The sequence below is a fragment of the Capricornis sumatraensis genome, chromosome 14 (assembly GCF_032405125.1).
Source record: "Capricornis sumatraensis isolate serow.1 chromosome 14, serow.2, whole genome shotgun sequence".
Taxonomy (NCBI): Eukaryota; Metazoa; Chordata; class Mammalia; order Artiodactyla; family Bovidae; genus Capricornis; species Capricornis sumatraensis.
The window spans coordinates 36,699,723-36,827,500 of record NC_091082.1 but is presented as its reverse complement, the minus strand read 5'-3'; the positions used below and the strand labels follow the sequence as shown (position 1 = coordinate 36,827,500).

General features: G+C 39.6%; 2 protein-coding genes across 2 annotated transcripts; one reads left to right on the top strand and one right to left on the bottom strand.

Annotated features, from left to right (window-relative positions):
- The first annotated feature begins 6,651 nt into the window (after positions 1-6,651).
- LIN9 (lin-9 DREAM MuvB core complex component) lies at positions 6,652-93,806 on the top strand. The gene is made up of 15 exons (XM_068986235.1): positions 6,652-6,697; positions 13,173-13,205; positions 14,642-14,736; positions 16,198-16,302; positions 26,527-26,660; positions 27,912-28,037; positions 37,208-37,365; positions 57,593-57,726; positions 59,454-59,573; positions 60,063-60,164; positions 63,335-63,415; positions 85,241-85,366; positions 92,601-92,780; positions 92,949-93,046; positions 93,542-93,806. The coding sequence occupies exons 1-15, from the start codon at positions 6,667-6,669 to the stop codon at positions 93,645-93,647; spliced, it is 1,629 nt and encodes a 542-aa protein (XP_068842336.1). The 5' UTR covers positions 6,652-6,666; the 3' UTR covers positions 93,648-93,806.
- A 5,160-nt stretch (positions 93,807-98,966) lies between these two features.
- MIXL1 (Mix paired-like homeobox) lies at positions 98,967-101,120 on the bottom strand. The gene is made up of 2 exons (XM_068985723.1): positions 100,713-101,120; positions 98,967-99,272 (listed from the first exon to the last, which is right to left on the bottom strand). The coding sequence occupies exons 1-2, from the start codon at positions 101,118-101,120 to the stop codon at positions 98,967-98,969; spliced, it is 714 nt and encodes a 237-aa protein (XP_068841824.1).
- Positions 101,121-127,778: the final 26,658 nt, after the last annotated feature.

Genomic DNA, 127,778 nt, shown 5'->3' with positions numbered 1-127,778 from the left:
GCCGAAAGTAATAAATAAATAAACCTTTTTTTTTTTTTCAGTGACTACCAAAGATTTTAGATTGAGGTAAAACCCAAAGAGTCTGAAAATAAGATTTATGTAACAACTTTATTGAGAGATATTGCACATACCATGAAATTTATCTATTTAAAACTTATAATTCAGTGGGTTGTAGTACATGCACAGAGGTATGCAGCCATCACTGCAATAAGTCAATTTTAGAACATTTACTTCACTCCAAAAGGAAGTGTTGCATCCTTGGGTAGTTATTCCGGATTCTCCCCCACCTCCAATCCCTCCTCTGTCTCCTCAACTCCATCCTTGTGCTGTGCTGTGATTAGTCGCTCAGCTGTGTCCGACTCTGCGACCCCATGGATTGCAGTCATGGGCTGCAGCCCGTCAGGCTCCACTGTCCATGGGGATTCTCCAGACAAGAATACTGGAATGGGTTGCCATGCCCTCCTCCAGGGGATCTTCCCAACCCAGGGACTGAACCCAGGTCTCCCACGTTTGCCAACTCCAGCCTTACTTAACCATTAATCTGCTTTCTCTCACTATGGATTTGCCTATTCTGGACATTTCATATGAGTGGGATCATACAATACGTGGTCTTTTGTGACTGGCTTTTTTCACTTAGCATGTTTTCAAGGCTCACCTATGTTGTAGCATTCATTAGTACATTTCTTTTTATGGCTAGGTAATGTCCCATTATTACTATTACTATTATATACCACTTTTTCCAACAACTGGTTTTATCATGAAAGTAACAAAATCTTACTGTAGAAAAATGATAAATACAGATATAAAGAGAATAAAAATCACTCATAATCCTACCACTGAGAGACAGCTACCATTGTAGATCTTTTGTTTCAGATTTTAGTCTCTGCATGTGTATTTATAAATAAGATCACATTGTGTATACTATTTGTACAATGTGTATTTTAATAGTGGTAAAATATACATAATATAAAACTTACCATATTAACTATTTTTAAGTGTACAGTTCAGTAGCATTAAGTATATTCATACACTACACAAACATTACCACCATCCATCTCAGAACTTTATCTTTCCAAATTGAAGCTCCATAACCATTAAACAGTAACTCCCCATTTCCGCCTCTCCCAGTCTCTGGCAACCACCATTCTCCCTTCTGTTTCTATGAATGTGAGTGAGTGAGTGAGTGAAGTCACTCAGTCATGTCTGACTCTTTGCAACCCCATGGACTGTAGCATATCAGGCTCCTCTGTCCATGGGATTTTCCAGGCAAGGGTACTGGAGTGGGTTGCCATTTCCTTCTCTAGAGGATCTTCCCGACCCTGGGATCGAACCCGGGTCTCCCACATTGCAGGCAGACGCTTTACTGTCTGAGCCACCAGGGAAGCCTTATGAATCTGATTAGCTCATGTAAAAGGAATCATACAATACTTTTGTGTGTGCGTGTGACTGGCTTATTTTACTTAGCATGATGTCTTCAAAGTTCATCCATATTGTGCATATGTTAGAATTTCCTTCCTTTTTGAGGCTGAGGAATAATATAATATCCCATTGTATGCATTTACCGTATTTTTTTTATCCATTCAATATTGATGGACACCTTGGTTACTTCCACCTCTTTATTATTGTGAATAATGGTTGTATGAACATAAGTCTACAAATGTTTCAAGACCTTGCTTTCAACACTCAGAAGAAGTAGAATTACTAGAGCATATGATTTTGCTGTTCAGTTTTTTTGAGGAACCACCATACTATTTTCCATAGTGGCTATACCAGTTTACATTCCCAGCATCTGTACACAAAGATTTCAATTCTTCCATGACTTTGTCAACACTAGCTATTATCTGTCTTGTTGAGCGTAGCTACCCCAGTGAGTGTGAAGTGGTATCTCATTGTGGGTTTTTTTTTTTTTAATATTTGTTATTTATTTATTTGGCGGCACCAGGGTCTTAGTTGTGGCATGTGGGATATAGTTCCCTGACCAGGGATTGAACCTGGGCTCCCTGCATTGGGAGCCTAGAGTCTTAGCCACTGGACCAACAGGGAAGTCCCTCATTGTAGTTTTGATTTAAATTTTCCTGACTAATGATATTGAGCATCTTTTCATGTGCTTATTGCCTTATATCTTCTTTGGATCCTTTGCCCATCTTTGAGTTGGGTTATCTTTTTATTATCAAGTTGTAAGATTTCTTTATATATTTTGAACACAAGTTCCTTATTAAGCATGTGATTTACAAATATTTCTCCCATTCTGAGGGCTGTTTGTTGTTGTTTTTTTTTTTTTTTTGCTTTCTTGATAGTGTCCTTTGAAGTACCTGTGCATTAGTGCTAAGTCACTTCAGTCGTGTCTTACTCTTTGCTACCCTATGGACTGTTGCCCGCCAGGCTCCTCTGTCCAGGGATTCTCCAGGCAAAAATACTAAAGTGGGTTGCCATGCCCTCTTCCAGGGGATCTTCCCGACCCAGGGATCAAACCCAGGTCTCCTGAATTGGCAGTTGGGTTCTTTACCACTAGCCCCATCTGGGAAGCCCTTGAAGTACACAAGTTAATACAAAAATAACTCAATATTTGAGTTTCCAGCCATGGGACTGGAAATGATCAAACAATATCCCTAAAATGTGGCTATGTTTCTTTTCCTTATGACTTATTTTCATGACTATTGTCCTTGTGAAATTTTAGGGTTTTTTTTCTTCAACCAAACAATGACCCCCAGCTGAATATTGCTCAGCCATTAAAAAAAAAAAAAAGGATTTGAGTCAGTTCTAGTGTGGTAGATGAATCTAGAGACAGAATGAAGTAAGTCAGAAAGAGAAAAACAAATATTATATTAACACATATATATGTAATCTAGAAAAATGGTGCTGAGAAACCTATTTGCAAGGGAGGAATAGAGACGCAGACACAAAGAACAGACTTGTGGACACGGTGGGGGAAGATTACGTGCTATGCTAAGTCACTTCAGTCATGTCCGACTCTTTGTGACACTATGGATTATAACCCGCCAGGCTCCTCTGTCCATGGGATCTCCAGGTAAGAATAGTGGAGTGGGTTGCTACGTCCTCCTCCAGGGCATCTTCCCAACCCAGGGATCGAACTCACATCTCTTACGTCTCCTGTGTTGGCAGATTGGTTCTTTACCACAGTGAGAGAAGGAAAGTGTGGGATGAATTCAGCCAATAGCTTTGAAACATATACATTACTATGTTGCAAAACAGATAGCTAGTGGGAAGTTGCTGTGTAACACAAGCAGCTCAACCCCGTGTTCTGTGACAACCTGGAGGGATGGGAGTGAAAGGGAGGTTCAAGAGGGAGGGGACATATGTATACTTATAGCTGATTCATATTGTTGTATGGCAGAAACAAACATAACATCATAAAGCAATTATCCTCCAATTAAAAATAAATTTTTAAATGTTTTAAATAAATAAGAAACAAACAATCACTTATATAATCATGTCATTTTAAATTGGAATACACAATTGGAGGAAATTTAACAACATCAGGATGGATGTATTATCCTCACATCATAGAGGGAGAAACTGAGGCTCTGAGAGTGGGCTAGATTCCTAATTCTATCACCCAGTCAATGTTGTCCTTGAACAAGTCACCAGATTGTTGGAAGGATCAAGTAAGCAATGATTATAAACATCCTCATATAAATATCCAGTAAAGAATCTCATTGAAAATAATAAATAGTTCAATTCCTTGTGTGTAGTCACAAAGCTAGTAAGTGGTAGATCTGAGGCTGAGATACAGCTTCAGACTTAGGAGTGTGAGAAGACTCATTTAGGGTTCTTGTATAAAATGCAGATTACTAGTGGAAAAAGAGTACATCAAGGCTGTATATTGTCACCCTGCTTATTTAACTTATATGCAGAGTACATCATGAGAAACGCTGGGCTGGATGAAGCACAAGCTGGAATCAAGATTGCCAGGAGAAATATCAATAACCTCAGATATGCAGATGATACCACCCTTATGGCAGAAAGAACTAAAGAGCCTCTTGCGAAAGTGAAAGAGGAGAGCGAAAAAGTTGGCTTAAAGCTCAACATTCAGAAAACTAAGATTATGGCATCCAATCCCATCACTTCATGGCAAATAGATGGGGAAACAGGGGAAACAGTGGCTGACTTTATTTTTCTGGGCTCCAAAATCACTGCAGATGGTGACTGCAGCCATGAAATTAAAAGACGCTTGCTCCTTGGAAGAAAAGTGAAGACCAACCTAGATAGCATATTAAAAAGCGGAGACATTACTTTACCAACAAAGGTTTGTCTAGTCAAGGCTATGGTTTTTCTGGTAGTCATGTATGGATGTGAGAGTTATAAAGAAAGCTGAGCGCTGAAGAATTGATGCTTTTGAACTGTTGTGTTGGAGAAGACTCTTGAGAGTCCCTTGGACTACAAGAACATCCAACCAGTCCATCCTAAAGGAGATCAGTCCTGGGTGTTCATTGGAAGGACTGATGTTGAAGCTGAAACTTCCAGTAGTTTGGCCACCTGATGCGAATAGATGATTCATTTGAAAAGACCCTGATGCTGGGAAAGAGTGAAGGCAGTAGGAAAAGGGGACAACAGAGGGTGAGATGGTTGCATGGCATCACTGACTCAATGGACATGAGTTTGGGTAAACTCTGGGAGTTGGTGATGGACAGGGAGGCCTGGTGTGCTGCGGTTCACAGGGTTGCAAAGAGTCGGACACGACTGAGCAACTGAACTGAACTGTTGTGTATAAGTGTCTATGTGAAAACTGCCTTAAAACCTCGTTTGCCTGCCATAAGTTGTTTTTTTCTTTGTAAGAAGGTAGATCAGAATGTGATTAAATGGCGCAGAAGGGGTTAAGTTACCAATGAAAGAAGGATTACTTGTAAAATTTAGTCACCCCCTTTCCTTTTACACCCTGATTCACCTCCTCCTGCCTCAACAAGCGGCAGCACCCAGTTACCCAAGGCACAAAGTTGGCATCCAGTGATACTCTCTAAAGTAAAGTGGTAGTGGCAATAGCTAACATTTGAGCCAAAATGTGTTCCAGGAAGTATTATGAGGTCTTTAGGTTCATCAAGTCATTTATCCTCAAAACAACCCTGTTATTATGAGAAACTGAGGCACAGAGAATTAAGTTAAGAAACAAATTTGCCTGAGATTATACAACTAGCAGCCAGAATCCCAGGCCCTGGGGCTCCCAAGTCCACCGTCTGAAGCTCTAGGGTGGTTGGTACTGATTATCTGTTCTCCTTTGCCTGCTTGCCCCAGCAGGCTTTCCCCTGACTGGTTTCCAGAACTCTCAAGTTGTCACACTCAGTTTTCCACATTTTTATTCTACAACACAAATGGAAACATGCCAGCCCTACCCTTTAAAACTCCACCTATCCATTGCTCCCGTGCTCTTAGCAAGTTCAGCTCCTTAGCCCAGGCTGGCCTGTGTTCTGCCGTCTTCATCTCTACCACCTACCTCCGTCTACTACCTTTTAACTTTTTAGTTCCTGGAATTCACCCATGTTGTATTCTCATTGCTTAACTATCTCCCTCACCCCAACCCCTCCCCCACATATCCCTGGAAAGAAAGGACTGGCGCTCAATAACATTGTTAGATGAATTGTTGAAAAGCAAGAGTGGTTTATTATTGCACAATTAAAGTCTGAAATGGTGAAATCTTTCCCTGGGCTTCTTTCAAAACTGGATGATTTCTCATTCTGTGTTCTCATAACATTTCCATCAGGATACTTCATCTTGAATTGTTACTGTCGGGTTTTGTCTGTATCCTCTCCAAGCCTCCACTTCCTGGTTCTGGAATTCTCTCCCAGCTCACTACATGGTCTATTGTGAATGGATCAAAGGGCTGAGCAAAACAGTTCTTCGGCTGCCGACCCAAGTGACTAACTTCATGACCTCTCAAGGTCTCACCTCCAAGCTCCACGCAATTGGAAGGAGTGGCCCCAGTCAGCGAGGGGCTCCTGGCACCGCGAGTCCGGGGAGACAAGCTGTGGGGCTGAGGCGGTCCGAGCCCTCCTTCCCGGCCCTCCCTCCAGCTCTCCGGAGAAGGGAAGGAATGGAAACGTGGGAGAAACGTGGGCTTGGGGAGCCTTGAAAATTTTACCACCCCGTAGGGGAAGACGGCCAAGAACCTGGGGCCTCTCCCCGCGCCAGGCCCACAGGTGATGCTTGCCATCCCCGCTTCTTAACCGGCCCGGGCCTCCTCCCCACCTTCCCTCCTTTTCCCCACTCGGAATAAACAGCCTGCAGTTCCCGCAGCTGCAGCGAGAGACGCGAAACGCGCGCCGGGAGCGAGCCCCGGAGGAGGAGGGCCGCGCGGGCCGGGAGAGGGCCCGGGCGGGACACACTAGCTCGCGCCGCTCCCCCCCGCGCTCCGGCGCCGGGCCCGGGTAGGGGCGGCGCGAGATGGGCCTGTCCGCGCGGCCTCCCTCCCCCTCCCTCCGGCCCGGCCGGGGGCGGGGGTGGAGGGGCGAGACGCGGCCCCACTAGGCTGTATACCCTCCCCAGGCAGGAGCGGGCGGAGCCGGGCCCGCCTCAGCCGGCCGCGGCGGGAGCAACGCCGCGCTGCGCCGCGGGCAGCCAGCTCCGCATTCGAACCTCCCTCGCAAAGACAGTCTCCGCCCCACAATGCACCGCGGCGGGCAGCCTTTGAAAAAGCGGCGCGGCTCGTTCAAGATGGCGGAGCTCGACCAGTTGCCTGATGAGAGTGAGTAGCACCTCAAAGCACCCCCACTCTTCCCGCCTGCCGCTTGTCCCCGGGTTGCATCGGCCGGGACGGGCGGCCGTGCCCTCTGCCGAGCAAGTGAGCTGACTGCCAGCCCCGCCGCGGTCCCCTAGTCCTTCCACCTCGGTGTTGCCGCCGCGTCGCCGCCTTTGTTATGGTGTCTGTGTGTTGGTTTCTGGGGTGTGTGAGCGCCAGGGCCGGAAACCGAAAGCCCAGGGGTCCAGCCCGTGCGAGGCGGAGGCAGTGGCAGCTCCCCTGGCCCTGCTTGGGCCCCGGGCCGCGGTGGGGGAAGAGCGGCCCCCGGCCGCGGGGGCTGTCCTCGCCGCCTGCACCGTTCGCCTGGCGCGGAGAGACGCCTGACGGGGTTATGTAACTCGTTGTCCGGGGGCCGAGAAGGTCTCGGGCTGGGGAGAGGGTGGTCGCAGCCCTTCTTCTTGCCTGGGTCTCTGATCCTGTCCTGTCACAGTTTCTGCCGCTGCGGGCACTTCTGATCATCACTGCCCTTCCTATCTTCCTCCGGTGTGTCCACCCCGAGAAGCGTTTCCGTGTCAAAGGGCTGGCCCCTTCCCCTGGGACCACAGGTGGCTGCGGACCTTTCCAGAGGTAATACAGACAGGGTCCACAAGGTTGAGGGAGCCCCCATCCGACTGACTTTCTTCTGTGTGTGTGTGTCTTAGGAATCCTGGGGGTACCTTTATGCAGGGATGTGACCATCACACCAGGCACATACAGTACTCTTCCCTGACTCCCACCCTGTGCATTGCCTCCCTTAACCGTGTTTACTCATGTGATATTCACTTGTGTTTAGTAAGTAAAAGCACTAATTCGTAGTTTAAGCACAATAGAACTTAATTTTGTAGTTTACAATGTTGTATAAAGTATACAGGATAAAGGCAGATATTTTAGTTAATCACAGAAGAGACCTGATTCACACTCACTATCCAGTTTATGTATCCGTGTTATTTATGAGAGTTTTAGTATAAAGAAAATAAAAGTGATTTAACAATCACTGTTAAATCTGTCTGTGCAAGACCCTTAAATTGAGGGCTGAAAACAGCCAATTCTGTTTTCCTTGTGTGGTCATATCATCTTAATGTGTTATAAAGTTGAAAGTTCAAGTTGCCAAACTGGTAAAAAGTTGTATTAAGAGAGTTTGTGTTTCAGATTTGCTCTAGACCAGTGCTGAATTCCAATGGAACTTTCTCAGCGATGGAGATTGTTCTGTTTTGCAACGTCCAGTAGGGTAGCCACTAGCCGTATTGGCTCTTGGAACTCTTCAGAAATGGCTACAGTGACTTTTAAATTTCATTTGATTTTTGTTAATTTAAGCCTGAATAATTACATATGGCTATTGACCACTGTATTGGACAAGGCACAGCCATAGACCACCAATGAATATTATTATTTCTTGTATGGAAAATGCTTTTGTGATTTAGGATGCTCCTAAATAAAGGTAGGCCTACACAGTGCACTCATCATCTGGAAATCTTTGCTCTCTTTGTCATAATCTTTTATCACCTCTTAGAAGTCCCAGCCACTTGATAACTTTCATTTAGAATGACACACTAGGGTTCAAATTCCAGCTACACTGTATACTGTAGTCATTTATGTTACTTTGTGCACCTTAGCTTGTCCAGTATATGTCTTGTTTAGCTTGACCAGAGCTTGTTGAAAGCAGGGATTGATTTACCTGGTTTGTCACACAGTGCCACAAGTCAGGTGTGTGTGTGTGTGTATATATATATATATATATATATATATAAAATGCTTAATTTAAATGAAATTGAATGTAGGGTAAGAGGCATGGTTAATGACTGGAGCAGAAGTTATTTCAGTTTGATACTAGAAGTAGCAATATGTTTCTTTGCTATATTTGGTCAAGGGAGCTAGTTATAAGTTATCCAATAGTCTGTATAACATTATCAATGAAAAAGCTACCATTTATTTAGTCCTAATTATGCACCAGGTGCTGTGCAAAGCATATTGGATACATTTGCTCATTTAATCCTCATTCCAGTTCAGGTAAGTACTCTTAATGAGGTAGTTGAGGCTGTCTTCAGCCCAGAACTTTCCAGTGAGCCTCTGTGCTAAACAGCTCCTGCTCATTTCACACATCGTCTTAGAGGCCCCTCAGGCTTTATGGGTTCAAGATCTACCTCATCATCCTACCCCAGTACAGAGAGACTTTCTGTGGTTCTGGTTGAATGAATGGCTCCACTGCCGTCAGCCAAAACCTAGACTGAAGTTACCTTGCTCACTCCCCATATTTAAACTTTTACTAAATATTATAACTTTTACCTTTTAAATATCTCTCAGTTTTCCCTACTTTTTTACCTTAATCCTCATCCAAGTTGTCACCATCTCTTCTGCATGATTCACTTCAGCCTCCCATTAATCCACCACCCTAACCCTCGCCCTCAGCCTACACACAGCCAGAGATCCTTTCGAAATATATGTAGGTCATCCTATTGCTGAAAACTCGACTGACTACAAGACCCTTTGTGGTGTGGCCATTCCCCATCTCTCCAGCACTATTTTGAACTACTCTCCCTCTCATTCTGTCCCTTTGAGCTAAACTGGACCTTTTTCAATCCATATAATCACTTGGCTTTCTTTTTTGTAGGGTCTTTGCACATGCTATTCTGTTTACATGGAACGCTCTTCCTTCCCTTCACTTCCAGTTAACTTCTACTTTTATCCGTTAGATCCCATTTTAGGCTTCTGTCCTCCCTGACAAATAATGCATCTTCTTATTAAATGTTTTCATACCACTGTGTAATTTCTTAGTGGCAGCTGTCACAATTGCAGCTTTGCATTTGCTACCTTTGGTTAGAAGCCCTACCAGAGAAGGTGCCATTTCTGTTTTTCTTCATGCTTGCAGTTTCATGCTTGACAGCTGGTTTCTTTCTCCGCTCTTTTTTCATACCACCCTTCTGCCAGTGAGTCCCCAAGCATAATATTGCCCCCTATCCTTCCTTCGTATTCTAAGTGATCTACCTCAGGGCTTTTTTACTTGCTGTTTCTACCACCCTGACTTGTTGCTTTAACCTCCTATTCTCTCATCACTAGTCTTTTTCATGAATTACCTTCTCAGAGAAGCCTTCCGTAACTACCATATGTAAAGTTAGTTACTCTCCACACTGCGATCCCCTACTTATTTCCTTTACAGCAGCTACCACCATTGTCATTGTCATTTTATGTTCTTGTTTAAGGTATGCCTCCTTCTGCTGCACTGTAAGCTTCCTGAGAACAGAGGCTAGTGCTATACTATCTCTCAAGAAAGGCAGAAGCTTCAAGGTAGTAGGTCAGAATCTGCAAGATGCACTCCCTGCCTTCATGGAGCAGAAACGATATCCTTACAGCTCACATCTCTTCCTTTAGATCTCTGCTCAAATATTACCTTTCAGAGAAGCTAATCATGAGCACCTTTTATAGAAACCGTCTTCCCTCCACCAGCTCCCACCCATCTTGCTTTATTTTTTTTTTCCAGTGGTGCTTATCTTCCCTTGATATGTGTGTATGTGTTTATTTCCCCTCAGTAGGATGTAAATTCCCAGGGGAGCATCAGGAGCATGGACTTTGTCTGTTTTGCATGCTGTCCATGTCCCCAGTGCCTACAGCAGGGCCCAGGATGCAGTCATACTCTCTGAGTGAGTGAATGGTTACTGCTTTTTCTCAGATGAACCCTGTTTTTCTTGGTAGCTACGTGGATATGTGTTGCTTCCCAGTTGTGTTGTATTGTTTGATCCTTCTTAGCAAGACCTTATGGCCCCTCTCCTCCACCTTTCCCTTTACAGCTTTACTGCCTTTGGTGGTTAAACTTCAGTTTGCCACGCAGAAGCTGTTAAGGTGCCCTTTTAGCCATTCTCCACATCTAGGCAAGAGAATAGGTGGAAAGCAAGAGTGGCTTTGATATTGGTGGGTTGTCTGTTCTATAAGCCTCTCGAGTACTGCCTCGAAGAGAAGTGAGTTGAGGTTTGGAGACCTGAGATGCATAAAAATGTTTCATAGGCAGAACCATGATACTTTGTCTGTTACTTCGCATTTAAGTCTGTTGTCCATTTGTATGAGTTGTAAATAAATCATTGCTCCTTCTGTCTGATTTTTGTACTTAGTTCATGTTTTTCTATCTTCTACTTTATCCCCTGAGATCATTATTTATTTACTTATTTATTTTTGTGTTTTGTGTAACATCATAATGGACTGGCTCTTTTTAGATGTTCAGTTCAGTCTCAGTTGTGTCCAACTCTTTGCGACCCCATGAACCCAGCACACCAGGCCTCCCTGTCCATCACCAGCTCCCAGAGCTTACCCAAACTCATGTCCATCGAGTTGGTGATGCCATCCAGCCATCGCAGTCGTCCCCTTCTCCTCCTGCCCCCAATCACTCCCAGCATCAGGGTCTTTTCTAATGAGTCAGCTCTTCACATCAGGTGGCCAAAGTATCGGAGTTTCAGCTTCAGCTTCAGTCCTTCCAGTGAACACCTGGACTGATCTCCTTTAGGATGGACTGGTTGGATCTCCTTGCAGTCCAAGGGACTCTCAAGAGTCTTCTCCAACACCACAGTTCAAAAGCATCAATTCTTCAGCACTCAGCTTTCTTCACAGTCCAACTCTCACATCCATACATGACCACCGGAAAAACCATAGCCTTGACTAGACGGACCTTTGTTAGCAAAGTAATGTCTCTGCTTTTGAATATGCTATCTAGGTTGGTCATAACTTTCCTTCCAAGGAGTATGCGTCTTTTAATTTCATGGCTGCAATCACCAACAGACATTTATAACAAACCACTTAGAAACCTGCCTTTTCTCAATATAAGTAAATGGCTAACCTTTCAAATAACATCACTACTGCCTGGTCTTACATTATATATTTTTTAAGCATAAATGGATGTCACAGTAACAGATGAAAAATAGTTGGTTCTAAAATAAAATAAATTTTAAAATGAGGAATGACTATAGTAAAAGAAAAGGTGTTCTAAACACTTTTTTAAATTTAAAAAGGAGATTTTGCTCACTAATAATTCTATGAATAATTTCTATTTTGGACCACAGAAAGGTTTTTTCCTCCCTGTTACTTTCTTTTATTGTGATATAATTAACATATAACATTGTATTAGTTTTAAGTATGAGTATAATGATTTGATATTTGTATATATTGCAAAACAGTTGCCACAGTAAGTTTAGTTAACACCCATCACCACACAGATACAATTTTTTTCTTGTGATGAAGACTTTTAAGATCTACTCTTTTAGCAATTTTCAGAAATATAATACAGTATTGTTAACTTTAGTTACCATGCTATATATTACATCCCCAGGACTTATTTATCTTATAACTGGAAGTGTGTACCTTTTGACCCCCTTCACCTATTTTGCCTATCCTCCACCCCTGCCTCTGACAACCACCAATTTGTTCTCTGTATCTGTCAGTTTGGTAGGGTTTTGTTTTTTTTTTAATTAAAAAAATTTTATTACTCTTTTTTGGCCATGCAGGGTGGATTGCGGGATCTTAGTTCCCTGACCAGGGATTGAACCCCGGCCCTCAACAGTCAAAATGCAGAGTTCTAACCAGTGGACCGCTAGAGAAGTCCCTTTTTTATTTTTTCTAGATGTCCCATATAAGTGAGAGAGATCATACTTTATTATTTTTCAAATGACTTGATCTTCTTTGCAGTATACATATCCAACTCTGAGATTTTCAATTTAGTGCTCTCCCTCTCCCATAAAAGCTTCTTTGTCTATCAGTTTTCCTATAGCTCCTCACCCAAATATCCTGTATCCTTTATTTACACCAGAATCTTTAGTCCAGTGTTTCTCATTATGGGCTTGAGAGTTACCTACAACAGAATCCCCTGAAGGCCTTTATTAATCCTTCAGTTTCTACGTGCAGGAGGAGCTTCCGGGTTATTCTGCTATACACTGTTTTAGTTAGTGAATCCCTCCAGCTTTACGCTAGTCCTTCTTGGCTTCTCTGAATGCCCTAGTCAGACTTGTATCTTTCAAGCATACATACTCGCATTCATAGACTTCCATTCTAGACTGTTATGACAGTCCCTGGATCATTTCCATTTTCTCTTTTCTAAACCTCTATTACCACTTTTGATCTTTGCCTCGATAAATGTCAGTTCCTTTTTTCTTTTCCTTCTCCAGAACCAGCACACTTTTGGTTGAGGATCAAAAATTGCTTCTGTCCTTACTCCTCCTCTTTCCTCTCTTTCTATGTTTTTCTATCTTACAAAGTTCACCAGTTCTCATAGTTTTAAACAAAACTCCCAGATGTCTCCAGTTCTTCCATATGTTGTCTGAGTTCTGGTTAATAGCTTGAACTGTTTATTAGTTATTTCTAATTGCATGTTCAACTATGACTTCAACATTGCTAAAACTAAGTGGATCACCAAGTTCTTTTTCTCTCACTCTGATTATGAAGTAATACTGATTTGTTTTCATTGCAGGCTCTTCAGCAAAAGCACTTGTCAGTTTAAAAGGTAAGAATCAGAGCTTGATTCTTTAGATATGGCATAAACTAAGAATTTAATTCATTAAATTAATTTGGTTATAGTATTGTCTTTTCTTTCTAAGTTATGATTCACTATAGCTTTTAAATACTGGTTTTCACTGATGATAACTTTAGATTCATATGGGAATTTGGCCCTTGGTTTTCTCCCTCTAGAATTATTGATTAAAGTACTTTGTAACTAAACATTCTGAACAGTTCTTACTGGATTTAAATAATGTATTAACAACTGGGCTAAGCTGTATTTTGAGGGCTTCCCAGTGGTTGTTTATTTTTAAAGAATTTGTGAGCTAAGTAATAATGCAACTCTCTTGAAATAAAACAGTGATAGTGTTATTTTGAGAAAAAGTTAGACTTGTTCCTTGGTCTTGCTATTTCTTTGTATGAGTAGATTAGACCAGTCCTTTTAATATAATTTTGAAATTTTATCTCTTGAGCAAAGATTCTATTGGGTATGTACATTTGGAACCAATCTAAATCTTCTCATAGGCTCATTAGTACTTTTAGTTTTTAAAGCTACCATGTTGTACCTTGGATGGGTGATGTACCAGATCAAGTCCTTCTGGCTTGAGAACACGTTATCTTCCAGGATTACCTTCATTTATTTGCCTAGAAGGATCAACCCTATCTGATCTCTTTTGTACTTATTAAAATATATGTCAGAAAAACGACTCCATTTTTTTCTCGAAATATTAAAGCCATGTCTCTTTTTAAATATATACAAGGAGCATAAAATTTTTATAGGAAAATTAGAAAATGCTATCAGGTAATTAAAAAGAAATAGAAATAACTATCCTGTGTATACTCATCTCAGTTTTCTCTGTCTCTCTCTAAATAAACATACTTTTATAAAAATTAAACTCACCTTCTTTAATTTCACAGTTTTCATGTTTAATATATTTAATCAGTTGATCAGATTTTTTTCTGGTTGAATACAACTCTGAAGACGTTTCACAGAATTAAGGAAAAAAAAATACCACATATGTCATTTTTGGATATCAAGGGTTTTACACGTTGAAGCAGAAAACGTTTAGAAATATGCTCTAAGTTCAAAGTTAAAACTTTTCTCATTTTTCCTTGCCTGCTTTCAGTCAGACTGTACTGAGACAGTTCTTGGCAAATTAGAATAGAGGAATTATTGAAAACCAAAATGAAATAACCCACACGTTTTAATATGAAAATGTAATAGTTTCAAGTAGAATCGGCTTGTCAAATTATTTAGAAAGTTTGATGAGAAAATACAGAAGAGATTTTTTTCATTTGTAATCAACTAAAATTATTATGGGCAGTATATTTTTTCCATATTGGTAAATATTTCAGATATATTGCTGTTATTAAAAGGCCATATGTATAGTATAAGTCCTTTGAATTAAGTTAAATATCATAAGTAATAATTATTTATTACAGAGGGAAGCTTATCTAACACATGGAATGAAAAGTACAGTTCTTTACAAAAAACACCTGTTTGGAAAGGCAGGAATACAGGCTCTGCTGTGGAAATGGTAAGGAATTAGTTTTTCTTACTCTTTAGAATATGATAGCTAAATTGTCTGTATTATTGTCCTGTACACATTCTTATAGCACTATAAAACTTTTTCTAAGGTTTTTTCCCAGTTGTAACCATTTGTTTCTTTAAATGTCATTGAATAGTATTTGGTCATATCTAGATAAATAATCTGTGATATCTGCTCATCATTAAGCATTTGTAAGTAATTCTTGCTTTAAATAGGTAAACCAAAAAAACTCAACAACCCCAAATCTTACTTTTAATAGATTTTTAATGATTTAGTAGATTTTTTAAAAATAAAAAAAATGTGTGTGACTCCAGACCCTACAAAAAGATTTCTAGGTAAGTGGTAAGATATTGAAATCTTGTGGAGGTCAAGGGTAAATGCATTTAAGTTGGGAAGTAGAGATGAGCACTAATTGGCATAACTAACAATTTTGGGGGCCTTTCTTCCCCTAGCCCCAGGATATTTTAGGGGTCAATCATGAAACACAGAGCTGGGTTAGACAGTAGCTGTCTCAGTAGCCTGGACAGTTGGCCATACTCTTATCAATCCTGTTATCATCATTTTCTTCTTCCTCTCTACCCACGGTCAGGGGAGGGAAGCAGGGTAGAGGGGACTTCCTATTAGGGCTATGCGTTGTTAAGGCTCTCAGTGGGTTTAATTTCAAGGGTCCATACCTCTAGTGTCATTTCAGTTGGATGCTTCCCATATGTTGCTATCCCACTGCCCCTGCTTCAGTTCAAAATAGGCAAGGAACTGTCTTGAATGATGAAAGAAGGATTTGAAAATGATGTGGGTGTTATTGGGATATTATTTCTGGTGTTCTTCTCTATTAATAAAGGCTCTGAACCTAGGATGGACTGTAAGTTTTTTCATATTACAGATCCTTAAGTTTGTAATATATTTTGGATACTTAAAAGTTTTTAGTTCATATGCACTTATCAAGCATCTGTTATTATCTCTTCTTTTTATTAAATGGAAATTTGTCAACAATTTTTCATAGCAGATCTAGTATAATATTATATACCTTTAGATTTACTCTCTAAAGTGAGTAAATGTACTCTCAAAGTCTAGTAAATTTGTCCCAACCCAGTCCTACACGGGAGACACATTATGTGAAACACCCAATTGGTTGGTATTAATCCAAGCACCAACATAATGAGAACTGGAATTTCCGGAACTTAATTTTCAAGACTACCAGCATACTACATGAAGGCTTGGGTTCTAGTTTTAATTATCAGCTGGGTTTTTCATTTTTAAACAAATTGCATAAATATGTATATTTCTACTTTATAAAATCTAAGATTATTTGTATGCTTTGTATTTTCCATTCTTCCTTCTTCAGTACTGATGATAATTCAGTTAGCTGTATTTTCCAAGTGTAGAATTGTGCTTTGGAACAAAAATGAGATATGTTTGGCCATTTCATTAAATAAAAAATTTGTATCATAGCCTTTCAGAAACTCAAAACGAAGTCGGCTCTTTTCTGATGAAGATGACAGACAAATAAATACAAGGTCACCTAAAAGAAACCAGAGGGTAGCAATGGTTCCACAGGTATGTGTGTGCTAAAATTTTGTTTCATTGAAAGGAAATGAGCAATCACTCAGCATGATAAAGTTTATATTTATCATTCTATCACATTTTGATTGACAAGTTCTTTTCTTTAAATCATTACTTTGGCTCAGCTCTGTTTTAGTTACCTGAAAAGGGGCATTATTTTATTGATGAACTTTAAACCAGAGTAGAAAGCCAATCCTCAGTCTTACAAATGCACACTCTTCTGTTTTGGGGGGCAGGGGGCTCTGCCCCACAACGTGCAGGATCTTAGTTCCCTGACCAAGGATCTAGCCTGTGCCTCCTGCAGTGGAAGTGCAGAATCCTAACCACTGGACCACCAGGGAAGTCCCATGTACACTCCTTTTAAGCATGGAGAGAGTGGACATTAAACAAATGAATTTGGCAAATTGGGATCAGCTTGGCATTTTGCATGGTATTCAGAGAGGAAAAATCATTTTACTTTATCACTAAGGGAAGTATGTTGAAAACTTTCTTTATCCAGAAGAGGAAAATGTATAGTGAAAAATTGTATTTCCTTTTTCATTTTTGACATCTTTTTTTAAAAAAAAGTGATACTAGACATATAAGAATCAAAGGAATGAATGAAAATTAGAAAAGGAAATATTAACTTTAAAAATAAAGTAATTTTCTTCTATGAAACTTAAAATTTTTGATAAAGTTATTCCCTACCTTCATTTTTTTTCAAAAGCATTCTAAGATTTTCTAGTAGGATATATTATAGTAGAGGTAATTTTCTTAACCAAAGATTTGGCATCAAATAAATTAGAAGTATTACCAGGAATACGCCCTACCAAAAAAATCCAAAGAGCTTTTGCGTACCTTTTTGGTCATTTCAAATATTAAAGTATATTGTTATCTATAAAATGAACAAAAATTATGAATTTTTTTTAACGTCAAGGACAAGTGTGCATAAGCATCTAAATTTCAACTTAAAAATTTGAACCAATTTAAACTAATACACAACATGCATAGCTTGGCTCAGTAGATGTTGGTACAGGTTGAATGAATGTAAGAATAGTCAACAACTTTTCAGGAACTATTATTTTGGGGAAGAAATATAATGTTTCTTTATCATCTAGAGAATTCCATATAAACAGCAGGGGCAATAATCAGTGGCCTTGAGAATAAAATAATGTGGTTTAACTTCTTTTCCACCCTGCCATCTCGTTCTTATTAGTATTATTATGGACATTGCTGTGGTTTTTAACCTTTGTAATACATCAGAATTCCTCCTGCTTTTTACCTTGTTAAGAGTTTACTGCTGCTGCTAAGTCACTTCAGCCATGTCCGACTCTGTGTGACCCCATAGACGGCAGCCTATCGGGCTCCCCCGTCCCTGGGATTTTCCAGGCAAGAAGAGTTTATTTTTTATCAAAACTATGCACTATGTATAGTTTTGAAATAAAAGGCTTATAACAACAACAAAAAAGAATAGTCAAGAACTATTTTTGTATTGACTTTGTGTTTTATTTATTTAAGAAAATTTTTGGCCACGCCATGTGGGCATGTGGGATCTTAGTTCTCCGACCAGGGATTAAATCCACACCCCTGCATTGGAAGTTCGGTCTTAACCACTGTGATCTTGGGTGGCCTCAGCCTGCAGCATCTTGAAGTGAGGCTTTGGTTTCCCAGCCAGAGATTGAGGCTGGGTAGCACTGGTGAGAGCACTGAATACTGACCACTAGACCAGTGGTCAGTGACAAGGGCCCTGGCCATTCAGCTTCGCAGAAAAAGGATTCCAACAAAGACGGGAAATAGTGAAACGAGTATTTATTAGGAGGATAAAAAAGTGCAGTGGACAGACACATGGCCAGACTCAGAGAGAGAGTCATCCCCTCACAGCAGTTTGAATCACTTACCGGCTTTTCTTCCTGTCTTCCTTTGGCCAATCATTTTGATTTGCCTGGTTCAGAGTCCATATTTGGCGTATATCAGGATTCGCCCGAGTGTGTGCGCTTATCTCTTAACCAAGATGGATTCTACCAAAGAGACATATGGGTAGAGTATCAGTTAGCACCACTCTGCTTTGACCTCCAAGGAGCCTTTCTGCACATACGTGGTCAGGAAGATCTCCTGACTTCAAGAATGAGAAATATGTGGTCTGGGCAGGGTCCATTTCTCCTCTCTTAATTGTTCTGCTGTTCTTATCTTGGAGTTTCAGTCCACAGGGAATGAATCTTCTATCGCTTTACCCTGGGCAGAAGTCCCGTCTACCTCCTGCCTCAACTGGAGTGCCAGGGAAGTCCCCTGTGTTGACCTGGGAAGAGCTGTATTATTAGGATAATTTGGATGCCTTAATTCTATTTAGATTTTTAAAAAATTTCCAAACATAGGGAGTTAAATTTTGGTGGTGCAGAGGTTAAAGCATCTGCCTGCAATATGAGAGAACTGGGTTCGATCCCTGGGTCGGGAAGGTCCCCTGGAAAAGGGAATGGCAACCCACTCCAGTATTCTTGCCTGGAGAATCCCATGGACGGAGGAGCTCGGTGGGCTACAGTCCATGGGTCGCAAAGAGTCGGACACAACTGAGTGACTTCACTTCACTTCATTTCAGTCTCTCTTCAGCTATTTATTAGGAAAAATTTCAAACAGAGAGAGAACTCTGATCTTTGTGACTTGTGAAACCATCCTCCCCCAAGTCTATCCAAAGCCCTCCTCCCCAGGCACATTTCATTCCTTCTGGGACTGTTTACAAAGACCTTTCAACTTCTGAGCAATACAGAACAAATATAACATAGGACAGATATGATATGAGACTTATTCAAATATGTTAAAAAATTTTATATCCTCTGAGTTTTCTCTTTTTTAGTCTTACATGCCTAGTTCATTCAGTCTTCATTTATATGATGTCTTATTTTCTTACCCTCCTAGTCATAGCCTCTAATCTGTTGTGTTCTTTTTGTTTAAAGAGTACCCCTCAGAGCTGAAAAATTACTAAAATCCAAATTTACTGAGTCCTTAGTATGTTCCAGATCCTGTTCTAAGCACTTCGTATGTAATACTTTGATTTAATTTTCAAATTCCTCATGAGTTAGGTTACTTATTTCACATTTTTCAGATGAGAAAGCAGACACAGAGAAGTTATCTTGTTTAAGATCATAAAGCTGGGAAGTGAAAGCTGATACTGAGTGGCAGACAGCCTGTCTTCAGAGCCTTTCTTTTTTTTGTTGTATCTTTATTGAGATGTAATTAAGAAAGCAGACAATTCAGTATGCTTTAAATATATGCATAGACGTGTGCAACAGTTACCACAGCCAATTTTAAGACATTTTCATCATCTCAAAAAAAGAAAAAGCAGTAGTAGTCACTCTCCATTTTCCGTTTATTGAATAAACCCTTAGAAGTGTAATTGCCCCAAGGGTATTTACACTTAAACTTTGGAAGATACTACCGAATAATCTATTTATAACAGTTGTAATAACTTATATTCCCACTAACAAATTGACTGTATTTCTTCATACTCAACAGAGGAATCCTCAATACAGTTTTATGTCCAATGAGCCACCAATAACTCAATAGAAATAAGAATAGCACTCTTTCTGATAGTAATATTTTATAATAATTTGGTTATTTATGCTAAATTACTCATGACATATAATTTTTTTTTACATTAAAAAGTCAACTTTCTAAGTACCATGTGGTATCCTGAATTGGATTCTGGGCCAGAAAAAGGACGTTAATGGAAAAACTGAAAAAATCCAAATAAAGTCTGTGGTTTAATCGTATTATACCAGTGTTAATTTCTTAGTTTTGACAAACCATGGTTGTATAAGATGTTAACACTAGGGAAAGCTGGATGAAGGGCATATGGGAACTCTGCACTGTCTTTGCAACTTTTCTATAAATCTACAGTCTTTCCAAAGTAAAGTTTTATATTTAAAAATAAAAAGTTAATCTTAACCTTCATCTCCCCTTCAGATCTGCTTCCCTCTTCCATTGGTAACCAACCAATTTTAGACCTCTTTAATACTTCTAAACCTTTCTATATGTATTCATAGAAAATATATAGTATTGTTTTGTGTATATAGTTTAAAAATTACATTTATAGTAGTATTTTCATGATATTGTATCAGTCATCATTCTGTAATTTACCTTTTTACTCAAAAGTCCGTTTTTTTTGTTTGTTTGTTTTTATTTTGTCTTGTGGCTTGTAGAGATCTTAGTTCCCTGACCAGGGATAGAAGCTAGGCCCCCTGCAGTGGAATCAAAAGTTTGTTTTTGAGATCTGGCCATGCTGACTGATTTAGACAGGCTTCAGTGTTTCATTTCTTTTTGCTATTTTGTAGTATTCAACCTTATACCATAATTTATTTATAAGTTCTCTATTTATGGGCATTCAAGTGGTTTCTGAATTTTCACTGTTACACACAATGCTGTAGTGAACATCCCAAGCAGGTTTTTATAAATTTGCAAGTGTTTTCTAGGACAGATGCCTAATATGTGGATTTACTGGATCACAGGATATGCACATTTAAAGTTTTTAAAGTAGTGCCAGATTATTCTCCAAAGAAATTGTACTGGCTTATACTTTCAGCCAATAATATATCACGGTACCTATTTTATCTAATGCTTGTCAACCCAGTATATAACCAAACAGCTAGATTTTTGCTCTTCTCCTAACAGCATCTCATTTGTTTTAGTTGGTATGTCATCTATGAGTGATGGTGAGATACTTTTCATATACATTTATAAACTTTCTTTCCTTTGTTCTAAACTTTCTCCTATTTTTTTTAATTAAAATTTATTTATTTATTTACTTATTTTTGTCTGTTTTGGGTCTTTGTTGCTGCACACTGGCTTTCTCTAGTTGCAGCAAGCAAGGCCTACTCTTTGTTATAGTGTGCGGGCTTCTCATTGCAGTGGCTTCTGCTGTTGCAGAACTCAGGCTCTAGAGTGTGGACTCAGTAGCTGTAGCTCATGGGCTTAGTTGCTCCACAACATTTGGAATCTTCCTGCACCAGGGATCAAATCTGTGTCCCCTGCATTGGCAGGTGGATTCTTATCCACTGTAACAGCAGGGAAGTCCTTCTCCCATTTTTAAAAATTAAATTGTTGGTCATTTCTGAGTAATTTGTAAGAACTTTGTATGTATTAAGAATATGAGTCCTTTGGTTATTTATATTATAATTTTTTTCAGAGTTTGTATAATAGTTTGTCTTTTGCTTTGTTTCTGTATTTTTTACCAAAGAGGACTGAAAAAAATCCTATAGGTCAAATATACCTGTTTCCTTTTAATGAGTTTTTGATTATATGATCAGAAAAACCTTCCCTAGTCTAAAATTTATAGTTTTAGAATTCCCTATTTCTTATTTCATTTTTAAAAAAAAAAATGCTTAAATTTTCAACTGTCTGAAATTTATTTTGGAGTAAGGGATGAGGTAAGACTGCAACCAGATTTTTTTCCAGAAGACTGTTTAGTTGTCCTGGTAACATTTACTGAATAATACATCTTTTTTACATTGGTTTATAATGCTACTGCATGACAAGCTAAATTCTGTATATATTTGGGTTTATTTCTAGACTTCCTATCTCTTTATATCTAGTATATCTTTCTATGTGCTAGTATCAAATTATTTTAATGTGACTTTATATTGTGTTTTAGCCTCTGATATAACATTACTTATTTTCTTTTAAGATTTTCCTGAGTATTCTTTCACATTTATTTTTCCTTATGAACTTTAGAATCAACTTGACTAGGAAAAAGAGTCTGTTGGGATTTTCATTGATATTGCAATAATATTATAAATTAATTTGGGGAATATGACACGTAACACTGGGACTACCTATCCAAGAACTGGTTGTAGTTCCACTTATTCAAGCTTTTTTTGCCCCTTTTTTGTTGTCGTTTAGTTGCTAGGTCATGTTCAACTCCATGTACCGCAGCACATGGCTTCCTTGTCCTTCACTATCTCCCAGAGTTTGCTCAAACTCATGTCCATTGAATCAGTGATGCCATCCAACCATCTCATCCTCTGTCGCCCCTTTTACCTCTTCCTGCCTTCAGTCTTTCCCAGCATCAGGGTATTTTCCAAGGAGTCAGTTTTTCACATCAGGTGGCCAAAGTATTGGAGTTTCAGCTTTAGCATCAGTCCTTTCAATGAATATTCAGTACTGATTTCCTTTCAGATTGACTGGTTTGATCTCCTTGCAGTCCAAGGGATTTTCAAGAGTCTCCTCCAACATCACAGTTCAAAAGCATCAATTTTTCAGCACTCAGCTCTTTATAGTCCAACTCTTACATCCATACATGACTACTGGAAAAACCATAGTTTTGCCTAGACAGACCTTTGTTGGCAAAGTAACATCTCTGCTTTTTAATACACTGTTTAGGTTGGTCATAGCTTTTCTTCCAAGGAGCAAGCGTCTTTTAACTTCATGGCTGCAGTCACCATCCACAGTGATTTTGGAGCTTTAGAAAATAAAATCTACCACTGTTTCCATTTTTTCCCTATCTGTTTGCCATGAAATGATGGAACTGGATGCCATGATCTTAGTTTTTTGCATATTTGGTTTTTAAACCCACTTTTTCCACTCTCCTCTTTCATCTTCATCATGAGGCTCTTTAGTTCCTCTTTGCCTTCTGCCATTAGGTTGGTGTCATCTGCCAATAGGTTGTTGATATTTCTCCTGGCAATCTTGATTCCAGACTTTAAATTTCTTTTCCATGTCAATCTTGCACATTTCTTAAGTGTATTCCTAGGTGTTTAATACTTTGTTCTCACCATTTTTGCTGTAATAAACAATATATTTCTTGTTTTATTGTCTAATCTGTTTTCATTTACATAGAGAGAAGATAATATCTTTTAAAAATAGAGAATTTTGGATAATAGCTTTGTTATCTCCTGCTTTATTAAATTCTTATAGTTGATTTTTTTGAGTTTTCTGGGGAGGTCATGTCACCTGCAAATTTACAGTTTTATTCCTTTTCTTCAATTGGCTAATTCCACCATCAAATCAATGTCAAAAATAGTATAATGAACATCTTTATCGTATTCCTTCCTTTAATGAGAAATGTTAACAGTTTTAACGTTGAATATGATCCTGACTTTTGGATTGGTTTGGGGAGAAATGTGTTATTTATTTTTGGCTGTGCTAGATCTCCCTTGATGCATGGGCTTTTCTTCAGTTGTGGAGAGCAGAGGCTGCTCTCTAGTTGCCGGGCACAAGCTTCTCATTGCGGTAGCTTTTGTTGTGGAGCATGGGCTCTAGGGCGCATGAACATCAGTAATTGTGGCACGTGAGCTCAGTAGTTGCGATTCCTGGGCTCTGGAGCACAGGCTCAATAGTTATGGCACGTGGGTTTATTTGCTCTGTGGCATGTGGGATCTTCCCAGATCAGGAATCGAACTCATGTGTCCTGAATTGGAAGGTGGATTCTTTACCACTGAGCCACCAGGGAAGCCTGAGAAATGTGTTTTGAAGGTTAAGAAAGTATTCATCTATTTTTATTTTCTTGGTCAGTATAACTAAAGGCTTATTAATTTTTGTTGATTTTTTTTCTTCAAACAATTTTTGATTGTATTGAATTTTCTTCTATTGGTTTTGTTTTTTATTTCTATTATTTTTGCTCTGATATTTATTATTTTCTTCCTCTACCTGCTTTGAGTTTTCTTTGTTCTTTTTTTTTCCTAATTTCTTAAGGTGGAAGGATAAGTCATATTTGAAATTTTTCTTTTATTCTAGTACAAGCATTTACCCAATGAATTAAATTTTTCTTTCAGGTACTGCTTTAGCTGTATCACTTAACTTTTGGCACATTGTGTTTTTTTCAGTCATTTTGTCTATTTTTATTCCATTAAGATTTTTTTTTAGTAGATACTGGATTTTATCAAGTGTTTTAGCATCAGTGGAAGTGTTCATATGATTTTCATTATTTCATTTATTAATAATGGCATATTACACTAATAGTTTTCTAATACTGGCCCTTTCTTATATTCTTGACATGAATTTCATTTGGTTGTGTTGTATTTTTTTGATGTTCTGATGATGTTTTTTAAGCTTTTTTAAAAATGAAATATAATTGATATATTACCTTTAGGTATACAATATGATAATTTCACTGTTTGTATATATTGTGAAATGATCATCATAGTAAGTCTAGTCTAGTTAACATCCATCCCCATAGTTACAATTTTTTTTCTTGTGATGAGAACTTTAAAAATTTATTCTTTTAGCAACTTTCAGATATATGGTATGATATAGTCACCATGCTGTACATTACATACCCATAACGTACTTATTTTATTACTGGAAGTTTGTATCCTTTGACCATTTTTTATCCATTTCATCTGTCCCCCTACCCTCTCTGGCAACCACTAGTCTGTTCTCTGTTGAGTTGGGTTTTTTGAGGGGAGAGGAGTGATTTTTTTTTTTAAGTTACACATATAAGTAAAAGTATATGGTGTTTATCTTTCTCTGACTTATTTCACTTAGCATGATGTCCTCAAGGCCTATCCACATTGTCACAAATGGCAAAATTTCCTTCTTTTTAATGACTGACTAATATTCCATCTGCATATATGCCACATTTTCTTTATTTGTTTATTTGTCAGTGTGTGCAGCAGTTGTTTCCATGCCTTGGCTATTGTAAATAATTCTCCAGTGAACTTGGGGTGCATGTATCTTTTGGAGATAGTGAGTTCATTTCCTTTGGATAAACACCCAGAATTAAAATTGCTGGATTATGTGGTACATCTATTTTTAATTTTCTGAGCAACCTCCATACTGTTTTGCCTTCTGGCCACACCAATTTACATTTCCACCAGCAGTTTACCCAGGGTTCTCTTTTTTCACATGCTGTCCAACACTTGTTATTTCTTGTGTTTTTGATAATAGTGATTCTTACAGATGTGAGGTAATATTCTTCCTGTGGCATTTCCTTGATAGTGATGTTGGGCATCTTTTCATGTACCTTTTTGCCATTTGTGTTTCGTCTTTGGAAAAATGTCTATTCAACTCCTCTGCCCATTGTTAAATCAGATTGTCTTTTTGTCATGGAGTTGTATGAGTTCCTTATATATTTTGGGTATTAACCTCTTGTCAGATATGATTTGGAAATATTTTCTCCCATTCTGTAGCCTGCCTTTTCATCTTGTTTATTGTTTCTTTTGTGGTGCAGGAGCTTTTTAGTTTGATGTAGTCCTACTTGTTGATTGTTGCTTCTGTTGTCTTTGCTTCTGGTGTCATTTCCAAAAAAATTATCACCAAGACCAATGTCAAGATTTTCCCCTATATTTTCTTCTAGAAATTTTATAGTTTCAGGTCTTATATTTACATTTAAGACTTTAATCTGTTTGAGTTTATTTTTGTGATGTAAGACAGGTAGCCAGTTTTATTCTTTTCCTTGTGAAAACCATTCCCAACACCATTTATCAAAGAGACCTTCTTTTTCCCCAATTGAATATTTTTGGTTACCTTGTCAAATATCAATTGACCATATTTGCATGCATTTATTTCTGGGCTCAGTTCTGCTCCATTGGCCTAACCTATCTGTTTTTATGCTAGTCCGATCACATTTTGATTACTATAGCTTTGTAATGTAGTTTATAATCTATATTATTAGATTAGGGAGTGTGATGCCTCTGGCTTTGTCCTTTTTTCTCAAGATTACTTTGGCTATTCAGGGTTCTTTTGTGGTTTCATAACAGTTTTTGGATTGCTTTTTCTATTTCTGTGAAAAACGCCATTGAAATTTTAATAGAGATTGCATTGAATCTGTAGATTGCTTTGGGTATTATGGACATTTTAACAGTATTCTTCCAATCCATGAATATAAAACATCTTTGCCAGCATTTTTAAAATTCGTATAAATTAGTGATATTTTCTGCATGTTCTTTCTCTTAATCTCGCTCACAATTGTATCAGAGTCCTTACTGGTCTTTTCTAGGCCAAGAACTGCAGAAATAGTTTCCTAAGTATCTTCTTCCTACATACCTAAATTGAAATTGTACTGTAGAGCAAACATGGTGGGGGCAAATATTTCACCCTCGTCAAAATTAGTTTTGAAACTAGAGGCTTTAACTTTGTAAGAAATAATCAGAATGTGTATTTGTTAAATAATAACAAATTTATTTTGTATATTGTTGAATCTTTTTGAGTACTTAACCATAATCTTTACCTTTTTACAAATGTAGTCAGTATTATGGATGTTCACTTTTACTTAATGGGACTGTAATTAATCTCTTTTTTTTTATTGTATAGAAATTTACAGCAACAATGTCAACACCAGATAAGAAGGCCTCACAGAAGATTGGTTTTCGATTACGTAACTTACTCAAGCTTCCCAAAGCACATAAATGGTGCATATATGAGTGGTTCTACTCAAATATAGATAAGTAAGTATCACGGCTCATATCATGAATATCATTTGAATCAGAAGTTTAAGGTTTTCACATGTTAAAAGCCTCAACTTTTTCTAGAGGTCTGTTTTTTCCTGAATTTCTTTTCCTATTCCTCATTCTTGTTTGATTTGTTTCTGTTTTTCATGCTTTTCTTGCTTCCTCTCTTTTGGGGAAGAAGTTGTTATAAGTTTTTGTGAAAAATCAAATGACAGTATAATTTCTATATTATAATTTACAAAGACTATGCAGTGAAGATACCCTGAAAAGAAAGCACCATTATTTTGCAGTGAATGGGACTTGTTTTATAAATCTTTAGATTTTAAATGCTAGTACAGTAGTAGAGAAACAGTTATGAATGGTAAAAGTGATTCAGGAAGATTTTTAAGAGTCTTTCTATTTAGGGGATGATATTCATGCACTTTTTCGTTATATGTTATGTGTTTAAGTAGAACATAGTAAGAGATTTGGGTGAAATGCAATTATTCAACAACAGAATTCATTGAGGAAAGATTCTGATTTCTCATCCACTGCAATCTGTTCTTATCTAACCCATGCTTGTCAGTGGTACTTGCTTTGCTGGCTACTTATCTTTATTTCCTTTCTCTGTTATTACCAGTTGCCTACTCTGAACCTTGTTAATCTCATGAACATTCATATTTAAGCCCAAGACATTCATGTGTCATTACTAAGACTGATTCCTCATTTCTCAAACTCATCAATAAAATTGTCTTATTTTTGTCCACAAATTTTTTCATTATCTTAATTAAGAGAGCTCTCAGGGTGTCCTAGTATAATCTGTGTTCTGCATTTCCTAAGAACTAATCTAACTCTTCAGAGTCCCCTAGTTTCCTAAAACTAATTTACTATCAAAGCAAACTCCTTGGTGATGGTATTTATTATCTTTGGGACAAAGATACTTTGTAGTTTACATTCTTTATCCTTACCAGATACAACGATAGTGCTAAAGTAGCTTCCCAAAGGATAGGAGATTTAATGAAAATCAGTGTCTCCTAGAATCTCAAGCACAGACAGTACCTCTTGAGTAACTTTTACACATTATTTGTTTTATAAATGTAAACGATTTAATTTAATTTTAACACTTGGAATTTGTGCCCATTTTGTATATATTTTGGGTAGAAGTGAAAGTTTGGTGTCTTGGGATTGATTGATGCTCAAAATTGGAATGCATATTTTGCATTTTATTTCTCAAGCTGTATATTAACTTAAACCATTTCTCTTTTACAGACCGCTTTTTGAAGGTGACAATGACTTCTGTGTGTGTCTAAAGGAATCTTTTCCTAATTTGAAAACGAGAAAATTAACAAGAGTGGAATGGGGAAAAATCAGGAGGCTTATGGGGAAACCACGGAGGTAAAAATAATGTTTTTGTTTAAAAGACTAGTACCAAAACATAAGTTTCCAGAGTAGTTATATGTTAAATATATTCTATTGACCAGTGTTAATGTAGATGCTTTTTATACTTAAGCAACTTATAATTAAATACACAATTTAATTTTTCTTCAGATCACAAACCTTGAACATAATTTTTTTATATTAGCTGTGCCCCACTAAGAGAAACCCAAGTAAGATGGTAGGCGCTGAGAGAGGGCATCAGAGGGCAGACTGAAATCACAATCGCAGAAACCTGGCCAATCTGATCACATGGACCACAGCCTTGTCTAACTCAAGGAAACTAAGCCATGGCGTGTGGGGCCACCCAAGACAGACAGGTCATGGGGGAGAGGTCTGACAGAATGTGGGCCACTGGAGAAGGGAATGACAAACCACTTCAGTATTCTTGCCTTGAGAACCCCATGTTCTGAACAGTATGAAAAGGGAAAAAGATAGAACACTAAAAGATGAACTCCCCAGGTCGGTAGGTACCCAATATGCTACTGGAGATCAGTGGAGAAATAACTCCAGAAAGAATGAAGGGATGCTGCTGCTGCTAAGTCACTTCAGTCATGTCTGACTCTGTGCAACCCCAGAGACGGCAGCCCACCAGTATCCCCCATCCTTGGGATTCTCCAGGCAAGAACACTGGAGAGGGTTGCCGTTTCCTTCTCCAGTGCATGAAAGTGAAAAGTGAAAGTGAAGTCGCTCATTCGTGTCCGACTCTTTGCGACCCCATAGACTACAGCCTACCAGGCTCTTCTGTCCATGGGATTTTCCAGGCAAGAGTACTGGATTGGGTGGCCATTGCCTTCTGTAAATGAAATGATGGAGCCAAAGCAAAAACAACACCCAGTTTTCTGTCCGTGGGATTTTCTAGGCAAGAGTACTGGATTGGGTGGCCATTGCCTTCTCTAAATGAAGGGATGGAGCCAAAGCAAAAACAACACCCAGTTGTGGATGCGACTGGTGATAGAAGCAAGGTCTGACGCTGTAAAGAGCAAAATTGCATAGGAACCTGGAATGTTAGGTCCATGAATCAAGGCAAATTGAAAGTGATCAAACAGGAGATGGCAAGAGTGAACATTGACATTCTAGGAATCAGCAAACTAAACTGGACTGGAATGGGTGAATTTAACTCAGATGACCATTATATCTACTACTGCAGGCAGGAATCCCTTAGAAGAAATTGAGTACCCATCATAGTCAATGAAAGAGTCCAAAATGCAGTACTTGGATGCAATCTCAAAAACAACAGAATGATCTCTGTTCGTTTCCAAGGCAAACCATTCAGTATCATGGTAATCCAAATCTATGTCCCAACCAGTAACACTAAAGAAGCTGAAGTTGAACGGTTCTGTGAAGACCTACAAGACCTTTTAGAACTAACACTCAAAAAGATGTCCTTTTCATTATAAGGGATTGGAATGCAAAAGTAAGAAGTCAAGAAACACCTGGAATAACAGGCAAATTTGGCCTTGGAGTACAGAATGAAGCAGGGCAAAGACTAATAGAGTTTTGCCAAGAGAATGCACTGGTCATAGCTAACACCCTCTTCCAACAACACAAGGGAAGACTACACATGGACATCACCAGAAGGTCAACACCGAAGTCAGATTGATTATATTCTTTGCAGCCAAAGATGTAGAAGCTATATACAGTCAGCAAAAACAAGACCAGGAGCTGACTGTGCCTCAGATCATGAACTCCTATTGCAAAATTCAGACTTAAAGTAAAGAAAGTGGGGAAAACCACTAGACTATTCAGGTATGACCTAAATCAAATCCCTTATGATTATACAGTGGAAGTGAGAAATAGATTTAAGGGACTAGATCTGATAGACAGAGTGCCTGATGAACTATGGACTGAGGTTTGTGACATTGTACAGGAGACAGGGATCAAAACCATCCCCAAGAAAAATGCAAAAAAGCAAAATGGCTGTCTGGGGAGGCCTTACAAATAGCTGTGAAAAGAAGAGAAGTGAAAAGCAAAGGAGAAAAGGAAAGATATACCCATTTGAATGCAGAGTTCCAAAGAATAGCAAGGAGAGATAAGAAAACCTTCTTCAGTGATCAGTGCAAAAAAATAGAGGAAAACAACAGAATGGGAAAGACTAGAGATCTCTTCAAGAAAATTAGAGATACCAAGGGAGCATTTCATACAAAGATGGGCTCGATAAAGGACAGAAATGGTATGGACCTAACAGAAGCAGAAGATATTAAGAAGAGGTGGCAAGAATACACAGAAGAGCTGTACAAAAAAGATCTTCACGACCCAGATAATCACAATGGCATGATCACTCACCTAGATCCAGACATCCTGGAATGTGAAGTCGAGTGGGCCTTAGAAAGCATCACTACGAACAAAGCTAGTGGAGGTGATAGAATTCCAGTTGAGCTATTGCAAATCCTGAAAGATGGTGCTGTGAAAGTGCTGCACTAAATATGCCAGCAAATTTGGAAACCTCTGCAGTGGCCACAGGACTGGAAAAGGTCAGTTTTCATTTCAATCCCAAAGAAAGGCAATGCCAAAGAATGCTCAAACTACCACACAATTGTGCTCATTTCGCACACTAGCAAAGTAATGCTCAAAATTCTCCAAGCCAGGCTTCAGCAATACGTGAACCGTGAACTTCCAGATGTTCAGGCTGGATTTAGAAAAGGCAGAGGAACCAGAGATCAAATTGCCAACATCCGCTGGATCATGGAAAAAGCAGGAGAGTTCCAGAAAAGCATCTATTTCTGCTTTATTGACTATGCCAAAGCCTCTGACTGTGTGGATCACAATAAACTGTGGAAAATTCTGAAAGAGATGGGAATACCAGACCACCTGAAACCTGTATGCAGGTCAAGACGCAACAGTTAGAACTAGACATGGAACAACAGACTGGTTCCAAATAGGAAAAGGAGTACGTCAAGGCTGTATATTGTCACCCTGCTTATTTAACTTATATGCAGAGTACATCATGAGAAATGCTGGGCTGGATGAAGCACAAGCTGGAATCAAGATTGCCAGGAGAAATATCAATCACCTCAGATATGCAGATGACACCACCCTTATGGCAGAAAGTGAAGAGCAACTAAAAAGCCTCTTGATGAAAGTGAAAGAGGAGAGTGAAAAAGTTGGCTTAAAGCTCAACATTCAGAAAACTAAGATTATGGCATTCAATCCCATCACTTCATGGCAAATAGATGGGGAAACAGTGGAAAAAGTGGCTACCTTTATTTTTCTGGGCTCCAAAATCACTGCAGATGGTGATTACAGCTGTGAAATTAAAAGATGCTTACTCCTTGGAAGAAAAGTTGTGACCAACCTAGACAGCATATTAAAAAGTAGAGTCATTACTTTGCCAAGAAAGGTCCATCTAGTCAAACCTATGGTTTTTCCAGTAGTCATGTATGGAGGTGAGAGTTGAACTATAAAGAAAGCTGAGCACCGAAGAATTGATGCTTTTGAACTGTGGTGTTGGAGAAGACTCTTGAGAGTCCCTTGGACTGCAAGAAGGTTCACCCAGTCCATCCTAAAGGAGATCAGTCCTGGGTGTTCATTGGAAGGACTGATGTTGAAGCTGAAACTAATCCTTTGGCTACCTGATGCAAAGGGCTGACTCATTTGAAAAGACCCTGATGCTGGGAAAGATTGAAGGCAGGAGAAGGGGACGCCAGAGGATGAGATGGTTGGATGGCATCATCAACTCAATGGACATGGGTTTGGGTAAACTCCGGGAGTTGGTGAGGGACATGGAGGCCTGGCGTGCTGTGGTTCATGGGGTTGCAAGGAGTTGGACAGAACTGACCAACTGAACTGAAACTGATGCCCCACTATGTCCCAGAAAATATTTAAGGATGCCCTCATAAGCATTTAATGAAGCTGCGAGATTATACATACATTATTATTACCTTTTTTAAAACTCTTATTATTACTTCAAGATAATAAGTGATCCACTTATTATCCTTTCCACAAATGCATGTTTTACTTTATATAAAAATGAATCCAGTGAATATATCCAATATGTTACATCCTGAGAATTACTTTTCAAATTACCTTTTATATGAAACTACCTTTCCTTTTCTAGTGTTATCTTCCTTTCTTAATATATCAGAAAATCTTATATTACTTTTGAGTGAAATGTTATACTGTATATCATTAGTTCTCATGTTTGATCTGTCAGCCTAGTAAAAGCATGTTTGAGAGTTTTCCACTTTAAATGGTAGGAAAATTTAGGGGAGACTTGAAATATAAAGTGTGACTTGAACAAATAGACCTGGAATTTAGTTTACATGATTTCTGTAGATAATAATGAAATTCAAGGAGAACTTTTCATTGAACTGGTTTACATTTATTTTATCTATTATATTAAAAAGTGTCACTGCTGCTGTTGTTTTAAGTATTTCCCTTGTTTATAAGAACAAATTAAAATGTGATGTGTATTATGTTTCACAGGTAATTTATGGTCTTTGGTAATTAGGCCATTTGGGGGCTTTTTGCTGTAACTTTACATGTTTGAGTAAATTGAGCCACACTGTTTCTAATTATTGTCAGAATGAGGTATTAATCACTGTTTTATTGTTTAGTTATAATTCTGCAGTTTGATTGTCATTATTTCTCTTGTTAATTTATCCTCTGTTAATAGGGTTACCATAACATTGTTGAATCTTAGAGTTCTTTACTTCATCAAGATAAATTAACAGTTTAAATCAAGTCTTTATTATCAGCAAAAGTTTGTAGTTTTTCTTCTTTTTGAGGAAGCTGATGTACACTACAAATTATTGATATGATATACTTTTTTGAAATATCCTAAAAAAAAAAGAAGCCAGGAAAGAGCTTAGCAGGAAATGTGCAGAATACTCAGCATTCTAAAATCAGTCCCAGTGAAAATATCAGTAGCCGTTTTAAAAAAAAGAAACAACTAGACCAACTCATTCTATTTTTTATTTTTTTATTTTTATTTTTTTTTGACCTTTCAGTCTTTTTTTTTTTTTTTAATTCTTTAATTCTTACATGTGTTCCCAAACATGAACCCCCCTCCCACCTCCCTCCCCATAACATCTCAGTGGTAGACCAACTCATTCTGAATTTCACATAAAGAGAAGAAATCAAGCAGGAAGAACTAGGAAAATTCTGAAGAAAAAAGTAATGAGGGGAGATTATGTAGTATCATACATACATTTGTAGTATGTATTATCTCATATTAATGTTCATATAACATGATCATAATCAAAATGATGTCATAGTGGTACTTGAATAAAAAGATGAATTGAAAAGGAGAGAAATTCCATGAAATTAACACAACACTGTAAATCAGCTATACGCCAGTAAAGTTAAAATATCTTTATTGAATCAAAGATGTCCACAGAATTTTAATACATAATAACACTGATTGCATCTCAGGCATACAGGGGAGAAGGAGATTAAATTATTTATTCAGTGGATATTGAGACCACTCTGAAGCAATCTAAGAAAACACAAGTTGATTTCATACCTCAGACCTTACACCAGGAATGATTTAAAAGGATCAAAGATTCAGATTTTTTAAATGAAACAGTAAAACTACTAGAGGAACCTGAAGAAGAGTTTGGCTTAATCTTGAATTGGGGAAGATCTTTTTAATAGTCCTCAGAGCTAGGAATCATAAAAGAAAAGATTGATAAATTTGATTTTGTAAAAAAAAAAAAAGCATTCTGTATCACTCACCCCCAAAAAACCCCATAAAGTCAAAAGACAATGACAGAAATATTTATAATTCTTGCCACAAAGGACCAATGTCTAAATATGTGAAGATCTACGAATCAGTTCAGTTCAGTTCAGTCTCTCAGTCGTGTCCGACTCTTTGCAACCCCATGGACTGCAGCACGCCAGGTCTCCCTATCACCAACTCCCAGAGTTTACTCAAACTCATGTCCATTGAGTCAGTGATGCCATCCAACCATCTAATCCTCTGTCGTTCCCTTCTCCCGCCCTCGATCTTTCAGTTCAGTTCAGTTCAGTCGCTCAGTCGTGTCCGACTCTTTGCGACCCCATGAATCGCAGCACGCCAGGCCTCCCTGTCCATCACCATTTCCCGGAGTTCACTCAGACTCACGTCCATCGAGTCAGTGATGCCATCCAGCCATCTCATCCTCGGTCATCCCCTTCTCCTCCTGCCCCCAATCCCTCCCAGCATCAGAGTCTTTTCAAATGAGTCAACTCTCCGCATGAGGTGGCCAAAGTACTGGAGCTTCAGCTTTAGCATCATTCCTTCCAAAGAAATCCCAGGGCTGATCTCCTTCAGAATGGACTGGTTGGATCTCCTTGCAGTCCAAGGGACTCTCAAGAGTCTTCTCCAATACCACAGTTCAAAAGCATCAATTCTTCGGCACTCAGCCTTCCTCACAGTCCAACTCTCACATCCATACATCTTTACGAATCAGTAAAAAATATCAAATAACCTGTAATAAAAATGTCTGTTTATACAAACAGTACCTAAGAAAGAAGTGGCTCTTCTAAACAGATGAAAGAGTTCAATCTTACTTATAATGAGAAATACAAAATCAAAGTATGCCAAGATTCTGTTTTTTAGCTATCAGAACAGAGTTCCTAAAGTTTGAATATATTGGGTTGGCAATGGCGTGGTGAAAAAGCCACTGGTGGTGAGAGAGTAAATTTATGTAACCTCTGTGGAGGGCAGTTTGGTAATATTTGCAGATTTACAAATTCCCATACTCTTTGACCTAGTACTTCTATGAGTACTTATACATGGATGAAATGACATGTACAGTGCTATTTATAGAAGCAAAAGATTTTTAAAAACCTAAGTGTCCATAAATAGAGGAATGACTAATTAAAGTAGGGTACCTCAATATAGGAGAAAACTGAAATCATTTAATTTAAAATCAGAGAAAGTTTCTTATGTACTGCTAAGATACTTTAAGAAAGCGGAATACACAACAGAGCATATTGTAGCTATTGAGAAAAATAGGAAGGGAACATAAGTATTTCTTGCATGTGTATTTCTAAAGTTTAATATCAATAAAGGTCATGTACAAAATTTATTGTCATCATCTGGAAGACAGGATAGAAAACCGAGGGACAAAAATATTAGAGTTTTCTTTTTTTAATCTCATTTAATTAGTTATTTTTGGCTGTGCTGGGTCTTCATTGCTACACGGGCTTTCTCTAGTTGCAGTGAGCAAGGGCTGTTCTTCCTTGCAGTTTACAGGCTTCTCAATTTTCTCTTGCTGAGGGCGCGGGCTGTAGAGTGTGGGCTCAGTAGTTGCAGTGCATGGGCCTTGTTTCTCTGTGGCATGTGGTATCTTCCTGGACCAGAGTCAAACTAGTGTCCCCTGCATTGCAAAGCAGACACTTAACCGCTTGACCACAAGGGAAGCCCTAGAGTTTTCAATGCCTTTTGAACCTTTTAAATTAGAAGCCTATGAATGTATTTATTATGCAAAAATGCTATTTAAATAAAATTCGATTGCCAAAAGTATGTATTATATCCAGAAGGTATGAAGGACTCTGAAAATTCAGTAATAAAGCTCAGACAGGGAAATTCCCTGGTTGTCTGCTTGTTAGGGATCCACATTTTTCACTGCAGAGGGCACACATTTGATCCCTGGTTGGGGAACTTAAATTCTGTATGACGCGTGGTGCAACCCAAAAATAAAAAGAATCAAACATCCCATTTAACAAATTGGTAAAAAAAATTTTTAATAGATAATTCATCAGTGATGTAGAGATATCATATAAACCAATAAGAGGATATTAAACACAATCATTAGGAAAATGCAAATTAAAACCACAGTGTTTAAAAATTTACACCATTAAGCATGCCAGGTGTTGGTGAATCTGTTGAACTCATACACTGCTGATGGGAATATAAAATGGTATAACCACTTTGAAAAAACTGGCAATTCCTGTCCCTTTGTTTTTTTTTATAAGACTTTTTAAGAGCAGTTTTAGATTTGCAACAAAATTGAGAGGAAGGTACAGAGATTTTCCATTTATTGCCCCTCCCCCCACACAGGTGGCCTCCCTCATTGTTAGTATCCTCTATCAGAGCCGTCCATTTGTGACAGTTGATGAACCTGCATCAACACATGATAATCATCCAACGTCCACAGTTTACATTAGAGTTCACTCTTGGTGGTGTGCATTCTGTGGGTTTTTACAAATGGTGACATAGCCACCATTATAATATCAGTATTTTACAGAGTATTTTCACTGCCTTAAAAATCCTCCAAGTTCTACCAGGTCACCAACTGCTTGTAACCATGGATCTTTTCATTGTCTTCATAGCCCTGCATTTTCCGGAATGTCATATATTGGGATCACACAAAGTGTAGCCTTTTCAGATTGGCTTTGTTTACTCGGTAGGATGCATTTCAGGCTCCTCCATGTCTTTTCATGGTTTTAGAGCTCATTCTTCTTTTCTTTTTTTTTTTTTCAGCTTTTAGTTTTGTCTTGGGGTATAACCAACTAACAATGTTGTGATAGTTTCAGGTGAACAGTGAGGGGACCCAGCCATACACATACATGTATCCATCTCCCCCAAATTCCTCTCCTGTCCAGGCTGATTGATATCTTCTTATGTTCATTATCTTGACTGTAGTGATAGTTTTATGGATATATATTTTATGGCATGAAAGCTATGTTTAAATACCTTTGGTTCATCCTAGAATTTGAAAATAGAAATAAGATGGGCCCTAAGAATAAGAGTACATTCAGTATTCATACTTAAAGATAGAAAATATGATTAAAAGTTTACATGGCGGCAGGTCTCATCTTTAATTCCTATATTGATATGCTCACTAGGTCACAGGGAAAGTATCATGTTCTTTTGAATAGAATATTGAAATTGAACTTTGTTCTTAAGAGAGGACCTGGGATCCAGATGCAGTTTTGTCAAAGGATGGTGAACAGTAGATCCACCTGCTTTGTAGGAAAAAGCAATCTAGACTCGCTTATATATCTTTCAATCTTGCAAGATCTTATTTTTAAAACAACATAAGGGTAATTTACTTTGAAGAGAAAATTATTATTTTTAAGAACCCATTTTTAAATACAGTACTCAATGAAAGAAATAAAAGGATTAGTGATATGGATGGTGTGACTTGAAGTTTTTATATAGGACAGTTATCACTTTATATGATTTTTATAATTTATTCTAGATGTTCTTCTGCATTTTTTGAGGAAGAGAGATCAGCATTAAAACAGAAACGGCAGAAAATAAGGCTCTTACAACAAAGGAAAGTTGCAGATGTTTCACAATTCAAAGATCTCCCAGACGAGATTCCTTTGCCCCTGGTTATTGGAACCAAAGTTACCGGTAGGTAAAGATAAGCTTATTACTATTTTGACTTGTGGGTTTTCACCAAGATAAACCTTTATTAGACAAATGGCCTTTACATTTAGAAAGCTTAAACTATATTTCTGTAGCAATATTCTGTAGAGGTTACTGTTCTTCATCTGTGAAGTCTGTTTTTTAAAGTAGTTGCATAAAAGTGTACATCTTCAAAGCAATGTCTTCCACAACGTAAACTGCCACAAAGATGAAATTTAAAATTAAGTGTAACGTTTAAATTGTTAAAATTTTGTTTGGTTTTTGCTTCTATATTATATTGATTTTCTTTTCTGACCAGTCTTACCTGGTTAGTTCACAAACACCATTGTTCTTGTGATCTTTGGGTTTATAAATACTCCATTTCTAATGACTAAATGACTAAACTACCTACTGAATAGTTTGCTCAAAATTTTGTAAAGATGTAAATTTTGTCAATTTGTAGGTAGTGATTCTATATGGTCACTTCAGTAACAACATTGAGGGAAAGTGCCACTAAAATCTCAAGTTTAGGTTAATCCTTAATAATTTGGTAAAAATTACAGTTTATGCAATATAAGCAATAGCAAGGTGTTCAGTGAGTAGATAGAGTTAAAGTTTGAAAAAAAATCATTGGATTAATCAGAGAGTATTTTCTGGAGGAAAGGGAGCCTTGAATTACATATTTATATCATTTTTTCCTGGTTATAAAAGTGGTACATTTTTTCATTATATTGCAAAAATGGGTAGTGAAGAGGAAAAGTAGACAACAGGGAAAAGGCTATATCATGCATATGAAATGCAATTGGAAAAGAGAAGAATGCATTTAGTCATAACCCACCATGTATAGAAGTTATAGGTGATATGTATCATCTCTCCCTTAACAAAATTAGTCTGGGAGTGAGGATGGAGATAGAGTGAAAAAGAGATAGCTTTCCTGAAAAAATGGGTTAGTTCTAAAAACCCCATATAAAAAATAAAAACCCCATATAAATAAGTACACATACAAAGTCTACAATCAGGAAATGCTGATGTGAATAGAGTGACTCAGACCCAATTAGGGAATCCTTAAAAGTTAATTGCTCCAGAATTTTAAGGACTAGTGGTATTATTTGATAAGAACTGAAAATTTTACAGAGGCTCAATAGGTAGGTACTTTTTTACAGTGCAGAATAGGGGGACTAGATGTATCAAGATATGAAAGAAGTTTGTAGGAATCAACAAACTTTTAAAAGTTTCAGTTTGGTCTAGGGGAGGCGTCAGCATATAATAAAAAATTGCTAAACCTATGAAGAAACAGAAAACAGGTTCTATAGTTAAGACCAAAAGCAATCAACAGAATTAGATGCTAGGGTGACTCAGATATTGGAATTAGTTTCAAAATATATGTTATAAAACATGTTCAAGAACTTAAATGTAAATATGGTCATAATTAATGGGGATATCACAGTAGAAAAATGGAAATTACTTATATAAAACAAGTAGAAAGTTAAAAGTATAGTGTCTGAAAAGAAAATTTCTAAATGGGCTTAAAAGCATATTTAAAACAACAAAAAGTAAGAGTCAGTGAACTTCAGAATAAATCAGTATAAATGATCCATTGTGAAAACATGGAGGAAAAAAGTGGAAAAAACATTCATAGAGACTCAAAGACCTGTGGGACAATATTAAGCAAATAAACATATAATTAGTGTTCTTAAAAAAAGAGAGGCGCAATGGCATGTAAAAAGACAAAAGATTTGATTTTTTTTTCTTCCAGTTTTATTGAGATATAATTGACATACAGTACTATAACTTCCCAGGTGGCATAGTTGGTAAAGAATCCGCCTGCCATTGCAGGAAACACGAGATGTGGGTTGGATCCCTGGGTCAGGACGATCCCCTGGAGGAGGAAATGGCAACCTACTCTAGTATTCTTGCCTGGAAAATTCCATGGACAGAGAAGCCTGGTGGGCTACAGTCCATGGGGTCTCAAAGAGTTGGACACAACTGAACACATGTGCATGCACACACATGCACAGACAAACACGCAAGAGTCAAGGGTCGGTCATAAAGGTTTAACTTACATCCACAACATTTCCTGACCTCAGAGAAGTGGCCTTTTGTAAGAGAACTCCTGTGCTTCCCAGCAGCTCACTTCCCTCTGGTCACCAGAGCTATATTCTCTACGGGTGCCCCCTATGTGGGCTGCCTGGATCCTTCTGTTGTGGTGGACTATTTATGGGCAGTCTGGTAGGTATGGCTGACCCTCCTTCTGGTTGGTTGCTAGGCTCTGCCTTGTGGAAGGCTTCTGTGTGTGGGCTCGGTCCTCAGGTGGCTGGTTGTGGAAAGGGGTGGAGAGTCCTGGAACTGATGCTGGCTCACTGGTGGGTGGAGCTGGTTTTGGGGTGAGTGGTTGCAGATCTAGACCTGGGGTCCCAGATCTAGTGCTGGTGAGTGGGCCAGTTCCTGGCATGGCTGCCTGGGAGTGGGGGTGTGGTCTAGGATATCCCAAAGTTTGTGTCAAGGGATCTGGATCTTGGAGCTACTGGTTGAGGGGTCCAGAGCGTCTAGTAGCAGCTATCAGCCTGCTGTTGGCAGACCAGAGCCCCTGGTATTCCCTGGCCTAGTGTCCCACCACTGGGGGACAGGGGCATGTCTACCATGTGCAGCTAGCTGAGGGGCCAGAGGTGTCCCAGAGCTGGTATTAGCCTGGTGCTGGCCAGCGCCAGGACTCAGTGGGTCTTGGGGCTGGTGCCAGCCTGCTGGTGTGTGAGCTGCCTCCTGAAATAGCAGGCCCTAGGGCTGTGGTGGTCCTGGGGCTGGCGTCCACCCAGTGGAAGATGAGACAGGGTATCAGATCCCCCTAGCTGGTGCCCACCCCTTGATAGGTGGAGCCAGATCCTGGATCCTCCATCCGCAGGACTGGGACAGTGGAGCTGGTGCCCACCTACAGGTGGGTGAGGCTCGGGCTTGGGGCTAGTGCCAGCTCACTGGTGGGCGGAACCAGTCCCAAAGTCCCTGGCTATAGGGCCCTAGGGGTGCGTTGGTGTCAGTGGTCGGTCCTGGGCCCTCTGGTGGATAAGGCCAGGTCCTGAAGTGGCCCTGGGCTCAGGGACTCCCTGCTGGCCAGCTGGTGGGTGGGGCTGTGTTCCCGCCCAGATAGCTGCTTGGCCTGAGGTGTCCCAGCACTGGCGCGGACAGGCTGGGGCGGGGCCGGACCTGAGCCTACTACCTTAGAGTGAGGATTAAAAAATGGCGCTTGCTGGCGCCAGTGTCATGGTTGAACAAGCTTCCAGAAATGCCTGCCACAAGTGTCTTTTTCCCCTGGATGAGCTCCACTTGGCTCCTGCCTCGCAGGGAGGCTCTCCGAGATCAGCAGGTGGGTCTAACCAAGGCTCCTTTTGAATTACTGCTCTTGCACTACGTCCCAGAACGTATGAGGTTTTGTGTGCACCCTTTAAGAATGGAGTTTCTTTCCCACAGCGCTCTGACTCTCCTGAATGTACGCTCTGCTGGCCTTCAAGGGCAAACGTTGTGGGGTTTGTTTTCCCAGTGCAGGACTTCGAGTTTGGAGAGCCACAACTGGAAGTTTGTGGAGTTCAGATCCCTTGCTCTTTGGGAAGAACTTCTACAGTTGTGATTATCCTCCCCTTTGTGGGTCACCCTTGTGGAGGGATAGTTCTTAACTGTACTGCATCCCTGTCCCTCCTTGTCTGGTTACGGTTCCTTTATGTCTTTAGTTGTAGAAGATCTTCTTTGCTTGCCTTCTGGTCTTTCTCATCAATACTTGCTCTGTAATAGTTATAATTTTGTTGTGCCACTGGGAAGAGGTGAGCTCAAGATCTTTCTACTCCGCCATTTTGGCCACTTTACTCAAATTTAATTAAAAAAAAAAAAGTACGGGTCTTTAATACTCTGGGCTTTCTGGGTTACTCAGTGGTAAAGAGTCCACCTGCCAGTGCAGGAGGTGCAAGAGGTCAATCCCTGGGTTGGGAAGATCGCCTGGAAAAGGGAATGGCAACCTGATCCAGTATTTCTGCCTGAAAAGATACTGTAGCCCGTCAGGCTCTTCTGTTCATGGGATCACAGAGTCGGACATGACTGAGTGACACACACACACATATACCACACCTTAGTACTCTAAACCCCAAGTCATACAACCCACATGTATACAAAACCCCACAGTTAGAGCAAATCTTGAAAGCAATCTTAGGAAAACAATAGATATGAGGAACAGTGATACAAATAGCTGCTGACTTCTCATGGGAAAACACTAGATGTTACGTCAAATGAAAATTTCAGGTTGAGGGGAAATGATACCAAATGGAGCCTTGACTATAGAGTAAGAACTCCAGAAATGGTAAATAATCATAAAATGTAACTTGTGTTTCAAGTTTCTTAAATTTGTTGCGAGGGCATGTAGTATTAATTATTATCAGAGTGTAATAAGTGAAGAGTGCATATTATAAGCCTTAGGATATTAAGGTTCAAAAACCTTAGTGTACATCAGATTAGCTGGAGAGCTTTATAAAGGACAGATTGCTGGCCCCTGCCCTAGAGTTTCTGATTCAAGAGTCAGGGGTAGAGCCTGAGAATTTGCATTTTAAGAAGTTTCCAAGTATCAGGTGTTGACACTCCTGGAGTGGGCTATATTTTGAGAACTAATAAAGAAATTACTTTCCCTTTTTTTTTAATTTAATTTTTATTGAGGTAACTTTGATTTATAACATAAGTTTCATGTGTATATTTTTTCTTCTCCTTACACTGTAGCATGCTCACCACAAAAAATGTAGTTCTTATCTCTCACCATACAGGTAATCCTCTTTATCTGTTTTACCCGTGCCGCCCCCCCATCCCACTCCTTCCTCTCTGGTAATGACTACTCTGTTTTATGGCTGAGTGGTACCATTTATGGTAATCACTATTTTTTTACAGTGAAGCTGTATTTAGTGTGTATGTGTGTCTGTGTGTGTAGCATGTCTTTTTCCATTCATTCATTGATAGACACTTAGGTTATTTCCATATCTTGGCTGTTCTAAATAAAGCTGTGATGAACATAGAGGTGCATATATCTTTTTGAATTCGTATTTTTGTATTCTTTGGATAAATACACGGTAGATAGATATCAATAGATCATGTGATAGTTCTAATCTGAACTTGGAGGGGACTGTTTCTCCATAGTGACTGCATCTGTTTACACAGTGTATGAGGGTTTCCTTTTCTCCACATCCTTGCCAACCCTGTTATTTCTTGCCTTTATGATAATAGCCATTCTAACAGATGGGAGGTGATATCTCGTTGTGGTTTTTTTTTTAATTGAAGTACAGTTAATAAACAGTTTTGTGAATATAATTCCCTTTGCTATATAGTAAATCCTTGTTGCTTGTCTGTTTTATGTATAGTAGTTTGTTAATTCTGTACCCCTAATTTACACCTCCCTCTCACCTCCTTTTCCACTTTGGTAACTGTAAGTTTGTTTTCTGTGTTTGTGAGTCTGTTTCTGTTTGGTGTATAAATTCATTTGTAGTATTCTTTTGATTCCACATACAAGTGATATCATATAATTTGTCTTTGTCTGACTTACTTCGCTTATTGATATTCTCTCGTCCATCCATGTTGTTGCAAAGGTTTCATGCTTTTTTATGGTTGAGTAATATCCCATTGTGTGTGTGTGTGTGAGATATATGTGTGTGTGTGTGTGTATATATATATATATATAGAGAGAGAGAGAGAGAGAGACTCATATCTTCTTAAACAAGTCATCTATTGCGGGGCATTTGAGTTGTTTCTGTCTTGGCTATTGCAAATAATACTGCTATTTGCAATGCTGATGAACATTGGGGTGCATGTATCTTTTCAGATTAGAGTTTTTCTCATTCCTGGATAAATACCCATGAGTGGGATTGATGGATCATGTGATAACTCTATTTTGTTTTTTAAGGAACTTACAGACTGTTTTCCATAGTGGCTACACCAATTTACATTCCCACCAATAGTGTATAAGTGTTCCCTTTTCTCCACACCCTCTCCAACATTTTTTATTTGTAGACTTTTTAATGATGGCCATTCTGACCAGTGTGATGTGGTACTTCATTCAAGTTTTGATTTGCACTTCTCTAATAATTAACAATTTTGAGCATCTTTTCATGTGCCTTTTGGCCATCTGGGTATCCTCATTGGAGAAATGTCTATTTAGATCTTTTGCCCATTTCACGATTAGGTTGTTGGTGGTTTTTTGTGTTTTTTTTTTTTAAATCACGTTGTGGTTTTGATTTGCATTTCCCTAACAATTAGTGATGAATATCTTTTCATGTGCCTGTTGGCTATCTATATGTCTTCCTTGGAAAAATGTCTATTCAGCTTTTCTGCCCATTTTTTAATTGGGTTGTTTGTCTTTTTGTTGTTGAGTTCTTTATATATTTGAGATATTAGCCAGTTAATGTATACATGAGTTGCAAATGTCTTCTCCCATTTGGTATGTTGTCTTTTCATTTTGTTGATGGTTTCCTTTGCTGTGCAGAAACTTTTTAGTTTGATATGATCCCATGTATTCAATTTTGCTTTTGTTTCCCTTACCTGAGGAGACATATCCAGAAAGATACTGCTAAGATCAATGTCAAAGAGCATACAACATGTGTTTTCCTCTAGGAGTTTTATTGTTTGAGGTCCTGCATTCAAGTCTTTAATCCATTTTGAGTTGATTTTTCTGTATGATGTGACATAGTGGTTTAGTTTCATCTTTCGCATCTGGCTGTCCACGTTGAAGGAATTACTTTTTAAAATGTTGAGAGATATACCTAAAAAGCCAATAAAGAAATTAAATTGACATACTAACAAATTCTCAGTTAAGTGAAAAGATGACAGGAAAGAAAGTGCAGAGAAGTAGAAGATAACTAACTAGATGGTAAATAATAACTAGATGGTAGACTTATATCTCACTCTTTTTAAATTATATTAAATCTCAATGAACTGAACACTAAAAAAGTGAGATTATCAAACTGAATTTTTTTTTTTTTTTTAAAGTCACACTCAACTACAGTTGACCATTGAACAGCATGGATTTGACATGTTTGAACTGTGTGAATCCATTTATTTGTGGATTTTTTTTTCAATAAACATTGACAATTTTGGGGGAAATTTGACAGTGTGAAAGAACTTGCAGATGAATTGCTTAGCCTTGAAATATTGAAAAAAATTTTTTAAAGTTAATATGTCATGAATGCAGAAGATATATGTAGACATAGCCTATTTTATCATTTGCTTCCCATAAAATACAACAGTAGAGTTTATCAAAAATTACTCCCACAAACATAGTCTATGCATTTACCGTTGAGATAAATGGAAGCAAACATAAGGATGCTGTATTAAACTGTAACTTCTCAGAATTAACTGTAGTACACACTGCACTGCTGTAAAAATTTCATAGTAACCTTCTGTTGCTATTGCAGTGAGCTCAGGTGTTTCAAGCATCTGCTTAAAATGCTGTGTAATAGTGATCATCTCCATGTGATCAGTTTGTCTGCAGCAAAATGCGTGTGATTGCCTTAAAAAGTGATTTCTTTAGTTCTCAGATATTTTTCATTATGTTTAGTGCAACACCATAGACTATGAATAATTTCATAGGGCCCATGTGAAGTACCGCAGTGATGCTGGAGTTGCTCCCAAGAAGCAGAGAAAGGTTATGACATTACAAGAAAAAGTTGAATTGCTTGATATGTATTATAGATTGAGGTCTTCAGCTATGATTGCCCACTATTTCAAGATAAATGAATCCACATAAGGACCAGTGTAAAAAAAAAAAAAAAAAAGAAGGAAATTAGTGAAGCTATAGCTTCAGCTATGCCAGCAGGTATGAATACCATGCAATTTTTGAAATATCTTTTTATCTCATAATGAAAATGTAGCTCTTCTGTGAGTGCAGGATCTATATAAGGAAGACAGACCTATGGACAACAAAGCAAAAGGGATTGAAAGATTTGAAGCTAAAGAATTTAGCGCCAGCAAAAGATGATTTGATAATTTTAAAAAGAGGTTTGGTTTAATAAATATCAAGATGATAGGAGAAGCAGCTTCTGCCAACCAAGAGGCAACAGACAGGTTCCAAATGCCTTTAAGGAAATAATGGAAGAGAAAGGGTATCTGCCTGAACAGGTTTTTACTGCCAACAAGTGTCCTATTCTGGGTTTAAAAAACAAAAAGCCTCATTAGTAAGGAAGAAAAGCAAGCACTGGGATTTAAAGCAGAAAGAGACAGGCTAACAACTGCAAATGCAGTTGGGTTTATGATCAAGACTGCCCTTATATATAAAACTGCTAACCTCGGAGCCTTGAAGCGGAAAAATAAACATGAGCTGCCAGTCTTTTGGTTGTACAGCAAGGAGTCCTGGATGACAAAACCCCTTTTTCTGGATCGGTTCCATTGATGTTTTGTCCCTGAAATCAGGAGGTACCTTGCCGGTAAGGAACTGCCTTTTAAAGTTCTTTGATATTGAACAATGCCCCTGGCTACCCAGAATTCCATGAGTTCAGCCCTGAAGGCATTGAACACAGATACAACATCTATAGTTCAGCCTCTAGTCTTAAGGACCTTTAAGGCTCGTTACACATGGTACGCTATGGAAAGGATTGTCAACGCTGTGAAAGAGAATGCAAATAGAGAAAACATCACGAAAATCTGGAAGGATTCTATCATTGAAGATGTCATTGCTGTTATAGAAAAAGTCTGATAGAGCCAGTGAAGGAAATCATGAAAGAGATTGTAGCTGTATGGGGTGAGGAGGGGAAAGGTTGGAGGTGAAGGGGTTTGAGATGCATATATTTTCAAGAACTAATAGACACCACACCAGAGGAATTAACAGTGCAACTTGGTGGAGATGATTGCTTCCGAATTAGTGCCAGAAAAATAAGGAAGACGACATAGAAGATGCAGTGCCAAACAATAGATCAACATTAGACAACCATGCGTCATCAGGGAAATGCAGATTAAATAGTGAAATACCATTACACACCTACTAGAATGGCCAAAATCAAGAACTTAACAACACCAAACATTAGTGAGAATGTGGAGCAGCAGGCAAGAATGCAAAATGGTACAGCCACTTTGGAAACCTGTTTGGCAGTATTTTACAAAGTTAAACATATTTTACCACATAATCCAGCAGTCACGCTCCCTGTTGTTTACCCAAATGAGTTCAAAACTTATTTTTGCACAAAAAAGTGCACATGGATGTTTACAGCAGCTTTATTTGTAATTTTCAAAAGTTGGAAGAACCACTGTGTCCTTCATTAGATTAATAAACTGGTACATCCTCACATGGAATATTATTTGAAGCCGAAGTGAAATGAGCAGGAATTCCCTGGCAGTCCAGTGGTTAGGACTGCGCTTCCACTGCAGGGGGTGCAGGTTTGATCCCTGAGTGGGTAACTAAGATCCCACATGCTGTGCAGCCAAAAAAGAATAGATAAAATAGCAATAAGAATAAAAAAATAATTATACAAATAAATAATGACTGATCAACTAGATATCTGTATGGAAATGAGCCTTGCCCTTTCCTCATGCTATACAAAAAGCTTAATTTAAAATGGACTGAAGGGCTAAATGTAAAAGCTAAAACTGTAAAACTTCAGTAAGCAGAGACAGGAAAATATCTCGTGACCTGTAAATAGGGAGAGATTTCTTGGATCTGACAAAAATAAAGGTTATTTTTACATTGAGCTTAAATTTAAAACTTCTGCCCACTAAAAGCCAACACCAAGAAAACAAATAGGTAAGCCATATACTAGGAAAAAATATTTCCAGATCTTATATCTGAAAAGGGACTACATCTAGAAAACATAAATAACTCAATTATTTAGTGATAGAAATTTAAATTATTCAGTTAAAAAAAACTAGACAAAATACTGTGTAGAGGCTTCCCAGAGAAAGATATATGAATGGCCAATAAGCACATGAAAAAACACTCAGCATCAGTCAGTCATCATGGAAGTGCAAATTATAAGCATGATGAAGTACCACTACACACACCAGAATGGCTAAAATTGAAACTCCTGATAACATCAAATGTTGACAAAGATGTGGATCTACCGTACTTCATTGCTGGTAGGATGGTGTACCACTTCGGAGAAAAGCAGGACAATTTTTTTAATTAATTAATTTATTTTAATTGGAAGCTAATTACTTTACAATATAGTGGTTTTTCCAGACATTGACATGAATCAGCCATGGGTGTACATGTGAAACCCATTCTGAACCCACCTCCCTCCCCATCCTGTCCCTCTGGGTCATCCCAGTGCACCAGCCCTGAGCATCCTGTCTCATGCATCAAACCTGGACTGGTGATCTGTTTTACATATGGTTGTATACATGTTTCAGTGCTGTTCTCTCAAATCATCCCACCCTTGCCTTCTCCCACAGAGTCCAAAAGTTCTTTACATCTGCTTCTCTTTTGCTGTCTCATATATAGGGTCATCGTTACTCTTTCTAAATTCCGCATATATGCATTAATATACTGTATGGTGTTTTTCTTTCTGACTTACTTCACTCTATGTAATAGGTTCCAGTTTTATCCACCTCTTTAGAACTGATTCAAATGCATTCTTTTAAATAGCTAAGTAATATTCCATTGTGTATATGTACCATAGCTTTCTTATCCATTTGTCTGCCGATGGACAGCTAAGTAAAAGCATGACAATTTTTGATAAAATTAAATCTATTCCTGCCCTATGACCCACCGGTTCTGCTGCATGGTATTTAAGTAAGAGAAATGAAAAGTGCTATTCACAGAAGGATATGTACAAGAATATTCATAGCATCTTTGTTCCAATTTTATAGCCAAAACCCAGATTCGCACCAACAACAGGCGAATGGATAAACATTACATGGTATTTTCTTGCAGTGAAATATAAATTGACAATAAAAAGAAACTACTGACGTATAGATTAACTTCAGACAGTATGCTAAACAAAGAAACTGAAAACTAAAAAATGTGTATTATATGGTTCAATTTATATGAAGTTGTAGAACAGACAAAATTAGTTTGTGGTAGAAAAATATTATCAGAAGAGTGGTCACTTTGAAGAAAGGATTGCCTGGGAAGGGGGAACTTTCTGGGATAAGAATATTTCATGACTTGATAAGGATGGATGATATCGTTTGTCAAAACATATAGAATTATATGCTTACCTTTTCATTTTACTGTATGTAAATGTTACCCAGAAAGAAAAAGTATATAATCAAGCAAATTTTCACACTCGTTATTGGGAAGAAAATTTTTAGTAAAGAAGGCATAGTAGACAGAATTTTCCTCAAAAACAATGACAAAAGCAATTTTTAAAGTAACTGATTTGAGATTGTGCAGTAAGTGGAAAGGCAACAGGTAAAAAGTGACTGTAGAGGATTCTTAGATACACAATTAAGAACACAAGGGTTATGATAGACACCAAAATGATGGAAAATTTGAATAGCGGAGAAGTTTAGGGGCAATGTCTAGACATCATACTTTAGCCACATTGTATTAATTTAAGAAGTTGTTCATTAGTTGTCCTTTTTGCTCTGAGCAGTTCTAAAACTCTGTGTAGTCAGAGAAGTCAGGGTTTAAGAAGAGATTTTTTTAAATGATTGGCTTGTTAAGAAATTTTAAGAATTGGAACTGTCCTAAAAGTAATGTAGGTTATCTAAGTCTCTTTTTCTTGCATTGTGTATTTGACCCTATAAACAGTCAGAGGAGTAGAGTGGCCATGTAATTTATCACCCAAATAAGCATCTTCTGAGAATAGAGGAAGAGGTGCTGTTTATAACTGAGATAGGGTAACAAGTGTAAATGGACATTGTCTAATATAATTTATGGATTAATGGGATTTACTCTACCTGATGTTTTTGAAATTTCTTATTGTAAAGTATTCTCAAAACCTTAGGATAAAGGAAGTGCTGATAACAACAACAATATTTTTTTCTTACTTTCCTCACCAAGAGTCTGTTTTTTACCCCTGAGTTATCATGTGTAATATACCAACTTACATTACTTCTTTTGCTTCTGTTTTTTAGGTTTGCTTTGTCAACACAAGTAATCTAGCACAGAAATGGCTGTTAATGAGAGGGCTGCCTTAGAGATAAAGAAGTTTAAATATTTTTAAAAATCTTTGAACCAGTTAAGTAAAACTGGTTAGAATTTAGTCATCACTCGAACTGATGGATACTCCTATAATAGTAGGGGAACCTGATTTCAAACATAGATCTGTGGTAGAGGGACATAAATGACATCCACATAAAAATTATGGAAATGTCTTCTTTTTGTTGATTTATAAAAGCAGTACATTCTCAAAGCAAACAAAACAAAACAAAAATACCTCAAAGTGTAGAAAGAGAGTTTTCTCTCAAGTTTTATAAATCTCCCTCTAAAGTTTGGTGTATCTAAATATACAATATATGTCAGAACATAAGATGGTCCTCCATCCAGAATATATTTGAGTTCTTACAGTATTCATGTTATAAGTATTCTCAGTTTATTTTATATAACAAAGTCTGCTTGATGAAGACTCAGTAATTTCTAATTTCTTTTTGTTTTGGCTGGAGAAAGTATTCTGTATAGTTTTACTTCTTTTAAAGTTGTTGAGACTTGTTTTATGGCCCATCATTTGGTCTGCCTTGCAGAATGTCCCATGTGTATTTCAAAGGACTGTGTATTTTGCTGTTGGGTTGAGCATTCCATATATTAGGTCGAATTGGTTGATAGTGTTATTCATATCTTCCATATTCTTACTGATTTCCTGTTTTATTGTTATATCAGTTACTGAGATGAATATTAAAATCTCTAACTTTATTTTGTCACATTTTGCTTCAGGTATTTTGGTGCTTTGTTAAGGTGCATCTTTATTCACATTTGTCATATTTTCCTGATACATTGACTCTCTTGTCATTATGAAGTGTTCCTCTTTGTTTCTGGTATTATCACTAACCTTTGTTTTGTTTACCATCTGAGCCACCAGGAAATGGCACCCCACTCCAGTACTCTTTCCTGGAGAATCCCACGGATGGAGGAGCCTGGTCGGCTACAGTCCATGGGGTCGCAAAGAGTCGGACACGACTGAGCGACTTCACTTCCACTTTGTTTTGTTTAGTGGCTAAGTCATGTCTGACTGTGTGTGTGTATGTGTATGTCTGACTCTTTTGCAACTCTGTGGACTGTAGCGCAGCCAGCTCTTCTGTCCATGGGATTTTTCAGGCAAGAATAATGGAGTGGGTTGCCATTTTCTTCTCCAGGGGATCTTCCCGACCCAGGGGATCTTCCCGACCCAGGGGATCTTCCAGACCCAGGGGATCTTCCAGACCCAGGGATCAAACCCACATCTCCAGCATTACAAATGGATTCTTTACCGCTGAGCCACCAGGGAAGCTCATGCCTTATCTTCAGTTTTTATTATATAGCCATCCCAGTATTCTGTTGTTACTGTGGTAAATGTTTTTCCATCCTTTCACTTTTAACCTGTTTGTGTCTGTGAATCTGAAGTGTGTCTCACGCATACCCCAGTGTTGATCGCAGCACTGTTTATAATAGCTAGGACGTGGAAGCAACCTAGATGTCCATCAGCAGATAAATGGATAAGAAGTTGTGGTACATACACACAATGGAATATTACTCAGCTATTAAAAAGAATGCATTTGAGTCAGTTCTAATGAGGTGGATGAAACTGGTACCTATTATATTGAGTGAAGTAAGTCAGAAAGAAAAATACCAATACAGTATATTAGCGCATATATATATGGAATTTAGAAAGATGGTAAGGACAACTCTATATATGAGACAGCAAAAGAGACACAGATGTACAGAACAGACTTTTGGACTCTTTGGGAGAAGGCAAGGGTGAGATGATTTGAGAGAATAGCACTGAAACATGTATTTACCATATGTGAAATAGATCGATGCATGAAACAGGGCTCTCAAAGCTGGTGTGCTGGGACAACTCAGAGGGATGGGATGGGGAGGGAGGTGGGAGGGGGTGTTCGGGGCAGGGGGGACACATGTATACCCGTGACTGATTCATGTCAATGTATGGCAAAAACCACCACAATATTGTAAAGTAATTAGCCTCCAATTAAAATTAATTAATTAATTTAAAAACAATAAAATAAAGTGTGTCTCAGACACATGTAGAAACATATAGACAGCATATAGTTGAGTCTTGCTGTCTTGAAGCCAGTCTGTAAACCTCTGCCTTTTTAAAGATTTGAGAAATTTTTATCTAACTGTATTTTTTATTGAGGTTTAATTGACATATAACAGTTTCAGGTGTACAATATAATGATTCAGTATTTGTATATATTATGATTATATAAGATATAAAATTATCCATGGGATTTTCCAGGCAAGAGCTCTGGAGTGGATTGCCATTTCCTTCTCCAGGGGATCTTCCCAACCCAGGAATCGAACCCCGGGTCTCCTGCACTGCAGGCAGATGCGTTACCATCTGAGCCACCAGGGAAGCATATATATTATGAAATGATCACCACAATAATTCTAGTTAATAACAATTACCACACATAGTTTCAAAAAAGTTACAACTTTTTAAAGATTTACTTTTTTCACAACTTTCAGGTTTAAAATTCAGTATTAATTATAGTCACCATGTTGTACGTTTTGTACATGACTTTTTGTATGTTTACAATTATAAAAAATTTTATGGAAATATAGTTGATTTACAGTGGTTGGTTTCAGATGTATAGCCGAGTGATTCAGTTATATGTGTGTGTTGTTGTGGATGTGTCCATGTGTGTATATATATATTCTTTTTTAGATTCTTTTCCTTTATAAGTTATTACCAAATATTGAGTATGGTTCTCTCTGCTATACAGTAGGTCCTTGTTGGTTATCTATTTTCTATAGACTTAACTTGTTTTGTACTCCTTCCCTGGTGGCTCAGACAGTAGAGTCTGCTTGCAACGCAGGAGACCTGAGTTCGACCCCTGGGTGGGGGAAGACCCCCTGGAGAAGGGAATGGCAACCCACTCCAGTATTCTTGCCTGGGAAATCCAGGTATTTTATAATTGAAAGTTTGTAACTTTTGACCCGGCTCACCCTCTGATTTTTAATCGGTGGTTAGTCTGCTCACAGTTAAAGGAGTAGCTGATATGGTTGGATTTATGCCTGTCATGCTGTTTGTTTACAGTGCCTCGTATCCTGCATGTTCCTTTATACCGCCTGTGCTCCCTTCCTTTGTTAAGCACTGGGTAGTATACCAGTTTTACTTAGTATAGTTACATAGTTAGGATTTGTGTATTAGTGTACAAATTTAGTATACAATTTTAATTTCTCTGTTGTTATTTTTAGATGTTTTTTGAGGTTGTGTGTGTGTGTGTGTGTGTGTGTGTGTCTGTGGGAAATACAGTATGAAGGTGTTTTTTTCCAGTATAAACTTTGAACATATCACAATCTAATTAATACTGAATTCATTCTGATAAAATATTACAAATTTATTCCAATATAGCTCCATTTTCTCCCACTTTCTTATTACTGTCATCATCAAATGCATTAGATTATATCTGTGATCATCTGAGAATATAGTATTACAATTATTGCTTTAAATAATCTTAGCTATTTAAAAATGAAATGAAGAATATAGAAAAAGTGTTGTATTTTGTATACACTGTTTTTTATATGCACCCACATATTTACCATTTTTGGTGTTTTTCTTTTCTTGCTGTGAATTTTAGTTACTGTCTGGTATTGTTTCCTTTTATTACAAAGGATGTGTTTTAGTATTTCTTCCTATCTTGTCTAGTAGCAGCAGATTCTGTTTATCTGAAAATGTTTCCATTTCTCCTGCATTTGTGAAAAATAGTTTCACAGGATATAGAATTCTTGACTGACGGTTTTTTCTTGTCAGCACCCTGAATATGTCACCCTGTTGCCTTCTGACTTTGATCGTTTCTAATGAGAAGTAAGAAATGTACCTGTTCATTGTGCTACTGTTTTCCTACATGTGATGAGTCATTTTTCTCTTGAAGCTTTCAGTATTCTTTCTTTGTCTATGGATTTTGGAAATCTCACTATGTTGTGTCTAGATTTGATGCTCTTTTTATTTATCCTATTTGAGGTTAATTGAGTTTCATTGATTAGTAGGATTTAATTTTAAAATGAAATAAGGGAGGTTTTTGGCCATAGTGTTTTTCTGCTGCTTTCTCTCCTTCCCTTTCCATTACAAATACACTGGTGCACTTGCTATCTTTCTGCAGCTCTCTGAGGCTGTCTTCATTTTTCTTTAGTCTTTCGTTCTCTGTGTTCTTCTGATTGGATAATCTCTATCTTGATCTCTCTTTAATAGAGCAGAATCCAAACTTACTACCATATATTATCTAAAATGTTCCCTGATGCTTTTTTTCGTATCTTCTTTTTAACTCTAGAGTTTCTGTTTGGTTCTTTTGTACAGTTTCTGTGAGATTCCTATTGAGTCATTGTCTTTAATTCTCTGAACATATCATCTCGTTCAGTTTCTTCCTACTATACTTTTATTCTGGGTAAGAATCACTCTTTTTTACTTTATTACATGTCTAGTAACTTTTGGTTGAAAACTAGATGTTTTAGATAATGTATTATAGCAAGTCTGTTTTCTTTCTTTCTTTCTTTCTTTTTTTTTTTGAGAACTGTTGTGTTTCCTTTAGTAACTTGCCCTGGAAGCTCAGATGGTAGAGAAATCTGCCTGCAATGCAGGAGATTCTGGGTTCAATCCCTGGATTGGGAAGATCCCCTGGAGAAGGGATGGCAACCCACTCCAGTATTGTTACCTGGAGAATTCCATGGACACACATGGAGTCAGAAAGAGTCAGACATGACTGAGCAACTGACACTTTCACTGTGCCACCACCAATAGCTCTGCCCAGTTTTTGTTTGCTCTTTTATTTATTTTTAATAAATAAACTCAGGCAGACTTAGTGGTCAGCCAGTGACTTAGGCAGAGGTTGTACTCAAACATCTTAATCCAGATAGGCCTTAGACTAATCTATGTGTGGAGCTGGGCAACACAAACAAAGTTGATGTCAGTTTCCAGGTCATCTTTTAGTTTTTGCTCTTTACCAGACTCTTGGGTCTTTCCCACCAAATCACATAGTTTTCCATTTAGGCAAAAATTTACGGAGAGTTTATTTCAGTCTTTTTATGGCTCTCTATTTTACAGAATCTCCCTGTTAAACTCCTGCCTATTCTGCCACTCACCTCAGACAGGATTACATCTTAGGCTTCCAGAGTTGTAGGGTTTTCTTATTCTTTCCTCATTGAGTTCACCATGCTTAGCTAACACAGTCACAGGTTTTTACTCACTGGTCCACAACCAGTCTGCCCCTCTGGCAACAAATAGCACTGTTTCCATGACCAACCATACACTAGAAAAACTCATTTCACCAATCAGGCTGTTGGTGATGGTGGAGTGTGAATAGCCTTTTGCAAAAGGGCCACTGAGTTCACCAAACCTTACCTGAAGTTCTAGCAATTTTCCAATAGTGCTCATTTCTTAATTGTTTTCTGCATTTAGTCCATTTCCAGTACCTTGAAATGGTAGTCTTTGACAATCTTTTGCAGGTTTATACAAGTCTTTTTGCAGAGAAGAATCACCAACCTCTTCATACTGCCATAACTAGAAATTCTAATTCTCTGTTTGTTTATTCAACTTTATTGCTCCTATCTTCTATATACCTGTTTAATTTTCCCTTAATTCTTTTCAGTCTTCTGCACGTGAGTTTTTAATCAGTTGATCGTTTCAAGCAGTTTTGCAATGAGCATTTGTGTTCTATTAAAATAATATAATTTTTTCTGTGTATAAAAATAGAGAATCTCCATGGACAGAGGAGCCTGGCAGGCTCTTCAGTCCAAGAGTTGGATACAACTAAGCGACTAAGTACAGCACACAGCAAAATGTGTCATTTTGCCTAGTTTAACACCTTAAATATTCTTATTTTTTCACCCATGCTGGTTGTTTCCTTGGATTTTCCTGATGTTACTTCAGACTGAATTTAAATAATAGTGGCACAAGAATTCATCTATGTTAGGGATCCCCAAGACCACACCCAGATTTGGTTTGGCGACTCACTAGAAAGCCTCAAGTGTGTGTACAAATGTGACCAGTCACTCAGTTGTACCTGACTCTTTGCAACCCCATGGACCGTAGCCCACCAGGCTCCTCTGTCCATGGGATTTTCCAGGCAAGAGTACTGAGTTGGGTTGCCCTTTCTTCCTCCAGGGCATCTTCCTATCCCAGATATCAAACCTGCATCTCCTGCATTGGCAGGTGGATTCTTTACCACCGAGCCACCTGGGAAGCCCCAGAAAAACTCAAGAGTACTTGGCAAATAGTTGTATTCATGGCCATGGCTTATCACAGAAAAAGATACGAAACAAAATAAGCAAAGGGGAAAGTCAGTTCAGTTCAGTCGCTCAGTTGTGTCCAACTCTTTGCGACCCCATGGACTGCAGCACACCAGGCCTCCCTGTCCATCACCAACTCCTGGAGTTTACTCAAACCCATGTCCATTGAGTTGGTGATGCCATCCAACTATCTCATCCTCTGTCGTCCCCTTCTCCTGCCTTCAATCTTTCCCAGCATCAGGGTCTTTTCAAATGAGTCAGTTCTTCACATCAGGTGGCCAAAGTATTGGAGTTTCAGCTTCATCATCGGTCCTTCCAGTGAATATTCAGGACTGATTTCCTCTAGGATGGACTGGTTGGATCTCCTTGCAGTCCAAGGGACTCTCAAGAGTCTTCTCCAACACCACAGTTCAAAAGCATCGATTCTTTGGCATTCAGCCTTCTTTATCATCCAACTCTCACATCCATACATGACTACTGGAAAAACTATAGCTTTGACTAGACAGACCTTTGTTGTCAAAGTAATGTCTCTGCTTTTTAATATGCTGTCTAGGTTGGTTATAACTTTTCTTCCAAAGAGCAAGTGTCTTTTAATGGTGGCTGCAGTCACCATCTGCAGTGATTTTGGAGCCCAGAAAAATAGTCTGTCACTGTTTCTCCTATTTCCCTATTTGTCATGAAGTGATGGGACCAGATGCTATGATCTTCGTTATCTGAATGTTGAGCTTTAAGCAAACCTTTTCACTCTCCTCTTTCACTTTCATCAAGAGGCTCTTTAGTTCTTCTTCACTTTCTGCCATAAGGGTGGTGTCATCTGCATATCCGAGGTTATTGATATTTCTTGATTCCAGCTTGTGCTTCATCCAGCCAGGCGTTTCTCATGATGTACTCTGCATATAAGTTAAATAAGTAGAGTGACAATATACAGCCTTGACATACTCCTTTCCCTGTTTGGAACCAGTCCGTTGTTCCATGTCCAGTTCTAACTATTGCTTCCTGACCTGCATACAGGTTTCTCAAGAGGCAGGTCAGGTGGTCTGGTATTCCCATCTCTTTAAGAACTTTCCAGAGTTTGTGGTGGTCCATACAGTCAAAGGCTTTGGTATAGTCAGTAAAGAAGAAGATGTTTTTCTGGAACTCTCTTGCTTTTTCGATGATCCAAGGGAAAAGTACATGGGGCCAAAGTCTAGAGGAAAACAAGTGCAAGCTTCCAAGAGTCCCCTCCCTATGGTGTCACACAGGACTTGCAGAATTCCTTCAGCAGCAAGTTGTAATCGCATTTATGAAATGTTGTCTACCAGGGAAACTCATTACTCAAGGTTTTTATAGGGGTCTGGTTATGTAGGCACCTTTTCCCTGGCATATACAAGAATTGGAAAGCTGGTAACCACATTGTTTACAGCACAAACAATCTGGGCACAGTTAACCACCTTTCTTAGTATGGCAGCAGGTGGGAACACTCTCCCACTGTTCAGGCTCCCAGAAGTCAACCTTGTACGCGACCCTTTCTAAGGATACCATTCTGAAGCCTAGTAAATCTTTTCTGCTTAGCAACCTTGTCTTTTTTTCATTTGAATTATTCCTAGTGCTTCATTCATGAGCATAAAGACCAAGTTTCTTTTGTTGACTTTTTAAAAAAGTATTTTCCTCCTAGTTTGGTAGATATGTGGTTTCATTCATTTATCAAATTAAGGATCACCATTCATAGTTTTGTTGTTTGTTTCAAAAGTTTTTAAATTGTTCTTCTAAACCTAAAATAAAGTATTAATACATAACTTTCTTGGAAACTTTATTAGACAGCAGTACTGTACTTTCTCCACTTTGAGGTACATGCTTGGAGCAGTTCTGTACGTGGGAGTTTTTTGTGTCCCAAGTACCATAATGCCTTTTTGTTTCTTTTTTCAGCTCGATTACGTGGTGTTCATGATGGTCTCTTCACTGGACAAATAGATGCTGTGGATACTCTTAATGCTACTTATAGAGTAACATTTGATAGGGCAGGGCTTGGAACTCATACTATCCCTGACTATGAAGTTCTTGTGAGTATTTATTTCCCAACCCATATTTGGTTTATGCCTATAAAATACGTTTTGTAGAGTTTTCTTAGGGGCTGTATTTATGATAGAATGAAGATTTCAAGTCTCAAAGGAAGAGATCTTTAGGGGTTCCTAGCCCTGCCTCCTGAACTCCTGGAGCAGAACTCTAATTTTCTTCTACATTTTCCAGAATCTAGCATCCCTCTGCCTTCCTTACACCAAATTATAGTGTGACGCAACTGATCAGCCTTGACTAAATAGCTGCACAACACTTGCACCTGGGGAATAGCTACACAACACTTGGTTTCAGCTGTTTTTATAAAACAACTGAAACAAGTTGTTCCAGTTTACGAAAACAAGTTGTTTTGTAAAACAACTTTGAAAGTTGAAGTAACATCTTGTACTTTGAAATATATATTTTTTTATATGTTCCTGTTTTATCCTTAGAATATACAAGGTGGATGTTAATAACCTCCACTTTTCGTAAGGTGAAACTGGAGACATAAGTACATTAGGTAATTTATTCAAGGCTTTCAAGATGGATTCTTGCCAGGTTGAGTCTTAAATCCAGATCTTTTGAACTTCTGATCTAGTCCATTAAACTATTGAACCATTATTTCATGATCATGCTTAATTTAGCAAGGTAATGGAGATTATATACTTTCCTAATAAGTTAAAATATAAAGAGTAAATATAACTCTGATAGTTTTTTTAATGAGTAAAAATTTTTTTGAAAAAAATTGTTTGCCTCTAAGTATAATGGAAATTTAACTGTTTACATTAATTCCCCTGCCTCTTCATTCCTTTGTTATAAACTTGATTTTTAAGGATTCTGAACTTATAATTAAAAATCAAAATTTCTTTATCTCCTTAGTATAAAAATAGACTGTTTTTCTGCTTCATACTTTTAAAAAAAACTGTGACTCTGCTTATTGTAAGAGTTTCCTTATCAAACATACTTTAGAGAGGAGTAAGAAAGACCGAAGAAGGCAATGGCACCCCACTCCAGTACTCTTGCCTGGAAAATCCTATGGATGGAGGAGCCTGGTAGGCTGCAGTCCATGGGGTCGCTAAGTCGGGCATGACTGAGTGACTTCACTTTCACTTTTCACTTTCATGCATTGGAGAAGGAAATGGCAACCCACTCCAGTATTCTTGCCTAGAGAATCCTAGGGACAGAGGAGCCTGGTGGGCTGCTGTCTGTGGGATCGCACAGAGTTGGATACGACTCAAGTGACTTAGCAGCAGCAGGAGAGAAAGACAGTTTGGACTAAATATAGAGCAAGGTATATCAACCTTTATTTTTTTCATTAAAGGATGAAATCTTTAAACCTCCCATTTCAAAAGAGAAAAATTACTTTTCTGTTGCATTAATGTAATTTCCTTTATGAGATCACCAAAACATCTCTCCCTTTAGAGATAAGAATTGCCTTTAATTACAGTGGGTAATATTCAAATAGTCTTTAACACAGAGACAGCCAAGGGTGGCCATAGACCACTTTTCTTTCTTTCATAGACCACTTTCTTCTTTTTGTGGGTTCAACATCTTAGGAGCCAAGTAGTATTCATACTCTTGATTTAAGTTCTAGCCCTTTGATCTTTGTAGTTAATATATTTTATGATAAATCATAATAAACTAGTGTACATTTAATGCTAAAATAGAATTTTTATAAAGCTAGAATGATTGGTAAAGTTCTTCAAGTTTTGGGGCTTGTTCTCTTTTCCCAAAGAGTAATGAGCCTCATGAGACGATGCCAATTGCTGCCTTTGGACAAAAACAGCGGCCTTCTCGATTTTTTATGACTCCACCACGGTTACATTATACTCCTCCTCTCCAGTCACCGATTACAGTAAGTAATATTTTTTAAATATCAGCAGTAATTGAAATGATTATTATGAATGTAAACTATGTCCTTAAGAAATACACATTGATTGATTGTAGTAACTTTAGGTGGTGCCCGCATTATTTGGAGTTGTCAGATATTAAATAAAAAGCTAATAAAGTAAATAAAATAGTTGCTTCAGCTTGGAAATATTTTCCTTTCTATAGGATTTCTAATAGAATATTAATTATAATAGAATTTGCTCTTTATTCAAAATTTTATGATGGTTCCTACTGTGCAGCACAAAGAACTATATTCAATATCCTGTGATAGACCATAATGAAATAGAACATTTTAAAAATGTAACATATATGTAGAAAGGAATCACTTTGCTGTACAATAGAAGTTAGCACAGCATTGTAAATCAACTATACTTCAATAAAATAAAGTTTTTAAAAATTAAAATGCTTAATTTTGAAAGGTCAGTGGTTAAATGGTTCCCTTTTATTCCCATAGGATAATGATCCCTTATTAGGACAGTCACCTTGGAGAAGTAAAATTTCTGGCTCTGACACTGAAACATTAGGTGGTTTTCCAGTAGAGTTCCTTATCCAAGTGGTAAGAATTGCTCTAAATATTTTGCTCATTTGTTAAAAAAAAATTCAATATCTTTTGTGTTATTAAAGTTGAAAATTTTCCTAGGACCAAATATTTTTACACTTTTTAAAATCATTGTGTTTTAAGAACTCTGTTATTTCCAACAAAGCTTGAAATTAGGTTATAACAGCCAAAAAAGACTTAGAGGTCTATTTTTGTTGGGCTTTTCTTGGGTTTGGTTCTTACTATTTTGCTATGTTAAGGACTCTAGCATAAGTGTTCTAGCATACACTCTATGAAATTGAATGGTTAGCTGTTAATGAATTGTATAAATATAAAGGTTTTTATTTAGTAACCTCAGTAATGCTGCCGTTATCAGTCACCTCAGAACTTACGGTGTGTTGGCCAGCTCTCTGGTTAGGAGGAACTTTAGTTTTTTTCTGAGACTACAAATAGCTATTCATTTGCTAAGTACTTAATGATTAGACACAAAGAAATCTGAAGCTAAAGCGAAACAAATAGCAATTATCATATATAACAGTTTTCCTGAATAGCCTAACTCTTAATATAATGAGCTGTTTGTTTTGAAAATTAGGTTGAGTAAATTATTTAGTTTGACTCATAGTCTAATGCTGTTTGATTTGTTTCTTTTTTCCTCTCCTTTTTCTTTTTTGAAAATAAAGCTGTTTGGCTTGGGATAGATAAAGTCTTTATAAATAAAAATGTTTATAACATAAGCCATTAAAATATTCAGTGTTACCTTTTACAGTTAATGTCATTTTGAGGAAAAGTCTTGTCATTTGTATGGCATTTCTTATTCCTTAGTTATATGTTGTTAATTATCCTTGGACTACAGAATTACACCTTTTAACTTTCAAAGGTAGATTTTTTATATGAAAAATTTTAAATATGAAAAGAGCCAAGGCTTATCATTTCACAACTAGGACACTTGTTTTTTAAAGACATTCTTTCTTTTATTAAATACTGGAAGTAAAAACAAAGCTGATATGTCATATTTGGGCAAGGGGTAGAGGGAGATGGGGAAGGAGGGTGAAGAGGCAGAGGAGTGGGAAGCAAGAGGTCCACCAGCAGAGGGAGTCAGAAGCCAAATACTAGTACACTACTTCTGAAGGATGTTTTTATTGCTGCTTAGATGTTTTGATTGCAGTGCTTAATTTTAACTTCAAAATCTATGTGTGATGCCTTAGTTAAAACACTGCTTTCATTATTTTAAGCTTTCTAGCAGGTAAAAATAAAAGCCCATTTATGTACTTGTCTTTTGTAATATCTAAAGTTTTATGAAACTCAGGTTTGCTTTTGTCGAGCTGTAAGATATGTTTTTGTCTTTGTCTGTTACTATTTTTTCTTATGACAAAATAAACATCATTTTTTGCTAGTTTCATAATTCATAGTTCGCAATGAATTTTTTTTCTTGGGGTTAGGGATTTTGAGGAATCTGAAAAGACTGACCGACCCTCTCTAAGAGAGGACTCAGTTTTGAAAAGAATGAGAAGGAAACAGCATGATTTTCTATCAAAAACTGACAAGAAACACAAAACTGAAAGAGAAACTAAAAATGGGAGAAAGATGTTGCCTTCATCCATTTTTTACTGTTCCTTACTCAGTAGACTCACACAGTTTTCCATAAAACCCAAGAACTAAAGACAGGAGACCAGTCCAGAGCTCTGGACCTAAACTAATAAGGGTCAGTGTGAGCAAGTATATGACATATCTTACCAGGCCCTCCCTCTACCTGTATCAACTTAGGTCAGTTTTTTTATTTTTATTTTTTTAATTATCAAAAATTTAGTACATATGAAAGCAGGTAGTTGTATAATCTATCTCTCTGAACCCATTTTCTAGCTATAGCAGTTATCAAAAACTCCTGGCCATTTCTATTTCATATATACTCCTACCCTTTTTCTCTCTTTTGAGACATTAAACATCATATCATTTATCTGTAAATATTTTGTTTATGTATCTTTAAGTGGTAAGGGCCCCTTTTTTTTTAAAGAGACATAACTGTAATATTATTATTACATCTAAAAAGTTAATAAAAACATGTCTTAATATCATCACATATCCAGTCAGCATTCCAGTTGTCTAGTTGTCTCTTAAATATTGGCTCTTCTTTTCTCCCATTAACCTCTTTGTTGAATAAACTGTATTATTTGTCCATGGCGTCTCCCACTATCTGGATTTTGCTGACTGAGTCTTTGTAATAACATCCAGTATACTCTTCTGTCTTTGTACTTCATGTAAATTGCTCATTGAATATAAAGGTTTGATTTGATTTGGGTTTTTTATTTGATTGGTATAGTTGTTTTTATATGACTACTTTTATGCATACTTTTGTATTCTGATAGGATGTGTAGTAGTAGTGCTCCGCCATGTGCAACTCTTTGCGACCGTGGGCTATAGTCCACCAGGCTCCTCTGTCCATGGAATTTTCCAGGCAGGAATGCTGCAGTGGGTTGTCATTTCCTACTCCAGGGGATCTTCCCAAAGCGGAAATCAAACACACATCTCTTGTGTCTCCTGCATTGGCAGGCGGTTTCTTTACCACTAGCTCCACCTGGAAAGCCCTGATAGGATACCCCTATTTTTTATCTCTTTTTAAATATAATGTTAGCTGCTACAAATTATCAATGCCTAGATCCATTCATTCATTAGGATTGCAAAATGGTGCCATTCTTGTTCTTTGTGTATTAACTGAAATCATTTTGTGAGGAAAAACTTCCTCAAATCTATTATTTGGTTACCTAATAGCATAGTTTGTATAGGAAAGGCAGGATAAATGCTTGATTTGTTGGCTTTGTTTTCCAGTTGATGAGTTTGGTTACTAGTGTTCTCCAACAGTGGTTAATTTTGTTGAAGTATCGGTCTGAATGCATGGATTTTAACCTATTTGTGCTTCAATTAATTATAGTTATTATTCTGATTGGTCCACACGTTGTTCCAGTGAAAGCTTATTCAGGTTGACTTCTTACTCGTTTTGATGTACCTGCTTACAGTGGATTTTAAAATATCTTCCTCTCAGCCAGTCAGATTTCTAAAATAGTGTCTGTGCTATATTTATATTGAAACACATCTGCTAAAATATCTTAGTGGAAACTTACAAGTTTGATGTCTACCTGGTATATTTAAGTGCCTCTCTTTATTCCAAAACATCTCTTTTTCATTGTCTGTAGACCAGACTGTCAAAAATTCTCATGATTAAAAAGGAGCATATCAAGAAATTAAGGGAAATGAACACAGAAGCAGAAAAACTGGTAAGGATGTTTTTTTGTTTACTTGTCTCATTTTCAAATGGTGGGGGCTTCTATATTTAAGAGTTTAAAATATTTTATGAAAGAAAACCTAGAGAAAACTGTTATTTTAAAATCCTGATTTACTCTCACTGTTTTATTATACTGAACACATGCTTAATTAGCAATACAGTACAGTTCATTACCCTAGACCTCCTTATGTCATTGAATAGGATTAATGGATATATATTAGATTCTTAGACAGTTTACATGAGTGTAGAATTCCTAGCATTGGTGCTTCTAACTAAGGAAATCATATTAGCAGAGGTTATTCAAATGGCTCAGAATAAATAAATCAGGAAATATGTAGGCTGGTATCTTTAGGTTATCTTGACAAAGCTTATATCCTATTTTATCTAATGAGTATAAAATATGAGAGTCAATTCATAGGAGAGAATTATCAGAATTTTTTAAGATGTAGAAAATATTCACTAAGAAACTTTTTTAATCATACTGAAAGTCATAGTTATGATTTTATAGGATGGTAAATAGTTTTTATCTCAAATACCATCTCCAACTGATTAGAAATGATTGCTAGAAAATATGAAAGAAAAGGAGAGCTCAGTGACTAGACTTGGAGACAAAGGGCTTTAGCTAATTACCAGTGTCTGTCATGAGTACAAGATTAGGGAGTTGTCAATACTGATCACCTCTTGCATGGAATGGTGTGAGAGGTAGGTGTGAATAAACAGCTGGACAGGTAGATACAGAACTGAATGAGGAATAGTCTTCTTGTAGGCGTTTTTTTAAATCTGAACATGACTTTGAATTATCCAATTCAACCCTATCATTTTTATGGAATTGAAAACTGAAGACCAAAGATGTCAAGGGATTTTGACCTAAGATTTTGCTGCTATTTAGTAGTACAGATACCAAAACAGGCTTCTTGGTCCCAGTTTAACTCATGTAGACATGTTACAAAGATAATATTGCCAGATACGCAGACTATCAAAGATCGAAAAAAATTAGGCATAACATATTGCTGTTGTATATCCTAAACTTAATAATATTAATGTGCTTGCTTCTTTGCTACTAGACTCTCATTCTTATCTTGGTTTCCATTAGTTCTACTTCTGCCCTTTATTCTATGGTTTTTCAATGTTCCCCCGCTGCATTTCCTCTGATCATATCATCTTTTCCATCTTGAAAAAAGTGTTTAAGTTCCTCAGTTGTGTCCAGGTCTTTGTGACCCCATGAACTGTAGCTCACCAGGCTCCTCTGTTCGTAGAATTCTGCAGGCAAGAATACTGGGGTGGGTTGCCATTCCCTTCTCCAGGAGATCTTCCCAACCCAGGAATCAAACCTGGGTCTCCTGCATTACAGGAAGATTCTTTACCATCTGAGCCACTAGGGAAGCCATTTCATCTTCATGCATAATCAAGTTATTTTACTTTCATACCACTAGCTAGGACTTTTCCCTGTAGCTGGGTTTCACACCTTAAAGTATTAGATTTGACTCAGCCTAATTAATGTTACCTACTTTTAAATAAAGGCCTATTTTGATGTCGGCTTGGCTTCTTAGCATATGGGAACTCTACAAAAATCTAATTTTCTTGATAGACTTTATAATTTTATTTATGATTAGAAATCATTTCTATTATAAAAATTCAAGTATTGTGAAACTAGTATATGGTATCAGAGAAGGCAACAGCACCCCACTCCAGTACTCTTGCCTGGAAAATCCCGTAGATGGAGGAGCCTGGTAGGCTGCAGTCCATGGGGTCGCAAAGAGTCAGACATGACTGAGCGACTTGACTTTAACTTTTCACTTTCATGCACTGGAGAAGGAAATGGCAACCCACTCCAGTGTTCTTGCCTGGAGAACTCTACGAACAGAGGAGCCTGGTGGGCTGCCGTCTATGGGGTCGCACACAGTCGGACACGACTGAAGTGACTTAGCAGCAGCAGCAGTGTATGGTACAAATATGTTTTTATGCTTAGCACAGGGATTTCTTCTTCCATGCATTTACTTGCATATCTTGTTTTGTTTTTCGAAGCATGGTTGATTTATGGTATTGTCTTAGTTTCAGGTATAGAGCATACTGATTTAGTGCTTTTGTCAGATTGATATTCCATGATAGGTTGTTATGAGATACTGGGTGTAATTCCCAGTGCTATTCAGTATTTTCTTGTTGTCTATCTATTTTGTATGTAATAGTTTATATCTGTTAATCCTATCCCCCTAATTTATCCCTCCCTATTTTCCTCTCCTTTGGTAACCACTAGTTTGTTTTCTGTATCTGTGGGTCTATTTCTTTCTGCATACACATTTATTTGCATTGCTTTTTAGATTCCACATATAAGTGATATCATGCAGTATTTTCCTTCCTCTGTCTGACTTATTTCACTAAGCATAACACTCTCTAGGTCTGTCCACATTGCTGCTAATGGTTTTATTTCATTCTTTTTTATGACTGAGTAATACTTTTGTGTGTGTGTGTGTGTGTGTGTCTTCATAAACCAATCTGTTGCTGGGCACTTGGGTTGTTTCCATTGTCTTGGCTATTTTAAATTGTGCTGCTATGAATATTGGGGTGCATGTATCCTTTTGAATCAGTGTTTTCATTTTTTCCGGATATATACCCAGAAGTGAAATTGCTGGATCCTATATATTTTTAGCTTTTTGAGGAACCTCCATACTGTCCTCAGTAGTGACCATACCAATTTACATTACCAGCCGTGTACAAGGGTTCCCTTTTCTCCACATCCTGACATTTGTTTTCTGTAGACTTTTTGATTATAGCCATTTTGACTGGTGTGATGTGATACCTAATTGTGGTTTTCATTTGCATTTCACTAATGATTGCTGATGTTGAGCATCTTTTCATGTGCCTATTGGCCATCTGCATGTCCTTTTTGGAGAAATGTCTATTCAAGTTTTTTGCCCATTTTTGGATTGAATTGTTTGTTTGGTTTCTTAGAGTTGTATGAGCTGTTTATGTATTTTGGATATGAACGCTTGTCAGCCTCATCATTTGCAAATATTTCCTTCCATTCCACAGTTGTTTCTTTTGTTGATAGTTTCCTTAGCTATGTAAAAGTTTTAAGTTTAATTAGGCCCCATTTGTTTATTTTTGCTTTTATTTATTTTGCCTTAGGAGACTGATCCAAGAAAATATTGCTACCAATTTCTGTCAGAGTATTCTGCCTCTGTCCTATGAGTGTTATGGTTTCAGGGCTTACATTTAGGTCTTTAAACCATTTTGATTTGATTTGGTTTGGTTTGGTTTTTGTATAGAAAGTGGCAGGGTCAAAATGTATCAGCATTTTAAAGATTTAATTGTATGCCTAACTTAAGATGGTAGGCTGGACATGTGTTTTCTTCTTGTCCCTTACAATTTCCACATAAAATCAGTACCAAAAAAAAGTAAATAGAATATATGGAAACAGATTGTTTAACAATGTATGAAAGGGTTTTTGTGTTTTTTTTTTTTTACATTTTCTGACGTGTTGGATGAAATTAAAACCTTGGCTAAAAGAGGCTGCATGTTGGAACCCTGAAGAGACTCCAGGCCAAGAGTTGCAAATATAATAGAGGAATGCAGAAGTGAGATGCTATACTTTAAAAGGAAGTGATTTAATTTCTGTTTCCACATTTCCAATCTTCATCCGAGTGACAGAGTGTAAATGTGGCTTTTACCCAAGTTAAAAGGAGAGAAAGAAAGTGACACTCCTGTAAAGAATTTGAACATACTGCTTGGGAAAAGTTAATGTGCTTCTGCTTTTGGTAATGGTAGGCTAGATAATTTGGATTCGTCTTCCTAATCCAAATAGTTAAGAACAGCTACTTCCTCTGGAATAAAATGTAAAAACAAGCCAACGACACTGAAGCATTAATAAGATATTTAAGAATTTTAGGGATAGGATCTAGGAAAAGAATTAAACTCAGAAGGAGGACTCTGTGTTAGGATTCCTTTTTCCTTAGGGCCTTATGCAAATTTCAGAAAAGATGGCTGAGAAACCGAGTGATGTTCTCAGAGGGCTTACAAGAGTGGGGAGGACAAAAATTAGAGTCCAGAGGACCAGCAAGGGTTGAGAGAAATTGACAGATTCCTTCCATGTTCTGGATTGGACCCCAAAAAGGCTACATTTCCCAGCTTCAGATTATTTTTTCTCTGAAATTGAACTAGGTTGATTATGGAGTTTCCCAGGTGGTACTAGTGGTAAAGAATGCTCTTGCCAACTCAGGAGCCATAAGAGATGCGGGTTTGATCCCTGGGTAGGGAAGATCCCCTGGAGGAGGGCATGGAAACCCACTCCAGTATTCTTGCCTGGAGAATCCCATGGACAGAGGAGCCTGTCAGGCTACTGTCCACTGGGTCTCAAAGAGTCAGATGCAAGTAAAGCAACTTAACACACACAGGCCCCAAGCAGCCATCCAGAAGTAAGTAGTCCTCTTAGAGGAATATAATATCATACTAGACCTGAAATTATTTCTATAGTTAGTAACATACATATCTAATACTCAATTTTAAATCCCAGAAACAGTAGGAGACATGATAACACTAACGAAAAACACAAGAAAATATGAACAGAGGGCAGATTAAGGAGAATGTTATTTTTAGACATAGATTTTGAATGCTTATTTTGTTTAATGAGATGAGACAAAACATAGTTTTAGAAGAGAACTAGAAACAACAACAAAATGACCTAACGAAAACTCAGGAAATAAACTACCGTAATCAAAATTAAGAATTCAATTGGTAGATACAACACAGCAAATTAGGAACAGCTGAAGAGAGAGCTAGTATTTGAGAACAGATCAGAATAAAATGTCCAGAATTAAGCATGGAAAGATGGATAGAAAGTACAGAAGAGAGGAATAAGAAATAAGGGATATAGTGAGGAGTCTAACATGTCTGATAGGGTAGCAGAAAGAGAAGAGAAAGAAAAATGAGACAAAAGGAGAGAGAATTTTTGAGAGATAATAACAGAATTTTTCAGAACTCTCAAAATTCAACAGGCTACAAATTCAAGACCCCCATAAATCATAAGGTAAATAAAAAGCTAATGACTCTAAAACATATCATAATAAAATCACTGAAAGCAAACACAAAGTGGGAGGTATTTAAAGTACCCAGAGTAGGATGGAGATGGGGAAGTACTTTCAAAAAAAGTAACAGTTTGTTTGACAGCTCACTTCTCCACAGAAAACACAGAGGACATAAGAGAATGGAATGACATCTTTATAGGGCTGAAACAAAATTACTGCCAACCTAGATTTCTATATCCAGTGAAAATTTCGTAAGGGTAAAGTTAATACAAGGACATTTGCAGGCAAGTTATAGAATTTGTTACCAGAATACCTGTAAGTAAAGGAAATAATACAGGTTTTGTTCAAGCAGGGCAGGGGGTGGGGCTTGTTTAAGGCACTTAAAGTTTCAAAAAGGAATGAAAAACAACAAAAAGAATGAATATGTACATTAGTCTAAGTGTCACCATATAAAATAATAAAATTGTATCTTGCGGCATTTAAAATATAAAGGTTTAAAAATAGAGTCCAACATTTGTTTGTTGGTTAGGGTAAGGAGTGTGTATTCCACATAGATTTTGAAAAATGAAGAATGTACATTTTATTCTCTAAGGTACCTATTCAGATAATGGTAAAAGATTAATAACTACCAAGCTTATCAGGGGGAGCTGCATGAGGGAATGGAACAATTAAGTGTTCACTCAGTCCAAGAGAAGGCAACAAAGGAAAGAGAAAAATGACACCAAACAAGTGGGACACATAGAAGGAAAATAGTAAGATGGTAGATTTAAATGTAAACATTTTGATAAATAGCATTGAGTATAAGTGGACTAAATTTCTTAAATAAAAAACACAGATTGCCAGACTGGATGAAAAATAAAACCCAGTTCCTACCATATGATTCAGCAGTTCCACTCCTGGGTATGTATTTGAAGAAAACAGAAACACTAATTCAAAAAGATACATGCATTTCAATGTTCATAGCAGCGTTATTTACAGTAGCCAAGATACAGAAGCAACTTAAGTGTCCTTCAACAGATGAATGGATAAAGAAGATGTAATCTGTATATATGTGTGTACATGTATATACACACATGCCTGCATACATGCTCACACACACACACAGTGGGATATTATTCATCCATAAAAACAGAAATGCTGCTGTTTGCAGTAACCTGGATCTACCTAGAGGGTACTATGCTTAGTGAAAGAAGTTAGAGAAAGATGAATACTACTCTGTGTTATTACTTAAATGTGGAATCTAGAAAATAAACATGGATATAACAAAATAGAAACAGACTCACAGATATAAAGAACTCATGGTTACCAGTGGGAAAAAGGTAAGGGGATGGGCAAGATGGAGGTAGGGGATTTAGAGTTACAAACAACTACTATGTCTAAGACAAATAAGCAACAAGAATACTACACAAAGAAATTCTTTGTACTACACAAGGAAATTTAGCATTATTTTGTAATAACTTTAAATGAAGTATAATCTATTAAAAAATACTGAATCTCTGTGTTGTATACCTGAAACTAACATATCAGTTTAAATAGTTGTAAATCAACTACAACTTTAAAAAAAATCCAACTCTGTGATTCTTGAAAGAGACACATTTAATATAAGAGAATCCAGGGTAAAATCGTTAATGTATGAAATGATAAACACTACAATTGTTTATTTATTTATTTGTGGCTATGCTGGGTCTTTATTGCTTTTTGGGCTTTTCTCTAGTTGTGGTGCATGGGCTTCTCATTGCAGTGCCTTCTCTTGTTGCAGAGCAGGGCTCTAGGGTGGATGGGCTCAGTAGCTGTGGCACATGGGCCTAGTTCCTCAGTGGCAGGGATCATCCCAGATTAGGGGTCAGATCCACCATTGAGCCACCAGGGAAACCCCAGCAATACAAATTTTAAAATAACAACAGAAAAGCATGTAACTATATTAGTATCTGATAATTAAACGTAGGGCAACAGATATTACTGGTATTACTGGATATAGAGAGATATGCTTTCTAATGAAGAAAAGTTTAATTCACCGTATCTTACTGGATATAAAGAGGTGTGATTCTTAATGATGAAAGGTATAATTTCAAAATAATAACTTGAAATTTATATGTACTTAATAACATAGCATCCAAATATATAAAGCAAAAATTGGCAAAACTCAAAGGAAAAATACAAATCCACTGTTGTAGCAACACAGTTTCCATAGCCCTCTTAGTAACTAATAAAACAAATAGTCAAAAATCAGTTAGAGGGCTTCCCTGATGGCTCAGTGGTAAAGGATCCACCTGCCAATGCAGGAGACACGGGTTCAATCCCTAGTCCAGGAAGATCCCACATGCCGTAGAGCAACTAAGCCCGTGCACCACAACTACTGAGCCTCTGCTCTAGAGCCCAGGAGCTGCAGCTGTTGAAGCCTGCATGCCCTAGAGCCCATGTTCTGTAGCAAGAGAAGCCACCACAATGAGAGACCCGTGCACTGCACTTCTCTTTTACCACTAGAGAAAAAGCCTGTGTAGCATTGAAGACCGAGAGCAGTCAAAACTAAATTAGTTAATTAATTAAATTTTTTTAAATCAGAATTTATACTTGAAAAACACAGTTAACAAGTGATTTCATTAGCATATGGAGACAGTTACACCTGCCAACTGTAGGATACCTATTATTTTCAAGCCTGCGTGGAATATTTACAAAAATTAATTGTACACAGGTCTTAGATCAGATTTCAACAAATTGCAAAATGATTAAAATTCTCCAAAGTAAGTTCTCTGACCACAGTAGAGATGAATTTAGAAGTTAATAACTAAAGGATCAGTTTAGTTCAGTCACTCAGTTGTGTCTGACTCTTTGCAACCCCATGGACTGCAGCACACCAGGCTTCCCTGTCCATCGCCAACTCCCAGAGCTTGCTCAGACTCATGTCCATTGAGTTGGTGATGCCATCAAATCATCTCATCCTCTGTCGTCCCCTTCTCCTCCTGCCTTCAGTCTTTCCCAACATCAGGGTCTTTTCCAATGAGTCAGTTCTTAACTAAAAGATACCAAGAATAAAACTCATGCTTGAAAATTAAAGAATACAATGCTAAATAAACCATAAAGCAAAGAATGAGTTATCAGAGACCATAAAATATTTTTAATTTAGTAGTATTGAAAATTATATACATCAAAATGTTGTTATGCAACCATGCCTATTTTAGAATAAAAGGCATATTTAAATTGAAGATGGACTGAAAAAAATAAGTGAGTTACATCTATCTCAGTAAGTTAGAATAAGAACAACAAATTAAATCCAGAGAGAAAAGTAATGAAATAGAAAACAAATCTAAAATAGAGATGATCAACAGAGTAAAAGTTCAGCCCTTTGAAAGACCTAATAAAATTGATAATCCTGAAAATGCTAATCAGGAAAGATACAAATTACTGCTGTTAAGAAAGAGGGTGGTCCAGTGGTGGGGAATCAGCCTGCCAAGGCAGGAGCCATGAGTTCTGTCCCTGGCCTGTGCGCCACAACTGCAAAGCCTGCACTCTAGAGCCTGAGGGCAGCAACAAGAGAAGCCTGCACAGTGAGAGGCCAGGCACTGCAACACAGAGTAGCCCCAGCTAGGAAAAGCCACATGCAGCAGTGAAGGTCCAGAGCAGCCACAAAAAGAAAGAGAGGGGACATCACTATAAAACCTGCAGACATGAAAAAGGTCTTGAGAGGATGCTGTGGGATTGAATTTTGTGTGCTTCAAATTCATAAATTGATGCCCTAAGCCACAGTGTAACTGTATTTAGAGATAGGGCCTTTAAGGAGATAATTTAGGTTAAATGAGGCAATAAGGTTAGGGCCCAAATCAGTAAGACTGGTGTCCTTACAAGAAGAGGAAGAGACCCCAAGAGATCTCTCCATGTATGCACAGAAGGAAGGCCATCTGAGGACACATGAGAAGGCAGCTTTCTGCAAGCCAGATAAAGTTCTGAAGTTCTGTTTAGAAACCATCCCTGACAGCACCTTGATCTTGAACTTACAACCTTCATAACTACAAAAAAAATTTATTGCTATTTTTTAAGCCACCAGTCATGGTATCCTGTTATAGCATGCCAAGCAGACTAATACAGTTTATAAACAGCTTCCTGTAAATATTTTTGAAAATTGAAATGAAGGTGGCAAATTCTTAGAAAAATACTTGTAACACTGATATGGAAAAAAAGTCTGAATAGTCCCATCACTGCCTTATAAATGAATCTATAATGTAAACTTGACCACAAAGAATCTACACCACCAGATGAATTCTTCCATACCAGGGAATTCAACTAAATATTTACCATTACCATCACCTTGCAAAAACTTTTTTTCGAGAATAGGAGAAAAACTAGGAACATTTTCCAATTCCTTTTTGTAATTCTTGAATAAGTTGATATTAAAACCTAACAAAGATATTACAAAAGAGAATAGCTGCTAGCCAATATCATTTACGAATATAGGTGAAAGAATCCTAAACAAAGTATTAACAAATGGGAATGTTTAAAAGGTACATCGTGCCAGCCAGTAGATTTATTCCAGGAATGCAAAGGTAGTTTAACATTCAGAAATAAATAAGTGGAGTCTTGAGCCACAGAAGATGATGATGGTCTCCACAGACAGATTACGAAAATAGAATGTAAAACATGTAAGCTAAAATGACCTAACTATCTGGAAGCTCCTCCATTAGGTAGATTTACAAGAAAACTTAATATGAAGAGAGTCATTTCCAATGGGGTGGCAGATTCACAAAACATACTAATGTTAAGCAAAATGTCAGAATTCATATTAGCTTTAAAACATTACTTCAGATTCTTTTCCTGTTTAGGTTGTTGTATAATATTGAGCAGAGTTCACTGTGCTATACAATGGATCCTTATTGGTTATCCATTTTAATTATAGCAGTGTATACATGTCAATCCAAAAGAATAGATACATGTATATGTATAACTGAACCTTTCCTTCACACATGAAACTATCACAACCAACTATATATATTGTTAACCAACTATATTACAATATAAGATAAAAGGTTAAAAAAAAAAAAAGAACTAGGAAATCTTGTACCCTCGGTTTGTGCAGCGCTGCAAGCCATGACCGGTCCCTCCCACCCCCAGAGCTTCAAGGAAAGAACACGGTTCATGGAAGGAATAGACTGCCTCTTAAAAAAGGAGCCAAAATCTTCCCCCCGCTTTTTTTTTTTAATTCCACTGGGGTATGTCCATTTCTGTTTTCTCTTTTTTATTCCTGCTACCACAGAAAGCAGTTCAAAACATTTTTAATATCAAGTAACATTGATGTTATCATTTTAATGAAAAAATACCCATTGAAAAGTTTGGGAGAAACTGTGGCATGTAGCTCTGCAGTTAGGAGTATGTCTCAGCGCTTTATCCCCCTTTAGGTTACAGTCTTTATGTCGCATGTACCACATATATCATTAAATAATTTTAAATTATGAAAAAAAAAAAAAAACTAGGAAATCTAATGATGTCCAGAGAAAATATGAAACTTCTGCCGGCATTTATATAAGAATAGCGGTTGATTTTAGGGGCTATCCAGCTTGGTTATTATGGTGCAAAAATCTCAAACATTTAATAAAGTTATTCCAGCTGGTAAACATAACATGTTCTTTTCATTGGTAATAAAATATTTAAAACATGTATACTCATTATGTTTTCAGACAACAGGAGGACAATGTGCCACTGTTTTTTTTCTCATATCAAGGACTGTCATTTAAGCATAAACCTGGAATTCAGTTCTATAGGATAAGATCAAGGTATGAAGTATCAGACTGCTTTAGAATAAAACTGTTCCCCAAAGAAGAAAAAGCATAAATCACATACTTGCCTGGTGAAAGAGTTGAAATTTAAATTGTTCAGTGTAGCAAGTAAAAGGAATGCTATTGCAAATCCTGTTGCTTTTTGAAGAGTTGCTAACTGCTGCTGCTGCTGCTGCTGCTAAGTCGCTTTAGTCGTGTCCGACCCTGTGCGACCCATAGATGGCAGCCCACCAGACTCCGCCATCCCTGGGATTCTCCAGGCAAGAACACTGGGGTGGGTTGCCATTCCCTTCTCCAATGCATGAAAGTGAAAAGTGAAAGTGAAGTCTCTTAGTCGTGTCTGACTGCCAGCGATAACTGCTACTAGTATAAAAAGTATATTCAAGGTTATTTGATCCTTGTACTCATTAAAAACAAATGGTGGAGAGAGATGGATTTCTGTTCACAGTAGGTCCTGTGTATAACATGTATTGTGCATGGTAATTGTTTGGTCTTTGTTTAATAAACCATACCCTTCAATTTAAGTGGAATCATCAAAAAGGAAATAGTATGATATGTGACGGCTCAGATGGTAAGGAATCTGCCTGCAAGCAGGAGACCCAGGTTCGATCCCTGGGCCTGGAAGATCCCCTGGAGAAGGGAATGGTAACCCACTCCAATTTTCTTGTCTGGAGAATCCCATGGACAGAGGAGCCTGGTGGGCTACAGTCCCTGGGGTCGCAAAGAGTCCGACATGACTGAGTGACTAACACTTACTTATGTGATTTGAGATTAGTTTTAAAAAGGAAATAAAACGTGAAAATTATCTTCAGAGACTGCCATTTCTATTACACTGATATGAGTACAGTGCCTTATAGAGGTAGTAAAAATCAAATTATATCCATTAATCGTAACAACCTATTATTTATTCTTTTTCATATATCACTTCTGAGTTGAAATTTTGTAGAATATTTCAGGGACAAATACAAATTATTCAATTAGTTTAATTCCTTCTTTACAGAAGGAAGAATCCTAAGTATTATAAGGAGATTTTATTTTTAATAAATAAATATCCAGAACTGTTATTTTTTAATACCTTCAGAGGTATAACAGTTCTTTCATTTTTATGGATTACAGATTTTCTTGGTATGCATTTTTTCCTAATTTTCTGTGATACATCAGGTTAGTGACATTGAACTAATTTAATGTTTATGTTAAACTCAAATGATTTTCTCACTGAGTGATTTTATGGAGAAAAGGAAGGATATACCTATTTGAATGCAGAGTTCCAAAGAATACCAAGGAGAGATAAAAAAAGCCTTCCTCAGTGATCAGTGCAAAGAAATAGAGGAAAACAATAGAATGGGTAAGACTAGAGATCTCTTCAAGAAAATTAGAGATACCAAGGGAACATTTCATGCAAAGATGGGCACAATAAAGGACAGAAATGGTATGGACCTAACAGAAGCACAAGATACTAAGAAGAGGTGGCAAGAATACACAGAAGAACTGTACAAAAAAGATCTTCACGACCCAGATAATCACGATGGTGTAATCACTTACCTAGAGCCAGACATCCTGGAATGTGAAGTCAAGTGGGCCTTAGGAAGCATTGCTGCTACTGCTGCTAAGTCACTTCAGTCATGTCTGACCCTGTGCAACCCCATAGACGGCAGCCCACCAGGCCCCCCCGTCCCTGGGACTCTCCAGGCAAGAACACTGGAGTGGGTTGCCATTTCCTTCTCCAGTGCATGAAAGTGAAAAGTGAAAATGAAGTTGCTCAGTCATATCCGACTCTTAGCCACCCCATGGACTGCAGCCTACCAGGCTCCTCCATCCATGGAATTTTCCAGGCAAGAGTACTGGGGTGGGGTGCCATTGCCTTCTCCATAGGAAGCATTACTACAAACAAAACTGGTGGAGGTGATAGAATTCCAGTAGAGCTCTTTCAAATCCTAAAAGATGATGCTGTGAAAGTTCTGCACTCAGTATGCCAGCAAATTTGGAAAATTCAGCAGTGCCCACAGGACTGGAAAAGGTCAGCTTTCATTCCAATCCCAAAGAAGGGCAATGCCAAATAATGTTCAGACTATTCCACAATTGGATTCATCTCACATGCTAGGAAAGTAATACTCAAAATTCTCCAAGCCAGGCTTCAATAGTACATGAACCGTCAACTTCCAGATGTTCAAGTTAAATATAGAAAAGGCAGAGGAACCAGAGATCAAATTGCCAACATCCGTTGGGTCATAGAAAAAGCAAGAGAATTCCAGAAAAACATCTGCTTTATTGACTATGCCAAAGCCTTTGATTGTGTAGATCACAACAAACTGTGGAAAATTCTGAAAGAGATGGAAATATCAGACCACCTTACCTACCTTCTGAGAAATCTGTATGCAGGTTAAGAAGCAACAGTTACAACCAGACATGAAACAACAGGCTGCTTCCAAGTTGGGAAAGGAGTCTGTCAAGGCTGTATATTGTCACTCTGCCTATTTAACTTCTATGCAGAGTACATCATGCGAAATGCTGGACTGGATGAAGCACAATCTGGAATCAAGATTGCCAGGAGAAGTATCAATAACGTCAGATATGCAGATGACACCACCCTTATGGCAGAAAGTAAAGAGGAACTAAAGAGCCTCTTGGTGAAAGTGAAAGAGGAGAGTGAAAAAGCTGGCTTAAAAGTCAACATTCAGAAAACTAAGATCATGGCATCTGGTCCTGTCACTTCATGGCAAATAGATGGAGAAACAATGGAAGCAGTGACAGATTTTATTTTCTTGGGCTCCCAAATCACTGCAGATTTTCCAAGATTTCCACTCCTTGGAAGAAAAGTTATGACCAACCCTCTGGTATACAGTAGGGCCTTGTTAGTTATGCATTTTAAATATAGCAGTGTGTATATATCATTCCCAAACAGAGAAGGCAGTGGCACCCCACTCCAGTACTCTTGCCTGGAAAATCCCATGGATGAGGGAGCCTGGCAGGTTGCAGTCCATGGGGTGGCTAACAGTCAGACACGACTAAGAGACTTCACTTTCACTTTTCACTTTCTTTCATTGGAGAAGGAAATGGCAACCCACTCCAGTGTTCTTGCCTGGAGAATCCCAGGGACGGCGGAGTCTGGTGGGCTGCCATCTATGGGTCGCACGGGGTCGGACATGACTGAAGTGACTTAGCAGCAGCAAACTTCCTAACTATCCCTTACCCTCACCCTTATCCTCTGGAAACCATAAGTTCAATTCTCTAAGTCTGTGAGTCTGTTTCTGTTTTGTAAATAAGTTCATTTGTAACATTTCTTTTTAGATTCCTCATAAAAGCTATATCATACAATATTTCTGTTTCTCTGTATGATCATCTCTGGGTCCATCCATGTTGCTGCAGATGGCATTATTTTGTCCTTTTTAATGGCTGAGTGATATTCCATTGTATATACCGTATTTTCTTTCTCCATTCTTTTGTTCATTGGTATTTAGGTTGCTGTCATGCCTTAGCTACAGTAAACAGTGCTGCACCAAATATTGGGGTGCAGGTATTCTTTCAGACTGTGTTTTTCTCTGAATATGTGTACAGGAGTGGGATTGTAGGATTATATGGTTTAGTTTAGTTTTTTAAGGAACCTCCATACTGTTCTTCGTACTGCCATACCAATTTACATTCCTACAAACAGGAGTGTTCCCAAGTTCTCTCCACACCCTCTCCAGCATTTATTATTTTTGGATTTTTTTTATGGAGACACAAATTTATTTCTTGATGGAATTTATTAAAAATGGGAACATTGGTCTGATAAAGTCTCCTTTAATTTTGGAACACTTAAATGTTTATCTCACTCTTACTTTACCCAGCAAAAGCAAACTTGTCAAAATATGAAATTAAATGTTCAGACTTTGAATTTGCAAAGCAAAGGGAGGAAAATTACTTTAAAGTACGTTAGTCACTTTTATGATACAACAAGGAAAAAGTTTTCAGTCATACGTCTGAGGAATTTTTGTCTAGTTCTTTTAGATTTAAAGTTTTGAACTACCTTTTCTTGACCTAATTATATAGTATGTTAAAGTCAGTGAAGGTGTGTCCAAGCTTATTAACTTCAATATACCTTTTCGACATATACAGAACATCCACATACAAATTAATTAGTGTATAGAATTTACTAAAGTAGATTTGAATTGCCTCAACACTGTATAAAAGTAGATACTACACTAGTAGTCTCAGTCAGTCTCTGATCATTGCTTTTCCACTTTGAAAATTTGTCTTGTCATACACGGACATTAATAATAATTCAGGAGTAGGAAAGGGGATTTATCCTAGACAGTTCTGTTTTAACCACTTTTAAAACTGTGTATTAGTGGCTTTGGAAAACTCTGCTGCTGCTAAGTTGCTTCAGTTGTGTCCGACTCTGTGCAACCCCATAGACGGCAGCCCACCAGGCTCCCCCGTCCCTGGGATTCTCCAGGCAAGAGTACTGGAGTGGGTTGCCATTTCCTTCTCCAATGCATGAAAGTGAAAAGTGAAAGTGAAGTCGCTCAGTCGTGTCTGACTCTTCGCGACCCCATGGACTGCAGCCCACCAGGCTCCTCCATCCATGGGATTTTCCAGGCAAGAGTACTGGAGTGGGCTGCCATTGCCTTCTCCGTGGAAAACTCTAGATACTGTTTTCTCTGTACTTCCCTCTCTCCATCACCACTATGAAGGTTGTGCTTTTACAGATGTTCTCAGCATTGTCTTATCATGATTGTTAGTCCTCTTTTTATTTTTGAAATTATGAATCTCTGCAGAAATCTGCTTATTAATTTGAAAGTAGAATACATAAAAAAAGAAAAGGAGTCCATTTTGTGTGCCACACTCGACCTGTATGCGACAGCCTAAAAGCACATTACTTGATTATATAGGAGGGATAGGAAGCCATGCTTAATTATAATAACTTATTTAAAGGGACAGGTTTTTAAAATAACAGCCGTATTGAGATATTATTCACATACCATACAATTCACCCATTTAAGTGGACAGTTTTGTGGTATTTAGTTTACAGTTCAATTCACAGATTGAGCAGGCATCAGCAGAGTTGATTTTAGAACGTTTTCATTATCCCAAAAAGAAAACCTATATTTTTAGCAGCTACTCCTCATTTCCACCAAATCCGTTTCCACCCCAAACCTAGGCAACCGATAATCTAATTTCTCTCCAGCTGTTCTGGACATTTAATGTAAATGGAATCTTGTGATATGTAATCATTTGTGACTGTATTCTTTCAAGTAGCATAATGTTTTGAAGGTTCATCCATGTTGTAACATGTATCAGTACTTATTGCCAGATAATATTCCATTGAATGGATGTATCACATTCTATTTATCTGTTCATCAGAGGGACATTTGAGTTGTTTCCGCTCTGGCTATTTCGAGTAAGACGACTATGAATGTTCATGTATGGATTTTTGTGTAGATGTATATTTTCATTTCTATGAATATGTATCTAAAAGTGGAATTGCTGAGTCATGTTAACCCTCTCCTTAATCTTTTATGTAACTACCAGGCTATTTTCCAAACCAATACAGTATTGTAAAGTAAAATGAAATAAAATTTAAAAAAGGAAAGAAATAAACAAAATGAGGTCCCTAATCTGAAAAAAAAAAAAAGGTCTGATGCAATTTTCCTTTTATCTGTTTTATAAAGTATCCAAGCTTGTAAAAGTGTGTGTTATTCACCTTTAAATGAACTATAAAACTGCCTTAGATACTTGTTTAAAAGACTAACAGGTAAGACTGTTAAAGCTAATCACTTACCAATTAAAAAAAAAATTTTTAAGTGTAATTTATAATGTAAGAAAGTAAAGAAGGGGATTTCCCTGATTGCCTAGTGGTTAGGATTCCAGACTTTCACTGCAGTGACCCATGTTCAATCCCTGGTCAGGGAGCAGAGACCTCACAAGCTGTGCAGCATGCCCCCCGGCAAAAAAAGTAAAAAAAATCCACAAGATCATCTCAATGGATGCATAAAAACCATCTTACAAAATTAAACATCTCTTCATGGTGGAAAAGCAAACATTCTTATCGAACTAGGAATAGAATGAAAAACCTGATAGAGAATATTTACCAAGAAAACTTATAGCATGTATCATACTTATTAGTGAAGTGTTAAAAACTTTCTCTTTAAGACTGGAAATAAGACAAGGGAGCCTACAATCACAGCTTTTATTTAATAGTACACTAGAGGGCCTAGTCAATGTAATAAAACAAGAAAATGAAGTAAGAGCTATAAAGATTGGAAAGGAAAAAATGAAACTCTTTTATTCACAGATGATGTGGTTGTGTACCTAGAAAATGTAAAAGAATATGCAATTAAATTATTAGAATTAATGTGTGAGTTTAGCAAAGTTGTAAGATTCAAGGTCAGTTTTTTAAGCAGTTGTTTTTCTATATATCAGCAATAAGCCGTTAAAAATGAAATTTCAGAAAATACCATTTAAAACTGCATACCTTGATATAAATATAAGATATATTAAACTTCCGTATAGAAAACTATTAAATGTTGAGTGAAATTAAAGAAGACCTAAATAAAAAGAGATAGTCATGATTTCAAAAATTATTTTTTGAGTAGTCATTTTCATCAAATTTATCCATAAATTGAATGAAATCTCAAGTGAACTTTGCGTGTGTGTGTGTGTGTGCGTATGTATGCATAAGTGCATTCAAACTGACAAGCTGATTCTAAAATTTATGTGGAACTGCAATAAAGTAGGACGATTTACTCTTGTATATCAAGACTTATTACAAAGCTGGAGTTTCTGAAGACTGTGTGCTACTGGCCCAACATAGAGAAATAGACCATGCAACAGATAGAGAGCCCAGGAATAGATTTGCATGTGTGCACACTCTTGATCTATGAAAAGGTGGTCCTGCAGAGCAGTGAGGAAAGAAAGGTCTTTGAAATAATGGTGCTGGATTAACTGGATATCTGTGTGGGGAGGGAGATAAATCTCAAACATAGCCAGATGACTGCCATTTTAGATCTAAATGTGAAAGGCAAAACTATGAAGCTTCTAGAGGTGATTGCTGCTGCTGCTGCTAAGTCGCTTCAGTCGTGTCCAACTCTGTGCGACCCCGTAGACGGCAGCCCACCAGGCTCCGCCTTCCCTGGGATTCTCCAGGCAAGAACACTGGAGTGGGTTGCCATTTCCTTCTCCAATGCATGAAAGTGAAAAGTGAAAGTGAAGTCTCTTAGTCGTGTCCGACTCTTAGCCACGCCATGGACTGCAGCCTACCAGGCTCCTCCATCCATGGGATTTTCCAGGCAAGAGTACTGGAGTGGGGTGCCATTGCCTTCTCCATTTGGGACTGATATATACACACTGCTCTATTTAAAATGCATAACTAACAAGGCCCTACTATATACCAGAGGGAATTCTGCTCAAATTTTATATAACAATCTAAATGAGAAAAGAATTTGAAGAGGTGATTAGGAGAGTAATTTTAAGATCTTGAGGTAAGAATTTTTTAAATGAAATAAATGTGAATAGATAGTTCACAGGAAAAAAAAATACAAATGACTCTTAAATATGTGAAAAGGGGTGTGTGTGTATGTGTGTGTGTGTTCAGTTGCTTAGTTGTGTCTGACTCTTTGTGAACCTGTGGACTGTAGTCTGTCAGGCTCCTCTGTCCATGGGATTTCCCAAGTGAGAATACTGGAGTGGGTTGCCATTTCCTCCTCCAGGGGATCTTCCCGACCCAGGGATCAAACCAACATCTCTTATATCTCCAGTGTTGACAAGCAGCTTCTTTACCATTAGCACCAGCTGAGAAGCCACATTTGAAAAGGTGGTCAAAGAAACAGTTAAAAAAGATCCTACTTTTTAGTGAAATTGGCAAAAATTAAAAGTTGTAACAAAACATTACAGTGATACTGAGCCTGCACATTCTAGAGCCCAGCCTCCAAAATGAGAGAAGCCACCGAGCACCACACAGCCAAAAAAATTTTTTTAATTATTGGTGAGACTGTGGGGAAATAAGCGTTCTTAAAAGTGAATTAGTACATCTTCTGCGAAGGGCATTTTGTCAATATCTATTGAAATTTAAAATGCACAATGCACAAGCCCTTTGATTTAGCGGTTGCACTTCTAGGAACTTCTGCAGAGAGATTTCCTTTATTTATTCCCCCCAAACAAATAGCCATAGTCTCAATTTAATAATAGTTTATTTTTCCCCACTGATTTGAAAGGGCAACTTTATTGTTTACTAAATTCCCATGTATGAATAAATATACAAGCATACATATATATATAGGAATTACCATATATTAAAGACTGCCCACTGTTCTGTTCCATTGGAAGATTTGTTACCCATGCCAGTTCCACAGTTTAATCTGCCATCTGCCAGTATAAGTTCCCTGTTTGTCCTTTTTCAAAATGGCTTTGGTCATTCTTGTACATTTATTATTCTATTTTCTGTGTTAGTACTTAATTATTTGACCATTTTAAAACATAAGGGAAATACTTGTCTTCATCTAGGATATTCAGAAAGAAGTGCTGAAGACTTTGAGGGGAGTTTCAAAAGAGGGGGCTCCAGCAGTATTTGAGAAGTTGGAGATACAAGCAGATGATAATTTTGAAGAGGATGATATCTGTTTCATTTTAGGATTCTTTTCGAAAATGATTCATTTGTTATTTCACTGTAGATAAAGTCCTTGTATGTCTTTATTTAAATAACTCATTAATATGTTGAACACAAAAATTGAGGCTCAAGACTTTTGATATCCTCGCCCTCTAATAATTTTGACTACTTCTGAGTCTGCCACAATACACACTTAACACTCAAAAAAAATTTGACCAAATTAAACTCAACACCGTGTCCCCAGTCCAGCCCAACAGGGAAATGGAGTTAAACTCACCATGTCTTGTTTATCCTTGCATAGGAAATACTAATTTTTTTGATAGTAGAGTGGGCTTAACTCCACAAAAACTAAAGCTTAGGAATGGGAATTCAGGAAGCACCAATGGATGTACTGGGTGTGACTCTGGGCCAGTATAAGAACTTGTGTGTGTGTGCTCAGTCGTGTTCAACTTTTTACAACCCCATCAACTATAGCCCACCAGGCTCCTCTGTCCATGGGATTTTCCAGGCAAGAATACTGGAGCAGATTGCCATTTCCTTCTCTAGAGGATCTTCCCAACCCAGGGATTGAACCCACACCTCTTACATCTCCTGCACTGGCAGGCAGATTCCTTATCACTGCACCACCTGCGAAGCCCATTATAGAACTTACCTTTCCAATAAATAATGTATGCTCTCACTTAGATATAGAATCTAAAAACAAAAACAGAAAACAAGAAACCAAGCTCTTAAGTACAGAGAGCAGATTGCTGGTTGCCAGAGCTTGGTGGAGGAGAAGGGCAGGTAGGGTGAAATGGGTAAAGGGGATCAAAAGGTACAAGCTTACAGTATAAAATAACTGTAATAAGGATGTAATATACAGTATGGTGGCTATAGTTAATAATACTGTATTGCATATTTGAAAGTTGCCAAGTAAATCTTAAAAGTTCTCATCACAAAGAAAATTATATATGATGACAGATGCTAATTAGACTTGTAGTGATCGTTTTGCAATATATACAAATATAGAATCATTGTGTTGTACACCTGAAACGAATAGAATTTTGTATGTCAGTCTACCTCAGTTTAAAAACTAATTATGAAATAAATAATCTTTAAATGACTTATCCCTTCCCTTGTCTCCCTGTGACGTTGTTTCCCTTCCTCCTCTTTCACTGCATCAGATCCCATGGTGGAGGAATTCTGATGCAGTCTACCTTCAGGTCCTGCATGCTTACCGCTTACTGGCTGTGGTACATGAACCTCAGATTCCTCCATATGTAATGTGGGGATAATTATAGTATCCTTCTTGGGATGGTTGTAAGGATTCTGTGAGATTCTCTTAAACACTTAGAACAGTACCTGGTACATTATTAATAGTGTGTGCTGTTGAGCAAAACATTTAACATTCCTGGGCCTCAGTTTTCTCATCTGTAAAATGACAAGGCTGAACAAGATGATCGCCAGGTTTCTGTTAGCTCAAACAATTAAAACGCTGTGATTGGTTACTAGTGTAAGTAGTTTATCCCTACCGGTCTAGGCACACTTTTCTTTCTTAATTGTACTTGTTTCCCCAGTGCATGAGGATCTGCTTTCTCGGAAATCCTGTGAAAAACAGAAGTGTGGTTCAGTTTGGCTTGACTAAAGAAGTCTCATTGCAGCATTTGTAGCTGGAGTGGAACGGATAGTGTAATTTACTGGAGGTGTTATGAAGACAGGAAAGGAAATGGAATCAAAGTCCATTTACACTTACTGGTAGGAAGCAGATACGAAATGATGGCAGTGGTGATAGCAGTTAATACTTACTGAATATTTTCTATGTGGAAGGCAATATGCTACACCATATATTATTTCATTTAATCTGTGCCATAATCTCATTAGATAGAAGTTCTTTTATCCCCAGTTTGCAGATGAGAAAACAGGCACAGAGAAATTAAGGAACTTGCTTAAAGTCACACAGCTAGAATGTAATAGTGTTGGGTTTTGAACATGTAATCTGATTCTAGCACCCATAACTGTTATCCATTATTCTATACTGAATTGAGTCCAAATGGAGAATCAATTAAATAACTAGAACACTTCAAATGAATATATATAATTTTTTACCGACTTTTTATTTTTGAAAATGATAAAGTTACTAAAAAGTTGAAGGATTTCTATAAGAAACATACATAGATTCAACAGTTTCGCTTCATTTAATGTCTTGTACACACACACACTCTTTCTCTCTCTCTGTACAATCTCCATTTTTTAAAAAGTAAATGACAGACATCATGACACTCCTAAGAACAAAGACAATCACCTAAATAACAATAAGACCATTATCACATATAAGTAGTATAACATTGAGCATAGTCTGTTCTAATAACCTGTTTGTCTGTTTTTAATAAGTCCAGTATCCTAGTAGATCATTGAAATTGCACTGTTAAAAAAAACCTTATCAAAATCTGACTTTTTTTCCTTCTCAGAAATCATATTCCATGCCCATTGGCATTGAATTTCAACGGAGATATGCAACGATTGTTTTAGAGCTTGAACAACTGAACAAGGACCTAAACAAAGTTTTGCATAAAGTTCAACAGTACTGCTATGAGGTAGGTAGTTTGTATGAAGTTGTGGGGGTGTGACCTTGAAGGATTATAGCTCTCTAAAATAATTTAGAGACATCCAGAAAAATAATTACTCTTAATTCTATCCCACAGGCTGTGAGGCACAGTCAAAAAAATAAATAGAAATTTTAAAAATAAACTTTACATTAGAACTATGGATTCTTGAACTGCAGTCGCATACATTATAGGATTATTTGTGAATTATCATTATGTGCATAAAATTATATGTATGAAGGTGGTTCACCAATTTCACCAAAAATTTAAGTTTCTTACAAGGAAGAATGAAATGATTGTGATGAGTTTAGTATGCTCCAGCATTTGCATTCTTAGAGGTTGCATATTTCCAGTAAAGCCACTCTTTTTTTTTTTTTTTTTTTGAAGTAAGAGTGTTTTGACTTAGCATTCAAAAAGTATCCTTTTGAATTAGAGTTTTTTTTCTTTTCTATGAGTGGGATTACTTGATCATAATGGTAACTCTGTTTTTAGTTTTTAAGGAACATCCATACTGTTCTCCATACTGACTACCAGTTTACATTCCTACCATCAGTGTAGGAGGGTTCGTTTTCTCCATACCTTCTCCAGCATTTATTATTTGTAGACCAGTTGATTTACAGTGTTTCAAGTACACACAGAGTAATTCAGAGACATATATTCTTTTTCACATTCTTTCCCATTATAGATTATTACTGAATATAGTTGCCTGTGCTATACAGTAGGACCTTGTTTATCTGTTTTATATATGGTAGTGTATATATGTTAATCCAGCCTTCCTAATTTATCCGTCCCCCATCCCTTTTCCACTGATAATCCTCTCTATGTCCTCTTTTCTATGTCTGAGAGCCCATTTTGGTTTTGTAAAAAATTTTATTTGTGTCACTCTTTGATCCTTTTTTTGGTACCATGTTTTTAGATTCTACAAGTAAGTGTTATCATAATGACATTTGCCTTTCTCTGTCTGACTTTACTTCACTTAGCATGATAATCTCTGGGTCCATCCATGTTGCTGTAAATGGCATTATTTCATTCTTTCTTGCAGCTGAGTAATATTCTGTTGTATGTATATACCACATATTCTTGTGCTTTGTTTTTTTTTCTTTATACCACATCTTCTTTATCCATTCTTCTACTGATGGACATTTAGGTTGCTTCTGTGTCTTGGCTATTGTAAATAGTGTTGCTATGAACTTTGGGGTGCATGTATCTTTTTTAATTAGAGTTTTCATCTTTTCCAAGAGTGTGATTACTACATCATAATGGTAACTGTTTTTACTTTTTAAGGAACCTCCATACTGTTCTCTGTACTGGCTATACCAATTTACACTCCTACCATCAGTGTAGGAGGGTTCCTTTCCTACGTACCCTCTCTAGCATTTATTATCTGTAGACTTTTTATTATCATTCTCACTGATGTGAGGTGATAACCTTTTGTAGTTTTGATTGCATTTCTCTTATAACTAGAGGTGTGGAGCATCTTTTCATATACTTGTTGGCCATCTGAATGTCTTCTTTGGAGAAATGTCTCTTTTGGTCTTTTGCCCATTTTTTGATTGGGTTCTTTAGGTTTTTTTGATATTAGGCTGTATAAACTCTATGTTTATTTCAGAAATTAATCCCTTGCAGTCACATCATTTGCAAACATGTTGTCTCATTCTGTAGGTTGCCTTTATATTTATGGTTTCCTTTGCTGTGCAAAGGCTTTTAAGTTTAATTAGGTCCCATTTGTTTTTTCTTGCTCTTGCTTTCATTACTGTAGAAGATGGATCCAAAAAAATATTGCTGTGATTTATGTCAAAGAGTGTTCTAGTATCTGGTCTTACATTTAGGTCTTTAATCCATTTTGAATTTATTTTTTATATGGTATTAGAGAATGTTCTTTGCATGAAATGTTCCTTGGTATCTCTAATTTTCTTGAAGAGATCTCTAGTCTTTCCCATTCTGTTGTTTTCCTCTACTTCTTTGCACTGATCACTGAGGAAAGCTTTCTTATCTCTCCTTGCTATTCTTTGAAACTCTGCATTCAGATGCTTATATCTTTCCTTTGCTCCTTTGCTTTTCACGTCTCTTCTTTTCACAGCTATTTGTAAGGCCTCATGAGACAGCCATTTTGCTTTTTTGCATTTCTTTTCCATGGGGGTGTTCTTGATCCCTGTCTCCTGTACAATGTCACGAACCTCATTCCATAGTTCATCAGGCAGTCTATCTATCAGATCTAGGCCCTTAAATCTGTTCCTCACTTCCACTGTATGGTCATAAGGGATTTGATTTAGGTCATACCTGAATGGTCTACTGGTTTTCCCTACTAACTTCAATTTGAGTCTGAATTTGGCAATAAGGAGTTCACGCTCTGAGCCACAGTCAGCTCCCAGTCTTGTTTTTGTTGACTGTATAGAGCTTCTCCATCTTTGGCTGCAAAGAATATAATCAGTCTGATTGCAGTGTTGACCATCTGATGATGTCCATGTGTAGAGTCTTCTCTTGTGTTGTTGGAAGAGGGTGTTTGCTATGACCCGTGTGTTCTCTTGGCAAAACTCTTATTAGCCTTTGCCCTGCTTCATTCTATATTCCAAGGCCAAATTTGCCTGTTACTCCAGGTGTTTCTTGACTTCCTACTTTTGCATTCCAGTCCCTTATAATGAAAAGGACATCTTTTGGGGTGTTAGTTCTAAAAGGTCTTGTAGGTCTTCATAGAACCATTCAACTTCAGCTTCTTCAGCGTTACTGGTTGAGGCATAGGCTTGGATTACTGTGATATTGAATGATTTGCCTTGGAAATGAACAGAGATCATTCTGTCGTTTTTGAGATTGCATCCATGTACTGCATTTCGGACTCTTTTGTTGACCATGATGGCTATTCCATTTCTTCTGAGGGATTCCTGCCCACAGGATTAGATATAATGGTCATCTGAGTTAAATTCACCCATTCCAGTCCATTTTAGTTTGCTGATTCCTAGAATGTTGACGTTCACTCTTGCCATCTCCTTTTTGACCACTTCCAATTTGCCTTGATTCATGGACCTAACATTCCAGGTTCCTATGCAATTTTGCTCTTTACAGCATCGGACCTTGCTTCTATCACCAGACACATCCACAACTAGGTATTGTTTTTGCTTTGGCTCCATCCCTTGATTCTTTCTGGAGTTATTTCTCCACTGATCTCCAGTAGCATATTGGGCACCTACCGATCTGGGGAGTTTTCTATTTCAATATCCTATCATTTTACCTTTTCATACTGTTCATGGGGTTCTCAAGGCAAGAATACTGAAGTGGTTTGCCATTCCCTTCTCCAGTGGACCATATTCTGTCAGACCTCTCCACCATGACCCGCCTGTCTTGGGCGGCACTACGTGGCATGGCTTAGTTTCATTGAGTTAGACAAGGCTGTGGTCCATGTAGTTAGATTGACTAGAAATGGTAAGGACCTAACAGAAGCAGAAGATATTAAGAAGAGGTAGCGAGAATATACAGAAGAACTGTACAAAAAAGATCTTCACGACCAAGATAATCATGATGGTGTGATCAGTCACCTAGAGCCAGACATCCTGAAATGTGAAGTCGAGTGGGCCTTAGGAGGCATCACTATGAACAAAGCTAGTGGAGGTGATGGAATTCCAGTTGAGCTATTGCAAATCCGAAAAGATGATGCTGTGAAAGTGCTACACTCAATATGCCAGCAAATTTGGAAAACTCAGCGGTGGCCACAGGACTGGAAAAGGTCAGTTTTCATTACAATCCCAAAGAAAGGCAATGCCAAAGAATGCTCAAAGTACCGCACAACTGCACTCATCTCACACACTAGCAAAATAATGCTCAAAATTCTCCAAGCCAGGCTTCAGCAATACATGAACTGTGAACTTCCAGATGTTCAAGCTGGTTTTAGAAAAGGTAGAGGAACCAGAGATCAAATTGCCAACATCTGCTGGATCATCTAAAAAGCGAGAGAATTCCAGAAAAACATCTATTTCTGCTTTATTGACTATGCCAAAGCCTTTGACTGTGTGGATCACAATAAACTGTGGAAAATTCCGAAAGAGATGGGAATACCAGACCACCTCACCTGCCTCCTGAGAAATCTGGATGCAGGTCAGGAAGCAACAGTTAGAACTGGACATGGAACAACAGACTGGTTCCAAATAGGAAAAGGAGTACATCAAGGCTGTATATTGTCACCCTGCTTATTTAACTTATATGCAGAGTACATCATGAGAAATGCTGGGCTAGATAAAGCACAGTCTGGAAAGAAGATTGCCAGGAGAAATATCAATAACCTCAGATATGCAGATGACACCACCCTTATGGCAGAAAGTGAAGAGGAACTAAAAAGCCTCTTGATGAAAGTGAAAGAGGAGAGTGAAAAAGTTGGCTTAAAGCTCAACATTCAGAAAACTAAGATCATGGCATCCGGTCCCATCATTTCATGGCAGATAGATGGGGAAACAGTGGAAACAGTGGCAGACTTTATTTTGGGGGGCTCCAAAATCACTGCAGATGGTGACTGCAGCCATGAAATTAAAAGACGCTTACTCCTTGGAAGGAAAGTTATGACCAACCTAGATAGCATATTCAAAAGCAGAGACATTACTTTACCAACAAAGGTCCGTCTAGTCAAGGCTATGGTTTTTCCTGTGGTCATGTATGGATGTGAGAGTTGGACTGTGAAGAAAGCTGAGTGCCAAAAAATTGATGCTTTTGAACTGTGGTGTTGGAGAAGACTCTTGAGAGTCCCTTGGACTGCAAGGAGATCCAACCAGTCCATTCTAAAGGAGATCAGTCCTGGGTATTCTTTGGAAGGACTGATGCTGAAGCTGAAACTCCAATACTTTGGCCACTTCATGCGAAGAGTTAACTCATTGGAAAAGACTCTGATGCTGAGAGGGAGTGGGGGCAGGAGGAGAAGGGGACGACAGAGGATGAGATGGCTGGATGGCATCACTGACTTGATGGACGTGAGTCTGAGTGAACTCTGGGAGTTGGTGATGGACAGGGAGGCCTGGCGTGCTGCGTATCATGGGGTCTCAAAGAGTCAGACACGACTGAGCGACTGAACTGAGAGAACGTTCTATTTCATTATTTTACATATAGCTGTCCAGTTTTCCCAGCACCATTTACTGAAGAGACTACTACTTTTTTTCCATTGTATATTTATGCCTCTTTGTTGTAGATTGACCATAAGTGCATGGGTCTAGGACTTCCCTGATGGCTCAGACAGTAAAGAGTCCACCTGCAGTGTGAGAGGTTCTATCCCTGGATTGGGAAGCACCCCTGGAGGAGGGCATGGCAACCCACTCCAGTATTCTTGCCTAGAGAATCTCCATGGACAAAGGAGCCTGGTGGTCTATAGTCCATGGGCTCACAGAGTCAGACACGACCTAGCAACTAAGCACAGCATTGGTTATTTACAACCACATCTGTTTGTGATGTGAGATAAGCAGCTTTTTATGATACTAGCCTCTTCATTGAGTCCCAAACATCTGCCATTTTTGTTTATCAGTCCACTTGAACTGAGGGAAATGAACTGCGATTACCTTTAACTAAATTCTGAGTATGTTTTGCTCATTCCTTTAGCCATCCATTATTATTTTATTTTCCTGATAATTGTCATTTACCTACATAGCAATATGTGTCCTCCTAGCAAATAGAGTTCTCCCTCTGCACTAGCAGCCATCCACAAGAGGTGCAAACCAAGCAGCCCAAGGTGGCATAAAACATGCAGAAGTGGGTCTCCTTCTGTATCTCACTGCATACACAAGGCCATATGTGATACTCATTTCCTAACGGAGTAAATTTAATTTAGTTTTCACAAAGCTCTTAGGAAGTACCAGAACAAGCAATTCCACTTCTGTGTATATATCAAAGATATATGAACATGTATTTACCAAAAGATAGACAGTAGAACATACATAGCATCACTGTGCATTATAGCCAAAAATTAGAAATTACCCAAATACACATCAATACTAAAATGAATCAGTAAATTATCATATAATATACAATGGAATTCTTAGCAATAAGAATGAATGTGTGGACATATTTGTTCATATGAGAACATATTGAACAGATGAAGTCAGACACAAAAGAATATATCATGTATAATTTCATATTATGTAAGGCTCAAAAGCCAGCAAAAACTAATATATATAATAAATAATATATAGCTCTGTATTGTGTTATAATATATATATATAAAAGTCAGGATGGTGGCTACCCTTGGAGAATTATATATTTATGTATACTTCAGTTTAAAAAAATGGTAAGTGTTAGAAGACAAGATTATTCATTGCAGTGTTACTGACAGTCACAAAACATTAGAAGTAACCTAAATGCCCATACATAGGGAATTGGCTGAATAACTTATGGCGCATCCCATAGTGGAGCGGTGTGCTGGTATAAGAATGATCAAGGAAGCTCTCTGTGCTAATGTAGGCACATAGCTTCCTTAACCGAGTGATCAAAGATAACATAAGCAGTAGTGGGACAGATAAACATCATACACCTCCTAGTCACAATGAACTGAGAACAGCAACATCACTTTTGTGGTGTTCCCGCCAAAGGCCTGTTACCTTAGTTTAATCAAGAGGAAACAGACAAACCCACATTGAGGGATATTATGCAAAATATTTGGCTGATATTCTTCAAAGCTATCAAGGTTATGAAAGACTGAGGAACTGTTCCAGAGTAAAGGAGTCTAGAGAGACAGGACAACCAGATGTATTCAGGGGGAAAAGTAGCTAGGTATTGGTACAGTTGATGAAATCTGAATATACACTGTTAGAAAATGGTATTATGTCTGTGCTAAACTTCCTGATTGTGATCAGATCATTGCTGTGTAGTTATTAAGTATTTAGGAGTAAAGAGGCACAGTGTTTGCAACTTATTCTCCAATAGTTAAGACAAAAAAAATTATATACAGAGAAAGGTCAAATGTTAACTCAAACACAGTAAACCATAAGCAATTAGTGAATCTGGGTAAAAGGTTATCAAGAAATTTTTGTTCTATTCTTTTTTTAGAAGTATCTAAAAATTAAAAGGTACCCAAAATATAAAACAAATCAAAAAATAAATACTGTTAGAGGGAAAAAAATTTCTAAAGTAAGAGTGAGATTGTTTTTGTTATACAAATGCTACTTTTATAAAAATCCTAATCTGAAAACAGGGCACAAACACACAGAAATCATCATGGCCTTATGAATGTATATCTTATGTTTTAATCGTCTGTATTCAGCTTGCTCCAGACCAAGGGCTCCAGCCTGCAGATCAGCCAACAGACATGAGGCGAAGGTGTGAGGAAGAAGCACAGGAAATAGTTCGGCACGCAAATTCCTCAACAGGACAGCCCTGTGTTGAAAATGAAAATCTGACAGACTTAATCTCCAGGCTTACAGCTATATTATTACAAATTAAGGTAAATTTCAGAGGACCTTTTGGAGAAAATATTAAGAATACTTTCTTCATTTTGACACCTAAACAAACTGCTAATTTGGTGCTAAAAAATTAAACTATATATTAGAGCAGAGTTTTTGTCTGTATTCGAAGTACAATTAAATTTTGAAAAAAATTTTTTTTTCTTTAGTGTCTAGCAGAAGGAGGAGACTTGAATTCCTTTGAATTTAAATCACTTACAGATTCACTAAATGATATCAAGAGTACAATAGATGCTTCTAATATCAGGTAATTCATTAGATGTACTCTATTTTTATATGAAATTCATAGCGATTTCCAGTATAAGTACTGTAAGAATTGTACATATTTATGAACTAGTCATGATTTTTATCCTTTAAGTAAATTGTAAATGAGCTTTCATTTTATATGCAGTCTATTGACAGAATTTTCAGATGGATTTTTTTATATAAAGGAATCAAAAGACATATAATATTTAGGTTTGGGTTTGGCATAGAGGTTTAACTTTGAAGTAAGTCTTCCCCAAAGAGAGATTTGCCTATCCTCTCTTTCCAGCACTCCCGTGGCTTCTTTGCTTCTCTCAAGCATAGCTTCTCAGTTACTACGGGAGTAGAATTATGGCTAATGTAAAGGGAAGATGTATTACTTATGTGGGGTTGTTATCTTAGCTATTTCCTAACTGAAATTCAGCCTTTTCTTTTTAGAAAAACTGTTTTTCTTAATTTTGTGAGATAAAGTAGTTAACCATGTTTCTTCTTTCTTTAGTTGCTTTCAGAATAATGTAGAAATTCATGTTGCACATATTCAGAGCGGCCTGAGCCAGATGGGAAACTTACATGCCTTTGCAGCCAATAACACCAACAGAGACTGAATAGAAGATTTAATTATCCCAACTGCATAGGACATTGTTTTTGTGAAGTTCTCTTCCTTTATATAGGCTTCCAACACCAAATAACCTATCTGCTGGAAAACAAGGAAAATTTAAATCTCCAAATAAGGCATTTTAATATACTCTACTGCTTCTTGAACCAGCATTGCTGACCAGCATTATATTTATTTTTCTTTTATTACTCAGCTGCAGTAGCACTGCTTATGTTATATATGTTTATTAGCAAGTATTTTTAAACTGAAAATGTCTGAACATAACCTAATTTCATGGAAGAATATGTTGACCATTTTTTTAATGTGCATGAATTCAGCTCAACCCAGGCAGACAACTACTGCAGTGGAGAACATGAGGAAACATGGTCTTTTGCGCATTGTGCATGGCAGTGTGGAAATTCCATCTAGAAAATCACACCTCCAGTTCATTTAGTCGGTCACCACTTCAGTCTTCAAAAGATGACATCATGAGATGTGGGAAGTCCTCACTTTTAGGAAGCCACTGGAATATAGGTGGGAAATACGGACTTTACAAGTATATATGATATATACTTGCAATGTGACATGGTTCTATAGATCATTTTATAATAATAAATATTTTAATTTATCATAATTTATAAAAGAAACCTTTGTTGTTTGTCTGTTGAAAGAAAATGAAGGAGCAGGAAAGAAACATTACTGCAAGATGCTAAATTTCAGCAAATGGATTTGGCATGTCTTTTCCCATCAATTCAGGGCAAAAAGTGCTATTGTTATGGGATTTATTTTCAAAAGACTGATAACACACTATTTTCATATTTTTTTGTTTATTTGCACAATTTTTGAACCAGATTACTGGTTAAAATCCAACAGTTACACAATTTTTAAAGTAAAAAAATTTTATAAGGAAAACAAATATAATAGCCAGTGCTAGAAAATGGAGAAAAAAGGTTTGTATTTGGTTGTGGGCTTTTTTGGTTTTCAGTTTTTTAAGGAAAACCCTGCCTAAGATGTTAATCTTGTAAAAAGTGTGTATTTGGAATTTTCTCTGTTTTAATATAGAATATTATAAAGTCAAAATATAATAAATTGTTTTCAGATTTGGAGTTTAAGATATAGCTGTAGAAGTGGCTTTGATTCTTTTAGATGTCTCATAAAATGAGACTTTTTATATGTTAATGTATAATAAAACTGAAGATTATTTTCCATTTGAAATTTTTGTATAGTTTAAAAATGCTTCCATATTCTTTGTTGGTATTGTGCCACTGCAGAACTTTAGTGCAGAGTTTATATTTAGCTAAACTGTTACGTTTAATTAAGAAATGCATAAATCTTTTATTCTTAATATTTGTAATTCTAAATAAATTGATTTATGAAAATTAATGATCTTCATTTTCATTTAATTAATATAAGTTGATAAATATTCTATTTAAAATGTTTTTTAAAATTATCTTTTCCACTAAACTATATTTTTAGGAGGGACAGTACAAATTTATTACTAAATCATTTTGAATTAAAATACCATTAGGATTTTTTTTTCCCCATGGCTAAGTAATCACTATGGAAAACACTGTGAGCATGTAAGTTACTTGGCTTACTGCAGACCTAGAGAAAGGTTGATTTTTAATATATTCTGCCTAGACTCAGGTAAGCATTTTTTATATTTTTTCTTCTGCATTTAAGGCTGACTTGTCACACTTAAATTATACCTAGTTTTGTGCTTATGTAATTAAGCATCATCTGTATCTTTCAGTGCCATCATGTGTTGATGACAAGAACTGTGCCTAAGAATATATTTGAATTTTATTTTTAAGGAAGAAGAAATCTATGTAATTCAAAGTAGACATTTAGGATTGGCTGTGCATTAGTTTAAATGATGCTGCCACTGCTTAACACCTTTATGGAACCCTAAAGAAAACTATCAAAGCCAGATTGAGCGAGCAAGCAAGTACATCATGCTTTACGTAGATTTGGTTCTGAATTTCTGTTAGTTCCAAAAATCAGATTCACTTGCTACCATTGAGAATCTACAAACAAACTTGGCTGTTAATTTTTTTTTCCTCAAATTCAAGCCCTCTCTCCATCTTCACTATCACCAATACTGCCCACCCAGTGCCCTCATCCCTATTCTGGAACACAGCAGTCAGTTCCTAACTTGTCTGCCAGCATCCACTCAGCTCTCCGCAGAAGCAGCCAAAGCGATGCTCTTAAAATGAAGAACTGGTCAGGTTATCCCCAGCTAAAGTCCTACGTCTCTCAGGACAAATTCGGAACTCTTCTACAAGACCTACACAGCCATGCCTGATCTGGCCTCCCCTCGTTTCTCCACCCTGCTCCTTAAGTCTCCAGGGTCTTTGCACACTCAGTGCCCTCTGTGCTCCCTCTCCCTTTACTTTGGTAACTCCTGATGGTCCTGCAGATTTTACCTTCAGCATCCCTGTCTGAAGGTGTCTTCAGAAAGGAAGATAATCTTTGACCACAACACGTCCTCACAGGCCTCCTCCATCCAGCACTTGGTCACATTTGCAATTTTGTATTTCTTCTGTCTTCATCCTGGGCTCTTGGGTCCATTAGGTGGGGAACTGTTACTGGTTTTACTCACCATTTTATTTCTAGGCCCTGCTAAAGTGCCTTTCATAGGCACCAAATATTTGTGGAATAAATGAACAAGAGTTTCAAAGGAGTTCTAAGCAACATTTGTGTCCCTGGAATAAAAGTAGGGTCCTTCATGATGATTGCTTTGAAAAATAAGACATACGCACTTGGATGTACAAATACTGATTAAGGAGTTGCCTTTAAACCTATCACATTATCATTAGTCCTAACTAAAAGGTCAGGCCAATATAACAGGCATTATATGGTGGTGAATAAATGGTGGACTGAGTCCTAGATTTGAGTCCTGGCCATTATTTATTAGCTATGTGACTTTCAACCACTGCTTAAATTTTGTAATTTTTAAAATAATAACAGTCCCTACCTTACATGGCAGTTGTAAGGATTAAACCTATAATGCCTGTAATACATTCAACAGTTAGGGTCTCTTAAGAGTTTCAGAGAAGTACAGACCACTCTTAGAGGATCCTATATTAAAAATTGTGACAGTACTTGAACATTTATAGATTTTTTTAACTGTTCACTGGGGAAAAGAGAACATAATATAAATACAATAATAAAATTAATACTCTTATTACAAGATTTCCTTTAAATGTGATCTTTAATGGACTGTTAAGTTTAAATGATATGCCTCTCAGTTGTGAATGCATTTATATTCTCATTTGGCCTTGTCACAAGTCTAAATGCGAAGGAAGCTGTGATAGTGAGACCTCCTGGCCAACCCCATAGTAGGCCCCAAGCATGATGTATAATAAAAAGCGAGTACTGAAAATAAGACCTAATGTTTATCATCCCATTTTTTATTTCAGACAGTTTTCAGAAGTCATCTGCTACTAAAGCCTGAACTATATCCTGGTTGCCTATAATAGTGGATTTGCTACTCGGAAAAGTACAGGCCACTCAACCCCTCTATGAAAATCAGGGTAACGGGCACGTATAATCCCTGAGGTTTTCAGCGTAGTTCACAGTCTTTTGGTAATCAAGACCTGAGTCCTATGGAATTCCCTGGTAGTCCAGTCCTGGGGAATTTCCTGGTGGGCCCTCGCTTTCACTGCCAATGGCCCAGGTTTGATCCTTGGTTTGGGAACTAATATCCATGCCAAGTCATGTGTGCTGAGTCACTTCAGTTGTGTCTGACTCTCTGCAACCCTATGGACTCTAAGCCCACCAGGCTCTGTCCATGGGGATTCTCCAGGCAAGAATACTGGAGTGGGTTGCCATGCCCTCCTCCAGGAAATCTTCCCAACCCAGGAATCTAACCCACGTGTCTTGTCTCCTGCACTGCCACCTGGGAAGCCCCATGCCAAGGCATATTCAAATTTTAAAAAATTCCATTAAAAAAACAGAAACACCCGAGTCCTGGCCCCAGTCCTGATTTCTCATGAGCTGCCTCCAAAATACAATTTACAAAAAAACCTCACCTGTGATTACTTCATATACAAAGAGTTTCCTTTTGCCTTTAGAAGTTTAAAAATCCTCAAAATAAGACAATAACTCAGAATAACTTGAAAACAATAATTTGCATACATCCTTATCATATAAATTGGGAACAAGAAATCTGGAACCAAAAGATTCATGTTACTAAACTTTGAACAAGCTCGACAGACTTTTAACCAAGTTAAGCAACACAGTGGCCTCTGGATATAACAATGACTGGCTTTAGAAACTAAATTTGCAGAAACTTCTTGCAGAAATGTTTTTCATGGCCACAAAATGTGTGCTGAGCAGTTATGGAGTGAAGTGCTGTACTAAGCTGTCTAAAGAACAGAACTCATTTAAATAGAATTAACAGTGAAACATTTGTGGGAAACATTTAATAATAAACTAAAGTTGCACAGAAGTAAAGTTAACAAGTGCTAAGGGTAATGCTGCAGTGACTGAAGTAACAGGTACAAAATCAGGATTAGAGAAAGTTATAGCCTTCAGCAAGAGGGGGGTCTAGAGTGTTTTGAAAGAGAGAGGTTATGCGTTTGCTTCCAAAACTGAAAGAAATGGCTTTGAGACAGGCATATATTGTGGATGGGTGAAATTAAGATGTGCACAACTGTCCTATAGGCTATCTATGTCAGTTACCTAGAAGAGTAACCAAAAGGTCTTTATAATTTGGTAGCAACTGAAAGCTACTACAGCTTTTAGAGAGTAGTTTTTTAAAAGTTGAGAAAATAGAGGCAGAGGTCTCTTGAATAATCTGGATGCAGAATCACTGGAACTATGAAGGTGCATAAAGATGTGAGGCCCGATTTTAAAAGGAGTAAATCTTGACGATAGGAGGAGGGTTGAAGGAGCTGGGTTAACGTAAGTTTAAGGTTATTAGCCTTTGGAGGAGCCAGAAGAAGACAGCAGCTGTCAAGCACAAGGGGAAATTGAGTCAAACTGAGGAGTTCTTGTGAAAATAATGAGTTCTGAGAAACTAATTCAAAGAAATTACAACAGGGCTGGTAAGAAGGAACATATAAGGAGACCAAAATGAATGTGCATATTTGGAGATGTGTTGGTAAAAGTAAATGCCAGAACTCCTAGGTGGTGTGTACTATGAAGAAGGAACAGGCCATGGGCAACAGGGGAGGAGGCTTCACAGGTGAGAGATGACTCAAGACCATTATCAAGGTTAACACGGATGAGTCCTTAACATGGAAGCCAGAAAGGACAGTATTCCAATGTGTGTCCCTGACTGTCAGTCATGGTTCCTCTGAGCTCACCCTGAATCCTCCCAGACTCAAGAGTTACCAAAGGCAGAAAAGATGTGTTCCTCCCACGAGTCCAGCTTTGAACCAATGTCTTCGGAGAGAGGAGAACAGGTTTCAAAGTTCTGACCCTGGGAGTTAGGGTCAGAGATGCCTCCTCCAACCTTGTTGGGATCGGGCAGGCAGTTCACATCTACCTCCAGAGGCGGCTGGGCCTTCAAATATTTTGCTTCAGTTTCACAAGCAGAGTGGTGGAGGAACAGCTCCGGCCTGGCTGAGGGTTGAAAGGGTTTCCCACTCTGACGACGTGACTTGGCACGCCTGTTCTGGAACCACACCTGGAATAGGGAAGAAAGAAACTGCTTCTGGTTGGAGTCCTCGTGCTACTTTTACCTTCATAGTTCACTGTAAGTTCCAGTTAACATGCCCTGACTCCCTGCTCTGGAACCTTATGCTTTTCACAAAACACTCCACAAAATCAGAGCACCTGGCTTTCTTGACCTCATCATTCCCAGGTGTAAAACTGCAGTAATACCTAGTTCTTTATATAGGGACATCTTTATTACTTTATATAGGGACATCTGCAATGAAAAAATGAGGCCACAGCAACAGCAGCACTTAGAATTTTAAGGGGAAAAAATGCTGCTGCTAAGTCACTTCAGTCGTGTCCGACTCTTTGAGCCCATAGATGGCAGCCCATCAGGATCCCCCCCCCCCCCCCCATCCCTGGGATTCTCCGGGCAAGAACACTGGAGTGGGGTTGCCATTTCCTTCTCCAATGCATGAAAGTGAAAGTGAAGTTGCTCAGTCGTGTCTGACTCTTGGCGACCCCATGGACTGCAGCCTACCAGGCTCCTCCGTCCATGGGATTTTCCAGGCAAGAGTACTGGAGTGGGTTGCCATTGCCTTCTCCCAGGGAAAAAATGCTACTAGGCCTTAAAAGAATCTGGAGAATCAATTTTCAAAAGTGTACTCCCTTGTCAAATTATTTAAGGAGACATTTTTCTCAGCGGATTCATTCACTTAGGTGAATAAAATTTTTGCTCACTATTCCCCAACAAATACCAGAGGACCTGTCCTGCTTAGGAAGCTTCTGTGCCAGCTGTTGAAACTGATAGATGCATTCCACCAAAGATGCAGAAAAACAAGTCCACTCTCTCCCAGTGTGAAAATCAGGGTTCCTACTTAGAACTGCTCTTAGGTACAGACCATGGTGCCACAGACCAGGCAAAAAAGGCAGCCTTCTTATGACCACCAAGCTCCAGGATTCTCATCTAAATTACTTTAGGCAATAAACACATCTTGCATTAAACTTTTCAAACCATGACATGAAACTCCATATGCTTCAGGCTTTACCCCCCAAGACACATCCTTTACAACCCACATTCCAAATCCAACACCTGACAAGGAAGTGGCCTAGGGGCCCAGGGGGGCAACTTGGTGAGCCAGCAGGGGAAACACCAACTGCACCTCATCTGCCCCTTCTTCCTGGATAAGGAAAAAAGTGTGAAAATACTCCCTATTACCGTCCTGCTGAGGACTTATTTTTTGACCATTTTAAGAGACCAGCTAGCCTCCGGGGAGAAGCCCTTATACTCAGCAATGAGAGACAGAAGTCATTGAGCGTGAGCCTGAATTATTTCATTCAAGCCTCACTATCACCGTAGCCAATAGACACTGATTTTACAGCCTAGAACACTGAGGCTCAAGGGAAATAACTTGCCCAACGTCAAGTAGGTGGCACCGGCGAACTCGCCAGCCCGCCGCGGGCCGCTCACCTGGATCCTGGACTCGGGGAGCAAGGTGAGCGCGGCCAGGCGCTCACGCAGGTGGATGTCGGGGTACATGGTCCGGCGGAAGACGAGCTCAAGCAGCTGCAGCTGCTCGGGTCTGAACGACGTGCGCTTGCGGCGCTGCGATGCCGACGAGACGGCTGCGCCTTTAGGGGGAGCAGGCGGGCCCAAGCCGGCGGGGGGCGGCGCGGCGGGCCCGGGACCCCTCCCGAGAAAGCCGGCGAAGGCTACCGGGGCGCCGAGCTCCGGAGTGGAGCCCGAGGGGCGCGTGAGGAGCAGGCCAGCGGCGGGGTTCGGGGGCGGCAGGAACGCCCCGCCGGGGTGGGCGGGCAGGTAGGCGGGGGGCGCGGCGATCTCCTCGAACTGGAGCTGGCTGGACTCGGCTGCGGCCATCGCTGCCCGACCCCAGTGCACCGCCGGGAGGGGAACGGCCTTTAGTTATACTGGCCCCGGGGCCGAGGGCGGGGGCCCGGAGTGGCGGTGCGATCAAAGCGGTGGACGCAGGGAGGCCCGTGTCTCTTGGGGTGCGAGCCCGCCCCCAACCCCGCCAGACGCCGGTGGGGAATAATCGCTTCCGCTGCCCGTGGGATGGAGGGAGGGAGGCGTGAACTTGGGCCTGGGCCCCCTCCGCCCCCTCCCCCGTCCATCTGCTGGGCCAGCCCCACCACCACCGCCACCACAATCAACAACCCCCAGAGCAGGTCTGTCCCGGAGGGGAGTGCCTAGGGGCCCGAGTGCGTGGGCGGAGTGGGGCAGAACTGCCCTCCTCGAGGGCCAGGTCCCGCAGGCAGGGCAGCGAGGGGCCAGCCGCCTATCTCTCCCATGGCCAGGCAGAGAGCCTTGCCCGCTGCCCTGTCTGTAGTCATCAAAGGTATTTATTTACGCCCCCTGCTATGTGCTAGACCCAGTACCAGGTTGGTCAAACAGCACAGCCCCTGTCCTCCTCAGACCTCCGCAACAAATCCTGAATCAGAAGGAGGGGGTGCAGATAAAGGGACCTCAAAGAGAGGCAGTAAACTCACCTTGGAGGGGAGGAGACCTTTTGTCTGGAATGTCCCAGTGGGCCTAGGAATAAGGGTACCCTAGACACAGCAGAGTTAGGTGCCTTTCTAGATTCAGGTATTGACCCCTGATCTGGCCTCTCTGGAGATACCCTGCAATGCTCAAGGCTTCTCTTAGCTGGAAGGGAGAAGTTGAAAGGGGCACCCTGAAGTTTTCACCCTCTTGCCTCTGCCCTCAGGGCCTCACTTAAGATTCCTATCTTATTCTTATTTGTACTGTGGTCATGGTTCCTGTACCTGCCTCCCCTCCTAGTTGTAAAGGCTTAGGGAGCAGGAGCCACTTCTCTTGATCAAGTCTGTCGAGTGTCTGCTTTGTATGTCTACTGCTATATGTATAAGGCACCATGCCAGACTCTCAGTGAAGGTCTGTAGAAGTGGATGCCACCGAACTGATGTATCGAAACTCACAGTCCAGAACAGAAGCAGCTCCACCACAGTGCAGTCTTCAGGAGAGAGAGACTTGGCTCAGAGACTCTTCTCTTCTTGTTCCCAGAACCTGAGCCCTGATTTCACCAGGACCGTGTACTGTCATTGGCTCCAAGGGGGCTCTGAGCTAAAAGGATCTTTTAGGCCACAGCCCCTGCCTGTCTCTATCCATCCTAGAATGCTTGGAGACAGCCTCAGGAAGAGCTGGATATTTTCGTCCTGAGCAGACCTTCCAGGTGTCAAAGCAGAAAGGATTTTTTTTTTTTAACTTTTTGGTTGTACCTGCGCAACTTCTTACTTTCTCGACCAGGGATCGAACCCTCACCCCCTGCAATGGAAGCATGGAGTCTTAACCACTGGTCTGCCAGGGAAGTCCCCAGAAAGGATTATTGGGGCTGCTGCAAATAGGAGCCCTGTGCTTGATTCTCTCCCTGTGGGTGTGGGGGTGGAAGATGTGGTCTGGGACACAGTCCCAGAGGCTCTTACAGGCAGTCTGACCATTCTCACAGCCTGCTTGCTCCTCCATCGACCCCACAGCACCCCTCTTTCTCTTCCCCCTCCTCCTTCCTTCTTATTCCTTAGCCGAGTCATTGGGATTTTCAGACATAGGCTGTATGGGATGGGAGGTCAGACCGTTTTATTTTACTCTGTCCCTTAATTCTTTCATTAATTCAAAAACCACTTATAAAGGGTCACTATACTAGACTGTGCTTTGCATATGTACCTGTGACGTCGATATTCCTATCCCAGTTTTCCAGATCAAGAAGTACTCCACAGTCTAGACGAGGCCCAGATGCCTCCAAAGCCACTGTGCTAAGCCAGTCTCCAGACATGACCCCTGGGCCCCCTGCTGATCTTCCCAGCCGCCCTCAGAGGGGGGTGAAGCCCCTGGCCCTCTCCCATCTCAGGGTGTTCTCTTCCAGGCACGATGGGCCCGCAGGGTTCCCAGGCACAGGCGGTGGAGGTGATGGAGCCAGATCCACTGCCTCCATTGCTTCGCTCTGGCACCGTTAGGCCAACCAAGCGAGGAAAGCAGAGCTTGGCTTGGCTGCTGGCTGCCAGCTGAGGTCTAACAGCCAGATGGCCCAGCAACCCAGAAACTCTCCGCAGAGGTCGAGTCATCGGAATTCGCTAGCCTATGTGAAAATCCCCACTAGTCCAGTGCCCAGGCCTCGTTCCTCTGCTGCTGTCTGCTCACCTGTGAGGGGCCCTCCCCCTTCCCCCAAGCCTGCCTGCTTTACAGTGGGCCAGGAAAATGGACCTGCAGAGACAAATGGAGTGTCTGGTGATGATCTGATGAAGGAATCTAAACCTATAAGACTCTTCTCTCTGTCTTTTAAACTAGTGGTAGGAAATTGCAGTGTTCAATTTGTGGCTTGCTAATCCTCCAAACTGACTAAACAAGCATTATCTACCTGTGACTTTTCCTGCGAATCTATGAGAGTCTGTGTGGAATTAGAATCCTTGATGTTGAAATAAGATTTCAGCCTTATCCCTTCTCTCCTCCTTTTGCTCTAAAATGAAGTTTTAATGGCATGTGCTTGTATATACCTACAAAATAACTTCAGTGAGGAGACTGTGCGGCAAACCCAGGGTTGGAAATTGGAGTCAAATATTAGAGATGGAGACTTTATTGTATACCCTTCGGTGCTGGGTTTTTTTTTGTTTTTTTTTTTTTACTTTTTAAATCTTGGCCTGTACTGTTGTTATAAGTATATTTTTAAAACTTAGTTTTTTGATGACTAAATGTCCTGTGGTATTCTGAGTTGGGTCGTTAGAAAAGAAAAAAGAACATTAGTGGAAAAACTGGTAAAAGCTGAATTTTTTTAACAAACTAACTTTTAAAACCTGAAGCAAAGAATTCAGGGAAATGTATCTGAAAAGAGATATTAAACTTCCTGGTAGGAATGGATTTCCCAGTTCTCTTGGATTTTATTTGACTAAAATCAGTCAGCTATAAGTGTCTAGAGGGTCTCTGCAAAGCTCTGAGGTGTTCATTCACTTGAAAGTTATTTTCTGCTTCTCCTTTGTTTGACAAACACCTATAAAATCATGAGTGAGTGAAAGTCACTCAGTTGTGTCCAACTCCTTGCAACCCTGTGGACTGCACCCCACCAGGCTCCTCTGACCATGAAATTCTACAGGCAAGAATACTGGAATGGGTAGCCATTCCCTTCTCCTTCTCCAGAGGATCTTCCTGACTCAGGGATCGAGCCCAGGTCTCCCACATTGCAGGCGGATTCTTTATCCTTTGATCCACCAGAGAAGTCTTCAAATCATGAGTGGTTTTCACTAAATCCAAGTTTTAGATTCCTTACTCAGTTACCGTGCTGCAAGCACACAATGAATATTCGTTCTTTCTCCTATACCTGTTTCTCCAAATGCAAAGTGGAAAGAGCTCAATCCTTGGCAATATCTTAAAAAACAATTATTCCAAGTGATTTTCCCAAAGTAGATAATCTGTGAAATTTAAGTACATTTTAAATAAGCTCTGTAAAGTATTTGTTTTCTATCAAAGGAAGTCAGTTTACCAGTTTCAGAATAGAAGATAAGTTCAGGGTTAGCTGAAGACGAGGATCACCGAGATCAGGGGTCTGATTCCCCCTCACCAATATCTGGGCTCTGCTCCTCACCACTTGGTGTGCTGAGAATTTGGAGCCATTATTTTATTCGGCCTGTCAGGAATGCCTGTTGAAATAGACACAAGGAAGGGCAAGGTGAAATAGCAGACAATTTTCAAGGTTGCTTCCTGTATTAAGACGGAAGTCTGGTAAAATACAAGTAAAAATGCAATAGCAAAGTGATGCAGAGAGAAAGCATTATTCTCCAGAGCCAGACTGGCTCTGAGGCAGCCGGGCTGGGGAGGATGGAGCCATTCGGGGTCACCGTCTTGCTTGCTCCACGTTTCCTACCACGGTTGCTGTCACCGACTCCCCCAAACTTCACAGAGGCCTGCCTTTCCTCTCCAAGTGCTAAGTACTCTCTTCCCCTCTGCGCTGCCCTCAAACCTGGCCCTGGAGCCCCGGGTGTTTATTAAAGAGAGAGCCAGGAAAAGGCAGCCCAGGGGAGTCGATGGCTCTGCTTTCACCTTGAGATCCCAGAGCTGTTGGCCCCTTTGATCCTGGCCTCGCTTTGATTTCATCTCCTCCGCTGCCCAGGCCTCTTCGGTTTCTGAAGTTTATTTCAGAACCAGTGGTTACAAGAGATCGAAAGACAACACCCACCCCACCCCCACCACAAAGGTATCAACGTGCCAGGAAAGTGATAAAATGTTAAGAAGCTTTTTTGTTGTTGAGTCAGCGTCATATAAATTCAAATAACAAACACAAAACAGATTTGGAACCTAGCCTGTTGAGCTTTTTGAAAGGATGATTCCTTTTCTTCTTTCAAGGATTTTTACCCAAAAGCCTCTAAGCAGGAAAAACTCTTCTGGATGTCTTTCACGATGCTGATTCCCATAGCTGAGAAATGTTAAAAGAAAGGAAGCCATAAATTTTTAAGTTTATGTCTACACACTTGAAAAGAAAAACTGAAACAACTTAGCAGAGTATTTTGTCCTTACATCCACATTTGTCTGACATTTCTTTCTACAACATACCTACTGAGCACTTTAAATAGGGCTGGTGCCACCAAGGAACTGGATTTTTAATTTTATTTCCATTCAATGATTTAAAATCAAGTAGACACATGTGGCTAGCGGCTGTTGTATTTAAGCTCTGTATCATCCAGCAAATCACTCTTCTTTGATCTTTGTTTTTCTTATAAAGTCTTTTATTTGGTAAGTGCTAGGTTTAGTAGCTTAGGTTTTGAAATTTTTCATATTTGTCCACAATCTGTATGTCTGTGATCCCCTTTGTTTTGATTCTATTTATTTTTAATTGAAATATAGTTAATATTTTTTATTGACATATAGTTGATTTATATTGTTGTGTTAGTTTCAGGTGTACAGCAAAGTGATTCAGTTTTGTATGTTTAAATTTAGTTACATATGTAAATATATATATGCTTTTTCAGGTTCTTTTCCTTTATAGGCTATTATAAAATATTAAGTATAGTTCCCTGTATTAGACACCAGGACCTTGTTGGTTAACTATTTTACCTATATTAATGTGTACATGTTAATCTCAGATTTCTAATGTATCCCTCCCCACTCTTTCCCCTCTGGTAACCATAAGTTTGTTTTCTACATCTGCAGATCTATTTCTGTTTTGTAAATAAGTTCATTTGTATAATTTGTTTAGATTCCACCTGTAAGCAATATCATATGATATTTGTTTTTCTCTGACTTAATTTTTCACTTAGTATGATAATCTCTAGATCCATGATAATCTTTTTTTTTTTTTTTTTTGGTCGTGTCTTTCAGCTTGTGGGATCTCAGTTCCCCGACCCGGGCTTGAACCTGGGCCGTGGCAGTGAAAGCCCGGAATCCTAAACACCTAACCAAGGAACTCCCCAGTGGTAATTTTTTATATTTAGATACAAAAAGGTATTCAACTGATGCAAAATCATATATTAGATTTGAATTCTAGAATCTCATTTTTATTGTTTAAACAGAACTCTGGATCCTCAAAATGATTACCACATTTTCCAGCCAGTCAGTCTCACACAGATTTAACTAAGCAGCGTATGACGTACTCCTGTAGCATTCATGAATGGTCTTTCTCCGAAGTGACAGTGTGAGAGAGCACTGCTAATTGAAGTCTTATGATACCATGAGTTTCTTCAATATTGTCGTTTGACTTAAACTCCATTTCATTTTGATCATTCTGTTCTCTTCTAACTAGGTAATGAAATTTAGCTTCAGAATTTCCTGATTCTCTGTGGGGTGTGGCATGGTATTGAATTAATGCATATCATGTGTCTTGTACAAAGTTAAACTGAACCAGGACAAGTAAAGAGAGGTATTAGGAGAACACAGAATCTGCCAATACCTGTCTTTTCTGCCCCCAAATAATTTATTTATGTGTTAGCAGATACCCAAAGTAATCTAAGATCATTTCTGGACTCTGTCCCAGCCAGCGTGTACTGGGTCTGAATTTCCAATACATTGTCTTTTACTGGATATATTATAAGCCTATAATAGATGGGGCTTCTTGGGTGGTTCTAGTGATAAAGAACCTGCCTGCCAATACAGGAGATGTAAGAGAGGCGGGTTCAATCCCTGGGTCGAGAAAATTCCCTAGTGGAGGGCACAGCAACCAATTCCAATATTCATGCCTGGAGAATCCCCATGGACAGAGGAGCCTGGTGAGCTACAATCCATAGGGTTGCACAGAGTCAGACATGACTGACATGACTTAGCGCACACGCACGCTGTAACAGATGAGAGATTCTGTGCAAGTAAAATAAAATACGACCTATAGTTAGTCTAATCAATCACAGATTCTTGGTGGATATAGGATATAATAAAGCACTTTCAGGGTTTCGCAGGTGGCTTAAGTGGTAAAGAATCTGCCTGCCTATGCAGGAGACACATGACATGTGGGTTTGATCTCTGGGTTGGAAAGATCCCCTGGAGGAAGAAATAGCAACCCACTCCAGTAATCTTGCCTGAAAAATCCAGTGGACTGGCAGGCTGCAGTCCATGGGGTCGCAAGGAGTCGGACACAACTGACCATGCACACATGCAAGGCACTTTCAAATAGATCCTAGTCCATTTTAGTGTGCACCAGGAAGGGTGCTCTTAAACAGATCCACTCTTTCAGACAGTTGGGCATTGAGCTTTTCACAGTCTCAGCATTCAGACTCCTTTGGAAGAGGAAGTAACCTTGACCTCCCCTTCTTTTAGAGCACTCCCATGCTTGGTGGCCAGCTCTGCTCCAGACACCAAGCTGCAGGCCCATGAGGAAGATGTCCTTACTGCTGGGCCTTCTGCTTTCCAGCTTGGCTTCTTGGGCCAGTGGCCATCCCATGAAGCCCACCCAGTGCAGCCGAGCCACCACTCTGAGGCCCCAGCCATACACCCAGACTCACTCCCTTTTATTGCCCAAAATACACTTGCCTTGGGTTTATCACTTGTACATAGTGCCAAAGCAAGTCCTACTTTTACTTTGGTTGCTTATTCTAGGATTAATTAAACTCATTCACACTGAAACTTTGGCTTCTACATATTATTTCCTATTAAAAGGGGGAAAAAATGCTCCTTTGCTAAATGTCTCATTCTAGGCCTAGAACAGCAAATGTATGAGTCTGAAATATTTAGTCATATTTGAAAATGACAAAACTATTAAGCATGACCGAGGGAGCCCTCACAGGAGACAATCTGAAGAAGCTCTTGCTCACCAAACACTAGGACAGTTTGAGCATCAATAAGAATCCTGAAAGCAAAAGCAAAACAAAAAATCAAAAGCAGAATACTAAAAGCAGTACGGAGAAGGCAATGGCACCCCACTCCAGCACTCTTGCCTGGAAAATCCCAGGGATGGAGGAGCCTGGTAGGCTGCAGTCCGTGGGGTCACCAAGAGTTAGACACGACTGAGCGACTTCACTTTCACTTTTCACTTTCATGCATTGGAGAAGGAAATGGCAACCCACTCCAGTGTTCTTGCCTGGAGAATCCCAGGAATGGGGGAGCCTGGTGGGCTGCCGTCTATGGGGTCGCACAGAGTCAGACACGACTGAAGTGACTTAGCAATGCGATAGCAAAAGCAGTAAACCTATCAAGTATGTTAAAATCCTTTATTTCATAATGATCACACACACACATTAAAACCAAATTGGTCACCTTTGGAAAAATCCTTCATTCTGAAGAAAAGCAAGTATTTATCCTTTCTTTTCTGTATGACTGTAACTCCTGGGAAACAAACTCTTGATAAAGAAAAATTTCTCCTTATAGAGGTATTTTGCTAATACATGAAGAAGAAATGATAGAATATTCCCACTTGCACCTTCTAATGAAATATGGGACCTAAGCAGTGATCATCAGGCCTGCTAACTGTGCTTTCTTTAGAAATGCACATCACCACCTATAACTCGTTCTCGCCAAAATTTAGAACCAGAATCTCATCCAGTTATTAGAACTCCCTAACTGTTCAGAAGTACAGGGAACAGGCACAGTCTCACAAGGATACTCTCTCAAAACCCAGATTGTGGAAAATTCTGCAGGACAAATCGATAGCTGCTTCATCAAATAAACTTGCAGAGAGAGAGAAAAAACCTAAAGACTAAACGAGACCAAAGAGATGTATCAACCCAGTGCAATATTTGGGTCCTGATGCCAACAAACCATCTGTAAAAATTCATTTCAAAAACAAGATAGGACATTTAAACAGTAGATAGGAGATGATATTAGGGAATTGCTACTAACATCTTTTTCATTATGGTGATTTTGTGTTCCATTTTTTAAAGATTCATTGTCTTTTAGAGATATATGGAAACACTGGCAGATGAAATAAGATGTTGGGGGTCATCTATTTTGGGGGTTGGGAGAAGAGAGGGAAAATATAGCAGAAACAGAACTGGGTATGAATTGATAACAGTTGAAGTTATGTCATTGTTAGGGGAAGCACACTGACTGAAACCGCCCACCCTGGCCAGGCACCACTTGCATGAGTTGTCTTATGACAGGAGATCCTGATAAGGGATATGGAACTAATAAGCCACCAAGCATCACTATGAACAAAGCTAGTGGAGGTGATGGAATTCCAGTTGAGCTATTGCAGATCCTGAAAGATGATGCTGTGAAAGTGCTGCACTCAATATGCCAGCAAATTTGGAAAACTCAGCAGTGGCCGCAGGACTGGAAAAGGTCAGTTTTCATTACAATTCCAAAGAAAGGCAATGCAAAAGAATGCTCAAACTACCGCACAATTGCACTCATCTCACATGCTAGTAAAGTAATGCTCAAAATTCTCCAAGCCAGGCTTCAGCAATACGTGAACCGTGAACTCCCTGATGTTCAAGCTGGTTTTAGAAAAGGCAGAGGAACCAGAGATCAAATTGCCACCATCCGTTGGATCATGGAAAAAGCAAGCGAGTTCTAGAAAAACATTTATTTCTGCTTTATTGACTATGCCAAAGCCTTTGACTGTGTGGATCACAAGAAACTGTGGAAAATTCTGAAAGAGATGGGAATACCAGTCCACCTGACCTACCTCCTGAGAAATCTGGATGCAGGTCAGGAAGCAACAGTTAGAACTGGACATGGAACAACAGACTGGTTCCAAATAGGAAAAGGAGTACGTCAAGGCTGTATATTGTCACATATGAGAAACGCTGGACTGGAAGAACCACAGGCTGGAATCAAGATTGCCAGGAGAAATATCAATCACCTCAGATATGCAGATGACACCACCCTTATGGCAGAAAGTGAAGAGGAGCTAAAAAGGCTCTTGATGAAAGTGAAAGAGGAGAGTGAAAAAGTTGGCTTAAAGCTCAACATTCAGAAAACTAAGATCATGGCATCCGGTCCCATCACTTCATGGCAGATAGATGGGGAAACAGTGGAAACAGTGGCAGACTTTATTTTTCTGGGCTCCAAAATCACTGTAGATGGTGATTGCAGCCATGAAATTAAAAGACACTTACTCCTTGGAAGAAAAGTTATGACCAACCTAGATAGTATATTCAAAAGCAGAGACATTACTTTGCCGACTAAGGTCTGTCTAGTCAAGGCTATGGTTTTTCCTGTGGTCATGTATGGATGTGAGAGTTGGACTGTGAAGAAAGCTGAGCACTGAAGAATTGATGCTTTTGAACTGTGGTGTTGGAGAAGACTCTTGAGAGTCCCTTGGACTGCAAGGAGATCCAACCAGTCCATTCTGAAGGAGATCAACCCTGGGATTTCTTTGGAAGGAATGATGCTAAAGCTGAAGCTCCAGTACTTTGGCCACCTCATGCGAAGAGTTGACTCATTGGAAAAGACTCTGATGCTGGGAGGGATTGGGGGCAGGAGGAGAAGGGGACAACAGAGGATGAGATGGCTGGATGGCATCATGGACTCGATGATGTGAGTCTGAGTGAACTCTGGGAGTTGGTGATGGACAGGGAGGCCTGGCGTGCTTCGTATCATGGGGTCGCAAAGAGTCAGACACAACTGAGCGACTGAACTGAACTGAACTGAACCGGAAGAGTTAGAGAAAGGTCAAAATGAGACACCGCGTGTCTGTCCACTTCCCAGAATCCCTCTTGCTAGCATCTGTCTTGGCTGAGTGATGCGTGCACCACTAGGAAAGATTCTGAATTAGAATGATTGGCTAAAGACCACCCGAAACTAATCGCATCACCATAAAAACCGAGACTGCGAGCCATGTGGCAGAGCAGTTCTCCTGGGTTCCCTTACCGTGCTGCTCTCCACCCGGGTGCCCTTTCCCAATAAAATCTCTTGCTTTGTCAGCAGATGTGTCTCCTCAGACAATTCGTTTCCGAGTGTGACAAGAGCCCAGTTTCGGGCCCTGGAAGGGGTCCCCCTTCCTGCAACATCATTATCATTTATGATGTTGTTGTCTCTATTTTTGTAAATGTTAGAGATTTTTCCAGAATGAAAGTTTTAAAATGCAATAGGCAGTATTTTTGAAAGAAGTGGAAGACAGATGCTGAGCCTGAGGAAAAAAGTGCCACTTTGGAGCAGCAGGGTCTGCTGGCCTAGAGGTGGCCCTTGCTTTATGAACCCGTATGAGAGCAGGGTCACTGCTTGCAGAGGTGGGGCTGGAGGTGAGCAGGGTCTGTAGCTCAGTCTTTCTTCTAGGGAACCTGCCACAAGCGAAGCTGTACAAATCACAGCCTACTGCACAACCATGATACTGCCACGCTACTGTGTCAAAGGAAGGGATGCTGGCCAGGGCATGGGAGGAGGAGAGTACGTGGGGGAGAGCTGAAGGCAGGCCTGGTGGGCTTAGCGGTGCAGAAACAGTTCCTGGGTGAAGAGTGGCTGGGTTGAGCCTCGCAGATGGTTGTCAGGCATTAGGGAGGCTGTAAGAAGGACTTTGGGGGAAGAGGGTGTGAACCAGGTATGAATGCAGGAATAAGCAAGGGCCTTTCCGGAAGTTTGGATCCCCACCACCAAGCATCAGCCTAAGGACAGGGACCTGGAAGAAGAGCTAATTCACCAGAGGGAAGAAAATCAAGCTTCTCCTTCCACCACTCTTGAGGAATTTTTTTCTTCTTCTGCAAACAGTTCTTCACCCAGAAGGCCCCTTTTTCTTCCCCATCATCCTGTGCAAGTTTCTGGGGCCTCTGAGTTGAGTTCTGGGGCATCCCCCGGAATTTGTTTCATCTGTTGTTAAGTCTTCACCAGAGGAGAAGTTGCTGGAAGTCATGCCCACCGTTGTGGCAGAGAGCCAATGAGAGGGCAGGGTGGGACTGATCCATTTAAGTCTGCAAAGAGACTCCTCAGCTGCAGCCACAGCCCTAAGATGTCTTTGAGTAGGGCTTAAGAAAACAGCCCAGTACGGGATGGCCCCTCTCCGATCTCGGGCCCTGGGCGTTGGTGTGCCTTGGGGTGAATGCTGCTTGGGGACCCTCACCTTCCTGTGCTCCTGGGCCTGGGCCCAAGGGCAGGAACAGAGGTACAGGTGATGGGGAACCTCTCCCAGAGGTGCCGAGCTCAGGAGCCCACCCTGGGAACTTTCTAGAACAGGAAAGACCGCCTCAGCCTGTTGCCAGTTCTCCACGTTGTCCCTGTGAGCCTAGCGGAGGGCTTATCAGAGGCGGCCCGGCCTGGAGCTCCCTGTGCGGAGGCCATGCAAACCTGATCTCATGGAGCCTTGGCTCCCTAGGGTGCAGGGTGACCCAAGAAGGGGACAGGCCCAGGAGGACCTGGGGGGTTGGAATCAGAGCCCGGCTGACCCAGTCCAGAGCCTCAGGCCATCCCCCCACCTCACAGCCTCTCAGATCTGCTCATCTGTTCCTCCTCCTTCTCTGGAGTAACTTGGTTCCTCCTCCTGATACTTGTTCCAGATCCCACCCCCACCCACTGCCAGCCTGGGTGCCAGTCCTCCTCCCCCAGGCCTACCCCAGCAGCCACTGTTTCTTGGTTGTGTATGTGGGGCTCTCCAGCCAACTCCTGTGAATCCTGGTTTCTGCAGAAGTCAAATGTAAACCACAGAAAAAAGAAAAGACCCAGAAATAAATCTATCAGCGGTCAGCCGTGATCAACTCATTCATACAAAACCTTTTCTTTGTAGCCATGTGTGTGGGTGTGTGTATTTATACATATATAATTTTATGTATAGTTTTATGTAGTTGAATATCGTTTCCTTAGCCAGACTATAATTGCTTCGTTTGATATTACTGTGCCCTCTCCATGTGCTTAGCACCCTGTAAAAATCTGTCATGGGCTGGAAAGTCACAATCTAAAATCTGTGCGTGTGCCCATCTGTGCAGGGAGGGGACCTGGGTGGGAGAGAGCGATTTTCACACTTTACCTTACAGCCTTTAGCGGTTGTATCTGTACTTATTGTACAGCTGCTGCTGCTAAGTCGCCTCGGTCGTGTCCGACTCTGTGCAACCCCATAGACGGCAGCCCACCAGGCTCCCCCATCCCTGGGATTCTCCAGGCAAGAACACTGGAGTGGGTTGCCATTTCCTTCTCCAATGCATGAAAGTGAAAAGTGAAAGTGAAATTGAAATTGCTCAGTCGTGTCTGACTCTTGGCGACTCCATGGACTGCAGCCTAACAGGCTCCTCCGTCCATGGGATTTTCCAGGCAAGAGTACTGGACTGGGGTGCCATTGCTATTGTACAGCAGTCAATCTCAAACTCTTGTAGTCTTATGTTTTCTAGGTTTGGAAGGACTCAGGCAATGCGCAAGGGTGGATGCCCCCAGGGAAGTCCCTAGATTCCCAGTTCTGGGACTAGCCCACTTTACTGGAGTCAGTCCTGCTTTGGAAGCATCTGATCCTGACTCTGCATGAGCCTCTTGATGAGGGTGAAAGAGGAGAATGAAAAAGCTGACTTAAAACTCAACATTAAAGAAACTAAGATTGTGGCATCAGTCCCATCACTCATGGCAAATAGAAGGGGGAAAAGTGGAAACAGTGACAGATTTTATTTTCTTGGGCTCCTAAATCCCTGTAGATAGTGACTGTAGCCAAGAACTTAAAAGACAAAAGGAAATGGCAACCCACTCCAGTATTCTTGCCTAGAGAATCCTGTGGACAGAGGAACCTGGTGGGCTGCCATCTATGGGGTCGCACAGAGTCAGACACGACTGAAGCAACTTAGCATGCATGCACGCATTGAAGAAGGAAATGGCATCCCATTCTAGTATTCTTGCCCAGAGAATCCCAGGGACTGAGGAGCCTGGTGGACTGCCATCTATGGGGTTGCAGAGTTGGACATGACTGAAGCGACTTAGCAGTAGCAGCTTGTAAGAAAAGCTATGACCAACCTAGACAGTGTATTAAAAAGCAGAGACATCACTTTGCCAACAAAGGTCCATATCGTCATAGCTATGGTTTTCCCAGTAGTCATGTATCAATGTGAGAGTGGGACCATAAAGAAGGCTGAGCACCAAAGAACTGATGCTTTCAAATTGTGGTGCTGGAGAAGATTCTTGAGAGTCCCTTGGACAGCAAAGATATCAAACCAATCAATACTAAAGAAGATCAACCCTGAATATTCATTGGAAGGACTAATGCTGAAGCTGAAGCTCCAATACTTTGGCCACCTGATGCGAAGAGCTGACTTAAAAAGAGAAAAGACCTTGACACTGAGAAAGATTGTGGGCAAGAGGAGAAGCAAGCGACAGAGGATGAGATGGTTGAATGGCATCACTGACTCAATGGACATGAGTTTGAGCAAGCTCTGGGAGACAGTGAAGGACAGGGAAACCTGGCGTGCTGCAGTTAATGGGGTCGTAAAAGGTCCACAGGACTTAGCAACTAAACAACAACAACAACAAAGATGTTCTGCAAGCCTTTAAATTAGGAGAGCGTCAGAAACTTGAGCACACCTCTCCTTCTTCTGTGACCAGAAAGGAATGAGGGTGAGTAGAGAGCGTGGCTGACTGTGTATCTCTTACTTGGGGTCCATGAGCCACCTTAAGTCTGTGGGCTGAAGGGGTGGAGTCTGCAGGGACTTGGATGAGGAGGGGCTGACTGAACTGTTTGGGGAGCACCCGTCTTAGACTCTCAAAGGTCACTCCCTGTGTTAGCCCCAGCTTTTCCTCAAAGCAAGAGTCAGTTCAGGAATATTACTGTCTGTGTTTGAGTGTATTTGACATCCTGGAGCCAGATAGGGATGACACTCTGGCCTGCAGTCCATCTTCATGACTGCTCCCTCCTTCCCACGGAGTCACTAAATTTCCTAATCTGAGCTGGATGGCCTTGGGTTCTGTCCCAGGTAGAAGTGTGGTGTGAACACCCAAAAGGAGAGCTGAGCCCAAGACCAAAGCCCCTGCTCCCAGCCCTCCTGTCTGCATGTTGCCTGGGATGCCTGAGTAAATATCCACCTGCCCTGGGAGACTAGCGGAGCTGAATCTGACTTATTCTCCACTCCCTCAACACCAGCCTGATATCCAGCACATAGCAGAGACTCAGTGCACTTTTCATTGTGATAAACACCTAGCAGGCCAGGGCACCTTGGGGGGTGGCACACTGCACAAGCTTAGGGGTCCTGCCTGCGCTGGGTCAGGTTACCAAGCCCAGGAAGGGTGCAGATTCTTGCGTTTGTTTTCACTTTAGTCTTGATTAGTCATTGGACCTTGGGCAAGGGCTTTAATGTCTCCAGGCTTTGGTTTTCTCCTCTGCAAAATGTGCCCGCGGAGAGTAGAGGCCCTTCCCTCCCCGCCATCCCCTCCCCACCTCCAAAACAGGCTTTTTTTTTTTTTTTTTAATATTTATTTATTTGGCTGCACTGAGGTCATAGTTGCAGCGTGTGGGATCTAGTTCCCTGACCAGGGATTGAACCTAGGTTCCCTGCACTGGGAGCCTGGAGTCTTGACCACTTGACTACCAGAGGAGCCCCCTGAGAAGGCTTTTTAAGCTGGGTAGCCCAGGCCTGTGCATGCCTTGGCTGACATGGCAATGAACACTCTAAGACTGCCCATGGAGCCTCTGGCTGGTCCTTAGGACATTACTGGTGGTGCTGCAGAGTGGGTGAGGCAGAGGGACCCTGTGCACTCACTTTGGCTCTGCCCACACACCCTCCCACCACCCATGACCTCCACTGCTGGGTCCCTTTCTCACATGCTGCTTTGCAGTGTTTCTTCAGGTGTTCTCATCTCGGCTCCCATCTGGCCTATGAGCTCCCAGAGGGCAGGTCCCCTGTGTCCGCTGAGCTCCGGGACTAGCTCCAGTGTGGCTGCACGGGCAGTGGTTGTACGAGGCTGGGGCCTTCGGCTCCTGAGGGTACAAAAGTAAGGGGGCACAGCACCCACCCCAGTTGCCGAGACACAAGATGACACGGGAGGCTGTCCAAGCCAAAGCCGCTGTCTGGTCCACCAGCTCTTTCTGGAAGACTCAGTGGGGTTTCTTTCAGCTCCTGCAGGTTTCTGTCAAATGATTTATCTCAAGAGGAACTAGAGGGCTGGGGGACAAGGAGAGGGCAGCAACTGACAGCTTCTTCCAGAGCCTCAGTTTTGCCAGCAGTGAAATGGGGAAAATGGTACCTGCCTCCTACCTTCTTCCTGGGGGTTCTTTGATAGATGCAACTTTTCACTTTTAAAAGGCTCAGATGAAAGGCTCTGATGGGATGAAAGGATCTTGGGGCCATATTAAGTTTCTCCACGGTTTTTGAAGCCTGAGAGAAGCTGCTGGAGGAAGTGGTCAGCTGACAGGTACTTGTGAAGCCGCCCAGAAGGTGATGCTGGGCAGAATTAGCATGCCAATCAGCCACACCTAGGGCGTGAGGGCAGCGGGGAGCGGAGTCCTTATCTGGGGCAAAACCTGTCATTTCCCTGAAGAGGGGGGTTGGGGCAATGTTCTGAGAGAGATGGACAAAGCCCAGACAGGCAAAGCCTCGGACAAGCCCTCCCCTCCCTGGGCCTCAGTTTCCTAAGGTACAAAAGGAGGAAACTGAGGAGAGAAGTTGTCCCCAAACTGGGCCGTATTCACACTGTGATGTCATCTCCTGGGGACATCTTTAAAACCCTGTCTCCAGATTGTACTTCAGATGGAATAAACCTGAGCCTCTGGGGTGGAACCCTGGCATCAGAAGTTTTTAAAGCTACCGGGTGATTCCAGCGTGCAGCCCAGTTCAAGCTCTGGGATAAAGGATTTCCAGGATTCTAAGGTTTGCTGAGCATAACTTTCCCCCCACTCAAGGAGTCTCTGAGGGATTCTGTGAGGGATTTGAAAATTTATCTGAGTCTTTCGGAGCTCTCTCTGTGTGCGGAACTCAGTTATTAATTTATTTCAAACCACTTCTCAAATATAAAATTTTTCTAGTGTTCTTTTTAGTCAGGTTTAGTTTTCTTCCTCCAAATTATTTTTTATTTATTTATTTATTTTTTCTCCAAATTATTTTTTTTTAAAAAGAGGATCTCCCTGGTGGTCCATTGGTTAAGACTCTGTGCTTCCAATGCAAGGAAGCATGGATTTGATCCCTGGTGGGGAGCTAAGATCCCCCATGCCTTGTGGTGTAACCAAAAAAATTTTTAATTTAAATTAAAAAAAAAAAAGAATAGTTGCAAGGGGGGAGGAGCAATAGAGGGGTACAGGAATGAGAAATACAAACAGGTGTAAAATATGCTACAAAGGAGATAACCAATGGGCTTCCCTGGTAGCTTAGCTGGTAAAGAATCTGCCTGCAATGCAGGAGACCCCACTTCAATTCCTGGGTTGGGAAGATCCACTGGAGAAGGTTTAGGCTAGCCACTCCAGTATTCTTGCCTGAAGAATTCCATAGACAAAGGAGCCTGGCAGGCTACAGTCCACGGGGGCGCAAAGAATCAGACATGATTGAGCAACTAAGCACAGCACAGCACAGATCACTAATAAGCACCTACTGTGCGGCACAGGGACCTCTACTCAGTACTCTGTAATGACCTATATATATATATAGGAATAGAATCTAAAAAAGAGTGGATATATGTAAACATATAACTGATTCACTCTGCTGTACAGCAGAAACTAACACAACACTATAAATCGACTATACTGAATAAAAATCAATTTAAAAAATAAAGTGGACTGACCTACTTTGAACCTCAAAAAAAAATGAACATAAGCTACAAGGTTATATTATACAACATGGGGAATAGAGCCAATATTTTATAGTAATTAAATGGAGTATAACCTTTTAAAAATTGTAAATCATTCTATTGTACTTCTTTAAAATATAATATTATACAACTATACTTCAATTTAAAAGAAAAAGTTTAATCATTAATTAATTTTAAAAACCAGAGTTGCAACCCCACTAGACTATTTGAGTTTTCAATCTCCTGTCATTTTTCCTGACCCTCTTTCAGAAACCTCTGTGAGCAGTGAGATGGGCTCCAAAAGTCAGCAGCCAGGAGAGGGGGTGCAAGAATGACAGGCTCTCCAGGCATCACCAGTAGGAGGGCTTTCCTCCTGATGCCAGCTCCTCTCCCTCTCTCTGCCACAGGGACTCCATCCCCACCCAGCAGAAACTTGCCGTGGCAGGGACTGGTTTCAGGGTCTCACTGAGTCCCTTCGCTCTGGACCTGCGCCAGGGTCGTAGGTACAGAGAGCAAAACTGTAGTGCCTGAAGGTGATGAGGATCCTTTGGCCTAACTTTAGTCAGGTTCCTGAAACTTCTCCTGGGTTCATCTGTGCACTTGAATCGAGTTTTAGCAAGAACCCTGGGCTTCCCTTGTAGCTTAGTCGGTAAAGAATCTGCCTGCAGCACCGGAGACCCGGGTTTGATCCCTGGGTTGGGAAGATCCCCTGGAAAAGGAAATGGCAACCCACTCCAGTATCCTTGCCTGGAAAATCTCATGGACACAGGAGTCTGGTGGGCTGCAGTCCATGGGGTCGCAAAGAATCGGGCATGACTGGGCAACACACTTACTTAGCAGGAACCCCCCCACCCTCCATGTCTGATCAGGTTCCTCATCCTTCACTAGCCCCAGGTGATGTCTGGTCACCCTGGCCTGTCTTCAGCAAGAATCTTGTTAGCTTGATTAGCCAGAATACCCCTTTCCCCGATGTAATTTTAGCAATTACCTCTTAGTAATTTTCTGTCCACTGATTCCCATCCTGTTCCTTGCCTAAGCTGTATTTGGAGCTGAGACCAAGCTCTCTCCCTCCCTTGCAAAATTCGGTCATTGTGGTCCCTATATCTATCAAGATGTTCCTGAATAGAGTTGACTCTAGCATCTTTAACAAGTAGCATGAATATATATTTTTTTTCTTTAACGTACAGGCTGTTCAGAGGGGTAAGGACCTTGGAGGTGTGCCCATGACTGCACTCTGTGCAGGGACCTCCAGACACATAGCAGCCCTCAGGCTGTCACCCCAGACATCACAGGAAACGAACAAAGAGCTAGTGCTGTGTTTGGAGTTGCAGGGACCAGAGGGGACAGACAGAGGTGGCCAAATATCCAGTGGATTTTTCATCTGTACCAAGTTCTCTGGCCCTTGGTCCCTCGTATGCTAGGATCACTGCCTGCCCCCTCTGCTGACCCAGACACTCCCCCACCCCACTGTCTGCAGCTCTGCAGCAGTCCCTGAGTCTCATCCTGGTTGTGCATCATGTCCACCACAAGGCCTGGCAGAGAGGCGGCAGCAGCCCTCAGCCCCACCCTTCTGTTGGGAGATGCAGCCGTGGTTTTATTAGACTGCTGAGAACAACCCGTGGAACACAGTATGTTGTTGTTGTTTAGTTGCTAAGTCGTATCCAACTCTTTGCAACCCCATGGACTGTAGTCTGCCAGGCTCCTCTGTCCTTGGATTCTCCAGGCAAGAACACTGGAGTGGGTTGCATGCCCTCCTCCAGAGGATCTTCGCGATCCAGGGACTGAACCCACATCTCTTACGTAGTTCAGGTAGACCCACATTAAACCCTCTTATGAGACTTCGCTCTCATACATATCTACTTAGAAACAGAGACTCAGCACAATCCAGTTAGGCCCTCTTCAGCCCCACTGAAAGGAGAAAGGAGTGAGTATCCATGCTAGGCCAGCACCTTTTCCAGCTGCCATGCACCTATTACCTTAATCCACTCCTCAATAATCCACTCTTCTTATGCCTTTTCTCCCATTTTTCTTTTCTTTTTTTTTTCCTGTTGCCTTTTCTCTCATTTTACAAGTGAGGAAACCGAGGCCCCAAGAATGTAGATGACCATCCCAAGATCCCACAGCTTGTATGTGGTGGGGATGGATCTACCTACACCTCCAAGCCCCATGCAGTTCCCACTACCATCCTGCAGCTGGTACTTCCCTGGAGAAGCCAGCACCTTCTTCCTCAGCTGCCCTGCCCTCTTTCATCCATCCAGGAACAGCTAGGTGTCAAGCAGTTCTCTCGCAGGAACTCAAAACGGACTGAGGCTTGAGATGACAGCCTTGTCTTTTGGACAACCAGTCAGGACAAAACAGATGTTCCCGGACTTTTCTGGAGCCTGTCCTCTGCTCGGTGTGCTCTCGCTCCAGTTCTTTCTCAGCACACTCACCTCAGAAGTTTAGGATTTCTGAACCCCCGACGTCCCTCGTGAACCTCAGATACTTTCTGGCCCTGAGCCCCCAACCCTGACACAAATTTCAGGGGAGGCACGCTGGCCTCCTGCCCTGACTCATTCAGAAGTGTTCCAGGGGTACCTACCATCAGCCCAGCACTGTCCCAGGCACTGGGACCACAGCAATGCACCAAACAGCAAAACTCCTGGCCCCCATGGGGTTCTAACTGAGAGAGACAGACAATGAGCAAAAGAAGTGATTGATAAGATATGACTTTGGGATGGTGTAACTACATAGTTTGGTAAAATTGGTATAAAGAGTAGGGAAGGAAAATCGGGTGGGATATCTCTGGTGGTCCAGTGGCTAAGGCTCCACGCTCCCAATGCAGGGGGCCCAGGTTTGATCCGTGGTCAGGGAACTAGATCCCACATGCTACAACTAAGATCTGGTGCAGCCAAACAAATAATTTTTTTTTTTTTTTTTTAAGAAGGAAGACACTGTGAAGCAGACTAATCAGGGAAGTCTGAAACAAACACTGAAGGTGATGGCTCTGAGTGTCTGGAAGGTAAATGCTAATGCAAAGGCCCTAGGGAGGCAGTGTGGCTGGTGGGTTGCAGGAACCTCAAGTCCAGTGTATGCAGTAGGGGAAGAAGTAGGAAACAGGCCAGGGAGGGGATGGGCCCACATTAGGTCGTAGATGGAGTAATGACTTTGGCTTTTCCTGGGAATCCAAGCCCTGGAAGGCTTTGTTCAAAAGAGGGGCTTTGTTACCATAGCTGACACTGAGTTTTCTGTGCTGAATTCTGCACTCAATGCTTTCTATTCTTTATCTCACTTCACTTTTACAGCCTCCCTATGTGGTAAGTACAGTTACTGTGACCATTTATTTTAAGCAGTGAAATTCACATAACCTAAAATTAACCACTTCAAAGTATACAGTACAGTGGCATTTAGTATATATACAATATTGTACAACTATTGCTTCTATTTCCAAGGGATTTCATCACTCCTCGGGGGAGATGTTGTGTCCACTAAGCAGTTACTCCTCCTCCTCTCCTCCCCCAGCCTCTGGTAGCCATCAGTCTACTTTCTTTCTCTATGCGTTTGGTTATTCTGGATATTTTATAAAAGCCAAATCATTCAGTATGTGGTCTTTTGAATCTGACTTCTTTCACTTCACTGTAATACTTTAGAGGTTTGTCTAATGTTGTGGCGTGTATCAGCACTACATTCCTTTCTCATGCCTGGAAAATTTCCCATTGTATGGTTATCACTAGTTATTTCATAGATGAAGCGACTGAGGTTTGGGCACAGGACCAAATAACTTACTCAAGACCTCCTTACCCAAGCTGCTTAAGTGGCCCGGCCTGACCCAAGCCCAGGTCTGCCCGACACCACAGTCTAACCTCCTCACCATGGCAACGCTCCATCACTCCCTTCTCTCAACTCGGGCACATTTATAACCCCCAGCAAAACGAAGCATGGTCTCTGGTCATTCTCCCCACCCCACACACCACCCCTACCAGCCACACAGTGCAGCATTCAGGATCTTAGTTCCCCCACCAGGGATGGAGCCCACGCTCGCAGAGTCTTAACTGCTGGACTGCCGGGGAAGTGCCTCCTCTCATTCTTGATCAGAGTTTGCGGATGTCTGGCTTCCGGAGGACAGGAGCTGTGACCAGCATTCTGCCCTTCCCTCAGCACATGCTGGACTCAGGTGCAGGAAATATGGACTGGGTGATAACTTAACCCCTTTACAGTTGATCTGATTACAAACCAGCACTAGCAGAAGGTTGGCTGGATAAATTATGGTACATTCATAATATAGAACATGATGCAACCATTGAAAACTGTGTTGTGATATAACATTTATTATCATGAGAAAATGATATATAGCCCCCTCCACCACAAAGGGGAAAAAGCAAGCTGTGTGACAAAACTTTGGAAAATATATCATTTTCTGAAGATAAAAAGCACACATACACATATAAATTCACAGAAAAATTTCTGGTGGGGCATCTTTGAAAATATTAATGCTGCTTCTTTTAAGATAATGAGATCATAGGTTGTATTCACTTGTTAAATATGGGGGGAAATACTCCAATAAATCCATTATTTTAAAAAAACATCAGTCAGATGGATTCACTCCCCAAAGAAGCTACATCAAAAGCCGCTTGCTGCCCTGACCCCTAGTTCTTGGTAAGGCACAGAAAGGCCCCTCTCAGCAGTTTGCAAAGCTCTTCCCAGACCGAGAGGAAGAAGAGGCCAGGGTGGTGGAATGTGAGGGCAGGGGGATTGAGTCCATAGGGAGGAGTGGTGAGTCAGCTGCACTGGGGGCCTTTGGGTCAAGTACAGGCTTCCCTGGTAGCTCAGCTGGTAAAGAATCCATATGCAATGCGGGAGACACCAATTTGATTCCTGCGTCGGGAAGATCCGCTGGCTACCCACTTCAGTATTCTTGGGCTTCCCTGGTGGCTCAGCTGGTAAAGAATCTGCCTACAATGCAGAGGCCTTGGTTTGATCCCTGGGTTGGGAAGATCCTCTGGAGAAGGAAAAGGCTACTCCCTCCAGTATTCTGGTCTGGAGAATTCCATGGACTATACAGTCCGTGGGGTGGCGAAGAGTCAGACATGACTCAGCAACTTTGCGACTTTCACTTTTACTTCTCAGGCTCCTCCACCAGCTGGTGGTGACCTGGGTCAACACAACCCCTCAAGTTTCTCATCCATATGGTCTGTGCACTGGACTCTTTGTTGTTGATGTTTAGTTGCCAAGTCACGTCCAACTGTTTTGTGACCCCATGGACTGTAGCCCACCAGGCTCCTATGAAATCCCACCAGGGATTTCATATGCAAGAATACTGGAGTGGGTTGCCATTTTCTTCTCCAGGGGAACTGGAGTCTAAGGTCCCTTGCAATTCCAGGACTCGAACCCTTCCCTGGCCTGCAATGGGAGAAGAGATAACGACACACAACAGCCACCTTCTAGAAGGCGGCCCCTCCGCCCCACCCTTCCCCAGGTGTGCCTGAGAGGCTGCAGGGGCTGAGTGCATCTTGTCAGGTTTGCTGTGCTCTCCACCCCTCAAGTTTCCAGATGGTGCCCATACTCCCTGCTTAAATAAACTGGGGTACATTGGTTCAAAGGCGATCTAGACCCAAGAAGAAAGAATTTGTATTGAGTTGGCCAAAAAGGTTGTTCAGGTTTTCCCATAAGATGGTTTGGAAAAACCCAAATGAACTTTTTGGTCAACCCAGTAGCTCTAAATGTACTGTCTGGAAAGAACTGTGAAATGAAAAAAAAAGAAATTGCCAAAGAAGACTATATGTGCTGTGTGTGCTGTGCTGAGTTACTCAGTCGTGTCCGACTCTTTGAAACCCCATGGACTGTAGCCCACCAGGCTCCTCTGTCCATGAGCATTCTCCAAGCAAGAATGTTGGAGTGAGTTGCCATGTCCTCCTCCAGGGGATCTTCCCAACCCAGGGATCCAACACAGGTCTCCCACATTGCAGGAGGATTCTTTACCGTTTAAGCCACCAGAGAAACCCGATGCCACTTTAAGCACATGTGTGTGTTTCTAAAGAGGTTCTAGACTGTATATACATGAATATATTTGCATATGTGTAGAAAAATTTTCAGGGAAGGATACTGGAGAAACTCTAACCTCTAGAAGGTGGGACTGGGGAATTTAGGGGTAGGAGAAGGGAATTTAACTTTTCACTTCATATCCTGCAGTGTTGTGTGAATATATTTTACCACAAATCTGTGTTATTTTGTGATGAATTTAAAAGTAAATATATTAGAAAGAAGTCAGGAGAAATAATATTTCTCTAAGAATTAATTACTATTGGTATTTATATAATTATTTTAATGATAATATTATAGCAATAGGATGTATTTGGGCTTCCCTGGTGGCTCAGTGGTAGAGAATCTGCTTGCAATGCAGGAGACGCAGGAGACGCAGGAGATGCAGGTTTGATCCCTGGGTCGTGAAGATCCCCTGGAGGAAGGTATAACAACCCACTCCAGTATTCTTGCCTGGGAAATCCCATGGACAGAGGAGCCTGATGGGCTACAGTCCATGGGGTCGCAAAGAGTTGGCCACGACTGAAGTGACTGAATATGCACAAATGCACATGATGTATTTATCTTTTTTTTAAAAAATGCACCATATATTAAAGTTTATAAATTAGAATTAAGTATTAATACATAAACCTCATAAGAAATAAAAATAATAAAAATATTGCCTGATCCCACTGTCTGCTTTTTGACCACTGGAATGTTCTCTAGGGCTCTCAAGAGCTGCCATCATCACTCTGCTTCTCAGGCAACTTAAAAAAGTTTGCTTTTTTAAATAAATAGATGTAGGCTGGCACACAACCCTGTGCCATGGGGGAGGGCGTACGTATACGTAGCTGGCATACTCCTGGTACTTATTTTAAAGCCCTGTGTGGTGGGGGTTTTATTTGATTATCACCTTTACATCTGCCTCAGCCAGAATCCTGCTGTCTGGCACCTGGAAAGCCTACACCCGGGTCCTAGCACTGGGGCTTGCACACCACATTTCTCCTGGGTGTCGGGACTTCCTGCAGTTTGAAGATATGCAGTGTGACTGGGATGGTTCTCTGCACCCTCCCGTGGCAGCCTCTGGACCGGGTGCTTTTAGTGTCTTCCCTCGAGCATTTCTGCTTTTGTCACCCAAGCAGACAATGAACCCGGCAACTGGTGGGCAGGGCGGGGACACTCCATGTCCTTCAACTCTCAGGTCAGGTCACTCAACTCCCACGTCCCACTGGGTGGTCATGGAGACAAAAAGCCAGTCTGCATTTATCCAAGCACAGACCCTGACTTTCACAAAGAAATACCGTGAATTTTTGCATCAAAATTTCCAGGGTAGTATCTATGCATAATTTCTTTTCAAGAGTCGTTCATAATTTCAAAAAGCTTATTGCCAACAGCAACAACGTCATCCACCTGTATTTATAGCAGATTGTTATAGCACCTTGTTTTCAAGGTGGTACTATGTATGCATGCAAGTATCTGACCACTTCATTACTGTTCTGGAAGTCATGCTTAAACAAACAGCAACACTTTTATTATTAATCGCTTTCCCTGCATTTCTCCTTTATATTAAATTTAGGACACAAAAAATGACTTTATAGATACGCCATTTTATCAACGGATTTTCTCCAGATAGGAAGAGTGATACTAAAAATGATTTAAGAAGAGGAGTGGGGTCTGATAGAGTTGAGATTCATGGCCTTTGACCTCCAGGTCCTTTAGTGCAGAAACCACATCTGTTTTGCCCCTGCATCTGGAATACATGATAGATCCTCAGTAAATATTTGTTGACTAAATAATAAATTATCAAAAAAAATAAAAAATAAAAAAATAAAATAAATTATCAAAGTAATTGGGGGAAACTAACACCAGCCCCTTCCTCTGCCTTGTACATACAATAAGCGACCAATAAATAGTTCCTAAATGAAGGTGTGAAAATGTACTTTTGGGTAGAACACCAAGGCTGCAAAGGTTACATTTAAGATAACTTGCTCTGGGACTTCCCCAGTGGCCCAGTGGTTAAGACTCCATGCTTCCAATGCAGAGGGTGTGGGTTCAATTCCCAGTTGGAAAACTAAGATCCCATTCACTGAGAGAAATGCACTCCCCGAATAAAATAAAAAAGATAACCTGCTCTTCAGAGACTATGGGGGAGCTTGAGGAGCTGAGCTCCATAAGTGCAGGAATTTAGCCAAGGAAATGTTCTCTGAAGGTAAACAAAAGTCAGAAAGATATGCCTCAAACCTATTCATGAAAGTATTCATCCAATGAATAGCTTATTCAGCAACTACTATGCGCCAAGCACGAGGAGGGGTGGTAGTCGTGCCAGCAATAATGGCTATCACTTCAAAAATTCCTAAAATAGTCTTTGAATAAATGTTAATTTTTATGAATTTTATTTTATTGAAGTATAGTTGACTTACAATGTTAATTTCTGCTGTACAGCAAAGTGACTCAGTCAAACATATATGTATGTAAAAATGTTAATTTTTAATATACAAGAATAGATTATTTGTAAGAGTAGAAGAGCCATGTATTTTAACACAAGAATACACAACAGATAGGTTTTAAAAATAAGCCATTATCTTCCTTCCCAGATAATCCTCAGTGGTATTTTAAAGTAAAGCCCATATAAGATTAGAACATTCAAACAGTACAGAAAGGTAGAAAATGAAAGGTTAAAAACCTCCCTCATATATCCCATATATATCAATTTCTTTAGCCACATAAATATTTTAACCTAAAAGAACCATGCTATAAACATGGCTCTTAACACAGTAATATATTTTTGAGAGCTTTCCATATTGGAACTTTTTTTTTAATAGTTACTAGAACTCTACTGAATGGATGTACCCTTATGTATGTTGCTTGTCCCTTATTGCTGGACACTTTGGTTGCTATTAATTTTATTCTACTATAAATGCTGTTGTAATAAACATTCCTGTGCCTGTGATTTGGTACTCTTTCAAGGGACTCTGCAACTCTTGTCAAGAGGCCAGACTCACCCTGTATTCAAACAACCCTAACTGTACCTTATGTCTTCTAATATTGAAAGATAAGGAAGGTTGAACCTGGTTAATACCTGCATGGGAAGCCAGCTTCAAATCTTGTCTCGCTTGGCCTGCCCCAAGCAAAATAAGGGCACTGGGAAGGGGATTTTTGCCCTGGAGGGAGGATGTGCCGAAAAACTTTGCTGCTTCCTTTTTTAAAAAATAATTTATTTTTATGGAGGTAGGGCTTCCCCAGTGGCTCAGCAGATGTGAGTTCATTCCCCGGATCTGGAAGATCCCCTGGAGGAGGACATGGCAAACCACTCCAGTGTTCTTGCCTGGAAAATCCCATGAACAGAGGAGCTTGGAGGGCTACAGTCCGTGGAGTCGCAAAGAGCTGGACACAACTAAGCACTTAGCCATCCATAGGTGATTTACAATATTATACTAGTTTAAAGTGTACAACATAGTGATCCAAAATTTGTATAGATTATACTCT

Excerpts from the sequence above, each read along its gene's own strand:
- MIXL1 (XM_068985723.1), bottom strand. The coding sequence starts at position 101,120 with ATGGCCGCAGCCGAGTCCAGCCAGCTCCAGTTCGAGGAGATCGCCGCG. Across the intron at positions 99,273-100,712 it reads TCCCCGAGTCCAGGATCCAG|GTGTGGTTCCAGAACAGGCG; the intron begins GTGAGCGGCCCG and ends TCCCTATTCCAG.
- LIN9 (XM_068986235.1), top strand. The coding sequence starts at position 6,667 with ATGGCGGAGCTCGACCAGTTGCCTGATGAGA. Across the intron at positions 14,737-16,197 it reads CAGGCTCTGCTGTGGAAATG|CCTTTCAGAAACTCAAAACG; the intron begins GTAAGGAATTAG and ends TTTGTATCATAG. Across the intron at positions 93,047-93,541 it reads ATAGATGCTTCTAATATCAG|TTGCTTTCAGAATAATGTAG; the intron begins GTAATTCATTAG and ends TTCTTTCTTTAG.